Below are 113551 nucleotides of genomic sequence, written 5' to 3'. Positions count from 1 at the left end.
GAAAAGTAGAATTAAGAGGTAGTACAGGCTGGCTGGTTAGCTCAGGTGGTTAGAGCACAGCCTTATAACACTAAGGTCATGGGTTTGGATCCCCATACTGGCTAGCCTCCATTAAAAAAAAAAAAGTAGTATGTATCTTCCCATGAAAATTTGTACTTTTTGAAGCACCCTCATGCATCTACCATACAACCCAGCAATCCCTCTCTTAGTTCTTCACCCTAGAGAAATGAAAACTTATGTTCACACAAAAACCTGGACATGAATGTTTGTAGCAGCTCCACATAAATTTCCAAAAGCTAGAGATAACCCAAATGTCCTTCAAAAGGTAATGGATAGCCTGGCACATTCATCCAGTAGAATACTGCTTAGCAATAAAAAGAAATGAACTATTGATACATGCAACAACATGGATGAATCTTAGTGGTAGAATGCAACATGAAAGAAGTAACTTTTAAAATACGTACTACATAATTTCACTATTTGACATTCTGGAAAAGGCAAAATTATAAGGACAACTGATCAGGGATTAGGGCTGAAGGGAGAGTTTGATTATGAAGGAGTTGAACAAGGGGATTTTTTGGGTGCTAGAACATTACATAAATCTATATTGTGTTAAAACTCATAGAACTGCACACCAAAAAGGTCAGTTTTACTACATATAAGTGAAAATATTTTAATAGTCATAAGCAAATTCAATAAATTCTATTTTCAAAATCCAACATTTATTTTTTTTTAGCATTTTCACATTTCATATTTGATCCTTTCAACTCATTTGTGAAGAGGCAGAGCAGTAAAGAAATTTAAGCTAATTTTATGTGTGAGGTATCTATCACTTTACCACAGTGCCTATGGCAGTGGCTGACATGTAGTGGCCGTCATCCTTTACACTGAACAAATGAAAACAAGAATAGCAAAGGGTTGCAAACTGGGTGCTTAACGCTGAATGTGACATTTTGCGTGTTCCACAAGATTTCTGAAATTTGAACTAAGTGGCAATATTTAAAAATCAATAAATTTTTGCATAATGGATATTTGACTTCTAATGGATATTTATCGAGCTGATATTTTGTGCCAAGTACTTTTTAAGCACTTATGTTGTTTTATAGTCCTCAAAACCCTATGATGTGTGTGTTATCATTTCCATTTTATGGATGGACAGTAAAGGTGGAAAGTAGATAAGTGACTTCTAAGATCTTAAAGCTAGTAAGTGGTAGAGGCAGGATTTAAACCCAGACAATCTAATTCCAGAATTCATGTTCATAACTGCTGTACTATGCCATCTCTTTATGCTGGCCTGGAAATAGTAGGCCAGTGATAGTGGCCTTGTGTTAACTACTCGCTTTTTTTCTCTTCTCGTTTCCAGCTTTATAGGTACCTGTATAAGTACATGGGTATATTAAGTTGCTCTCCCTATATTAAATGACTTGCCCCAAGTCACATGGGCTATCAGCGATTTTGAACTCAGGTCTTCTGATTTCTAAACAACTGCATCAGAAATTTAAAAACAATTGTATCCATCTACGTGTGTATGTTTACATGCAAACACACACTTGGACTCCTCCCTATATGAAGCTCTAACCCAATATGATAATTTCCAAGTTTGATCCTCTGCTTTCTGTATCGTACTCTCTCCTAGGATTTTATCCACTCTCTGAGTCTCTAGTCTTTTTTTTTTTTTTAAAAAGATGACCGGTAAGGGGATCTTAACCCTTGACTTGGTGTTATCAGCACCACACTCTCCCGAGTGAGCCACAGGCCGGCCCTGAGTCTCTAGTCTTAATCTGGGCAAATGACTCTAATTCTTTCTCCTGATTTTCAGCCCCTTACCTCTGACTGCACTTAGTCATTTGCATGTTCACCTCACCCACCCAACATGAACCGATGTTCCCCCAGGCTAACTTCTCTAATACTAAGGAGCAATTGGAAGAATGCTGACAGAAAGGAGATCAGTTATGAAGTGCTTGCAGCAGCTTTCCCAAGGTGAGGAAGCAGCTGTGGGTGGTGGTGGGAACTGAAAGGAGGTAGCAGGGACATTTCATGAGTAAGAGGACCCTGTTTCTAACCAGAGGTGGGGGATGAAAGACTTGATAGACACAAGTGACTTAGATTTCTTGGAGAACAGAGAGAATTGGAAAACTGGGCATAAATGGTGGTGTCTATGAATAAAACAGCTGGGAGGAGAAACTCTTTTGGAGTATCATGATACGTTTAGTTACAGTTAGCCGAGTTTGAACTGATGTCAAGACTTGTAAATAGAGATGGTCACAGGCAGCTGGTGATGTTAGAATAGTTCCTTTGGAGCAAAATTAGAAATCTGACTAGTGTCAGACTGGAAATGGTCATTAAAGCTGTGATACTTGGGTAGTAATGGGAATAGACACCGAAAAGGAACACCAGATTTTTAGTCGGGCTTTAAAGATGTATTTGGTCTAATAGTTGTATTTTTTGGCCTCTTTTCAAATGTCAGATGAAAGGGACCACAGAAACAAAGGCAGAGCTGCTACAGTTGAAGGGGCAGGGAGTGGAGTGGTTGCAATGAGGGCTGCCCAAATTCAGTCCTTCCCTTGCCTCTAAATCCCTTTATGTACGTGTGATGAAAAGGTTCTGAGGGTGAGGTAACTTGCCCTAAGTATTAACATTAAATCAGTGGCAGAGCTAGAACTACAACCCAGTGCCTAGCTTTTCCATTATGCTCAGAAAGATCTAAAGAAAAGTTTTAAAAATGCAGCTTTCACTTTCATTTACTTTTCCCTTCTCTAGAAACACCCCCTAGTGTCCAAGTCAGGGGCTTTCCTGCATGCAATTAAGGGCATAGCAGCCACACGCTGTTGGTCTTGTGGCCTTCTCCTGGTTCTACTTCTCAGATGGCTCCTTCCCAGGCCCCTCTTATGCATGCGCCTTTCACAGTCTGCCTGTGTGTTCTCATCCACATTCAGCACTTCCTCTTAGTTAAACTCTCGATGACTCCTAAATCAATCTCAGACAGACATCTTCTGAGCTTGAGGCTTATGTCCAACTGCCTATTGGGCATCTCCACCTGCCACTTCAAGTAACATGTCCAGCCAGATTTAGGACCACTGTTAGATACAACCTTATGCCAATAAACTCGGAAAGCTAGATGAAATGCATGACTTTTTTAAACATTGTAATTGGCCAAAATTGACTCAGAAACCTCAATGGGTTAATAAGCATAGCAGAAATTAAAAGGTTATTAATAATCTTCCTGCTACAAAGCCAGGTCCTGATTAAGCTGCAGAAAACTCTGTTAAGCTGCAGAAAACTCATAATTACTATGTATTTCCCCCCAACTTTTTATTATGAAAGTTTAACAAACTTTTACAAAGTTTTAAAATAGTACAATGTACAGCTATTTATCCTTCTCCTATTTAATCATAAACATTTTGCCCTATTTGCTTTATACTTATATAAACATTTTGTTTTCTCTATTTTCAAGTTAGTTATACAGTCCTACACTTCACCCCTAAATACTTCCTCATGAGTTTCTTAAGAGTAAAGACACTGTCTGGCATAATCATAATACCATATCACACACAGAGTAATTCATAGTTTTTCATCAAATATCTAGTTCGTATTTAAATGTCCCTTATTGTCCCCAAAATGTTTTTAGAGTGTTCTTTTAAAAGCCAGGACCCCTCTCAACATAAACTATTCCAGAACATTTTTAAAAGGTAAGTTTTAAAATTCATTTAATTAATGATTTTTGATCCGTAAGTCTGACAAGGATCAAACACACAAAGCAATCTGATAAATATAAATGCAGATGTCCTAAAACAGAATATTAGCAAACAGATTTCAGTATATCAGAGGACTGATTTGTTGTATTTAAACTCTCAGCGTCTCTTTCCCTCTTCCCCCTTATGTAGCAGCCTTGTAGTCAGATCCTACCACGTCTTGCGTGCTTAAACCAACCAGCGTCATTCCATCACCGTCACAGCGACTTGTCAAAATAGCTCACGCCAGTCAGAATATGGTATTACTCTGGCCACAAAGGCGATCCAACCAGCAAGAAGTTCAGTCCTTTTGCTGAGGATCGGCAAACGCTACACATCACGGCTTCTCCACCCCGGGGAACACGGTTGTTAAACATTTACCAGCACAACACCTTGACTTAGGCCGCCCCCTCCTCGTCCCTTTGCATTTCGAGGCATTCTTCTTTCCCGACCGCGTGGTAATTCACCGTTTCTCGTTGGTTCCTGCCAGTGCAAACAGGAGGCGCTTGGCGAGTGTTCCAGGCGAGCAGGAGTGCAGACCCCACCCCCTCCCAACCTGTTGGCCCAGAGGCGAGGCGGGGCAGAGCCTCGGCCCCGCCCACCGACGCGCGGCTTGGCCCCGCTTCTCGCGGCGTCAACGTCCTCCGAGGCACCGGAGCTCCGCCTGCGCCGCAGATGGCACTTCCTGGGAGCGCCATGGCCAGTAAGTGGCGAAGCCCGGAGCGACAGCCCGAGCTTGGGCAGGAGGGGAGGCTTTGTGTGGCGCTGGCGGAGGACCAGGCGGCTCACCCCTTCGCCCCACGTCCCCGCCGCGCCCGAGGCCTCCCCTGACGCGGGTGTCCTTGGGGCTCGGGGCTCGAATGGCGAGGGCGGCGCGGGCGGCTCAGGGCACTCCAGGGATTCCAGGCTTGGGATGGCCGGCGGGGCCGCGATTGCCCAGCCACCAGGGCCCGCGCCGTGCTCCTCCTGCATGCTGCACTGCAGAGACTGATGGACTTGTGGTTCTCCGCGGTGTGGGCTGAGTGCGGTGGAGATCTGACTCTCGGGTATTTTCGAGTCACGTGCCACCCCGCCTTCTCCCCACCCCCAACCTCACACAAAGCAAACGAAAAAGGTGCCCAGGGGGTTCTTCCTTACCCATCTCATGTTACAGTTCCGGATTTTAACTTGGACTGTTATTGCTCTGCATTGTTGTGTGACTTGGTGCAACTTTGCCGCTGCAAGCCTCTTTTTTATTTTTTGTTTTTTGGCGGCTGGCGGGTACAGGGATCGAACCCTAGACCTTGATGTTATCAACACCACTCCACCTATTTGGGCTAACAGGGCAATTCTCCCTGCAAGCCTCTTGTTCCTCATCTATAAAATGATGTTAATACATCACAGATGATTATATATGTAAAGATTATCTGGCACATTCCTTTAAATGTTATTGCCATGTTGGTCCCTTCACTTAAGGTATTTTATTCTTTTTTTTCCCCCTTCGTAAAACTTTCATTGTTAGGTTACAATGAATATTAGGGCACCTAGGGACCTTAAAAGTCATTGTATCTTCGTTTTACAGATGAGGAGATGAAGTGACTATTATCTCATGCTCAGCATCCAGGAACTTCCCAATGGTGGAATTTCCCTGCTGCTGCACCTCTGTGGATGATTTGCAGAATGTCAGGCAGTCCCAAGCCTGGTTCAGGACCCCTGTTCTTGTGGGTGGGATAGGAGAGAGAGGAAGCCATCAACATAGTCATAGTGAGCTTTATCTTTCTCACTATAGAAAGCAGATACTAAGCCCACCTGAGTTACAGGGGAGACCTTTACTGGGTTTCTGTGATGTTTTGGTGGCAGCTCAAAGTATCTGTTTGCCTCAAAGCAATCCCAGCTTTTATTTCTTGTTTGTTTCCTTTGCTTTCCTCCAGATTCAGAAAGTAGCAAGCTGCATTAAGGGTTAAATTTAGCTTTTCTCATTATATTTAGGATAGACCAAGGAACGGGAACATCCAGGTTTTCCCTACTTTTAGGTTAACCCTGAGCCATACAGGCCTTCATCAAAGGCCAGGGTCTGACAGTGTAGCTTCTTCTGGAAATGTTTGCACCATTACAGCAGACACCCAGAGAGAGAGCTCTCTGATGGTGGGATTTTCAGACTCTGGAGCAGATATGGGGTAGGGAAGTTACAGCAGGCTCTTACTAATAAATAATTCCTGAAGTTTTGCAGAGCTTCTTGGGTTCCGATGTACCTTGTTTTTTTTTTTTTTAAAGATGACCGGTAAGAGGATCTTAACCCTTGGCTTGGTGATGTTAGCACCACACACACCCAGTGAGCTAACCAGCCATCCCTATATGGGATCCAAACCCATGGCCTTGGTGTTATCAGCACCACACTCTCCTGAGGGAGCCACGGGCCGGCCCCAGTTCCTATGTGCTTTGGATCCTTTACTGCAGCCTCCCATCAGACCATAAGCAGGAACTGTGTATCAGTCAGGAGCCAGGCAGGACACAGAAACCACACCAATATGGTAACAGGCTGAGCAGAAGTGACTCCATTTTGTTAAACTTCTAAATTAAAAAGTTTTTTTTCTTACTCTTGTAACTTGAACTGCCTAGCTTGCAGCTGGACATTAAAATACAATGATTCTTATTCACATGACTGCTAGAACATAATGACTTTCGCTCACACGGTACACAGAATAATTATAGAGAAATTATTAACCCAGGTGGCCATTCTTTACTAGCTTACTAACTAGATCTTTTTGAGGTTAACAGGAACTGAATCCGTGACTTGACTTCATGGAGGATGGTCACCGTGAATCAGCTCCCACCCGAGAAGTTCTTAGTTGTTAATCTGCAATTTTGTGATTATGCCTGCACATCCTTGCTTAGATCAGCATGAATCAGACCCCTACCACCTGTCCCTATAAAACCCTTTGGCAAGTCTGGGAAAAGCAGAGATGGTCTTTGAGAGATGAGTCTACCATTTCCCAAGGCTGCTGGCTTCATGATTAAAGACTGCCTCTCCTCCCACCAATACTTGTCTCTCAATTATTGGCTGTTGAGCGGCAAGCAAATAGACCTTTGGGGTTTCAGTAACAGTACCTTGAACATGGAAGAATTATTTACCAATGAAAGGTGAGAAAACTCTTTTAAAGAGTACGGGAAAAGCAAATGTCGGGTATAGCTACTATCTCAAGGAAGGAATAAGCTCCTTGCTCCAAGGTTGAGAACAGATCTTGTTGGCTACATAATTTGGGGGGCCCAGGCCTCTTGTTCAAATAGCAGGAAAAAAGTGCTATTAGCTTTTCCTTCTTGCAGTGTCTCTCAATCTCTCATGGTGTTATTTGCTATTTAATGTTGTGTTCTCTTGGGTACAGGAATATTCATGGGGTGAGTGCAGACCTTCACAGGTGCCTGGTCCCTACCCCCGTCTGTGACTAGGCACGTGTAGAGCCTACAGGCTGCCAGGTTTCCCTCCGCCAGTAACTGGACTGATGTGCTGTGTTCCAGCTGGTAGTAGGGAAGTTGAGACAGGCATCTCCCCTCCCCATGGGTCCATTGCCCCAATTTGCAGCGGGTGAGCAACTTCAAAGGGAACATGCTATGTATCTGTATATGGGGTAGACGGGAGGCCCAAGATAAAACAGTAACGGATAGGACTGTATCCAAACCCAGTCTCCTTACTTCAAGCCATGTTCTCATTTTATTCGCCATACTACACAGTGAGAAGCTGGCCCTGCCTACTTCACTTCAGATCCTTGTGCCTGGCGTCAGGCTTTGCCCATGGATGATGCTCTATCACAGGATGTCTAACCCTCAGCACCATTGACATTTTGGACTGGATAATTCTTCATTGTGGGGAACTGTTGTATGCATTGTAGGGTAGCAGTATTCCTGGCTTCTATCCATTAGATGCCAGTAGCACACCACCATTGTGACAAAAATATCTTCAGATGTTGCCAGATGTCCCCTGGGAGACAAAATTGTCCTCTGTTTGAGAACGATGATGTTGTCTGAATTCAGCAGTCAGATCTGACAGCTGTTCTTTTGTCCTTGTTCTCAGCTTTCCGCTTGGCCCTCATCCAGCTTCAAGTTTCTTCCATCAAAGCAGATAATGTTACTCGAGCTTGTAGCCTTGTCCGGGAGGCAGCAAAGCAGGGAGCCAAAATAGTTTCTCTGCCCGTGAGTATGGAGACAGCCATCCCTTTCTAGGTGCTATAGACACAGCAGAATAGTGTTTACTAGCTCTGGTTGTTTTCTTGAGTCCTGGAGTCCAGCAACGTCCTTTGGAGCCCCAGAATTCTTCCATGTTTGTCTAGAAGATGGCCTTAGCAAAAGTCTTTACGATAGAATGTGCCAACATGGTTACAAGTCTTTAACTTTAGATCATCTACTCGGTTCAGATGAGGAAACCAAAATCCTAGTATGTCGTGGTATTTACCTAAGGCTAAGATACTCACTGCTTGGATACTTATTTTGTTCCTTATATAATCAGGTCTTTATAGGACCAGAACATGTTAGTTTTAGCACTAAGCCTCCAACATTTTTTTTAAATGATTGAAAATTGTTTAGAGACATTTAGGAAGCCTGTGGCATCTTAAGCCAATAGGACTCTGCATCTTTTTCATAGGTGGTTTCTTTAACAACAGAACCACCTAAAGGTTGTGCACATTTGGTTGTCTGAAGTACAGGGTTAAGTCCCATAAAGGGTTCCCTGATGTCAGGACATACATCTCCTGGCATTTCTGGCATGTTTTCCAAAGGCCTTATGGGGATTAGTGGGTGGAACTGTTTCAAATAGCAAAATAGCACACCCCTCACTCCCCAAGCTGTGGGGAGAAAGCTGTCCTTTGCTAACCCTATCTAGATGGCCTGGAGAATTTTCAGGGCCACCTTGTGTATTAGTCAGGCTCCAGCCCATCACAAAAGTGGTGAGGGAGCAGGAATCTTTAACAAGGGAGCTTCAGATCTTAATGTTAATCCAGTCTTCCTTATGGCACCAGTCATGGGACTCACCTGCATTTGTTACCTAATCATGATTTCTTGTTGGTTTACATTGCTGAGGGTAAGAGTATGAAGCCCAGGAGTGAAAGCACTGAATTCTGCACATGCCCACTTCACGGACCTTAACATGCGTCTTGTATGAGCTGACCATCTTTGGGCTTGAGTTTCCTAGTGCAGTGTCTGGTACATATGCGATCTCATTAAATGCAAAATAAATGAATTAGAGTTGAAGTCTAGTAATTTTTGCTTTTTGTTTTCTGATATGTCATAGAACTGTTGAAGACAGACAAACCCCAGGTAGACTTTGTAGGATCAGAATGATAGTGCCGGAAGGGAACTTAGAAAAAGTTCATTTTGCAGATGAAGAAATGTTTTAACCTCTGTGGCTTTCAAAGCTTTCTGTTTTTTGATATACAGGTTTTATTGCTTTACATAGTTAATAATATAATTTTGAGCTTATGGATTTATCCTAACACCCAAAGTCATGTGAATAAGCCCGATTTGTGGTGGGCCTGGGTGCCCAAATTTGGGAACTTCTTCTCCCACAGACTGGAGGCAGGAGTGAGTCTGGCCTTCTGCCAGGGTGAACAGGCTCTCACATAAGTTGTCTCCTCTAGCCCTACCTGGGCTAGCTGCCTAGTCCTGTCTGTGGCCACAGGTTCTTTAGCTCTGGGGTATGAGTGTTTTTCTTATTATCTGTGTTTTGCACTTAAAGTGAGAGCAGAGCTGGAAGCAGCAGCTATGTCTTCTTACAGCAGAACTTTAAAATGGGTTGGGTGTGTGTTTGTTCCCCCTTTTTCTCTGCCAACATTGTTCTAGGAATGCTTTAATTCTCCATATGGAACAAAATATTTTCCTGAATATGCAGAGAAAATTCCTGGTGAATCCACACAGAAGCTTTCTGAAGTAGCAAAGGATTGCGGCATATATCTCATTGGAGGTAACTTCCTATCCACAAGGTATAATGGCCTCAACATTAAAAACATCTGAAGGATTTTTGTTGTTACATTTAAACTGTGGAACACAATTTAACCACTGAAGAGAATGAGGTAGATCTATATGTAGTATGTGGAAAGATCTTCAAGACACATTAAGTGGAAAAAAAGCAAGTTCAGCATGATATGAATAGAGTATTCCTGTTCAGATTAATCCCCCACACAAAAGAAAGCTCTTTCTATATATATGTATATATCTATATCTATATCTATCTATATATCTATATCTATATTTATATAGATATAGATATATAGATAGTTATGTATGTAAAGGCATGGTAAATACTGTTGAAGAACATACACCCAACTGATAATGACTTTCCTTGGAGTAGGAATGAGGGTACAGGGGCAGGTAGAAATGTAGAAAGAAATCATATCCCATGTGTCTTGTTAAACCAATGTAGGACTGAGAAAAATATTTCTCATAGAATCCACATACGTAAAGGTAGCATTATTATTGTAGTTTTGAAATGAATTTTAAAATGTTCTATTTGCTTCAATTAAAAATAAGCACAATAGGGTTGGCCAATTAGCTCAATTGGTTAGAGCCAGCTATTGATAACACCAGTGTTCAGATCCCCATATCAATCAGCTACCAAAAAAATTAAAAAGGGAGCTAAAAGTAAGCACAGTAAAACTCTGTTCAGTAAATATAGCAAATAAAATTACTTCTGTATTTTGACATATTAAGGATTAGAAATGGATAAGAGTTGGGAAATGAAGGCAAAGGAAGAATAGAGTTGGAACTGCATTCAGCGATGGAGAGGCTTGTTACTTAACGTTCTCATCTCAAGGTATTTTGGCATACAGTTTTGTTGCAGGGCCTGGTTGATTTAAGCTGAGCAACAGGAAATTCTTCATTTTGCTCTAATGTTACAGATTAAGTGTTGCGCAAGATCATGGCAAAATTTCAAGAACAGTTCAGTTATTTTTTAAACCTGTCTTTGGTGTCTGACCTAATTATATTTCATCTACACTTTGTAGTTTATCTCTGAAAGATCATATTCAAGAATACACCAAAAAAAACATGATTAAATAACCCTTAGAAAATAATAAATTTTATTGTTGAACCTAAGTGATAATTTGTCAAGCCTTTATCCAGTTATCACAAAAGAATTGCTCTATTGTTTTTTATTCTTTTTCTTATCATTTTATGTGCCTGTTTCTTCTCTCAATGAAAGGTTCCATCCCTGAAGAGGATGCTGGGAAATTATATAATACCTGTGCTGTGTTTGGGCCTGATGGAACTTTACTAGTAAAGCACAGAAAGGTAAATAGGGAATGTGGCAAGTCTCATTGCCTCTTAAGAATTTGCTGTGAAGTCTGCTAGTCCCTCTCATCATATTGTACACATGTCAGGCTTTTGACTGATTGGCACAGGTGGCTATTCTTGGCCATTTGAATTTTTTTAGGAAATATTAGACTCAGCCTGCCAATTTCTGCAAAGCAACAGCCTACAGAAATTTTGCTTTGGATATCCTTGGATATATAGAGATTAATTTGGGGAGAGATGACATATTTGCAGTATTAAAAGCATATATATTTAGGATTGTTAATTTGTCCTGATGAATTGGCCACTTTATCATTATGAAATGTCTCTCTTTTTTTTTTTTTATCATAATATACCTTGTCTTGAAGTCTACTTTATCTTTGCTATTACTATAGCCACTGCAGGCTACTTATGCTTACTGTTTACCTGGTACATGTTTTTTTACTCTTTTATTTTCAACCTATAGGTATCTTTATATTTTAAATAGTTCTCTTGTAGACAGTGTATGGTTCGGTCTTACTTTTTTATTCATTCTGACAATCTCTGCCTTTTAACTGGAATGGTTAGCCCATTTATATTTAATGTAATTATTAATATGGTTGGACTTAGGTGTACAGATGTTTTACTTTTTTTCCCTTTATTTCTCTTTTCTACATTCTTTTGGATTCATTGAATATTTTTTAGAATTTCATTTTAATTTATGTATTTGTTTTTTAGATATACATCTTTGCTTTTTTTTTTTTTTCAGTTGTTGCTCTGGGGATTGTAATATGCATTCTTAACTTCTCACAGTCTATGTAGAGTTAATATTGTTTCACTTCATGTGGAATTTAAGAACCTTGCAATCATATAGGTCTATTTCCTACCCCTCATTCTTTATGTTATGATTGTCATATGTATTCCATGCACATATGTTATAAATCCCACAAAATCACTTTTTTGATTTAAGTAATCATATGTATTTTAAAGAAATTAAGAGGGGAAAAAAGATCTTTATACTTACCGAATATTTACCATTTGTGGTGTTTTTCTATCCTTCGTGAAGATCCTAGTTCTATTTGGTATCTTTTTCTTCAGATAGTAGGATCTCCTTTGGCATTTTGTAATGAGGATCTGCTAGCAAGGAATTCTGTTAGATTTTATTTATGAATATATCTTTACTTTGCTTTCTTTCTCAAAAGATATTTTAGCTGGAAGTAGAATTCTGATTCGACAGTTTTTCGTTTTTTCCTACCAATTGTCTTCTAGCCTCTTTTTTTTTCCCTGTTAGAAGTCAGTAGTAATTTGTATTGTTTTTCTCCTGTATGTAATTTGTTGTTTTTCTCTTCCTGCTTTCAAGATTTTTTTGTAATCTTTCCTTTTTAGTATTGTGACTCTGATGTGCCTAGATGTGGTTTTCTTTGTGTTTGTCCTTCTCGGTTTTTGTTTTTCTAATCTTTTTTCTCTCTGTTGTACAGATTAGATGATTTCTGTTGATTTATCAGGTTCATTGATTCTTCTGTCATCTCTAATCCCCTGTAAGCCAATCCAGAGAAATTTTTTAAAATTTATGTATTGAATTTTTCATTTCTAAAATATCCATCTGCTTTTCTTTGTAGTTTTTATTTCTGTACTGATATTTCTGAGAATGTATTTTTTTGTACATGCTTGAGTTTAATTTTAATAGCTGATTTATAGTCTTCGGTAATTGTCACATCTGCATCATGTCAGGGTCTGTGTCTTTTTGATCACTTTTTTCTTTTTGAGTTTGCATTACCTTTCTGTTTGTGTGTCTAGTAATGTAGGATTGTACATTGGATTATGTTGTAGAGATTCTAGATTCTAGTACATTCTCCTCCAAAAAGTGTTGAATATTTTTGTTTGTACAGATAGTTAACTTGGCTATACTCACACACCAAACTTTTATCTCCTTGCAAGGTGGGCAGCAATTTTAGCTGCTTTGTTCTGTCCAGAGTTGTTTAGCCTTAGCTGGGCTGCTTGCAGGCTGTCCCTCTCATATTTAATTCAGTGGTCAGCCAGAGATCTGGACAGATTTTATATATAGAATTTAGGGCTCTCTCTCTTTGGCTTACTCCTTTTCAGGACTTCCCCCCCTGAGTCTCTAACTACTAAAAACTCCATCCTCTAGTTCTTCAAGGTGGTGTGATTGCAGCTAGTTTCCATCTCCACTCATAACAGCAACTGGGGCTTCGCTTCAGGCTAGAAGCTGTAAACAAATGGAAAACTCACCTACAGCTACCCATTTCTTCTATGTGTTGACTTCCTTTCAGGTTTTGCCTGCTTTTGGTCATTCTTCAGTGCTTTAAGGAGTTGTCCCTTTCATTTTGTACATAGTTATTAGTCATGAGACTTGGTCTCATAAGAGTTAGTGTGCCATTGCAGGAAGAAGAACCAGCACTGGACTGTTAACTAATCTCTTTGATCTTTTCAGTACTATTTTCCGGTTCATGAATGTGGTATATATATCCCTTTATTTATTAGGCTTTCTTTAATTTCTCTCAGTTTCTTTTTATCATTTTCTGGGTACAGTCTTGTATATCATTTGTTAGATTTGTTCCTCATTGGTGTTTTTTGTCGCTCTTTCATTTTCTATCTCTTGCTTATATATAGAAATACAACTAGTTTTTAAAATATTGACCCTGTACATAGCAACCTTGCTAAACTCACTCATTAATTCTAATAGTTTATCTGTAGATTTTTATCCTTTTAGTTTCTAGGTACACAATTATATCATCTGAGAATAATAACAGATTTTTTTTTTCCTTTCCAATCCTTATACTTTTTACTGTTTTCTTTTGCCTTGTCACTCTATTTAGGTTCTCTGATATAACGTTGAATAGCAGGTGTCCTTGTCTTGTTCCCAATCTCGTATGTGACATTTCACAATCAAGTATGATGTTTGCTTAGGTTTTTTGCAAATACTCTTTATCAGATTTTAAATGATCCCTTCCTAGAAGAGTTCTCTGTTTTGTCTTGTTTTTTAAATCATGATTGTTTGTAGAAGTTTACCACATGCTCATTATGTATCTTTTAAGATGATTATAAGATTTTTCTCCTTTATTTTGTTATTGTGGTAAATAACATTGATTGGTTTTCTAATGTTTAACCACATTTGCATTCCCTGAATAAATCCAATTTGGAAGTGATGCATTATTCTTCTTATACCTTGCTTAATTTGGTTTGCAAAATTTTTACCTATTTTTAAGTACCCACTCCCCACCTCTCCTGCCAATTTGTCAGTTTGATTCTGAGAAGTCTTCATTTAGCATTTATATTGAGTAAAAAAGCAGCACATTAATTACTTCCCATTGAAAAGCCTGGATGTTGATTTGCACACCATATAGAAAATAAGAGTTGTAAAACCTGCAACATCATTTTTCCAGTTTCCTGTGGTAGGATTTGTTTTGTTAAGATGTCCATCAGTTTGTGATGTTGATTATGGGTAGGGTGGGGGTGCTACGTGTATAGCTGATTTGAGAGCACCTCCCATATCTGCCCTTGGAAAGATGTCTGTCATTACCACCATGAACCCTGCTAGAAAAGCGGTAACCAAATTAATTATTTGTGATACAGATCCATCTGTTTGACATTGATGTTCCTGGGAAAATTACATTTCAAGAATCTAAAACACTGAGTCCGGGTGATAGTTTCTCCACATTTGATACTCGTACGTACCAGATAAGTTTGCCTCATTTAGTCATCCCAATAGAAGAGGATCAGGTATTCCTTTCTTTTTCTTTTATGTGTCTCTTCAACTTCTTCTCATAATCTGACTGAAAGACTCGAGGTGAGAAAGGAGGAGAATAGTCAGAGATCTAGAAAGCTTGGGCTGAATGGAGAACTAAGGGTTTAACGTGATTTTGCTCTTTCATTTGGTCATAGCCTGCTATGATAGCTTCTACTGTGTTCTTCTTAGCCGTGATTGAACACTTCCCACTTAGATAATAAGCATGCAATTAGAATGGATTTCTCATCTCTACGCTGCTGAAATAAATGATATCTTTATGAGATGAAGTCCAAGTAGGAACGAGTTTATAAATTGTCTCCATCTATAGGTTCTGTGTTAATTTATCCCTGTCAGTGTTTTGTGATCAGTAAGTCATGGAGGCTTTTCCCTGCCACACCATGCTACAGGAGGCGAACTCTTCATTGTACATTTTCTATTTGGAAACAGCTTACTGCAGAGTGGGCCTGGGCATCTGCTATGACATCCGCTTTGCAGAGCTTGCACAGATCTACGCACAGAGAGGTGAGGCAGAGCCACAGTTGTGTTACGTAGGTACTTGGCAGTTTGGTTCTGGGGTGGTCTCTGTTGGGTGGAGGGAGCCCTTAGTCAGAAAGGCGCTAGAGGAGGGATCTTAATCTCTCCACTTCCAGCCCCTCTACCTCCATCTGCCCTTTCAGACTTTTGCTGGTATAGATGGTGGGGTTTTTTGGTAATTGTAATTTAACGTACTGTGTAGCTAAAACAAGAGCCATGCTCCTAAATGTCTTCTCTACTCTTGGAGCCCTTCTTGTTAATGTGTTTGGAAAGAGTCACTTGGAGTCCAGTAGAAATGTGGAAATGTTCTACGCTCTTAGGGATTTCACCACTCCGTAGCCCTAGATGTTGGATACAGTAGAAATGTAGTCAGTGACATTTTGGTCCAGACAAGAAGTGTGCTAGTGTCTAGGAAGAGCACTGAGCCCAGTCAGATGATATGGGTTCTGGTTCTGACTCTTTCCCTTAATTGGCATAATACTTTGGGTAAACCATTTAACCTCTAGAGCAGTATGGTTCTCAGTTTCCTCATAGGAATAGTATAAGGATTAAGGAGTGAAAACTTATAGAGCCCCTCGTGTGGTACTCAACAAATATTAGCATCCTTATGAGACTGCTGAAGCTACTTCTGATTCGACCATCACTTAACAAAGTGAAGTGGGTGGAAATGAGTTGACACTGAGGACTTGGAAGTGATAAAGCCCATAAATTTCTGTACTCATGGAGCTGACATCCTAATAAAGTTTGAATAAGAGAACCTAAGGTGGGGGCACGTGGGCTCAGGGATTAACAATCTTTGTTGAGCCTTCTTAAAAAGCATTACAGCAACTACACTGCCCCTAATTTCAGTTGAAAAGAATTACAGAACATGGTCTTTGGTCATGGGGAGCTGACCATATTGTGCTGAGAGAAATGTGAATGACAGTTCACCACTTTTTTTTAAGCGAAGTCATGTTGTGATTTCAGTCATCGATACCAGTTTTCTTCTGTGTTAAGATGTGTTTTGTGTGTGTGTCTCTAAAGGAATTTAGAGCCATATCTTAATGCTGCTGATGCTGACTTGGCTGGCATTTTTTAACACTTGGGAAAGTTTGAATTTGTTCTCTGCTGGGTAAGGAACAGAAGGAGAGTCCGGTTGTTGGTTGTTCACCTGCATCCTGTTCTTCGGCTTTCTCTGCCCAAGGCTGCCAGCTGTTGGTATATCCTGGAGCTTTCAATTTGACCACCGGACCAGCCCACTGGGAGTTGCTCCAGCGAAGCCGGTAAGAAGGGAACTATACCTTCAAGCATCGCAGTGTTTCCTCTTTGTGGAAAGATTTCTGGTTTGGTGGAAGTACCAGCCTTACTGATATAGAATTCTGCCCCAACTCCGGATGCCCAGGCATCCAGATGCAATTAGAAATGATGCATCTACAGGGAAAGCTTCCACTGCTGGGCACCTTCTTCTCAGAAGCCACAGTACCGGTCTCATGGATTTTTGGGACTGTGGTGTTTACATTTTCAAGAGCTTTCCCTTCATCAAGTGGGCAGTGATTTTATTTTTCTGTGGTTAGATAGAGATTGGTCTTTCTTGAGACAGTTGCCAGAAACCTTTATGGAGAAATTGAGACCCACAGAGTTTATGTGCTCAGAGCCCATGAGCCAAGGAAAAGGCTGGGGTTATTTTAGCCTGACAGCCCTTGAGAGAGATTTGTGGTCTTCACCTGGCTGACTCTGTGCCATTCAGATTAGGGTGCTTATCCTACCCCATCCTCCACACCGTCCTGCAAGTCCCAGTGATACTTTGCCAAGAAACTCATTATAACCCCCTGTTCTTCTGACCAATAAATCCAGGGATTTGCATAAGTATCTTTGGCATGTCACAGTGGCTTTTTCCTTTGTCCTCTAAGGCCGATGGGTGGTAAAGGGCAAATAGCAGAGGTGGATGTAACATGAGAGGGAAAGGGAGTGTGACTGTGTGTGTGTGTGTGTGTGTGTGTGTGTGTGTGTGTGTGTGTATAAAGTGCTCAGCAAACCATGAAACGCTGGTCAGAGATGATAGTTTTCTTCATTAAAATTTTTAAAAATTGAACTATAATATACTTATGGAAAAGCACACTGATTTTAAACATACAGGTCAGTGAATTTTTATATATGTACTCACCTCCCACCAAGGTCAACATATAGACATTCCCACCCGTCTAGAATGCTCCCTTTTGTACCTCTTCCCAATCAGTACTCCTCTCTCTGCCCAGAGGTAGCCACTGTTCTCACTTCTAGAAATGATGGTAATTTTTATTGGAAGGGAAAAAGGTGTTTGGCTGGCCGCAGGGTAGAAGATAGTGTCAGGGTTTATGATGCTTTCATGAATATTAATAAATGTATGGTCTTGTCTAAAGCAAGAAAAGCTTGGGCAATACTGGGATAACATAACATGGGTCTGTTGGTTGAGTCCAGAAGGCTCCCTGGTGAGGTGGATTGGTAGACCTGGGCTGCCACTTGAAATTCTTGTCTAATTTAAGATGGCAAGACTGCCTGCATTGGTATGGAAGTTCCATGGAGCCCTGCAAGGTATATTGTCCCAGCAAGCCACTCCATTCTGGCTATCTTGACTTGCTTAAAACAGACACTCTGCTCTTTTATGTTACAGATTTGCTTATGTCAGGGTTTCTCAACAGTGACATTATTGACATTTTGGACTAGATAACTCTTTGTTGGAGGGGGGCTATCCTATGCACTGTAGCATGTTTAGCAGCATCCCAGGCCTCTACCTGTTAGATGCCAGTAGCAACCCTTTAGTCATGACAATCAAAAAGTTCTCCAGACATTGGCATGTCTGATGGGCAAAATTGCCCCTAGTTGAGAGCCACTGGCTTATGCAATAAGGTACTTTCTGAAGAGTGGGTTCTGTGGCTTTGGCTTCCTTCCACATCCACGTCAGCCTGTACTCTCCTGTTTTTTAGAAGAAGGATCTGTACACTTGGGATAGAAAAATGTTGCAGGTCTATAATGTATGATTTAACTCTTTTCTGTCCATTGCCTACAGGGCTGTTGACAATCAGGTGTATGTGGCCACAGCCTCTCCTGCCCGGGATGACAAAGCCTCCTATGTTGCCTGGGGACACAGCACTGTGGTGAATCCTTGGTGAGTGAGGCCTTGTGAGGACAGGCTCAGTGGGAGCTTGAGCAAAGGCACCTGGGCAGGCGGGTTGCCTGGTTCCTGGCCAGCCCCTCCCCCACCTCTCACTTGTGTTTCCCCGTGTCCTGCCCGGTTTCTGCCTCTCTCTCTCTGAGAGAAACTTCCACTAGAAAACCATGTGAGAAAGCATTCTGCTCTCCTTATTGAGTGCTTGGCCGTAGCCCTCTGCTCAGTTTCTAAGTGACCTTCATTGTCAGTCAGACTTGGATCACATGGGGAAACAGGGCAGCTCTGATGGGCAAGTGATTTTAGTAAAGGAGGCTTCCGAACTCTTGGCTTTTGGTTAATTTAGGCTGGATGAATGGTTGTAGGGCAAGAATGAGTTACAGGGTGAGGACTTAGCTCCCAACATAATGATTAGAGGAACGGGGAGGATGGGTTCAGTAAGGGAAACTATGATCCTTTCCCCTGCAAAAGGGTAAAGCATTTTATTAGTCAGTGAAACTGGCATGTAAGTCTGGTCAGACGCACGTACAGTCATACGTTAACAAACTCATGCACACTTTATGGTCTGTATTTGTAGTTTTCATTGCAGTTTCACACACACAATCTCATTTTGAACTCTCAGGGACTTAATGGTAGAGTTGCAGTTCACAGAGATAAAGTGGCTACAACTAGTGTTGGATCCAGGACTTTTGACTTCAGAACTTGGATGTTTTTTATATTACTTTTTTGATTTTGTTGTTGATGTTATTATTTGGCAGCTGGCCAATACAGGGATCTGAACCTGTTACTTTGGTGTTATAAGGCTGTGCTCTAACCAGCTGAGGTAACCGGCCAGCCTACTTTTCTGTATGTACTTCTGCAATTTCTGAATAAGTATACCAGTGTTAAGACTGAGAAGAGTTAAATATCACTACAGGGTCCCACAAGGTTCTCTCTTCTGACTTTATAGGACCCAGAATTCAATACATGTGATGGGGAGGCCTTGGAAGAGATGACTAGTGACAGATTCTCAGTGATTCTCCTGCCCATTAGGGTTTGAGGGCATTGAGGACTGGAAAGGTTAAGTTGCCTTGAAAATGTTCTTGAACTTGCTTCAAGTTCTTCTGTCTGGTTGCTAGTGATAGGCGTCCTGGTCTCTGCCTCTCGGGCAGCTCTGCTGCATAGCCAGTTCTCCTGGGGACTCTGTTACTGATCAAGCTGGCTGCTTCTGAAACTAGGTGGTTGTATATGATTTGCCTTCATTTTTCCTTCTGCAGGGTTTGAGGGTGCCTAGGGTTAACATAAAGATCTTTGAATGCCAGGGAAAATGGGCAAGAATGAGAAAAATTAGAAAAGAACAGAAAGGAATTCAGTTAAACAGCATTAATGGTGGTGTTTATAGCTCATTTGTGCCAAAAGTCTGTTTATTTGGTAAGCGGAACCAGTTATTATATCAGTTTGTTTGTTATGTCAGATGACTTTGGAGAACTTCCATTTCAGTAGACCTGTTTTTGAACCCCTACTCTGGGCCAAGAGACTAAGCCCTGGAGATCGTTTTCCAGCTCAGCCTTCCCCTACAAGAGTATTGCTGTTTCCTAGTGTGGGGCTCCTGCCAGCGTGTTGGTCTCCTACCACTTCTACCCAGATCCCACAAGTTGAAATCTTTCCCTGAAATCTGAAACTGAAACCTATTAACTTAGGATCCAAGGATCGCAGGCACATGGGCAGAGATCCCAGCAGACCTGCCCAGACTCAGCCTCATCCCCTCAGGTGGGTTAGCAGCCCGGGTGGGCCAGAGCAGATGTAGACAGCTTATGAAGGGGTCTCACGGAAGTGTGCTTATGTGGGGACAGGACGGAGCCTCCTGTTGGTTATAGGTAGCTCTAGTCCCAGATGTTTATAATTATAGAATAATGACTATTTCCTAGCAGTTTACAAAATATACTCCATAATTTTCTCACTACACCCTCACGAAGCTCTTATTTCTACTTTATAGATTAGAAAATGGAGACTCCAGATGACTTGCCATAAGGTCCTGTGGCTCCTTAAATGATCAAACAGGAATTTATACCCCTACCTTCTTGTTTTCAGTCTCAGATTCTTTCCCCTTTGGCCTGTGAGAAAGATGGGGAGGAAAAACATAGAGATCTTGAATATCACCAAACATCAGTGAATCCACTTATTCTCCCCTGAATCTTTTTCAGGGGAGAAGTCCTAGCCAAAGCTGGAACTGAAGAAACGATCGTGTATTCAGACATAGGTAAGATTTGCCCAGCACAGTTTAGGTCTGTGGGTTCCTATTGCTCTGAGGCCAGATTTCATAACTATGAAAGCCCTGTCACCTGGAAGAGCTCCTTCACACCCCTCCTCATTTATCCTTGAGGATATTCTAGGGTCTGGTTCTCCAACCAATCCCTGCGGGCTGCAGCTAAGCTTGAGTTTTCTTGGTTTGGTTTACAGTGACTCCAGGTCCAGTGCCAGGCCGTCTTGCACCTAGACAAGGCCTGTGTTACTGAGTTACTTGCTGAGACTCTGGTGGTTTTTACAGTTTGGGGAAAAAAATCTCCTTGGTTAGTGAGGAGTTGCAAATTATTAATAGTGCACTTTTCTGTTTTTGCAGACCTGAAGAAGTTGGCTGAAATACACCAGCAAATCCCCATTTTTAGACAGAAGCGATCAGACCTCTATGCAGTGGAAGTGAAAAAGCCCTAAGATTTGTGTTTCCAACATGTCACGAAGCAGGAAGATATGATTCTGCAAAATAATCAACTCTGGTGGCTCAGTTGGTTAGGGCACAGTGTTATAACACCAAGGTCAAGGGTTTGGATCCCCATACTGACCAGCTGCCAAACAAATAAATTAACAAATAAATAATCTACTCCGTATTGAATTCTTTAATGGAGATCCTTTTTTTTTTTTTTTTTTTTTTTAATTTCAGCCTTTTCTTTCCCTGGGAGCTCTGTTGAGATGAGGGAGCATCAGCACACTGCCATTCTTCACACCATATTAAATAGTGATAAAAGACACACAGGCTGGCATCAAAGAGCAGGAAGAAAAGGGGCTGGCTCTGGAGCTTCTTCCATACTTAAATTGCCTCCAAGCATTTGGTAAAAGTATCAGATCTTGGTGTTCTGGTGGTTGATTTGGCCTAATACAAATATATTTGTGTCATGAACCTCTTATCCCACTTGCTGGAGTTAGAATTCATTATCTAGAAAACTTGGGCTTGTGTTATTCTTTTCCAAGCAGTACCTTAAAGTTACAGTGTTTGGTCCATGTGTAGCTGTGGGAAGCAAGTTGATGGATCTTTGGTGTTTGCCAGAGGAGGTGGCAGCCCCTCCCTTCCTAGCAACTTTTGGGCTCTTCAAATTCAAGAAGTGAATGATTCAATTCCAGGCTCTCCTGATCTTAGGGGAAAGACTGGGTCAACAGTGAGCCCCATGGGAGAATGGCAGTGGTGGCATTTGGTGAAGGCAGCTTAGTATGAATCTCTGCAAAAGATTTTCTTGATAGGATTGAGTGTCTAAAAATGTCATCTTTTTCATTTTGCTTTTCTCCCTAATAACGCTTTCTAACTCCATAGATAACCACTGAGCTGAGTGGTTCTCAGACTTTCTGGTTTCAGAATCCTATTTTGCACAATTAAAAAGTAAAGACTTCAGTAAGTTTTTGTTTATGTATGTTATAGCTAGAAGTGGGCTGGTAATTGTGTACCAACCAGTTGTCTGAGAAAAAGCCAATTTCATAGTAGCATTTGCTGATTTCTTTGGTGTGATTACTTCATGATGGCCAAGTTCAAGCTATCAATATGACGCCCCTAGACAGAGGTGGAAATAGATGTGCAAAACTGGCTCTTGTGAGCTGGTGCGATTCTGCCTTAGCACACCACTGGTTATATAGGTATATATTTACCATATTGGAAAATAAAACTAAGAAAATTTTGCAGTGACTGTGGTGAGCTACCCACGTGGAAATGGTGTTTTTGGTGTGCTCTTTATCTGGTTACTGCTGGGTTTGGCTTCTGCTGGCTCCATGCCTCAGAAAAGTGGCTAGTCTCCATAGCAGCAGTCAGCCACCGTGCAGATGGCATGCCAGACTCTCAACTGCATTGACACAAGAAGAGCCACCAGCAAAAACAAAAAAATGTAAATAAGAAGGGGTCCTCTCTCTCCACAAAGCACACTCCAGAGTAACAGAAGAAGCATCTGATTTATGATAATAGGAGAGGATTTGAACATACCTGTCTCAGTACTGGACAGATCATCTAGGCAACAAACCAGCATAGAAACAGTTCATCTATCAGATGGAGAAAACAAATCTATGGTTATTAGAGGAGGGAGGGGCAGGGGGAAGTGAGGCAGAGGAAGGGGATACTGACATCATTGATTGGAAACTTTTTCTCATTTCCAATATTGGTGTTTAGTAATAAAAATTTCTAAGTTTTGCTTTAGTTGCATCCCCAACCTTTGACATTTTGGTTTTTTATTTTACTTTGGTTCAAAATACTGGATAATTTCCTCTTTAATTTCTTCTTTGATTCAAGGGTCATTTATGTTATTTGGTTTCTAAATGTTTGGGGACTTTCTATATCTTTCTGTTAGTAATTTCTAATATGATTCCTTTCTGGCCAGATAACATACTTTGTATAATTTGAATCCTTTTAAATTTGTTGAGACTTGTCTTATGTCCTAAAGTATGTGCTATCTTAGTAAATGTTCCATATGCAGTTGAAAAGAATTTGTATTCTACTGTTGTTTGGTGGAGTGTTCTGTAAATGTCAGTTAAGTCACATTGGTTGGTAGTTTTTTTAGTCTTCTATATCTGTACTCAATTTTTTTGTGTTTTTTCCTATCAGTTATTAACAGAGGGGTGTTGATAACTCTGACTGTAATTGTGGATTTGTCTATTTCTCATTGTAGTTCCATCAGTTTTTGTTTCATGTATTTTGAAGCGCTGTTATTAGATGCATAAATATTTTGTGCTCGTATGTCCTCTTGGGGAATTGACTGTTTTCCCATTATAAAATAACCCTATTATTTTTTGCTCTAAAGATGACTTTGTCTAATTTTAATAATGCTGCTGCAAATTTATTTTGATTGATATTGCTATGGTATATGTTTTTGTATCCACCCTGTTAATTTTGGCCTATTTGTATCTCTGTATTTAAAGGGGATTTCTTTTAGGCAACATATGGTTGATTCATGCATTTTTTTTTTTTTTTTTTTTTTTCGTGACCGGCACTCAGCCAGTGAGTGCACCGGTCAGTCCTATATAGGATCCGAACCCGCAGCGGAGGGTCGCCGCGCTGCCAGCGCAGCACTCTACCAAGTGCGCCACGGGCTCGGCCCTGATTCATGCATTTTTATCCCATCTGATGATCTCTGCCTTTTAGTTGGGGTGTTTAGACCATTTACATTTAATGTGTTTGTCCATATGGTTGGCATTAAATCTACTATCTTTCTATTTTGTGTTTATCTGATTTGTTCTATGTTTCTGTTTTCTTCCTCTTCTTTCTTTTGTATTAACTGAATAGTGGTCTGTGATTTCACTTTGTATCCTTTGTTGCAGTATATATTATACTGCTTTCTTGTGTTGCTATTATTATAATGGTTGCTTTACTGTTTATAGCATACATCCTTAACATATCATAGTCTAACTTCAATTAATACACCACTTAACATATAAGAATCTTACAACAGTTCTGGCCAGTTAGCTCAGTTGGTTAGAATGCAGTGTTATAACACCAAAGTCAAGGGTTCAGATCCCCATATGCCCAGCCACCAAAACAAACAAACAAAAAAGGAATCTTACAATGATATAATTTATTTCATCTCTCTCTTCCTTTGTATTGTTGTACACTGTATTTCAACTTATGTATGAACTGCACAATACAATGCTATTTTTGTTTGAAATAGCCAATAATATTTTAAAGATATTTAAAAAGTAGATAAAAAGTCTTTTATGTTTAACAACATATTTACCATTTCTAGTACTCTTCATTATTTTGTGTTGATTATTTTCCTTCTACATGAAGGACTTCCTTTAACATTTCTTATAATGTAGGTCTGCTGGTGATGAATTATTTCAGCTTTTGTATGTCTGAAAAAGTTTTTATTTTGCCTTCACTTTATAAAAGATATTTTCACTGGTTATAGAATTCTAGGCTCACCTTTTTTTTTTCTTTCAATGAACTAGATATGCTGCTCCATTGCCATCTGGCTGGTATCCAGCTTGCATTCTCAGAGGTGAAGTATACTGTTCTTCTTCTTCTTTATTCTTCTATATAATATCTTTTTTTCTCTGCGTGATTTTAAGATTTTCTCTCCATCACTGATTTACAGAATTTGATTACAGTGTGCTTTGGTGTAGTTTTCTTCATGTATCTTGTGTTTGGGGGTTCTTTGAAATTTGAAGATCCTTGTGTTTATATATTTTTTTTATTAAATTTGGAACATTATCAGACATTTTTTACAGTATCTTTTCTGAATCCCTCCCTTTGGGGATTCAAATTTTACATAAATTTGGCTGCTTGAAATTATCCCAACAACTCATTGATGCTGTTCTTTTTTTTCCCCAGTCTGCTGTTTATTTCATTTTGATTATTTTCTATATTTTCAAGTTTTTTTTCTTTGTCAGTGTCTTATATGCTGTGAATCCTCTCCAGTGTACTTTTCAAATTAGGTGTTATGTGTCTCTTTAGAAGTTTGCTGTGTCTTTTTAAAAATAAAATTTTTTCCATGCCTCTTTTTCACATGTCTAATCTTCCATTTATCTTCTTGAACAGACAGAATATTTCTGGGCCTGTGTGTATTGATCAATTTTTCCCCTCATTATGGATTCTGTTTTCTTGCATCTTTAAATGCTTGATAATTTTTGATTGGATGCCAGACATTGTGAATTCTACCTGTTGAGTACTGGATATTTTTGTATTTCTACAAATATTCTTGAGCTTTGTTTTAGGCTTCAGTTACTTGGAAATGGTTTGTTCTTTTTGAGGCTTTGAAGCTTTATGATGTGAGCCTGGGAGACCTCCCTTCTTGGACTTCTTCTTATTCCTGAAAGAACTCCTTGGGGATTTCCTCCAAAGAGCTGCTCAGAATAGTTTGATAACCAGTGGACAAGCCATGCTAGCTATTTTGTTGAAGCAAAGATGCTTTCCCTTGAAGTAGCATCCCTACAACAGATAAGGCAGATGGATGCTAAAATTTATATTTGTATTTCCTTAAATGAATTATCTTCTTATCCTTTTAGTGTTTTATCAGGTGATCTTGCCTTCTGATACGTTGCAAGAACATAAAAAGAAATGAATGAAGTAGGCATCTTCTATAATTAGTATGTAACATTTTTTTCTTAGAGTGTGTGATAACCTGGTCCTTGATTTTACCTTTTAGAAAGTGATATGATCAAAATGAACTCTCAATTCCCACTTGGAATGGGAGAACATTGTAGTCTCAGGACATGAAAATGTTTGACTAACTGCCAGTCCCCTGTACTCCTTGACTTGCTAATGATTATATCATTACATGTATATAATAGTATATATTATATCATTACATATATATCATATGAAATATATATTATATATATTACATATATGTAATTATATGATATTACATTATATGTAAATTTTTTGCGTAATACTTTGAAGTCTGCTATCACATGTTGGACCTCTGTCCCTTGCAATTTGGGTAAGGCAACACAGTTAACTAAGTGAATCCCTTGCAGAGATGACCTCTGTTGAAAGAGGATGTCCTGTTAGTCATGAAAGTACTGCTCAGCTTGGACCTGGCTATTTGAAGCTGAGAGCTAACAGATAATGGATGTTGTGTTGGTTGCAAATGAATAAATTAGTTACATTACAGGATTTTAAATGACTGAATAATAGAGTATGACATCAAGTGAGTATTTAGGGAAGGACTCCTTGCTGCTACCACAAGTTTGGTCTGTACAAAGTATACAAAGTAAAAGAACTGTTTAGACAAGACTTTAGGTTTCAGGATGAATATTCTACTCTACTGGCATTGGTTTTAAGTCTTTTATGCTACTCTTTAAGCACTGCTGGGTAGGTTTGGGTGGTAAGTGGGTATGATGAAGCCAGGGGAGGGAAAGGGAAAAGATGATATGTGTTCCGTGAAGTCTGCACAAACCAACATATTGCCAGTGCCGCCGGCTTAGTATGGGCTCTTCTCGCTTATAGCCTCATAACCATTGCTGTGTTTCAATTTCATATTTCTTGTCAAATTATTATCTTTATTCAGTTCTGTTTCTTCTTGAGTAAAGGTTGGAGGGTAGGAAAAAGCTAGTTGTTAGAAGAAAATGCACTTTAGAATAAAATGGTCTAGTTAAAATTAGGAATTAAGTTGTCTTGGATGTACAGTCAAATAACTAAAACACATACATATAAAAACTACTTGTTCAATGATTTACTTTGCAGCTAGTTCATAATCCATCAGATGAACAAGAATCTGCAAAACTAGAGTATGGTGTGCAAGGTGCAGAAATATTCCAAGTGTTATGATCCTAGTTTCTCTTGAAATATTTGAAATACTCCAAATACATTTTTCTGTTCAACTATCTTTTAACACTGTGTCTATAGATTCATTATCAAAGTTTCTCCCTCAAAACCTCTGTGCCATCCTGTAAACCACCTTCTTTCCTTTTATTCACCCAGTTTTTTAAAGGAGTCATTTCTGCTCACTGGACAATTCTTGGCTTTTAGTTTCTTTTCAGACCCCTGCAGCCAGATTCTGCCCTGGCCATTCCAATGACACTTCTCTGGCAAAGATTACTAATGATCCATTTACAGAACTGTCCATTTGGCCTCTCTCAAACCTAAGACCATTGATGTGACCTTGTTCTGTCTCTCTGATCACTTTTTCATTGATACCTTTACTCGTCCCATAGATGTTGGTTTCCTGGTTTTGTTTTTAGCCACTTCGTATTTTACATTTTGTCCTGAAGTAATTTCATCTGTATGCAGGACTTTTTAATAAAAAGCTAATAATTCGCATACATAGAGCTCCACTATTGGCTTCTCCCCACCTGTTTAAAAACAGTTTTATTTTGCTGGAATGTAACTTGGACGGTTCATTTTCAGCTCAGACTCATTATGCCCCTTCACTTAGATTTTTGTTGTGTGGTTGTTTCTCCGTGTTCTAGAATACGCCTTACCTAAATCCTATTAATCCTTTAAAGCCTACCAGAATTTATTACTCTTGTGTTTACATGGCACTTTGTACATAACTTTGATATGGCACTAAAACTCTCATCTAGTTTTTGATCTCCTTTATGTTCTTTATGAGGCCTTTATGTTCACGTTTTTTGGCTAATTCTCACGTTGATGGGTGCTTAGTAGATGTTAAATTGAAATGAATTTATTCCTACAGGTTGCATTTGTTCACTTGCAAATTTCCTGGCTAAATAACTTTTAGATATTCTGAAATGATTCCCTTACCCTAAAGGATTAGAATGTGGGAAGATCCTGAGACATGATGCAACTTCATATACTTCAGAGTTGGATGGGACCTTCATTTACTTAAGATCACACATCCAGTGGAAGCAGCGTTTAGTTAGAACAAAGGTCACTCAATGCACAGGCCAGTAATACTTTTCCCTGTGCCATGCTGTTGTCTAAAACAAACACTGTAATCCTTTAATCTGGTGAAAGATTAAGCTTGAGATGAATTAATAAATGTACAAACATGTAGAGATGGGTAGTCACTTCTCTGTGATTCTCTACATAATCTTGTCAACAGAAGCATCACTGGTTTTGTTGCAGACTATCATTTCAAGGATGTTTACAAAATGGACAGCTTTGCAAGATAGAGACTGTCTCCCTCTGGAGCACAGGACAGGTTTGCTTACTATCCAGTATAATAAAAATAATGTTTTCCTCTGATGTGAAAGGCAGGTTTGCTTACGGCCAACTCAGTAAAGATTTAGGCTGTGACACAAACCCACTGCATATGGAGTATCTACCTAGATCACTTCATGTCACTCCTGTGGGTTCTGGGACAGAAGCTCATGTTGCTTGCTGTGCTCTAAACAATTAAGTCCATTGTCTGATCCAGGAGTCTCATGTCTTCTACCAGCATTCAGGAAACTGTAGTTCGCAAGGATAAATCTTAAATCCTTTACAGTTGACACAAAGCAGATATTGAGAAGTAAAATCAGGGAAAGTCGTTTAATACAGCAGTTCATAGATAATTTAGGCCATGGGTCATCTCTGCATAGAATTCCACCATGCTCTATTCTGGTCCCCCTCTCAAGCCTTTCACCTTCCAATACGATGCCCAGGAGTCACGGTCTTTCTCCCTGTATTTGCTCTAGGTAAACCCTCCCATGGCCTTCTAGGACAACACTTGCACGGTCATGTAGTCTTTAAGTACCAACAACAAAAGGACTGGAGAAATTGAGCTTTGTGTCCCTGATCTCTGAAAGGCAACAGTCATGTTGGCCCTTAGCCTACCCCCACCTTTAACTTCCTGCCCTCCTTTTGTTGGAGCCGGGCACCAGGCCCTCTAGCATAAAGACCATCTAGAAAGGTCGAACAGCAGTAGCTCTCAACTTCCGATGTAATTTGTGCACTGTCACTTTAAAATCAGACTATTTTCATGCTGCCTAAAGAGTTAAATGTTTGAAAATAGTGTCTTCCTTTTGATGCCTCTTCTAGGGTATTGGCAGAGGTATCTTGCTGTAGGTTGGATGTCCCCCCTGAAAGCTTATTGAGACTTAATCCCCACTGTGACAGTGTTAGGAGGGTTGGAAATCTTATTATGATAATTGAAAGGTGAGGATTGGATTGTGAGGGTTGTACCATCATGAATGGATTAATCCATTCATGGAATAATGAGTGTGGTTCTGATGGCTTTAAAAGGACAGCATGTGAGAAGCACTCTCTTTGCTCCTGCCATTTTTGCCATGTGATGCACTGCATAGCTGTAGAGTTACCAAGCACAAGGCCCTCACCAGATGTGTTTTTTGGACTTTGGAATTCCCAGCCTCCAAAACTGTATAAATAAATTTTATTTCTTTGTAAATTACCCAGTTTCAGGTATCTTATTATAAGCAACAGAAACAGACTAATACAGATCTCAACTTTTACCTATTACCTAATGGGCAGCCTTTTGGCCTTATGCTTATACCAGGATCACATGTATTTTAAGTCACAAATACCCCAGCTCTTGAAACTCCAGTCTGTGGCCTGGGTGTACATTCACCTGCCTAAACCACCTTTGGCTGATATTTGTGTACATGAAGTCATTCTACTTTGGGATACTCAAAAGAATCTGTAAGTCTCCCTCCTTGTGCACAATAGCCAAAGGACTGTATTAGTTTCCTATTGCTGCTATAAAACTACTACAAATATAGTAACTTAAAACAGAAAGTTATTCTCATACTTCTGGAGGCCAAAAGTACGAAATCAGTTTCACTGGGCCAAAGTCAAGATGTTGGCAGGGCCAGGTGCTGCTCCAGGGCCGAATCCTTTGTCTTTTACAGTACCTGGTGGCTGCCAGCATTCCTTGGCTTGTGGCCACATCACTCTGCCTCTGGGGTCACATTGCCTTTTCCTCTTTTTTCTGAACTCTCTCTCTTATAAGGACTCTTTATTATTTTTTTGACTGGTAAGGGGATTGCAGCCCTCGGCATGGTGTGGTCTGCATCACGCTCAGCCAGTGAGCGCACCGGCCATCCCTATATAGGATCCAAACCCGTGGCCTCGGCACTACCAGGGCCGCACTCTCCCGAGTGAGCCACAGGGCCAGCCCTTATAGGGACTCTTTTGATCGCATTTTGGGTCACCCAGATAATCCAGGATAATCTCCCCATTTCCAGAACCTTAACCTAATCACATCAATAAAGTCCATTTCTGCCCTCTAAGGTAACATTCGCAGGTCCCAGGGATGTGGATGTGGATATTTTGGGAGGAACTGTTATTCATCCTATGACAGAATGTGTTAAAACTTGCAAACAAATTCAAATCCTGACATTTTTCACAAATCAGTTTAGCAGAGGACTGGGGATAGGATTATTACCCACCGTTCCCTCCAACCACTTCTAAGTTATTTCCCTATAAATACAAAGACTGTACAACCCACTTTACCTAGGACAGTCTCGGGTAATTACTTTTATACGCAGAAGTTTCCTGGTTTGGCTAAATTATATGGTCCTCCTGTTTATAAACAGCCTTAAGATGACAATTAGTTGACTTCTACAGGTACAAAGTACTATTTAAACTGCAACTTGAGTAAACAACTACAATTTGAGTTCCCAGAGGGCAGAATATTGTTTGAATTGTTTTAAAAACCAAAGTTTCTTATTATTGTTTTGGGATTTTTTTTTGGCAGTTGGCTGGTAAGGGAGTCTGAACTGTGACCTCGGTGTTACCAGCCATCACTGAGCTAACCAGCCAACCTTTGTATTCACTATTTATACCACAAATATCAAGAACAGTAGAGATTCTTTCAGGTATGTTTTCTGAAAGACATGATGTGGTTGAGAAATATGATGAAACTCATTGGTGAAACCAGCTTGAAGATAAACTTAGCCACAAAGTCCAGGTCTGACTGGCAACCTTCCAGGCTACTGTGCAAATATGGGTAAAGTATAGAGAAGGAATGCAGTAATTGGCTCTTTGAGTTTGTACTAGCCCTCTGTGGAGCCTTGTTTCACAATAGGAGGTTGGATGCTGACAGAATTTGTTGTCCCCCCCCCAAAACATGTAGAAATCTGATCCCCAATGTGGCAGTGTTGGGAGCTGTATGAGTCATGGGGTCAGATCCCTCATGAATCTCTTCCTGGGGTGTGGGGTGTGGGGTAGTGAGTTCTTACTCTATTAGTTCCCCTGAGCGCTGGTTGTTTAAAAGACCCTGGCACCTCTCCTCCCACCATGGGATCTGCTTGTACCCACCAGCTCCCTGCCACTTTCCGTCATGAGTAGAAGCAGCCTGAGGCTGGCACCAGATACAGCTGTCCCAGATTCCTAAGCTAAATAAACCTGTTTCTTTATAAATTACCCAGTCTCAGGTATTGTTATACAAAATGGACTAATACAGATTCTCTGACCAAAAACTCCACTATTCACACCAACGAACTTATTTTGCTTCATATACTAACAAGTCCAGTATGTCCCTATTTTCAAAGTTAGTTTGCACCCATAAAAGAATGATTGAATTTACCAAATAGTATTAGTGAATAAACTACCTATTTTTCTATTTAAAGAATAGATGGAAAAGCTTGAATGTAATATTTATTTGGTGAATTTACATGAGATAATTTACAAAAGAAAAGATACAGACAGATGCAGCTTTCAGTGCAGTTTCAAATATTTTCACAACAGGCAATAGTTCGTGAGAATTTGGAATGATAGTATTTAATGGCACATGCTTCAGTCTCCTTTGTGTTTTTCTACCCAACCCCAAGGGGAAAGAAGGGAGCAGAGTAGAAGAAAATGTCAGTGTCAATGTAAATGAAGCCATGCAAATAAAAACTTTTTTGTTTTGTTTAAATCAGAGGTCATAGAGAGATATAGAACATTTCTATATTCAGGGGTTATCATAATAGGTGCAGAATTTAAGAACAAAATGCAGAGCTTTCAAACTTTCCATTATCCAAATCACCTTAAGTTATGTTAACTGCTCCCATTAATTAGTTAGAGACCCCCTTCTATATTTTCCAAAGACTGAATTTGGAAGGGAGTCATTTCTAACAGTTTCTAAGAAGACAGCATTTGTAGACAAAATATTTTTGGTTTCAACAGGATACAGCACCCTTAAGATGGGTAAAATGCTCCTTTACTCCCAACAATGTAAGGTTTCATTTCCAGAAAAGTATAATTGAAGGCTTGCTCTTTTATTATGTTCAGACTTAATAAACCTCTCCCCATCCCAAATATCTCGAGACCCCTTAAGAACACAACCCATCTGTCTCCAGAAAAATCCAGCATATAAGCAAAAGAATGATCTATAAAAGTGACAATTGGAAATAAACCTTTAAGTGATTTCTAAGTAAGGAGTGGTATAAAGATAAAATCGACAACAAAAAAATCTGCTGTCAGTATCCCTAGTGAAGACCTGGACATGGGCAGTTAGTCTTCAGAGATCAAGGTTAACTCAGCTCTAAAAAGCACTCTGCATGTCCTCAGCATCTGTGCAAATACTGGATCAAAATTCCTCAAGCACATGTAGCTGTAACTGAAGCAATTATCTTGTCATTTCAGGAAATATTATGTTCTGGCTCTTAAGACTTACATCCTTTTTGAAGCTTTACGCCACATTTTCTTCACTCGAAATTTTAAACTAAATATTTCCATATCACACTTGTTCCATCTTTATTTGGTTTATACATATAAGCAACCTGCATTTTCTTTAAAAAGTACACTATTAAATAATCCTATAAAAAGTACACTATTAAATAATCCTACTCATTACAATTATAAACACAATTCAACTTCAGCTTACCTCTTTCCCTGGTTCACTGCACCATTATATGTCTTCCAGCACATGTATCAATCAGAATATTTTGCTTCTGCATAATTTACTATATGAAGCCAGCTGTTGTGGACTTTAAGAATGATGTACATTATCCATTAGAGTGGAAGGGGGTCAAAAAGGATTAACAGTTGCCACTAAGTTTCTAAAGTTTTGCAGAATCAGAAGCATTGTGTATGCTGACAATGGTTTAAAGGGTCTTTTAATTTTACTTAATCCCCAGTTAAATTTTGTTTCCTTCAAAAAGTAAGTGAAAGGGATTAACTGAATGCAGAAGAAATCTATTTTACAGTATTTACTATGTTAATTTAAAAACCAACATGCTGTAAAATACTCATATTATACACACATACAGATAAAGACAAAATCATCCGGAACATAATCAACACCCTACCCGCCCCCCATTAAAAAAAAAAAAAAAAAAAAAATCAACAAATCAAAGTTTTTATTTGCATGGCCAATTATCATTTGTACTCTTTGCAACTTTATTTCAATGTCCCTTTTAACAGGATCTAAGCTTTTGTTGCACAGGGAATAAAAGCTGCCAGACTGCAAACTTCCTCCAACAGCCACGCCCACAACACCTAAACATGAAACAGATCTAAGGACTGACAACACCACAAACGGAAATACTAAGTTCCACCATTCAGCATGGTTCATGACAGTGTCTTTAGGGTTCAATTGAAGAGGGGGTAAACTTCTTTTAAAAAGAGGGTCAGTCTCCTTTCTCCGTTTTATAATGTTGGTGGTTTTAATCCATATTTCTTTGCAACTTCTGTCTGGGCATGGGCAGCATCACAAAGTGAATACAGATGAGCCATCTCCATTTCCGACTTGGCCAGGTTGATAGCTTTGTTGAACATGTCAATGGCTTTTTCCATGTTTCCTCTAAAAGAACAAAAATTTTTAAAGTTTCAGATTCAACAAGCACTCCACAATATCCAATGAAGTTTGTAAGTGATGCTACATGAAGTTTAACCACTAAATTTCAACTATGATTCTAATAAAAGCTTCTTTTATAATACACGAGTGCCTAGCACACTAAAAACACTAAATACACGTAAGCTACTATTACAAATACTATGTGCTTACATCATACCTCTTGTATTATTTGTTTACAGATAAGAACAGTCAGACTAGGAAAATTAAATGGCTCATTTAAAACCGTAATTCTGTCTGGTTCCTCAATTTCTGTGTGTTTCTGTGTGTTTCATCAGGGAACACTGAGGGCCTCTTCTTCACTGATCTGTGAGTCCACCATCTTTCCACTTCATCTCTTGTCACCATATCCTCAACACCATTCACCTCTGCTCCAGTCACACAGGTGTATCTGAGTTCCTTGATGTGTACTGCCTCTTTGTCTGATTCTGGTCAAATCCTCACCTTTCTAATGCCCAGTTCTAATAAAAGGGTACTTTAAAAACTTTGTGGAAAAATAGAATTGAAAGACAATACAACAGTTGCATGAACTTTCTGAAGTATCCTCATACAATATCCTCATGAAAAATATCTTCCTCTTCCCTGCCTAGGGCAATTAGTTGCTCTATCCCCAGTGTTCTCATAGCTCTACTATCATTCTATGCACAGTTAGATGAATATGTATTTGTTCACACCACAAACTTACGAGCTCCTTGATGGACATCTTTCAATTACCAGAACCCAGTACAATGGCTGGCAATTACTACCCGTTTTTTGAGTAAATAGATGAATATGTTCAGTGAGTAAGATACAATTTATCTCTAATGGTCTAACAGCTAGGCTTTATATAGTTACTAAGAATCAACTGTTTTAAATAACTAGTATTATCTATATATATATAGTATGCTAGTATTAGCTGTATATATGTATACATGTATGTAATTCTACAAACACTTACTAAGTCCTTAATATATTCATGCCAATTAGATTCTAAGAAGTAATAGTTACCTTTAGGGTGACTATATTTAACCTCCCACTACAATATTTGGCTATATGATAGACTTATTTAAAAAAAACTTTTTCGAGAATTCATATTCAGATTAGCAAGCAGATCTGCCAAATCCTAGGAAAATCAGCAATTTGATTCACTTATTTACATTCTTTTATTTGATTATAAGGTTTTATTTAGAATGGACTTCTTAAAGTACAATTAACATACAAACAAAATTCCATCAAAACCCCTAAATCAGGGTTCCTTAATACAGGATCTATAAACACCTTAAATTAAATGCAAAGTGTTTTTATATGTGCATTATTTATTTTTCTGTTTTTGGCAGCTGGCCAGTATGGGGATCAGAACCCTTGACCTTAGTGTTAGCACTAAGTATTTCTGCATTATTCTTAGAAGAATCCACAGCTTTGCTCAAAAAAAGATTAAGAACCACTGCTCTATCCTATTCCAGTATGAGAATATTTTATTCACATTATAAAATTAGCAATTAAGAAATAATTTAATGTTTATGTGCGACTGTCAGTACAGAATGGTTCAAAAAAACCACAAAATCAGCCTATATATATATATTCTGCCTACTTTGGAGCAGGGAAAGGGCCACAGGAGGGGCTGAATAATATGGAACTAAGAATACTCATGCTGGTTTCTGACAAGTGATAATGGCAAGATCAGTGACTTTGGTATCAGTGAAACATGGACTAAAATCCTGGCTTCACTCCTGGCTCACTGTGCAACTTTGTTAACTAGTTTAGGCATCAGTTTGTATACTCTTCAGTTAAATTGGGGATCATATAATCTCCACCTTTATAAAGACAGGGGTAAAGATCAATTGAAATAATATTTGGAGAACACCTAAAGTTCAGCACCTGTCTAGAGTAGGTACTCAAATGGATGGCAATGCCAATATTAAGATGGTATACTACAATAAATCCATGAGTAAACAGCTGTCACCTGTGAATGAAGGATCTTAAGAGCAACTCTGGATAAACATATGTAAAAAACAAGAAGTTAGGGTAAGCCAGAGTTGCAAAAAATCTTCTTATCCAACCCCAATTTTAAAGAAAATTCAGGGGCTCAGAGATGATACTGTAGCTTGCCCAGTCATTTAGCTGTTTGCTTCTTTGTAGCAGAAGCCAGATATTCTGGCAACGTGGCTACCAATCTTTATGTTACTCTGCACGGCCTAGGCACATTACAGATGTTTTTTCCTCCAACAGAAGTAATATGGGTGAAAAGAGGAAAGAACACACAACAGGTATTAGAGAAAGACCTAGTTTTCCTTTCAAATGCACATACTTAACTTTTATTAGTGTTTTAATTTGGAAAAATAATGAAACAATGCAAATCAAAGTTGTGTAGTTTTAAGGGAATCTAGCCTCAAAAGGCACAACAAATTTAAAAATTTTTATGGATATCGACAATAACATGTATGTAATGAGAAGGAAAAGATAAATATCTATGGATTTGCCATAAGTTTCCTAAGAACAGACTCTAGACATTACCTTTGCACTTCAATAGTTCCCATGGTTTCATATGCAAAATCACATTTATTGTCAATTTCAATAGCCTTGCTGATAAGCTCCAAACCTCTGTCCAGATCTTGCTTCCACTGAAGTTGAAGTAAACTGCAAATGCAAAAAAGGCAGTCAAATGTGGTCCAGTATCAATGGGAATATAAGTGTATAACTAAATTTCTGCCCTTAAATCAATCTATAATTTAATTTACAAGAAAAAACAAAACTAAAGCATCTTATAATCAGCATCAAATTTTGTTTTTTTCTCAACTTAAGTTGGTTTTGTAGTCTAAGTTTCCTTATCATGAAAAAAATGTCCAACAGTCTAGGCTCTATTACTAACCTACTTTGCATCCCTTATTTTTTACTACTGTATAAATTTAAGTGATGTTTCTTATAATTCAAGTACATAAGGATAGGAAAAACATTAAATATTTCCCATTTTTATACAAACAACATTTGACAGGATATGCAAAACTGAAATTAAAATCTTAGCCTAGACTGAAAATAGTACATTTACTAATTTTTATATAAAAATGAAACAGCACCCACAAGTATTAAGAACTTTGTCAATTAACTCACTGATACTTCTCTACCACAGTCCCCCCCTTTCCTCAATGGCCAAAAGAAATCCATTTCATTACCATGCAAGAAATTTAGTTTCTTATTGGAACAAAAGGAACCCACAAAAATACTTACCCTTTATGAACGTATGTTGTGGCATTATCTGGTTCCAAATCAATACATTTATCATACATTTCATCAGCTTTACCAAACTGTTGTTGATCTGTTAATGCCTATGTGAGGAAATACTTCAGTTATATTAAGGTAACTGTCAACCTAAGTCATTAAAAGTATACTGCTTATTAATTATTAAAATCTCCTTCATTTATCTATTCATTACCAAATTATTATGTTTTAGGAATACAAACTGATTTAAATGTTACATGTTAATTATCAGGGTTTTTAGGTGGCACTGTTATTTTATTTTATTTTTTTTTTGTCTTTTTCGTGACCGGCACTCAGCCAGTGAGTGCACCGGCCATTCCTATATAGGATCCGAACCCGCGGCGGGAGCGTCGCTGCGCTCCCAGTGCCGCACTCTCCCGAGTGCGCCACGGGCTCGGCCTGGTGGCACTGTTATAAATAAGAAAAATTAACTGTCTTTTTCTTTTTGGCAAGTGGTTAGTTATATGCAACAGCGGACAGTCTGGTAAACTTTGGAATAGAGAAAATCCCACTCTTAGTGACAGTTCTAATGTCACATTCTCACAAGTACACTCATGTCACATATTCCTTATTCATAATTTATCATAATACATACCAAGGGAATTACTTTAAGGGCAATATTCATTTGGAAGGATAAGTTAAAGTGCATTTGTTTACTGTTGGATGCATTCCATAGCTTTGAGGGTTAAAAGAAAAAAGTTATATAAATATATGTATATGTATACATAAAGTTACATTATATGTAACAACAAAGTGAAGCAAAAGTTAGAAGAGGAACCTAAGAACAGACATTTGAGTGCAAACAGACTGTGATAACACTAGTGCTGATGAGAAGACAACTCATAAGCAAAACCTATTTTGAAGGCAGAATAGTGACAGGGAAATGTGCATTTAGGAAAGCTCTGCATTTAGGAAAACTATTCAGTGGTCTTTGCTCTCTTAGCTTCTTAGAGAAATGTACACCCAAAAAGCCCTTCTGAATTCCATGACAGTGATGAGGATGGTGCTGTCACTTTACGGTTTATTACTAATTACATATAAGGCATAAACCCAAGTGTACCTAATCAATACAAATATCATACAATTAAAATGTGCATGTCTTACTTTAGCTTTTATACATTCTATAAAATTTTATAGTACATGCTTTTATAATTAATCAAATAGAGTGTAGTCAGCAAACAATGTTTAGTTTTTTATTACCATTCTGTCTAGGAATTGTAAAGAACAAAAACTTAATAGATAACATTATTTCAAACTTCTGTATTGTGTTTCATAGACCAGAATTTCATTCCCTAATAATGAAGTGATGTGTAGGATCTACCTTTAAAGAACAGATCCAACACAAATCAATCTTCACACAGTCCTTCTCTCAATAAACCCTCAAAGTCCTTGTGAAAATTTTCTTACAACCTGCCTAAAGATAGCATGAAGGAAATTAATAACAAAATAAGCAACCTTAAGAATGGTTTCAGGAGAGGAGTCTACCAGGGATGGTAATTTTAAAATGTTTTCTATACTGTGATGTTTGTAGGGGGAAACCACATTTCTTTTGTAATAAAAATAAGATAAAAAAGGGATGGCCAGTTGGCTCACTTAGGAGAGCGTGGTGCTGACAACACCAAGTCAAGGGTTAAGATCCTCTTACCGGTCATCTTTAGAAAAAATAAATAAATAAATAAATAAGATAAAAAGATTATATAGCATACTGAGATGGCTGGTTTATGTAGATACCAAAAGCAACTTTCAACTTAAATACTAACAAAATAAGTCATTCAGAGATAACTTATTTGAGGGGAAAAAGTATAACTGTGGCTAAAAAAAGCTAATCATTTTCATTTAAATGAAAGATTTAAAAATTAATAAATCTCCAAGAATTTCAGACTACATAATCAAAAAGTTAAAGTAATTCAAATTTAAATCCTACTTTCTACAGCTTCAATCCTAAACCAAAAAAGCTTTAACAAACCAAAGAGAAATTAAAACAAGCTGTTACAGCCTATCTAAGCATGTAAAAGGACAGTAACCAAATAGAAAAAAAACCCTTTCCATTGAAATTTTGCCCACCAATTGCATAAGTAAATTTTCCTAAGGTAATTACTTTTTGCAAATCCAATCCAAATGAAAACAGAGAGTTTCTCCACATTACGAGTTCAGAGCCATGGTTTTCAAATTGTATAACAGAGAAGTGTCTCCTGAGGTGATTCAAGACCATCCTGGGTGCCATGAGAATCAAAGCAGGAACAGAGCCTCCTGCTTCCACAGAAACTGCAACCAGGGTAGCACTGTTTTCTGATTACTATATTGGGAATCAGCATAAAAATTCAGTTTTTTAAAAAAATTTTTGAAAAATCACACTTACCTGGGCATATAGTGCATAGCCTTCAGCACACCTTGGGAATTTCTTTATGACCTCTTCAAAACCTTTCATAGCTGCTTGGATTTGTGAAGAATTGTTTCCTGTGTATGCCTGGCGATACTATTGAAAAAATCAAAACAGGCCTATCAAATCAAGAACTTAAAAAAATCATGGAATACTAACATATTACAAAAGACATACAAAATTACATAAATATTTCCAGAAAAGCAGGTGATTTGCTAACATAATTTGCTGCATCCAAAAGGGTTCCGAGGAAATACCTGAGCAACAGGGATCCAAAGGCTATATACAGCTAGGACTTCATAGATACTATACAATTTCAAGGTATTCAATACTCTAGAAGAGGGCATATTAAGTTACAAGAAGTTAACTCAGCATATAAACGGTGGAATTTTAAGTCTAATACAATTTTTTCATCTGTAACATAGATGTGTTTATGTCTGTGACCCAATATCTTTCTTTAAAAGGAAAATTCTTTTAGGACTCTGGCTATAAGGCTAACTGAAAAAACCTCATTTTACTAGAAATGGACTTATTTTACATTTTCAGCTTTGTGTTTCTGAATATTGTTTAGCTCTATAAGGAGGGAGAAGAGAGCAGTTAACGTAATGTGATGATTGCAGAGTACTTCTTTAAAATGCTCTCTTTTTTTTGTACTGGTTTATGGTAGAAAAGGAGGGAGACCAGTTCTATTTCGGGGAGCATAAAATCTGTGAGAAACATCTATCAAGATGAACCTGAACAAACGGTCTTGTAGAATATAGGAGCTGTATATCAATTAGCATATATGCTTACTGATACATTTTTCCCCTTGTAGTCATCCTTTGGGAGAAAAAAAATAGATGATTTTTGTAGATAATAAAATACTCATTTTTGTTGACACTGGGAAATAAAAATGATGTTTAGGAAAATATAAAAGGAAGTAGTACCTACCAATGCAAAACATTTCTGAGCTTGTGCCAGAGCAGACTCGGGTCTTAATCTAATACATTCATCAAAATCTGCCACTGCTTCTTCAACTTGATCAAGCAGTATTTTCAGCTAAGGAAAAAATACATAAACAAATGCAATCCTAAATAATAGGTGTACCAGTTAAGTACATATCTTATCTCTTCTCTACTATCACAGCTCAGCATAATGCTCAGCATGTAGTAATTACTCAATATAGAATTGCTTTCTAGAAAAAGTGAACTAGAAAGTCCTGTAATTTTAAAGAAAAAAATTCTAAAAATTGGTGTCCAATTTTTAACAGAACTATAAGCCCACCACTTTTCGTTCTGTAATTTTGATCACTATTAAGCAAGAAACCCTTTCTTCTAGAAAACTAAACATCACTGTACTTTCTAATTGCAAAGCAGGTTAGACGTCAGATGATTACTTTTCAAATTAATCTTGGGACACTACAAGTAAGGATCAAAATGCAGAGCATTTTAAGAGGTTATCTCACCACTTAACACTCTTCAGACAAAAATATTAGCTAAAATTCTCCATTAGAAAGAACTTCAGCTTTTCTGTTTTTATACGGATAGCCCATACTTACTTTCCACCACAATGCATTCCAAGAAGCCATGATATATTATTATAAAGCCCTGTTTTACCCACACGAGGCTGTAACTGGAAACTGTTGATTCTAACATTAACTCAAAATGCTTACTAAATGTTATTAATGTTTTACTCATTGAAAACCTATGAACCAGAAAAACCTGAAAAACAAATTTGCACTAAGCCAACATTTTTTGCCTTCCTTTCCTCTTTTTTTCATTAAGTAAATATCAAAGTTATAAGGACAAATGTTCAAGATGGAACTAAAGAAAGGCCAGTCCAAACTGTAAACCACTGTGTTCACAACTATCAGAAATGACAGAAGACTTTAAGAAGTTCTTATAAATGGTACCAAATAGTTCAATCTGAAAGTAAGAGTTTTACCTGTCCTCGGTGGTGATAAACATCTGCATTCTGAGGATCAATGTCAGCAGCCATGTTAAAATCCTGAGTAGACAGCAAAGGCTGCTGCTGTTGCATGTACATGCTGCCTCTTTTGATGAGGGCATTTGCTTGAAGCTACATACCCCAAATGAGAAAGTTTCGGCATTACTTCTTTATTTTCCAATTTAGGTATTTAAAATAACAGCTTTATTGATATAATTCACATACCATAAACCTCGCCTGTTTAAAGTGTACATGTCAGTCGTTTTTAGTATATTCATTAAGTTATGTACTGATCACCACTATCTAATTCCAGAACACTTTATCATCCCAGTTAGAAACCTCATACACATTAACACTCATTCCCATTTGCCCCTACTCCCCAACTGCTGGAAACCAGCAATCTACTTTCTATTTTTATGGATTTGTATATCCTGGATATTTCACATAAATGGACTCCCACTTACATGGCCTTTTGTACCTGAATTCTTTTACTTAGCGTAATGTTTTCAAGGTTCACCCATGTTGTAGCATGTATTAGTACTTTTTTTTTTTTATGACTGGAACATATTCCATTGCCATAGATATACCACGTATTATTTACACATTCATCAGTTGATGGCCATTTGGGTTGCTTCAACTTTTTGGACATCATGCTGCTTCTATGAACATTCATGTACAAGTTTTTGTGTTGACATATACTTTCAATTCTCTTGGGTAGATACCTAAGAGCGGAATTGCTGGACCATATGGTAACTCTGTGTTTAACTTTTTGAGGAACTACCAAACTAATTTCCTAAGGAACTATACCATTTTAAATCCCACCAGCAATGTATGAGGGTTCCAATTTCTCCACATCCTCACCAACAATTGCTATTGTCCATCTTTTTTATTATAGCCTTATTGTCTGTCTTTTTTATTGTAGCCATCCCAGTGGTATGGAGTGGTATCTTATTGTGGTTGTGATCTGTATTTCCCTAATGGCTAATGATGCTGAACATCTTTTTTTTTTATCACAAATTGAGTATCCCTTATCCAAAATGCTTGGAACCATAAGTGTTTTGGATTATGAATTTTTTTAGATTTTGGAATATTTACAGATATCTAACTGGTTGAGCACCCTTCATTCTAAACTCTGTTATCTGAAATGCTCCAATGAACATTTCCTTTGATCATCATGCCAGCACTTCAAAAATTCTGGATTTTGGAGCATTTTAGATTTTGGATTTTCAGTTTAGGAATGCTCCACCTGTATCGGTCTTTTGTATGTATTCTTTGGAGAAATGCCTATTCAGAACCTTTGCCCATTTTTAAATCATGTTGTCTTTTTGTTGTTATTTATTTTGAGGACAAGCCCCTTATCAGGATGAATGATCTATGAATATATTCTCCTATTCTCTTTCTTTTGGTGTCTTTTCAAGGATGGAAGTTTTTAATTTTGATGAAGTCCAATTTATCTTTTTTTTTGGTCATTTGTGCTTTTGGCGTCATATCTAAGGAACCACTGCCTAAGCCAAGGTAATGAACATTTATTTACTCCTCTGTTTTCTTCTAGGTATTTTATAGTTTTAGCTCTTATATTTAAGTCTCTGAACCATTTTGAGTTAATCTTTGTACATGGCATATGGTAGGCATCATTACTACTCGCTGTTAAAACTAAAAATCATGATCATAAAAACAAAGAGGTTTCTTCAAAATTTTGTTCAAAACACTACTGTATATCTATGAAACAAATAAGAATGCCCCTCACAATTATAACAAAAACATAAACAGAATATAATCATCAGAAAAAGCAATAGGAAAATTAATTATCATAGTGTGAAAGTATCATCAATGTGAAAATCTCATTTTGAAAGGAAATTTTAACAAATACTTAGGCTTTAAAACAACTTTTACATCCTCCAAATATATGAATGATTTATTTGGAGATGAAAGAGGCTACAGAGTTCACTTAATTCAATGAGGAAACAAGCCACAGAGATGCTAACAAAATAATAAGGAATATAGTTAATTGGGGGGGCTAAGCTGTGTCTTGTTACACTGAGTAAAAGGCTCACATAATTCAATAGATTCCCCCTAAATTTTCATTATGAAAATTATTACGTATTCATTGAGAACACTTGGAAAATGAAAAGCTATTCCAACCACACAACTGCAAAAACTTTTGGTATATTTATGTATCATACTTTTAGAAACTGTTTTTTAATTCATGTAAACATAAAATCTTTCTGAATATATCATTAAATGTTTATTTTTATTAACCTTGTTTTATAACCTGGTACTACATATTGCATGCTACTTACAACATTATCTATAGCATTGCTGCATAAACCTTACTGCTACCTAACTATAGTCCAATACAGTAGGCAGTGGCTACAAGGGGAAGCTGAAACTACCAGATGCGACAGGAAAAAAAACATTTCTTTTCCTGGCTAAAGATAAAAATCATCGATACCTATGTTTCAGATTCACTGAACCAACTCAATCATCATTAGGTATAGTTTTTTCCAAAACAAAAACAGCCTTTTGCAGAATGGCAGTTGAAATGCTAAAAAATCTGGTGAAACATATCTAAAAGCATCATTTCTATTTATAAATTTCTTCACAGGCACACGCACTCACACACATTTTTAATGTACCTTCACATTAGCTTCTTTCAAACTGATGACCTTATCTAAATCTGGTTTGGCGGCATTGGCATTGCCTATAAGCAGGTAGAAGGTGGCTCGTAGTAATAATGCTTCTGCCATGTATTTGCCTTGAGCATCTATTTCTTTTGAGCATTCACTTATGATTTTATCATAGTTTTCTTCTTCCATATACTGTTTGGCCTTTAAATACCCAGAACTGTAAACAAAATCGAACACAGGAACATAAGAAAGGATCAAGGGCTAAAACTTGTCACATTTAGTATATCTGATTTAAGCAATTGTCCATTTCCCCTTAAGAAGTTAATCAGCCAGCGTGGGACTGGAGATGGGGGTAGAAGTTAAACAGATTAGGATTTCTGATGCAGATTAGAATTTCCTTGATGTCTTGGAGAAAAAATTTTAAAAAGGAAACAGCAGAGTCATGGGCAGAAACCTGGGGTTAATGCCCTGGCTTAGACATTTAGATATGTGAAAAGATGAGCTAATGAAAGAGACAGGTCTGCAATATGGGTAGGGATCCTGTCTTATTCACCTTTGTATCTGTGGCACATCAATGGCACTTGACATTTGTTTAATAACTAACAGAAGGAACAGAGGAATAGGAAATAAGTGAGTTTAGAGTCACAGAAGCCGACAAGAGGTGTGATCAGAGCTATACTTTGTAAAGATCACTCTTGCTGTTTTGTGGAGAGTGGACTGCAATTGAGACAGGAAAATATCTGAAGGACTCTCATACAAAGATTTAGTTTCATCTAAAAGAACAGACCTGGAAATATTAAGTGAATTTATCAAAGAAGAAAATTTAAAAGAAGACTCTCCCATCAAATAAGACTTTAAAAAAACACCCTTCTCTATTTTTTAAAATGCATAGAGCACAATATCACTTATTATTCTTCTAAGATGATGACTTTCATTGGGAATGCTTGTAGAAGAGATTTTTTGGAACTGAAAAGAAATTTATACGAGATGACCTTTGAGGCATCTTCCAAATATAAGGCATTGTAAATTAAAGTACATTTTCTTTTTCAGTTGTTATATTCTGGCAAATGACTTTTACATTCTAATGTTCCCTATGCTCTAGTTTTGTTCCTCATGTCACCAGTCTACTAAGAAAATACAAGTAATAAAATGGAAATAATAAGTTCTTACTCATTGAGAATATAAGTGCTAGGTATTTGTGAACATGATCTCTGAACCTTACAATAACCCTGTAAGGTAAGCATTAGTAGCTCCATTTAAAAGAGGATGAAGGGCTCGCCAGTTAGCTTAGTTGGTTACAGCGTTGTGTTGATAACACCAACGTCAAGGGTTTGGAACTCCATACTGGCCACCAACCAAATCAAACCAAACAAAAGATGATAAAGCTAAGGCTCAGAGTAAAGTGAAATTAAAAAATTTGGGTCCAATTCTAGTTAGTGTTCTGATGAAAGCTAGCTATAAGTCTTGCCATCTCTCAATATAGCTTTTAGAACAATGGTATTAACTTTGCTGTAGTTTTTCTGGGACAAGTACTATTTCTTAACCAGAAGAGGAAATTATTCGTAGCACTGTCACAAGAGATATATCATATCTTAAACATTTACTTCCCATCTACAATTCTGTGAAAGACCGTGTATCAGCTTACTAAAATTCATGCATCTTGGTACGATTATGCACACTACCCTCCCTTCAAAGGTGGCTAACAATGGTAGAAAAATTGGGAGATAAAGACAAAAAGCAATCTGTTTCCTCAAACCCTTCAATGTGATATAGATGCAAAACCTAATTATGCTTTGCTACTGGAATCAAATTCCCTTCTCTTCCAAACTCATTAAAAAATATCATGTTGGTAATAATATTTGTACCTTCTCTTAGAGGGGAGAGCTAGCCTTAATAGCAAAACACAAGTATTAATAAATAAGAATGCATAAGCAGGCTAGATGGCTTATGCATTATCTCCAACTTTAAACATAGTATCCTGTACTTTGGTTTCAGCACACTACAGGATCAAATCCAAGGAGCCACCAAATTGGCATTTTCCTAGGCAAGCAAAAAAAACCTCAAAGAAATTCACTCTTTGGAAACTCCTCAGCATCTCAGTTTATGTATATCTGTATGTAAATAGTTTTTTTTTTTTTTTTTTTTTTAAAAAGATGACCGGTAAGGGGATCTCAACCCTTGGCTTGGTGTTGTCAGCACCACGCTCAGCCAGTGAGCAAACCGGCCATCACTATATAGGATCCGAACCCGGGGCCTTGGTGTTATCAGCACCGCACTCTACCGAGTGAGCCACGGGCCGGCCCAGGTAAATAGTTTTTTTTGAGATGACTCAGAACCCATTTGAGCTCTAGGAAAAGTTCACGGCAGCAAAAAAAACCATTAAGCAGACACCATGCTTGACATACTTTTCTTTCACTTCTAAAGCTTCCCCTTCCTTGTCTTTATCTTCATCAGACTTCTCTCCTTTAAGCATAGGCTGAGAAATAATATCATCCGTGAAAGAGCTGAAGTAAGATTTGATAAACTGCGGAGATGGCATCAGAGGTTCACGATTCTGAAATTTAAATATATCAAAAAATGAGAAAACACTAATGAAAGAAACAGGCACTTTGTAGAACAGTAAGAATGACTGCTGTAAAAATTGGAATTTCATTTCCGAAGAACCGAAGAATATTAAGCTCCAAGTCATAGGACAAGACAGTGAAAATGATAAAGCTGCCAGTACCAGCTGTTCAAAGAAGGTTCTAAATGAGAACCTTTCCTCTCCCCAAAAATGTAAGACCACATCTTACATAGGTGCTGAAAATGTTAAGTCCACTTACCATGGGCTTTCATCTGAAGATCTCCATTACAGGTAAGTATCACTGAAAGTTACATGAAATCATATTTCCTGTTTTAATTATTATTATTTTTTTGACATGGCAACCTGATACATCATAATTATAGGAGTACTTTGTTTCTCCTTATGAAGTACAATTAGGATGATAAAGTTTTATTTATCTTTTTTGTTTTGTCAGCTGGCTGGTACAGGGATCCAAACCTGTGACCTTGATGTTATAAGGCTGCACTTGAACCAATTGAACTAACTGGCCAGCTCCTAAATGAAGGAGGAATAACACAGCCAAATGGCTCTTGTAATACATTTTGGATCCTTAGTCTACAAAATTCAACCCAAAGAGTTTAAAATGAAAACGTTATTTAAAATTCTATGTAAAACAAATATCATTACTGTTTATCTTTGTGCTTTCTCTGGGGAAGATTCAATTTGTCTCAATTTAGGATAATACAAATAAATATTTTATATGAAATGGTAACCCACCAAGCGACAAATATGCCTAACTTCAGTATTTTACTAAAGACACTCTGAGGACTACATAGTGGCAAGCATTTACCATTTTAGGGGAAAAGCTTAAATAGAAATTTAAATAGCACTTAGCTGAAGGTGGGTAAATCACTAATGTCTTTTAGTTTCCTATTACAGCTTAGAAATGAAGCTATCACTTCCCTGCCTTCCACACAGGGTTATAAATTTAAAATACAAATAATATTTTACAAGTAATAGACTTAAGTATCAAAGGAACAGGATAAAAAATCTAGTTCTGCCAGTTATTAGCTATGTGACCTTACTCATGTCTTTAAATCTCTAGTCTAAGTTTTCTCATCTCTAAAATGGCAATAGAAATTCTTGCCTTATTTATATTAAAAGGTTGTTGCAAAAATCAAAAGAATATGAAAAGTATTTTGTGATTTACAAAGTGGCATGCAAACAGATTAGAAAATATATGTGGAAACTGATTTGTAACCTATGTAACACAGGTTATTTTATATTTTCTTACCACTTTGCAATCCAACCAGTCTAATTTCTCACAATAACATTATTTAAGTAGATTCTTTCCAGGCTCAGTTTATGAGATCCCAAAATGATGTTTCACAAAGTGTTTTTGAGGAACACCACTCTGATTAGATGCTCAAAGAAAAAAAAAGTTCCACAGTTTAAAGAGATTGAGAACCACTACAGTTGTATCCCACTTGGAGACTGAGAATACATCTTAGTACACTAAAGTTCTGCAGTGAAGAAACTTGTTTTAACTCTGTTTAACTCAGCTAACACTCAGAGATGTAAAATCAAAAATACACACAGATAAAAATCAATTTAAAAGCAAAGCAAGTAATTACTAAAGAAAAAAAGAACAACTGCCTCGATAGTACTGAAATTTAGCAGTGAATCTTCAGTGATGTTTAGTGATACCTGTGCTACTCTCACAGCACTCCACTTACATCTCCTCTTGCACACTAAACAGTATCATGCCTTTTTACTTAGTGTCTCTCACTAAATTTTAATTCTCTAAGGGCATGGACCATTCTTTGTACTCACCCTTCCAAAATGCCCAGCCCATTGGAGCTTTGTTTAATAGACATTTGTTGAATTAACCTTCTGTTACTAACAGACTAAAACTAATGCCCATTTATACAGTATACCTTTAAAAATTTAATGATACAGAACAATTGGCAAATACTTTTCTGTAAAATGCCAGATAGTAAATACTTTAGGCTTTGCAGGCCATACAGTCTCCGTCACAAACCACTCAACCACTCTGCTGTTGTAGCTCAAAAGCAGCCAAAAACAATGTGTGAGTGGCTGAACATTATTTATAAAAACAGGTAGCAGACTGGATTCGGCCTGTGGGCCATATATAGTGTGGCAACCCCCAACATAGATGAATTCCAATATTCTCCAGATACAGTTCTGAATATAGCCTAAGCCACAAAAGCCTATGATTACAGGAAAAAGAACTATAATCCAGTTCTAATTTCAGTTGTTACCATTACCACTATGCCTAAATTTAAACGGCATAAATTAGAAATGACCCTTCATAATGTACACTCCCCACTACTACCCAACTGAGATTAATTTACCTTGTATTTTTCTTTGGCTTTCTCTTTCCCAAGAAGTTTAAGAACTTTATCAGCTAACAGCATGCTTTGTTGATTTTGGAACCCTTCTAATATACACACAGCAGTGACATCTAGAAATAATGGAATAAGCAAGAGTAAGTATAAAATCATTGCAAAGATGACGAGCATCATCAAATTGGCACAATGTAACTATGACTTGATGGGGCTATCCATTTCATTTCCAAACAAGTGATTGTTAATATTTTAATTTTATATACTCTATGACCAAACTCAAAGCTCAGAAAGTCACTCCACTTCTCTGGGGTTTGCTTTCCTCACTTGTGAAATAAAAAGCGTTGTACAGTATGTTTTCTGATGTTGCTCACCACTCTAACATTCTATATATAGCAAATAATACAAGGAATTCAGGAATATTCTCTCCCGGCCAGTAACTATAATGCAAATCATCAAAGTGTGGCTTTCTAATGTCTGGTCAGTTTATAGGCCTCAAAGTTATTCCTTTTCTCCAAAGTCATCTTGCAAAATAGGTGTCAAATAAATCTGCCTCAAAGTACCATTTACATCTGGTTATGCCACAGCTCAAGACACAGTGGTTTGAAAGTAAAAAGATCAGTGGTTTCTTAACCTCTCAATCTTTCATTCCAAACTACTCAAAACAATGGCTGTCCCCTCTCTTTCTGAATTCAATTTCTCATAATTCCACATCCTTGCTCCTCCAAACAATCAATCTGTTGTTAAATTCCCCCAATAATCTTGGCTAGTGCCAATGTCAATCTCTTCTTCTCATTCCATTTCTTCTATCTAAAACTCCAATCAACCTCCTCTCTGCCAATTATTATCTTCAAGGTCTGGCTCAAAATTCAGTATTTCCTTTTCTAAAGCAATACTCCTATCACCCACTACCAAAGCACATGATACCACAAAACCTCAAATTTTGTTAAAATGTTCTCTAAAGCACCCTACCCTCATTTAGTAATCTAGATTTTTTTAAAAGGGCTTTTTTCTTTTAAAAAACAATAATAATTATGGCTAAATCTTATTATTGATGCTTTTAAAGCAGACTTAAATATGTAGTAGAAAGCACTTTTAGATAGGATTATAGAAATTACACTTTGGATTAGCTCTATGTCACCTAGAAGAATGTAATTTAGTTATCTGTATTTCTTTATTTAATCTTATCATTACACAATGTAAACATTTTTTGTGACCCTTTACTAATGAGAAGAATGCAATTTAAAAGCCAGTGGTCTATACTCTACTTGCAATTTTGGAAGCAGACATAGCCAGATAGAGGCTGCAAAATATTTACAGCATTTACCGAGAATGACAAATGCACTTTGATGCTTTGTACGAATTACAGAATTTCCAATTGGGTATAAAATAATGTTTGAAAATACCAAGGGCAAAAAACAAATGTTTTCTTTAATGATTCATCTCAAAATTATTTCATATGTACACAGAATATTAACTGAAAATATGCAGAACCTTAGAAACACTACCACTTGCTAAAATCTCTTTTCTGATATCCTTATTCATGGAATTATACTAATACCTACTAATTGCCAAGTTTAAAATGTGTGGCATATAAACTCCAATTCTTCATACTCATTTAATCCCACAGTTGAGAACACAGACAAAACTTAAATATCAGCAATCTCAATTTAAACTAGAAGACGAGGTCTCAATTGGGGAAGAGTCCAACTTTTAAAGACAATTAATTGGTTTCTGTACTCCAAAGGCAAAGTTTCACATAAATTTATCAATGACTACAATGTCTTTAGTAATTTTCATCAGTAAACACAAAAATACACTTACCTTCTAAACATTCCTTCTTATTGTCTAGCTTCTCATGGGCTTTTGCACGTCTAAAGAGAGCTTTCACATATTTGGGATTAAGTTCAACAGCCTTTGTACAATCTTGTGCCACCTCTTTCCATTTTTGCTGTAATTGAAAGTATTAAAAAAAGAAAAGTCACACTAAAGGAAGCACTGTTCAGCAGAAATCAGTTTTCCAAACTTAATAGGATGAGTATTAAGAGTCCCACAATAGAAAATATATCCCCCTGGGCCAGGCCGTGGCTCACTTGGGAGAGTGTGGTGCTAATAACACCAAGGCCACGGGTCTGGATCCTTATATAGGGATGACCTGTTAGCTCACTTAGGAGAGCGTTGTGCTGACAACACCAAGTCAAGTGTTAAGATCCCCTTACTGGTCATCTTTTAAAAAAAGAAAAAGAAAAAGTATCCCCAGTAAAGAGTTAATATCCACAATACATTATGAAAGCTTATATAAATATCTGTAATAAAGACAAGAAACCAGAGTTTTTTAAATAGGCAAGGGACATACTTAGGCCATCTTTCTACCACCAAACCTACAATCCAACCTCCACTATGTGCTCATATCATCTCCTTCTTCCCTCCTTTTAAAATTGGGGAAGCACCCATCTTCATCAAAGGCCAACCCTCCACTGGTGATCCACAGCCACACCCTCTTAGGTCAAAGACTTCAGCTATCCCTTCTTTGCATCAATCTACTTCTCTACTGAATCACTCACATAAATATAAAAACACTTGCTGTAGTATTTTCCATTGTTTAAAAACCCTCCTTTAATTCCATAACTCCTTACAGCATCTACCCCACTTTTCATCTTTTTATGGCCAAACCTCCCAAGAATTGCCACTCTACTGACTTCCACCTACCTCTCTGGCTGCTCCTTCTCAGTTTCCTTTGCTGAATTCTCCCCCTCTATTTGATCTCTACAATGCTGGAATCCTCAAGGTCTCATCTCTCCCCTCTCCCTAGGTGCTCACATCTACTGTCCAGATTTACATAACATCTAAAATTAGATGACTCCAGATTTATCTCTTTAGCCTAAACCACTCTCCTAAAATATAGACATTTCTCAATTCAAGAGTCCACTTAGCTCTCTCACTCCTTCCCCACCTGTCCTTGCCCACCCACTACTATTACAATTCCTTCTCTTCACCTTTCACATCCAATGCAATAGCACGTTCTGTGGGTTTTCAGCTTTCCTTCATGACTCACCTAGGCCACTACAACATCTTTACTTGATCTCCCTGCCTCTACTCTTGCCTACCCTGTAATATATTCTTGACAGAACAGTGAGAACAATCTTAGATGATGTTCCTGCCCTGCTTAAAACCCTTAAGTATTTCCCATTACACTCCGAATGAAATCCAAACTCTTTACCATTGCTTACAAGGCTTTGCCTGATCTGGTCCTTTTCTACCTTACCAATTTCATAACTGTATACTCCAGGACTTTTATAGTTCTTTAAACACACCAATCCCACCTCAGATCAATTACGCATACTGTTTCCTTTATTTGTAACACTCTTTTCTCCATTGTTTTGTGCATCAATCCACTACACAATCTTACAATAGGTACTACATACAGCCTTTAAAAAGAATTAAACAGATCCACGCATGCTAATATGAAAAGGTGTACAAGATATAGTGGCAACTGAAAAAATGTCACAAAATATGTAAAACAGATACTCATCTTTGGTCTTTTTAACCCTGCATATGTAACTATTACATATATGGAGACAAAAATTTGAAGAAATAGCCTCAAACTGTTGAGAAAAGAGTCACCAGAAACTTTAATTTTCTATACTATTTCTATAAAATCTAAAATATATATAACTTTGGAGTATATCTGTAGCCATCAAAACTAAAATTTGTTCTTAAAAAGTTTTATAATTAAAGTAAATAAAAACAAAACAAATTTCAAAACAAATTAATTTCAAAATAAACTTTAAAACTGTATTGGACTTGAGTAGCATTAACTGAAACTTTAAGCAAATCAGAGAAATAAAAGGAAAAGAAAAAAACAACCTATGGTACATACCAACTGTTCAAAGGCAGCAGCTCTGTTTTGATAAAACGTAGAAAGGTCGACATTCTTCTCATTAGGGCACAAACTAATAGCCTCAGTATAGCACTGAATAGCTTGTTCGTATTTTCCTGCTTTAAAATATTTATTGCCTTTGTTCTTGGCTGCTTGGGCTCTATCAAGAGAGTTCTGAAATGAGAAGAAACAATTATTAAACACTAGTCAACATTCAGGAATATACTCAGACCACAATGATCAAATGATAAACTGATAAAAGAAAAATGGAAAGACAGAATGGCTGTTTACAGTGCAAGTTGCTTCACATAAATATCTTCATGGGATAGATTCTCAGTAGTAGGATTGCTGAGTTAAAAGGTTTATATATTGGGGTTGACCAGTGGTTAGTGTGGTATTATAACACCAAGGCTAAGGGTTCAAATCCCCATACCGGCCAACCACCAAAAAAAGGAAAGGGTTTATATATTTTTAATTTCAAAAACACTCACTTTTCCAAAAAAGGCTGTAGTGCTTTAAAGTACCACTTACCCATCATTCCTGCCAGCATTAGATGTGATAACTGTGTTTAACTTTTGCCAGTCTAATGGGTATAAGACAGTGGTTCTCACCAGGGGTAATTTTACACTTTTGGAGACATTTGACAATTTCTGGAAACATTTTTGATTGCTACAACTTGGAGGAGAGGGGAATGGTGCTACTGGAATCTCATGGGTAGAGACCCAGGGATTCTGCTAACATCCTACAATGCACAGGAGAGCCCAACCCACCACAGTAAAGAATGATCAGATCCAATATTATTTTAATTTGCATTTTCCTCACTACTAATGAATTTGAAAATCTTTTCATATTTACTTAATCGTATGTTTAGCTATTGTTTTTATTCAGCTGTTTGTCAACAGTGTAGAATAGATAATATAAACTTTTCCATCTTCATCACAATTGTTATCCCAAATCTACTGTTTATCCATCAATAAACCTCTTGCACTCCTATCTCTGTCTCAGTGTCTGCTTTCTGGAAGACCCAATTCACACAGTTCATGTCTACAATATGGAAGAGTTGTTAGTTAATTCCTACTGAGGACAGTTATGAATACTTCAATCAGTTATGGGAAGCTTCTTTATAGAAAAATCCAATTACCTAGGTTCTAGCTACTAGGTCCAAGAGCTTTATGGCATGTCTTTGCACAAAACCTGATTATTGTTTGTCAATACCATCCAACTTTAACAAATATGGGACAAGGGTAGAATCCATGTACCTCCAACAGGTAAGCACTGACAAAGCAAAAGCAGAAGTAGCTGCCCCCACAAATAATTTTAAAAATCTGAGAAAGCCAATTTCCTTGGGACCAACAGTATCTCTTAGTCACAAAGACAAGATGAAATAGCAACCCCTTCTTGTAACTGCTCTTTCTCTCCTATTCTTTCTTCATTTTTCTTTCCTGTTTTTCCCCATCCATTTACCTTCTGTTTCCCTTTTACTTAGTCTAACTACAGTTATTGCTCCTTTTAAAAAGTATAATGTGCAAAGAAGGATTTGTAGTAAACTCTAAGCATCTAACTTCAGAATATTATAGCTAGTTTAAATTAGCTGTTATCAATAAATACATATATTTTAAAACTGTGATGTGGGAGATGAAAGGAACCAAGAAAAGCACAAACAAATAGATGAATGTAAAATCTTCCATTTGCCAATGGCCTTAATCATCCTCCAAAATCTTTGAAATATAAACTAAATAGTAATCTTGAAAAATATTCCAAGGATACACGTTTCGGGACTGTGAAAATATGCCAGGACTAAACCGACAGAGAAATACCCACAAAACAAGACAACTAGGAATCCCTTATGTAGCTGTGGGCTCTGAGGGGCAACCATCAGGGTGACTGCTGAAAAACATGCATCTGAGACCTCAACCATCCTCCCACTCCACTGTAGAGAAGCAGAACTCAGAATGGAGTAGAGCTGTGTCATCCAGAAGGAATGAGGATCCCCTACACCCAAAAGACAGGAGACAGGCATACACTACCTCTTTCTTCCAAGAGACCACACAATCGAGAACTGCAAACACTAAAGGAAAATCAATGCATAGAAGAGAGGCACCCAACTCAAACAGAAAACTAGTATCTGAGAAAGCAGGATAAACCAAGCAAACAGAAGATTTAATATCAGAAGAATGAGAGGATATCTTGTAGTCATTTTTAAAAGGCTGCTTTGAAAGAGTACAAATTAGAAATCTTGAAAATGAAAAAGGACTACAATTAAGTTGATGGATGGTACATCAGAATAGGCACAGGTGAGGAACAAATTAACAAGTAGAAGGTAAAGCCAAGGAGACTTGCCAGAATACAATGAAAACAGAGGATAGAGAGGTAAGAAATTTGGAGAAAAAGGTAAATAACTAGAGTATAAATCCAGAAGTTCCAACATCTATCTATCTTAAGTTCTAGAAGGAAAGGTATAGAAAGGAGAGTCTAAGGAAATATTAGAAAAATTCCTAGAGTTGAAGAAAAAATGATACACATTTTTAGACATATTATGGTGATATTTCACACAAAAATCCTGAAAGTGTTTAGGTAGGAAAAACAGATTACCTATAAAAGAAAAAGAACCAATTTGGTGCCAGACTGTCATCAGCATTAGGTACTATAAAACAATTAAGTAATAATTTCAAAGTTCAGAAGAAAGATTATCTCTAACTTAAAATCTTATACCTAGCCAAACTAGCATTTGAGGATGAACACAAGAACAGAAGTAAGGAATGTCCTTACTACTAAAATAAACTCAAATTGGGGGGATGACCAATACAACAAAAAGCAGGAAGGAGAATAAAGGAAGAAACAAAAAAGCAGAGTAATGTGGCAGTAAATATGTCAATAATAATAAATGTGAATCGGTTAGATCCCCATATAAAAAGATAGATTTTTCATATTGTTTAAAACCAAAAATAACTGCATCCTAACTATAAAGCATAACCCAAAACAAATAACACAGAGAGGCTAAAAAAAAGAAGAAAAAAACAAGGAAGAGAATGTAAAAGTTATAGAAGGCAAATATTAACCAATTAAGGTAGTATCAGACAAAATATCATTCAAAAGCATCAGACAGAGCACAGGATAGTTTTACTGATAAAAGATACAACCTGCTAAAAAGACACAATAATCATGAATCTTTACGTGTCTAACAAAACTTTAAACAAACTCAATTACCTTTGATATTAAATAAAAATAAAAAAATTAATCTCTTGCAGTAGTTTTTAATGTTTTTAAGTCATTAAGAACTTGCCTAATACACACCCTAAAACACTAGGGGACTGTTTATGTAGAAAATAATATGGCTTTTTAAATGCATGTGAGAAGTACGTTTGACTACAAACATGCTGCAGATTTATTTAGTATTTTAACTAAAGATTTGTTAATTAGGGCTGGCCAGTTAGCTCAGATGGTTAGAGCTAACTGTAACACCAAGGTCAAGTGTTCCGATCCCCATACCAGCCAGCCGAAAAATAAATAAATAAATGAAAATGTGCATATTAAATAAAAAGAACATTCTCTGGTCACAGTAAATAACCTTGTTTCATTAGCACAAAACAGACAATGAACTCTTTCCTGCCTACTAGAAGTCTAAGCCTAAATGATGATATCACAAAAACACAAGGAGAGGCAATCACAGCTAGCTAGCCACTGACAAAGGAATAAAGAGGAATCTGGAGAGACAGGTACACAAGGCTTCCTCTCCTTAGAAAGATGGATACCTCTTATTTTTATTTAGCAAAGCCTAAACAACCTAAAATCAACCAACTGAATCTTTCAATTAGCTACTTATCTCCAATTAATCAAAATTTATAAGAGGTTCCTTTTTAAATTTATTAAAAAGCTTCCTTTTTAAATTTAACCTTTATCTTCTAAGGCCAAAATCAGAACCTGCTTAATGTCCTTATCATACTGTAGAAAAATAGTGTTCCGAAGGACACTGAGTCAGAAAAGGATCAAATCACAAGGTAAAATCATCAAATTGCAATTTTACTTCCGTTGCTACTCCGCTGACACTCCAGAAAGTAACCAAACTACATTTGCAGATAGCACGATCTCAGTTAACATCACCTTCTGATCATCCCTACTACTTTCTGTATAATTGTTTCCCTTCATCAATAAAAATGCAGAGAAAGAACAGCAATACAACACAGAAACAGTACAGAAAAGCTACTTATTTTGGCCTTATAGAATTTAGGACAAAAAACTGTTTAGCACAATGCTGGTTTTTCAATCAACACCAACCAGCCTTCCGCTATGCCAGGAATTAGACCCTCTTTTTATGATGCTAGGGCCCAAATCAGGCAGAAATTAAAACAAATGTACTGAAGTTAAAAGTCTAAATTAGAAAATATACCACTACCATTTTTTTTAATAACAGAAATTTAATTCCATCCCACAGAATTCCTTTGCACTGCTTCTAAAAGTCCCTTTCCCCTCTCCCTCTACCTTCTCAAGCTGTTCTAAGAACTTTGAGAATTAAAGGTCGAAGTTGGACAATAAACCCCAAGACAATTTTGAAAGTATATTTTTATAAATGAGAAATGAAGACATAGAGATCTAAAACATAATGGGAACATCCTGAAACATGAGTATCTTTTCATATGGTCCATTTGCCTATCCAAAAGCTAATAAAGAGATTTAAAAGATTATAAAGCCATTTAATGTTACTGTTAATTACTTTTGATTTTGGTAGTCTTTTCAAGGTTCCACATATTTTACACTAAAATTCTGTGAAAACGGCTCTTTCCTCTGCATTTCTTACAACAAATTAGTTTCTAAATGATCTAAAAGATCATTTTAACAAGTAAGCTGGATCGTGTCATTCTTCCACTACCTCCTCCTCCAAAACCCTCCAGTAACTTCCCACTATCACAGCCTACATACAAGACTGTATACTCCTGTTACTCTATTCCTGCCACTTTGGCCTCCTTCATGTAACTATGGCAGGTTCAAAAAGCACTAATCTCTTCATAAAAGAAAAGTTTGAAAAGATTAGGTCCTATGTATTAAATTTCCACAAAAAAGATAACACACGGGCATAAAGTTAAACGTTGTGAATACTGGTAATAATGAAGATGAATTATGAAAAATAAATCTACTATGTTACACAATCAAAGTGATACTTAAAATAATCTACTTGAAAACTTAGCTTTTTCCATCCAGGATTTGAATAAGTTTCATGTCTTCATAATGAAAAACTGCCAGCAGAGTCACCTCCATGCAATTCTGCTAAGTAAATTTAATGAATATTTGGAGCCAAATCTTATAGGGAATCCTAAAGTTAATGTATGAAGCAAAATTTATTAACAGTCAAAATTACTTTTGAAAAATTCTTTAGTAGAATACCATACTGGAGATATGAGGTAGGTGCCATTATTATTGCTATTTTACATATGAAGCTACTGAAATATTGAGATATTTTCCCAACTCAGGATTCAAACTCAAGCAATCTGACCCCAGACTGACTAAACTTTACTTCTATGCTGAATGGATGATATAATTGGCTTATATTTAGGGACCACGTTTTATGAAGAATAGAAATCTCTGTCATTAGAATCATGCTCAGAGTCACTCTGGAAGTGAAACAAAGGAAACAGACTCTGGTATCCTTATCTTGGTCACGACTGACTCCAGGGTATAAGGTCATTAAGTGAAAAGACAAACAGAATCATCAGCACAATTAAATTTTTTTCTTTTTGCCAAGCAAGTGTAATTGACTTCACCTTACTTGATGTGACTCCACTATACAACAGCCAGTAGGGCAGTAGTCTCTCTCCTGAAGGAACATCCTAGAGACCAGTGCAGGAAACTAGTAAAGTGGCAGCCTCTCATAAGAACAACCACTGATCAAAATTCTGAAATCTCAATCAACATTAAGAAAATGTACATTAGGTGATTAGTAAATTATGCAGCTGACAAACAGAAAATTATTAGTCCAAAGGGTAGCAACTGCATATATGCATACACATAAACCCAAAACTATCTGGGCAAGACACGCAGGATCAAAAGCAAATAACCCCAGTAATAAATCTAAGGAAACAGTAAGAAACATTAAATATGTCTTTTCTCTCCTCAACAAACATTATGTGTTTGTTGTCAAACTTGTCAAAATACCCCCTCCCCCAAACGGGGCATCTACTCCAGAAAACAAATTACATTTTAAAGCAAAAGCTATAGATATTAAAGTATAATCCAGGTAAATTTAGCGGTATACAAAGTAAGAAACAATCAGAGTTTGCTTAAGATAGTCGGTGAAAGTTACTTACAAGAATCTGCTATGAAATGAATGACTGACAAAGAATAGTCAGAAAAGTACTCCAGGGAGGGGAAACAACCCTAAAAGGATTAGCACACACACAGAAGATCAGGAGATTAGAAAAGAACCAACCTCTAAAAACAAGTACCACAACATGTCTACATTATAGGAAGCTTTCAATGATATACTGTACATTTGGCAATACATAACCACTGTAAGTTCTTAGCAGGTGTTTATTATCCTGATGATCACTTATAGTTACCGTGAAAGGAAATGAGCTAAAATTAGGTACATTAATTCATGTGACAAAATAAAATAGTGATTTGTATCCAGTTGAAATATACATAAAGAGGACTGATAATGTTTCTCTTAAATGATTTTATTCCCTTAAATTTACAAAATTCAAAAAGGATATTATATTTTAATTTTTGTTTGTTTTGGGAAGCTGGTGGGTTCTGGGATCCAAACCTTTGACCCTGGTCTTACAACACCATGCTCTAACCAACCCAGCTAAGCAGCCAGCCTACTTACTATCGTTGAATATCAGCTTTACAGAAGTAGCAATCAACCTTGGAATACTTACTGCATGAGAAACAATCTTTCAATACCTCTTGGCCAACTGTTACTTTTATATGAAATCAACCTAGCATAATAAGAAAACACCTAAGATAATAAGGAATCAAACTTATGATAATAAGAAAGTCCTTTCCCATCTTACATCCTGAAATCTTAAAAATCTACAACCAACACCACCTACTAAGTCATAACACAGAACACTCTATACTTGAGAAGAATCTACCCGTAAGAACTCTGCTTCCACAGGATTATGTTTGTAGGTCATACAAAATCAAGTGATTTATAAAAAGAATGTTTAAATGATGTTTAAAACTGTTACACTGAATCCAGGATTAGTTGGTAGAATAAAAACGAAAATCTGGAAAATTTGAAAAAATACACGACTTGTGAAAATATAATATATATATAGTTTATAAAACTTATAGATGACAAAGGAGCCCTTTATTATTAGTCAAAGAATGAAGCTTCACTCATTCATTCAACACCTGTTATGTACCAGACATTGTATCAGGTTCTGAGAATACAATAATAACAAGATAGAGCCAGTCCCAGACTTCACAGATTCAAGAATATAGTGGGAAAGACAGGAATAAGCAATTCTTGTATCATGCGGTAAGTGCTATTGAAGGGAAAAGTCCAGAGTGTTATGGAATTACACAGTAGTGTGCTTTGGTAGAGAGGGGTTTCAGAAAAGGCAAAATTATCTGTGTTGTGACTTAATGGATGAGAAGGGGGTAGTGTACAGTGTTCACAAGAACATCCAAAGGCCAGAATCAAGAGGAAGTGGCAAGAGATGAAGTTGAAAAGGTAAGCAGAATCAAGATCTTGAAGGTCTTAAATTATGATAAAGAGTAGGAACTTTATCTTGAGGGCAGTGATTGTAAACCAGTTAATAGTTTTCAGAATGAGACTGATGGGATTTACTCCTGTAGTGACAAAATGGACTGGAGGAAGACAATAATGAGAGTAGCAGTTATTCGGTAGAGAAATGATAGCTGTAGGAATGAAGTAGTCAGCTATTCTTAAATGATGTAGGATTTTCTGGATGTGTTTGTAGATGAGAACACAAGAGTAAAAAGTTAGGGATGACATCCAAGTTTCTGGCTTAGGAAATTAGATGCGGCACATTAATTAATTAACAAGGGTATTGTTAGTAAAAAGAGGAGCCTGAGTATAAAATACTTGTGAGGTAAGTAAGTGAAGATTCCCTTTAAGTTGGGCCTCATGAGAGGTCTGGGATAGGAATAAGAAATTAGGGAGCCATCAGTATATAAGTGCTAAGCAAAGTTGCTGGAGGGGAAGCAAGCATTGATGAAATGTAAAGATTGTAAGAAAAGAATGCTTACGGTAGAACAACGAAGGTCACTAAAAGGAAGAAGCAGAGAAAGAGCCTGGAAAGGAGACTAAGAATCAGTGAGAGAGGTATCAGGATATTAAAAAATAAATAAGTAAATAAAAATCAGGAAAATATTGTATCTCAGAAGTAACAGGAAAAGTTATAATTTGAAGAGGACAATATGAAATACTGCCAAGAATCAAGAAAGATAAAGACTGAAAGCTATTCACTGGACTTAATTATATAGGAATGTTATTGGTGACCCTAACTGATTTTTTTTTTTTAATGATTAGAAACAGATCATTTGAATGATTTTAATTTCAAAGATGACTGATGACAGCACGTTATTCAGTCCTTGATCCCTTTACTAAAACATTTAGGTAAATATTCTCAATCCTATTTTAGAGGTCTGGTTTAGATTAGTAGTTCCTAAACATTTCATGTGGGATAACCCCCGTGTAATGTTACAAAAACCTGAACACTAGTATTCTTTTAACATCAGATTAAAAAACAATTGGATAAAAAGTTAGTATAAAGTCAATAATGCTTTTAAATAAATGCATATTTTTAAAAAAATCACTGGTTGTTTGAAAAAAGAAATACCTAAGACACTTAAATATGGCAGTCCATTCCGTTAACTCAAGCCCATAGACTGAGAAGCACTATGGATAAGATGATTCTCAAAGAACTCTTCCAATTTTAAAAATCCGTAATTCTTCAAGTTTAAAAGAAAGTACTGAAGCAAAATGGCACAACCTGGTAGATTTTATAACGGCTCAAAGTGGAATATGATCTAACCTTTTAGGTATCTCAATCTCAGATGCTATCGACTAAGATTAGATGATTTTTTTAGTGATACCTTAAAATTCCTGTTAATTAAAAAATATATAAATATCCTTTGCATTTGCTTTACAAGTTTTTGCTATCCCAGAAAAAAAAAGATAATTGGATACAGTCTACACTGCATATGAAAATCTCGAACCCAACAGATCAGCGATCCTATTAGTTCATTTTACATTAAGGCAAACATAAAGCAACAGACGAAAATCACTGATTTTCCATTCTATATGCTGATACTGAACCCTCAACAGGCAATATTTGTCCATTCCTTCACTCCTTTAAAAATTATAGCTATTGCTCAGATGGAGAAAGAACAATTAGGACAACAGGATTCTGCCAGTTTTTCCATCAGTTGAAACAAACGATTCCCTATTTACAAAACCCAGAGGCTGCCAATTTAAAAGTGCTATTCAAACGTAGAGCAATTTCTCCAACCACAGATAATAAATTACAATCGGTGGTTAGTTTCATTTAGTCTAATAATAACTCTAAAAACTGAACTATAAAAAAAAGACAAAAATAGTCTTTCAATATTTATTGGTCACCAACAGTTACATTCTTATTGTTGCTTTACTAAAGAATCAGCTAGTAATTCAAACCAAGGGTACAGGTGTAAGCCCACAAATCCTACAGGCGAACAATGGTATATGTGAGTGTTTTGCCCAGTTTTACTTGGGTCAAAAATAACAAATCATTTTAAAGCAGTTCAAGTTATACAAAGAATTCAATCTTAAAGTCTAATTTTTAACAGCAGTCAAGTGAATAAAAAATTCTTTGTAAAACTAAAGAACTACAAGACACCATGCAATTTAAAAATCATCAGTGCTGAGCCAGACAAAGCTGAAAAACTGAAAAGGAGATTTAAAGAAATCTAAAATCTGAAAGGGAGTTTGCTAAATTCTATGAAATACTAATAGTACAGAATCCCTGGGATGAGGTGGAGTGGTTGAAACTATAAGGAAATGTTAAAACTTAGTTTCATGTATAGAAAGTATCTTTACTTTTAATGATTATTATAGGACTGAGCACTTTAACGTATCTTTCGCTTATCCACTATTCTTCTGTGATTAAAATCAACAAATGAAATAGGAAATGACCTGAGAATTTCAGACATACAAAAATGACATAAGATAAGCGATAACTAATTCAAAGAATCTTGATAACCACTCTCATCAGCAGCACTCAGAATCATCAATTTTTGGTACTAGAAGAAATATAAGAGATCTAATATTTTAATCCTCTTATTCAGCAGGGATGACACTAAGGTCAGGGAAATAAAATGCCTTTCTCAAAGTAATGATGATGGAGAGCCCAATAGAAAGCACAGACCTCCCTTGTTCTCATAGCCCATGGGTTCTTCCACCATACTGTAATGCATCATTGCTATATTTAAAAATAGGCGACATTTTACTCTCCCATAAGAAAGAGCATATGTTTTCTCATGGCCTAGCACAATGCTCCACATGCTGTAGGCACTAAATTACCGTAGTTCATTCCAAATCAAAACTTTGCTTAAAGCTAATTTGACTACTTAGTAAAAACATATCCTCAACCTGAACTGTAGAAAGTGGAAATAACCTGCATATGTTTACAAAGTGCATATAAACTTGCATGTGTGATAAAAACGACTTACATGTGTACATATAACTGGGAGTTATTTGACCAAACGTTTCTCTGAACTCTGATTTACCCTGGTACTAGCACTGTGTAACTCCAGACCCAGATAAAATCCTCCACCTCACCCAACCCCAGTATTGTTGAATGTAGCCAGGCTAATTCTCCCCACAGCTGTCAGATACCAAAAGGATTAATAGTCAGTTCAACAAAACCATAAAAAGCAGCTCACTAGATACTCTAGTCCCTGGCCTAACATCAGAGAATCTGTATCACCCATGTCCAGCTCGGCCATGTACATTTCCAGGTGAAATAGAAAAATGAATTTAAGATGCTTCCAGCCAAAACGTTTAAGAACTCACTCCCATAGATGAAAACAACAAATGACACTGAACAACATTTTACTCTTTAGAACCTGTCTGGGTTATATTAAAAAAAAAAAAAATTATAGAAAGCTACCTTCTAATCAGTATTTTTTTGTTTGTTTGTTTTTGTCAACCAGCTGTCACTGCAGTTGCCCATCCCAGCCCCCCCAAATAAAAAACATTTCAAAAAGCAGGGAGTGGTTCGTTACTAAAAGGTTCTTACCGATTAAGTTCTAGGCCTTGGAAATCACAAAAGCAATTCATATCACAACGTACCAATCGTTAATGAAATCTGGCTTCCTTCGCTTGTTAATTAAATACAATCATCACAATCGCAAATGTCCCCCATACCTACAAAACTAGGGATGAAATGCTGTGTCACTGGAAAGCAAAAGATTTTTCTGAAGCCAAAAGAAAACTATCAAAGAATATCGCTAATCTGTCCCCTCGGGCTACTGCATTCCCTACAAAGGCAGCCAGAAATAAGTCTCCCTAAATCCATGTGCTGCCGCTTGGCAGCTTCCTACTGATGGGAAGCCCCTTCACCAGCACAACCAGTCACGGTACCCGCCGGGTTCCACCTTACGGCCCAGGGCTGCGTCTCACCATTTCCAGGTGAGCACCTTCGGGGTGTCCGCTGCCCGGGGCCGGACTGGCCCTGCCCTCCGGGGTCTTCCGTTCACTGTTGCGCTTCAGACCGCTGGCGTCACCCCGGCCTCCGGCCTCCCGGCGCCGCCGCTGCCGGCTCCACAGGTACATGGCACCCGCGCCCAGCAGCAGAGGTGCCCCGACCGCCAGTGCCAGCTGCCATCGCGGCAGACCGCCCGTCCCCGGGCCCGAAGTCCCGCCGCCGCCCACCCCACTCCCAGAGCCGGGCGCAGCCGCTGCGACCACTGCCGCCTCCACAGGCTTAGAAGCGGCCATGACGAGTGTCCTCCGCCACAGCCTCCCTACCGGTCGCAGGCGCCACAGTCACCAGGCTGCGTGTGAAGGGAGACCGGAGGAACAGAAGGCAGGCAATGAGCGAGCGAGCACGCTAGGCAGCGAAAGCGGACGACAGAAAAGGGCCAGAGGTCACCGGAAGCCCAGGGCATGCCGGGCCAGACCTGGCTGTCCTTTTCCCCTCGGTGAGGGGGAGTGCTCCAGCCTAGAGCAGAGGATCACTTCCGGGTTAAGGGAAACCGTAGGGATGAGGTGAGAGTCCTGGTCAGCCCTTTCTTCTTCCTTTCGCCCCGTTGCTCCTTGGGAGAATCACTTCTGAGATCTTCGGCCTCCGCTGGTAGTCGACGTCGTTCCCTCCACCTTCAGGAAAGAAGGGCGGATGGTCCTGTAGCCTATTGAAGCGGAAGAGGAGTGCGGCAACAGCTGGTTTGGGGTGCGCAAGCGATCGGAGCAGAGGAAGAAGCTCGGCAGCGGCACGAGGAATGGGCGGGAGTGGCAGGAGGGTTGCGAAGCTTATTGGCTGGCAGCAGTGGTGGGCGGGGCGCAAGCCGAGCTGCCCAGTTTATTGGTAGATTTGGGACTCCGTTTTTCCGTTACCGCCACGTTAGCGCTTCTTAGACCTGCGCAGCCGTTAGCTTGGCTTTCTGTCCGCGTGTTGGGAAAACCAACGGAAAGGAGGGACATTAGATGTGTGAGGGGAGAGCGCAGAGCTGAAGATAGCCTGCTATATCACTAATTTCTTATCTCTACCATAGCCAGATTTGAGTTTGGACGAATTTGAGGTTACTGGGGGCAATAGCACCTGGCAGAAAGACTCAGTGGAAACGGTCAAGTCTAGGTTGGCTCCAGTCGAAACGGCTTGAACCGGCTCAATACGGATCACCGACTGCACCACTTGCGAAAGCGATGACGTCTGTGTTGTTGTGACGTTCTCCAACTGAGTGGGTAGAAATGCGAGGCCCCAGGGTTCCCACCTGCTTCCAGCCTTCCTCGACGTATTTGTATCTTGAGCTGGATTCTTCCTGACACCCGAGGCCGCACCACGCTCCCTGGAGCACCCGGGCCTTCCCCAGCGCTCTTGTCTGCCCACCCCCACCCCCGCCCCGTGCTTATTTTGTTAGCTTTCTCAGCGCTCTTGTAGCCTCATTCCCAGATGTTAATTTTAATTCATAGCTTTCGGATCTCTTATAGCTTTGCCAAGTCTTTTCCCCGTGGTCTGCACCAGATCTCTTAAAATATAAAAATTACCCTTGCAGGGCATTGTTTGGAATTCACACTATTTGCAAGAAGAAAAGACAAATTGTAGGTAATCAGAATTCAGAACTATGGCTTCTTATTTCAGATAATAATGGTTTGGAAACCCTTGCATCAAAAATTTATAAAGATCATTTTGCTTTTGAGTGCAGCATGATTTTCATCTTCACAAGTAGGGCTACATAAAGATTGAATGATAATTTAAGTGGCACTAAAATGGAGTGTTTAAAATAGAATGTACTAATTTGAAAGATTTAGGATCATTGCTTTTCTCTTGCTTCATGTAAATTCCTATTTGTAAATTACTTTGAGGCAATAATAGCATAGTAATTCTATTACTATTATTGAATACTATTATAGTACTCCGTTACTTTCTAGCAACAGATTAGAAGAGTGGGCTAAAAATAATAGCAATGGAATTGAGTTTATCATTGCTGGCAATCAGCTTCTCTTCTCCTGATTCCCCCAACCCCCCAAAGCAAATCTTATGCCCCTTAACATAATCTCTGCCTTGCCTTTTCAGTACAGAAAGTTAAGATTTTTCTTTCCTGAAATTTCAATTTTTCTGCGGCCTTTTGGAGGATTGCAGAATGCTTGTAATTATGAACTACTACCAGGAACTAAAACCTGTTTAAAGCTGTTTTTGTTTTGTTTTGTTTTTCTAATTAAACTTTTACTTGTTTATTGTAATCAGTAATAGATTGTTATGATTAAAATCCAAAAGTTATGAAGGGTTACTGTAAGAAGTCTTCCTCTAATCCCTATCTCTATCTACACAGTTCCCCTCTCCAAGTTCAGAGTTTTTTGAAACATTTTTAAAATTAATATTTATCTAAACAGTTGATTTTGTTGGATTTTGGTTTTATTTTTAAGAACATTAGTAAATGAATTCGTTCTTGTTACTTTTATACTTCGTTAAACACCTCATTTTCATTCCTTAGCCTATTCATCTCTTTTCTGCCATTTTCTCTTCTATTTCCTGATTGTAATAGAGAACTGAACTGAGAGTGTCACTTACTGGCTTTGTGACCTTACTGACCAGATGTGTACTTTTTTAAGCTGTGAAATAGTGAAAACACATCTCTCCCAGGTTATCTTAAGAATTTAGTTAGATAATATTTAAAGTCCTTTTGATGTTTATTACAAAATAGACATTTGATGCTTAGTTCTCTTTTTCTAAATTTTAAAGGAGAGAATTAAAAAGTGTGCTTTCTAAAAAAATCGAAGTTTTGTATATGTGAACACAGACATTTTCTTTCTTCGTAGATTAATGAAACTCAACAGAACAAGCTTTCTGCACCTCTTATCTGGTCTGTGTCTTAGGAGACAGTTGAATGAGGTAGAAAGTCTAATGGACTAGGATTTGGAAGACCTGAGTTGTTATTCAGTATTTTAATGCCACTGAGCTGTGTGTGTGACTATGCTGACTGTACCAGGACACTTCAGAAAATTCATGGAAAATGGAATTGAAAGAATATGAATCTTTTCATGAATTTTTCGACCACCCCTCTTACAATTTGAGAGGTAGATTAGATGATTTTTAAGGATCCTATTGTTTTAAAATTTTATGATTCTATCCCCTCAATTGTCATTGCTACTTGAAAGTCTTTCCCATTGGTAGAGTTGGTGAATTACCTGTTGATTGGTGTCTAAACCTTCCAGTGAGCCCACAAATATGTTTTCGTTAAACACATTCATACATCACTGTATTCTCTTTGAACTCTCTTTTAGATTTTCATTCTGTTTTTTTTCACTCAAAAATTACTGGAAAGAATTGTCCATACCTGTTACCTCTACTTATTTGTCATTCATTTCACCTAAAATCTGTCATAATCTAGTTTGTAAATTTATAATTAACCTGAAAATGCTTTAGAAGTAACTAAATTCATTGTTTTTGGCCTTTATATGCTTTTACTTGATTCCACTGGTCATTCTCTCCTTGAAACATTGTTTTCCTGGGCTTTCAGGAGATGAGATTCTCCTGGTTCTTCTACTCTTTGACCAATTTTTAGATCAGTGCTTTCTGACAGAATTTTCTGTAATTTTGGAAATGTTTTATGTCTGTGATGCCCAATACGGTAGCCATTAGCCACACATGTGGCTATTAAGTACTTGAAATGTAGCTAGTGCAATTAAGTAACTACATTTTTCATTTTCATTTTAATTGATTTAAATAATTTCATGTGGCTAATGGCAACCATATTGGATGGCACAGCTTTAGATTTTCCTCAGTTATACGAATGCATGAGAATTTGTTTTCTCTTTGTGTGTGATCTCTCTATTGGTAACCAAAGTAAATCTCATTGCCTCAGGCACCATTTCTCTGCAAATAATCTCTATCTACATTTCTTTTGGCATGACTTTTCTCTATATCTCTAGCCCTGTAGTTTCTACTACCTACTGAGCAGCTTTGCTTAGATGCCTCATGTTGTCAAAAATATCTCATCATCTTCCCTCTGCATTCTTTCTCTTTGTGTAATCTTTTTTTTCCTTCTTCTCCTAATACCACTATTACGTTATGTAAGAAAATAATCTAAGTGATTCATTTTCAGAAATATTTCAGGCCCAGCCTGAAAGTTGTCTGACTGGTCCAGCCCATTCCTGGGGGGCTGTCACTGAATAGATAAAGTTCTCCTTGAGTTGGTAATGATTTATTAGCCCTTATTTGTTTACTTCAAATGGATAAAGTTCTCCTAATGAGTTAATAGCCCTTTATTGTTATCTTCATTTCCTAATGTTTCTTCTTTCACATGTCTTCAGCAGGCCTTTTTCGTGGGCTTGTCCTGAACCCTCAGACAAAGAAATTTCTTACAAGGGGGTAATAAATCCGGGTAATTTTAGATGTCATCCAGCAAGATTGTGCACCCTGACCAATGAGGAGGTGGGGGCAGGGACTTGCACACTAGGGAATAAGTTACTTGCTACAACCCTTTTCTGTGTGCCCCTCAGACACCTGAGCCTTGCAAGGCCATAGTTAAAGTCTCACTTCGCTGTACCTTGTGTCTCTGTGTCCATCCTTTGGCCTAGGACGGGTGAGGGCATTTTTCACACTGTTACCCATACTGGAAACCTTTTTAGACCTTTCTCTTTTTCAACTCTACCTCCCCAAGCATTAGTGATTATACCAATGTATTCACATATAAACACTCACAGAATCAGTTATGAAGTCTTCAATAAGATTTGTAATATCTTTTTTACATTTTTCTTTTCATGTACTTTGACACTGCCCTAGTTCAAATATATGAAAACACCTAAGAGATGCTCCGTAAATAGTTTCTTCCTGTCTTAGTTCAGGCTGCTATAACAAGAGTGCTATAGATTGGGTGGCTTATAAACATCAGAAATTTATTTTTCACAATTCTAGAGGGTGGAAATCTGAGATTAGGGTGGCATCATAGTCCATTTCTGGTGAAAGCTTCTTCCAGGTTGCAGACTGCAGATTTCTTGTATCCTCACGTGGTGGAAAGGGGCAAGAAAGCTCTGGAGTCTCTTTTATAAGGGCACCTGAAAGAGAGTGAGCCGAGATGCCGGGTACCATTCAAGCTTTAGTAAAGGAAAAGAATCTACCCGGCTGCGCTCAAAGTAGGAAACAGCCCGGGGCTGCCCTGAAAATGGGGGACAGCACCAGGTGTGGGGGTGGTAGAGCTTATATAGTGCACCAAGGGCTGGATGATACCATCAAGGAGGGTCATTATGCTAATGTGGATTGGGGTGGAGAACTGCATCCTTGTGGAAGCAAAAGGGGTTTCTGTTTAAGTCAGGAAGCTTCTCATAAAGGGAAAGGGGAGGGGAGGGGAGGAGGTGGGTGGTGCCATTTTGTACTTGGGCTTGTCTAAAGTGGCGCTGGTTATGTTGCAGATCTATTAGCACCTAATTTCATTCTTAAGGTCTCTACTTGCATGACCTAATCACCATCCAAAGGCCTAATGCTATCATATTGGGGTTAGGATTTAACATATGAATTTGAGGGGAAGAGGGTAATACAAATATTTGATCTATAACACTTTCCTTTTTTTTTCCTTTTCTATCCATCTTCTTCATCTTTCCTGAACCTTATATTTGCTTCCCAGATGGCTTCTCTACCTCTGGTGCCGCTCTTCTATGTGTCACTTTGCACCTTGCTATAAGATTACTGTACCTGCAGCATAACTACAGTTTCATTCTTGAGCTCAAAGACTTGTAGGCCCTCTCCACTTCCACTGCAGGTTAAATTTCTCTGCCCTTCCACACCTCCCTTCCTGTACTTCCTCCATCTCCTTGGTCCACTTTATTAGCACTTAGCAGTGTTTGAAATTATTTATGTGACCCCTCAATAATTCACAAGCCCTATAAAGTGAGAAGCTTTGTTATCTTGTATTCCCAGAGCCCAGAAGATAGCTGGTGTGATGGGTAATTTTAGATGGCAATTTGACTGGGCAGTAGGGTCCCCAAATATTTGGTCAAACATTATTCTAGGTGTGTCTTTGAGAGTGTTTTGGGATGAGATTAACATTTGTATTGATAGACTGAGGAAAGGAAATTGCCCTCTTTAATGTTGGCCCTCATTCAGTCAATTGAAAGACTGAATAGAATAAAAAGTCTGACCCTCTGGAAGTAAGAGGGAACTCCTCCTGCCTGACTGCCTTTGAGCTAGGACATAAGTCTTTTCTTGTCTTTGGACTTGAACTGAAACATTGGCCCTTCTTGAGTCCCAAGACTGCTGGCTTTCAGACTGGAACTATAGTATCGTTTCTCCTGGGTCTCCAGCATGCTGACTGCAGATTATGGGACTTCTCATCCTTCATAAATGTGTGAGCCAATTCCTTATATATCTTTATACACACACACACACACAGAGAGAGAGAGAGAGAGAGAGAGAATTTATATCTATCTATATCCTGTGTATCTTTATAATACATTATCTATCTCTATATATTTTATATATCTATATATCTGTATCTATCTAACCTATCTATAATTGATTCTGATTCTCTGAAGAATCCTGACCAAGAGCACCAGATTTTGGTGCCAGGAGTTGGGTGCTGATATAACAAATACCTAAAAATGTAGAATTGGCTGTGAAACTGGGTTGGGTACAGGCTGTAAGCATTTTGAGGCACATGCTAGAAAAGCCAAGATTGCTGTGAAGGGACTGTTGGTAGAAATTAAGACATTAAAGGCAATTCTGATTGAGGAGTCAGAGGGGAAAGTGGAGAGATGGAGACGAAATTTCTGTATTATTCCATTTTTGTTGCTTATAACAGAATACCTGAAAGTGAGTAATTTATAACAAAATTTATTTCTTATGGTTTTGAGTCTGGGAAGTCAAGGTCAAGGGAGCACATATGGTAAGAGTCTTCTTGGTGAGAACTTTCTGCAGAGTCCTGAGTTGACACAGGGAATCACATGACAAGGGTTGAACAAGGGTGCTCTAACATGCTAGCTTGCTTATAAAGCCACCAGTACCCCTCTCATGACAACTGATTCATTAACCAGTCAACCCATTAATCCATGAACAGATTAATCCATTCATGAGGGCATAGCCTTCATGATCCAGTCACCTCCCAAAGGCCCCACCATTTAACACTGCCACATTGGGGTTTAAGCTTTCACATGAGCTTTGGAGGGAACAAACATTCAGACCATAGCATTCCACCCCTGGCCCCCCAAAGCTCATGTCCTTCTCAAATACAAATACATTCATTTCATCCCCACAGTCCCAAAGTCTTAAATCATTCTAGCATCAACTCAAAAGTCTGAAATCCCATCTGTGAAATCAAAACAAGTTACCTACTGCCAAGATACAATGTTGGGATAGGCATAAGACAGGCATTCCCATTCCAAAAGAGAGAAATGAGCCAAAAGGAAGAGGTAACAGGTCCAAAACAATTTCAAAACCCAGCAGGGCAGGCATTAAATCTTAAAGCTGAAGAATAATCTCCCTTGACTCCCTGTCTGGCATCTTCTGCACACTGGTATGGGGGCTAAGCCCCCAAGACCTCAGAAAGCCTCACCCTTATGGCTTTTCTGGACTCAGACCATGCTTCAGTTATCCCAGACTTCCATTGCATGCTGGTAGATCTATAGTTCTTGGGTCTCAGTGGCTGTCCTGATTCCATGGGTCTTCCAGGCATTGCTCTGGTTGGGACTCTGCTGCAACTCCAACATTTCTACTTGGTATTGCTCTAGTGGAGGCCCTCTGCAGTGACTCTACCCCTGCAAATAATCTCTGCCTTGGTCCCCAAGTTTTTCCATACATCCTTTGAAATCTGGGCGGAGGGTGCCATGGCTCAACACCTCTTACATTCTGTGAGCCTGCAAACTTAACACCATAGACATTGCTAAGGCTTCTAGCTTATATCTGCTGAAGTGGTGGATCCAGCAGTACCTGGGGCCAATTTAGCCACAGCTGGAGGAGCTGGAGCAGCTAGGGTACAGGGAGCAGCAACCTGAGGTGGCTCTGGGCAGTGAGCCTGTGGAGTGCACCCTGGGCCTATTCCCTGAAACCATTCTGTCTTCCTAGGTATGTGATGGGAGGGACAGCCTCAAAGATTTCTAAAATGCCTTTGGGGTCTTTTTCCCATTGTCCTGATGCATAGAACCTGGATCAGTAATATCTTTAGCAACCAGTGGTCACTCTAGAGCAACTTTGGCATTCTTTTCTGAATACCCCTTTTTGCTCCTTACATGAGCAGGCTGTGAATTTTCTGAAATTTTACACTCTGCTTTTCTTTTAATTATAAATTCTATCTTTAAGTCATCTCTTTGTTCTCTCATTTCACTGTATCAAGATAAAAGCAGCCATGCAACAGCCTAATGCTTTCCTGCTTAGATATTTCTTTTATCAAACACTGTAATTCATCACTCTTAAGTTCTGCATTCCATATATCCCTCAGGCATGAACACAATTTAGCCAAGTTCTTTGCAAATTCATAACAAGGGTGTCCTTTGCTCCAATTGCCAATAAGCTCCTCCTCAATTCTATCTGAGGCCTTCTCAGAATGACCTTGTTTCTGCCCATATTTCTATTGGCATTCTGGTCACCACCACTTAAGCAGTCTCTAAGAAGTTCCAAACTTTTTCTAGTCTTGTCCTCACCAGAATCTAGGCTTTTTCTAGCCGGCTCCTCTAAATCCTTCCAGCCTCTGCCCATTACCCAGTTCCAAAGCTGCTTAGACATTTTTGGGTATTTATTATTAGCAACACCCTACTTTTTGGTACCAGTTTTTTATATTAGCCTGTTTTCTGTTGCTTATAACAGAATACCTGAAACTGGGTCATTTATAAGGATATTAAGTTTATTTCTTACAGTTTCATAGGCTGGGAAGTCCTAGGTCCAGGGACACATCTGGTGAGGGCCTTATTGGTGGAGACTCTACAGAGTCCTGTGGTAATGCAGGGTATCACATGGAGAGGGCTGAACAAGAGTGCATGTTAACATGCTCACTTGCTCTCCTTTTAAAGCCACCAGTGCCCCTCCTATGATAACCAACTCAGCTTCCATCTTCTTAGAGAGTACACAGATAATTGTGAAGAGAATATTGGTAGAAATATGGATGTTAAAGTCTATTCCGTTGAAGGGCTGGCTGGTTAGCTCAGTTGGTTAGAGCATGGTGTTATAAAGTCTATTCCGTTGAGTTCTTAGACAGAAGTAAGGAAGAGGTTTTTGGAAACTTAAGGAAAGATGATCCTATGATAAAGTGCCAAAGAATATAGAGGAATTGTGTTCTAGTGTTGTGGAAGGTAGAACTTGCAAGTGATGAAATTGAATATTTAGCAGAGGAGATATCTATGCAAAGTACTGAAGATGTAGCTTGGGTATTCCTTACTGCTTATAGTAAAATGCAAGAGGAGAGAGGTGAGTTGAAGAAGGAATTGTTAAGCAAAAAGAAGGAAGAACTTAGAGCTTTGGAAAATTCTCAGCCTATTCATATCGCAAAAAATGAGAACACTTTTTCTGAAGATAGCACTAAGGGTGTGGCTGAACAACCATTTGATAAAGAGATCATGGATACCACTCATGGATTTAATCAGCCATCTCAACAAAAGGCAGGAATAGAGATGGGATTTTACCAACAGAAACACTGCCAGCTGGGACTATAAGGGACAGAAACAATGAGACAGAATAAAGGAAGGTTGTCAGACTTCTTGTCTATTACAGGACAGGACAATAGAGCTATTAGGCTGTGAAAATGCTCTTCGAGAAAAGGGAAGAATGACTCTGAAGGCAATTCAGAAATCCTCAGGGCTAGCCACTTCCACCACAGGCCCAGGGGTTAGGGACTGTTCCTCCTGTGTTGCAAAGGGTGGGGCTTCCTCTCCAGTTTTGGTAGGTCAGAATGCCCCACCAAGTATATCAGGGGCAAAGCTTCCCTGACAGTCTGTGAAGTAGGTTGCCCACCTGCCTACCCCAATCTGAAAGACCAGGGCTTCCCTGCAGAGCTGTAGGGATAATGCTATCACACCAGTTGGCCTGGTGGGCAGAGCATTGAGCCAAAGAGGTTATTCTCCAGCCTTAAGATCTAATGGAATTTGCCTTGCTAGGTTTTGGACTTGCTTAGAACCCATCTCTCCTTCCTTCTTTCCAATTTCTCTTTTAGAATGAGAATGTCTATCCTATGCCTGTCCTACCATTGTATTTTAGAAGTCCATAACTTGTCTGATTTCACAAGTTCACAGCTGGAGAGGAACTTTGCCTCTGGATGAATTATACCTCAATTCTCACCCATACCTGATTTAGAGGATGTTTTGCTGAGACTTTGGACCTTAGACTTTAGACTTAGTGTTATAATGAGTTAAGACTTTTGGTGCTTTTGGGATGGGATGAATGTATTTTGAATGTGAGAAGAACATGAACTTTGGAGGCCAGGTGCCTCACTCCCAGTACCAAAATCTGTATCAGTCTGCCAGGACTGCTATAACAAAATACCACAGAGTGGGTGGCATAAACAACAGAAATTTTTTTCTCACAGTTCTGGAGGCTAGAAAGTGCCCAATCAAGGTTCTCGTCTGTTTGGTTTCTAGTGAGGGCTCTCTTCCTGACTTCTTGCTGTGTCCCAACATGACCTTTTCTTTGTGCATATGCAGAGAGAAAGAAACCTTCCTGGTGTCTCTTCTTATAATGGCACTAATCCATCAAATCAGTGTCCTACCCTCATGACCTTATCTCATCCTAATACCTTCCCCAAACCCTATCTCTAAATACCATCACTTTGGAGGTTAGGACTTAAGTGTATGGGCTTTTTGGGGGGTGAGGGAGGACACAAATGTTCAGACCATAATAGCATTTAGTAGGTCCTCAAATATTACTATTTTAAGTAAATGAATATTCTACTAAAGGTATCAAAGAAGGAGAAAGTGGCATTCAAGATGAAATAGGTAGAATTTTCATTCACTTAAAAAAAATATTGAGTGCCTACTATATGCTTCCTCTAAATTCCCAAAAATACTTTTTCTGGAACTTTCTTAAAACATATCACTTTTCTACCTTGTTTTATAGAATTATACTTGTCCTAACTCATCTAGTGGATTTTAAGTGTCATAAGACCAAAAGCTGTGTCTGATCTATCTTGTATCTTATACAGTGTCTATAATGCCTCCTCTAATCCTATATGTCAGAGCAAAGTAATATGTTTTCTCTTTTTGCATTGGACTGTACCTCAGCTTATATTTCTTTCTCACACTTACCACATTGCCATAATTATTTGTTCTCATGTCTGCTGCCTATGCTCAATTCTGAGTCCCTAAAGGGTAGGGACCATGTTCTAGTCATCTTTGTACTTCTGTATCTATTAAAGGGTAGTGCGTATGATGGGTGCTTGTTAATCTACTTGTTTATCCACCCAACACCATACCTGAAACATGGTTAATGCCAAAAAAAGAGTTGATGAAGTGTTGGTTGAACAAGTTCCTAACTGCTGCTTCATCTCCATTACTGTTGCCAATATTAACCATCTGGTCATACCATTGCTATCCACTGGTATCATCTGGGGAACCAATTCAATTACTATTGCTGCTGCAGCTGCCACCACCAGAAATAGTCTGGTTTCACCACTACCATCATAGCTGTTAGTTCCCAGTCTTTAGCATGCTATGCTCCCTGCTATAGCCTTTGCCACTGCAGCTGCCTCCAGGGGGACCTGATTGGTTCATACTTTGTATCTCACTTATGATATATAGAAGCCCCTATTTCCTCTGAACCCAAATGCTGTATTTTTTTTTCCCAATCCTGCTGGTTTCTGCCTTATTCAACTTCCATCAAAACATCGGTTGAGTGGGCGGTACTGCTTTGCTTCTCGGGGAATGTCACTTCATGATTCAATCAAGTGGCTGCTCTTTTTACTGTCAGAAGGAGCTTCTGCATTTATCTTCAGGGAACAATCTATAGTAAGCCAAGTTCCCTCTCCTTACTTGTGACTGATAGTTCATATGTATAACTTATGCATTCATTTGTGACCTTTCTGCCCACTCACAGATTTATAATATCTTTTCATCCTCATCAACTTAGTTTATTGCCACCCACAAGAATCTGTCATTTGTAAGTGTAAAAATGTTGCACGTTAATTTATAAAGATGTTACGTAAAGATTATACTCATTGTGCCCTGCAAAAGGATGCTGGGGCAAGTGGGAGCTGAGGTTCTCCCTGTACTTCGCTCACAACAGCCTGGTATCAGGCTGGGTCTGCCTGGAGAAAGGTGCTCTTTTTTCTGATTTGCACAGAGATGCTGGTCCATCACCAAGTGATTGGTCTATAGTAGAGCCCCACCCATAAAGGACACCATTTTCTAATTCATTCATATTAGACTAGTAGTAGCCCTGGTTATGCAGTCTTGATCTTAGCATTGGTCTAGCAGTGAACCTGAGAGCCTCTAAGCTGTAGTTTCCTATCTTTACTTTTTGCTGCTTTTCCTAACTGGTGGAAATTAGCCTCAACTCCAACAATGAGGAGGAGACTCAATTTTGTTAAATTATGAAAAAACTTTGAAGCCACAGAAAAGAGCTTCTGTACCTATGTTTTGGTTACTTATTACTGCTTCAAAACTACCCCAAAACTTGGCTTAAAACAATTATTTTATTACATCTCACAATTTTCTGGCCCAGGAATTTGGGCAGGGCTTGGTAGACTCTTCTCTGCAGGTTTGAAAAGAGATTACTCAGTGGTATTTGGGTGGTGGATAGGTTAGTGTAGAGAGTTCAAGATAGCTTAATTAACTTTAAGCAAAAGGGTGTCATACTGAGTATACCTGACCTAATCAAGTGAGTGCTTAGAAGAGGTCAAAGAGATTGTAAGTGAGAGAGATTTTTCTTTCTGGCTGTGAAAAAGGAAACTGCCTATGGAGGGGCCACAGGGCAAAGATCTCTAGGAGCTGAGAGTGATCCTTGGCTAACAACCAGCAGGAAAATGTCCTCCAACCAAAAGAAACTGAGTTCTTCCAACAACTGATGAACTTGGAAGAGAATTTTAAAACTCAAATACCTTGATTTCAATCTAATGAGACCCTTAATAGAGGACCCAGCTAACCTGTGTTCAGACTTCTAAGTCATGGAAACTGTAAGATAATAAATGTGTGTTGTTTTAAGCTGCTAAATTTGTGATAATTTGATACACAACAGTAGGCGCTAATAAAGCCATCTAAATAACAAAAATTAATGGGGAATCCTACTCATGCCATACATGAAATGGCTAATAGATGAAAGACATAAATATAGAAAACCAAAACTTTAGTAGAAGAAAATGTAAGATAATATCTTAATGACTTTGTGATAGGATAAAGCACAAGCTTATTTAAAAAAAAGGTAAGTTTGGCTACATTAAAAAATTTTAACTAACATAAAACAAATGACACTATAAAAAAGTTGGAAGACAAGATACATACTGGGGAAATTGTTCTGATGCATAAAACCTACAGAAGATACAGAATACATGAGGAACAGATCATTAAGAAAAACACAACTTTGGAAAAATGAGCAAAAAATATAAACAAGCTTTAGTAGTCCATTTCTGTCATTTATGACAGAATACCTGAAATTAGGTAGTATATAAAGAAATGAAATTTATTTCTTTATAGTTCATAGGCTGTGAAGTCCACAGTCCAAGGGGGTGCATCTAGTGAGGGCCTTGGTGGTGGTGACTCTACAACAATGCAGGGTATCACATGGTGAATGGCTTGAACAGGAGAGAGGGCTAATAACCTGCTCACGCACTCTCCTTATAAAGACATAGAACCTAGCCCACTAGGTTGGATCAATCCATTCATAAGGGTACAGTTCTCACAATCTAATCACTTCGTAAAGGCCTCACCTTTCAATTACCATGATAGGATTTCCCATTATGGTGGGAAAAACACTGTCAGGGTGAGAATTAAGTTTTTAATACATGAACTTCTGGTTGACATATTCAACCTTTATCACAACCTATTTGTAGAAGAAATGCAAATGGCCAATAACATATGAACACATCCTTTACCTCACCAATTAGTAGGAAAATACAAATTAAAACAATGATATTTCATTTCACATCTACAATATTGGCAACAATTTTCAAATTTGGCAACACCAGTGAGACAAAGACATCAAGAAATGGAATTGTAAATTGGCTAAACTACTTTAAAGAGCAACTAATATAAATATTTTTTGTGTATCTCGGCTCTTGTGCTCAGTTGTCAGTGTTTAAAAAAATTAAAAATTCAGAAACCTCCAATCCAGAGGTATTACTGCCGTAATCAAAACATAGAACTGTTCCATAACCACAAAGTTGCCTCAAACTAACATACAGCCACAATTCCTCTTCCCAACCCCTAACCCATGGGCAGCACCATCTGTTCTTCAAATCTATGATTATGTTACTTAAAGAATGTTGTATAAAAATCATTTTATTTATATAATTATAAAATTCCTTTTGAGATTGGATCTTTTCACTCGCGGTAATTCTCTTGAGGTCAATCTAAGTTGTGGTATGTATCAAACGTGTACATCCATATTCAGATTTTTGCATGAACATAGGTTTTCGTTTCTCTAGAATAAATGCCCAAGAGTGCAATCACTGGGTCATAGGGTAGATGAATTTCTAGTTTTATAAGAAACTGGTAAACTATTTTCTAATGTAGCTGTACCATTTTTTATTCGTGCCAGCAATGCATGAGTGATCCAGCATCTCCGCTTCCTCTCCAGCATTTGATGTTAACAATGCTATTTTTTTCTTTAGCCATTGTGGTAGGTGTATAGTGATATTGTACTGTGGTTTTAATTTGCCTTTACCTAATGGCTAATAATATTGAGCATCTTTTCATGTATTGATTTGCCATTTGTATATCCTTCAATGAAATGTCTTTCATGCCTTTTGCTCGTTTTCTTTTTTTTTTTTTTAATGAATTTTTAGTATAATGTCAGGGATAATCAAATGCTGTGATGAACAATCAGGTAGAGAGAAAGCCTGAAACAGGGTAGGAGAAGGGGGAAAGGAGGAAGGAGAGAGGGAAGAAAGAGAAAAAGAAGAGAAAAAAATTAGCTACGATTAAATGTGATGGTGAGATTAGGAAAGGACTGACGACATGATATATTTTTTTTAAAATTTTGTCGATATATAATGTGGTTGATTATTGTGGCCCATCACCAAAACCTCCCTCCCTCCTCCCTCTCCCCCCTCCCTCCCAACAATGTCCTTTCTGTTTGCTTCTCGTATCAACTTCAAGGAATTGCAATTGTTATGTCTTCTCCCCCACCCCCACCCCCGGTTTGTCTCTGTGTGTGTGTGTGTGTGTGTGTGTGTGTGTGTGTGAATTTATTTATTTATTTTTAGCTCCCACCAATAAGTGAGAACATGTGATATTTCTCTTTCTGTGCCTGACTTGTTTCACTTAAGGTAATTCTCTCTACGTCCATCCATGTCATTGCAAATGGCAGTATTTCATTCTTTTTTGTAGCAGAGTAGTATTGCATTGTGTAGATATACCACATTTTCTGTATCTACTCATCCAATGATGGACATTTGGGCTGGTTCCAACTCTTGGCTATTGTAAAGAGTGCTGCGATGAACATTGGGGAACAGATACACCTTCAACTTGATGATTTCCATTCTTCTGGGTATATTCCCAGCAGTGGGATAGCTGGGTCGTATGGTAGATCTATCTGCAATTGTTTGAGGAACGTCCATGCCATTTTCCATAGAGGCTGCACCATTTTACAGTCCCACCAACAATGTATGAGAGTTCCTTTTTCTCCGCAACCTTGCCAGCATTTATCATTCAGAGTCTTTTGGATTTTAGCCATCCTAACTGGGGTGAGATGGTATCTCAGTGTGGTTTTGATTTGCATTTCCCGAATGCTGAGTGATATTAAGCATTTTTTCATATGTCTGTTGGGCATTCATATATCTTCCTTAGAGAAATGCCTATTTAGCTCTTTTGCCCATTTTTTAATTGGGTTGCTTGTTTTTTTCTTATAAAGTTGTTTGAGTTCCTTGTATATTCTGGATATTAATCCTTTGTCAGACGTATATTTTGCAAATATTTTCTCCCACTCTGTTAGTTGTCTTTTAACTCTGCTAATTGTTTCTTTTGCTGTGCAGAAGCTTTTTAGTTTGATATAATCCCATTTGTTTATTTTTCCTTTGGTTGCCCGTGCTATTGGAGTCATATTCATGAAGTCTGTGTCCAGTCCTACTTCTTGAAGTGTTTCTCCTATATTTTCTTTAAGAAGTTTTATTCTTTCAGGGTGTATATTTAATTCCTTTATCCATTTTGAGTTGACTTTAGTGTATGGTGAAAGGTATGGGTCTAGTTTCATTCTCCTGCATATGGATATCCAGTTATCCCAGCACCATTTGCTGAAGAGGCAGTCTCTTCCCCAGTGTATAGGCTTGGTGCCTTTGTCAAAGATCAGATGGCTGTAGGTGTGTGGATTGATTTCTGGATTCTCTATTCTATTCCATTGATCAGTGTGTCTGTTTTTATGTCAGTACCATGCTGTTTAGGTTATTATAGCTTTGTACCATAGTTTAAAGTCAGGTCGTGTTATGCCTCCAGCTTTAGTTTTTTTGCTCAGAGTTGCTTTGGCTATGCATGGTCTTTTGTTATTCCATATAAATGTCTGGATAGTTCTTTCCATTTCTGAGGAAAATGTCATTGGAATTTTGATGGGGATTGCATTGAATTTGTATATCACTTTGGGTAGTATGGACATTTTCACTATGTTGATTCTTCCATTCCAAGAGCATGGGATATCTTTCCATCTTCTTGTCTCCTCTCTAATTTCTCTCAGCAGTGGTTTGGAGTTCTCATTATAGAGATTTTTCACATCCTTGGTTAACTCAGTTCCTAACTATCTTATTTTTTTTGTGTGTGGCTATTGTAAATGGGCAAGCTTTCTTGATTTCCCTTTCTGCATGTACACTATTGGAGAATAGAAATGCTACTGATTTTTGTGTGTTGATTTTGTATCCTGCTACTGTGCTGAAATTCTTTATCGACTCCAAGAGTTCTTTTGTAGAGGTTTTAGGCTGTTTGATATATAGGATCACGTCATCTGCAAACAGGGACAGTTTGACTTCATCTTTTCCAATCTGGATGCCCTTTATTTCCTTCTCTTCTCTGATTGCTCTGGCTAGTACTTCCAACACTATATTGAATAAGAGTGGTGAGAGTGGGCATCCTTGTCTAGTGCCTGTTCTTAAAGGAAAAGCTTTCAGCTATTCCCCATTCAGGATGATATTGGCAGTGGGTTTATCATATATGGCTTTAATTATGTTGAGATACTTTCCATCTATACCTAACTTATAGAGGGTTTTTGTCATGAATGAATGTTGAATTTTATCAAATGCTTTTTCAGCATCTATAGAGATGACCATATGGTCCTTGTGTTTGATTTTATTAATATGGTGTATCACATTTATTCATTTGCATATGTCGAAACAACCTTGCATCCCTGGGATGAATCCCACTTGATCACGGTGAATAATTTTACGTATGTGTTGCTGTTTTCTGTTTGCTAGTATTTTATTGAGGATTTTTGCATCTATATTCATCAAGGATATTGGCCTGTAGTTTTCTTTTTTGCTTATATCTTTACCTGGTTTTGGTATCAGGATAATGTTTGCTTCATAGAATGAGTTTGGGAGATATGCATCTGTTTCAATCTTTTGGAATAGTTTGTAAAGAATCGGTGTCAATTCCTTTTAAATGTTTGGTAAAATTCTGTTGTGAATACATCTGGTCCTGGGCTTTTCTTTGTTGGGAGCCTTCTGATAACAGCTTCAATCTCCTTTATTGTTATTGGTCTGTTCAGATTTTCTACGTCTTCATGGCTCAGTTTTGGGAGCTTGTGTGTGTCCAGAAATTTATCCATTTCCTCCAGATTTTCAAATTTGTTGGCGTATAGTTGTTTATAGTAGTCTCGAATGATTCCTTGTATTTCAGATGAATCAGTTGTAATATCGCCTTTTTCATTTCTAATTTTTGTTATTTGAATCTTCTCTCTTTTTTTGGTCAGCCATGCTAATGGTTTGTCAATTTTATTTATCTTTTCAAAAAACCAACTTTTTGATTCATTGATCTTTTGTATTGTTTTTTGCATTTCAATTTCATTAAGTTCTGCTCTGATATTAATGATTTTTTTCCGTCTGCTAAGTTTAGGTTTGGATTGTTCTTGTTTTTCTAGTTCTTTAAGGTGAAGTGTTAGGTTGTTCACCTGCCATCTTTCCATTCTTCTGAGGTGAGCATTTAATGCAATAAATTTCCCCGTTAGTAGTGCTTTTGCAGTATACCACAGGTTTTGGTATGATGTTTCATTATTTCCATTAGTTTCAATAAATTTTTTGATTTCCTGCTTGATTTCTTCTTGGACCCATATGTCATTAAGTAGAATGCTGTTTAATTTCCATGTGTTTGTATAGTTTCCAGAATTTCGTTTGTTAATGATTTGTAATTTTAATCCATTTTGGTCTGAGAAAATACATGGGATAATTCCAGTTTTTTTGAATTTGTTGAGACTTGATTTGTGACCTAATATGTGATCTATCCTGGAGAATGATCCATGTGCTGATGAGAAGAATGAATATTCTGAGGTGGTTGGATGGAATGTTCTGTAGATATCTGCCAAGTCCAATTGGTCTAGAGTCTTGTTTAGATCTTGTGTTTCTCTACTGATTGTTTGCCTAGATGATCTGTCCAATATTGACAGTGGGGTGTTCAGGTCCCCTGCTATTATGGTATTAGTGTTTATTTCCTTCTTTAGGTCTAATAGAGTTTGTTTTATAAATCTGGCTGCTCCAACATTGAGTGCGTATATATTTATGATTGTTATGTCTTCTTGATGGATCAATCCTTTTATCATTACGTAGTGTCCCTCATTGTCTCTTTTTACGGTTTTTAGTTTAAAGTCTGTTTTATCAGATATAAGAATAGCTACTCCAGCTCGTTTTTCTTTTCTGTTAGCATGGTAAATCTTTTTCCATCCTTTCACTCTTAGTTTATGTGAGTCTTTATGGGTGAGGTGGGTCTCTTGAAGGCAGCATATAGTTGGGTCCTCCTTTTTAATCCAGTCAGCCAGTCTGTGTCTTTTGATTGGGGAATTTAAGCCTTTTACATTAAGAGTTGTTATTGAAAGGTATTGACTTATTCCTAGCATTTTATTGATTATTGTTTGGTTGTCTTAGGTGTCTTTTGTTCCTTGCTTTCTGATTTACTGTTTGTTGGTTCCTTGGGTTGTGGATAGTCTTTTTGTTTGTTTCTTTTCTCTTCATGCATGCCATTTTTATTATTCTAGTGGGTTTTGATTTTTCTTTGGTTTTTATGGCAGTGGTAGTTATTTTTCAGGACCCAAACCCAGTACTCCCTTGAGAATTTCTTGTAAGGGTGGTTGTGTGGTGGTGAACTCCCACAGTTTTTGTTTGTCTGAGAAATATACTATTTGCCCTTCATTTCGGAAGGATAGCCTTGCAGGGTAGGGTATTCTTGGCTGGCAATCTCTGTCTTTTAGTATTTTGAATATATAATCCCATTCCTTTCTGGCTTTTAGGGTTTGTGATGAAAAGTCTGATGTTAGCTTGATTGGGGCTCCCTTATAGGTGATTTGATGCTTCTCTCTTGCAGCTTTTAAGATTCTCTCTTTGTCTTTGAGTTTTGCCAATTTGACCATAACATGTCTTGGAGAAGACCTTTTTGGGTTGAATATGTTTGGAGATCTTTGAGCTTCCTGGATCTGAAGATCTGTGATTATTCCTATACCTGGGAAGTTTTCTGCCACTATTTTGTTGCATATGTTTTCAATGCAATCTCCTTTTTCTTCCCCTTCTGGAATACCCATGACTTGGATATTTGAGTGCTTAAGGTTTTCTTCAATGCCTTTGATTCTTTTTTCTTTTCTTTTCTTTTTTTTTTGTCTGCTTGTGTTATTTCAAACAGCCCATCTTCAAGTTCAGAGGTTCTCTCTTCAACTTCCACAAGCCTGCTGGTTAAACTCTCCATTGTGTTTTTTATTTCGCTGAATAACTTCTGTCCGGCACATTCTGCTACATTTTTTTTCAGGGCATTGATTTCCTTGTACATTTCCTCTTTCAGGTCCTGTATACTTTTCCTCGTTTCATCATGATGTCTAGCTGAGTTTTCTTGTATCTCATTCATTTTCCTTAGAATTATCACTCAAAATTCCTTGTCAGTCATTTCAAGGGCTTCTTGTTCTATAGGATCTAGAGCTTGAGAGTTATTATCCTTTGGTGGTATACTTTCTTGATTGTTCATATTTCTGGTATCTTTTCTTTGATGTTTATTCATTGTGGCAGGGGGTTTCACAGTCCACAGGTTTGATACTTTTGACTGACTAAGATGTTGCTGTGGTTGCCAATTTGGTATGACTACCTCAGTGACTGCTCAGTTGGCCACTAGTGCCTTGCATGTGTGGTTTCCTCAGGTCTTGGGCCTCTCTGAGGAGCCACCTCTCTGGTCAGCTTGGACTCAGCCAGGCTGCTTGGTCATGGGGCGGTACTGCAGGGTGTGTGGTCTCTGCCGAGCTTCCACCTCCCCTGCTGGATGTCTCCCTGTTCTGTGTGCACTGGGCCAGGCTGCTGGGATGCGCAGAGGCACTGCAGAGCGTGTGGTCTCTGCAGAGCTTCCCCTTCCCCTGCTGTACATTTCCCTGCTCTGTGCGTACTGGGCCGGGCTTGGGATGGATCTGGGTTGTGGCAGTGAAGGCTACCTGCTGCTGGATCATGTGGCAGCAGCCCCCCCACAGGGTGTGTGGTCTCTATGGACCTTCTGCCTCCCCTGCTGGACGTCTCTCTGCTCCATACGCACTGGGCCGGGCTGCTGGATCGCGCAGTGACATTGTGTTCCCTGCGGAGCTCACGCCTCCCCTGCAGGACATCACCCTGCTCCGTGCACACTGGGTGGGGCTGGGAATGGAGCCGGGTGGCGGTGGTGAAGCCTATCTGCTGGATTGTGCGATGGCGGCCCCTCAGGGTACGTGGTCTCCGGAAAGCTTCTGCCCCCCCCCGGACATCTCCCCGTTCCATACGCACTTGATATTATGTTTGTATAGTTGTAAATTGGTTGATTTGTGGGAAAGAGTGATGCTGGAGACCATCTATTCCGCCATCTTGACCGGAAGTGTCACAGAACAGGCTGGCTTGGAAAAGAGGTCGAGGCAGGTTTGTCCGTGGTTGTAGAGTTTGTCCTGCTGACCCCACTCCAGATATGCGGACAGCCTGTGGCTTGCTGGATAATGCCGTTTTGCTCATTTTCTAATTTGATTGCTTATTTTAATGTTATATTTTATATGTTCTAGATACTAGTCTTTTGTCAGATACATGCTTTGTAAATATTTTCTCACAGTCTCTATCTCATTTTTTCATCTGCTTAACAGGGTCTTTCACAGGGCAAATGTTTTTGATTAGATGAGGTCCAACTTATTAATTTTTATTATGTATTACACTTTTGGTGTCAAACCTGAAAACTCTTTGCCTAGTTCTTTTTCTTGAACTCCAATATTTTCTTCTATGCTTTTTTCCCCTAAATGGTTTATAGTTTAATGATTTACATGTAAGTCTGTGATCCATTTTGAGTTAATTTATGTGTAAGGTATGACACTTAGGTCAAGGTTCATTTTTTAATCTGTGAATATCTAGTTGCTTCAGCACCATTTATTGAAAAGGCTATCCTTTCTTCATTGAATTGCTTTTGTGTCCCTTTCAAAATTCAGTTGGGCATATATATGTAAGTCTATTTCTGCTTTCTCTATTCTGTTCCATTGGTCTATGTGTCTATTTCTCTACCAGTACCACACTGTCTTCTTAATTATTGTAGCTATATAGTAAGCTTTAACACTGTATAGCATGATTCTCCCACTTTATTCTTCTTTTTCAGAATTGTTTTTATTTATTTAAGGTCCTTTATATTTTCAAATACATTTTAGAATAAGTTTGTATCTACAAAACACCTTGATAAGAATGGTATTAAACCTATAGATCAATAGGAGGAGAATTGGCATCTTTAATCTGTTGAGTCTTCAAAACCACAAATATGATAAGACTCTCCAATTATTTAGTCTTCTTTGATTTTTTTCACCAGCATTTTGTCATTTTCAGCATATAGATCCTGTAAATTTTTTTCTTTTTCTTTTTTTTCCCTGTAAATGTTTTGTCAGATTATATCTAAATATTTCATTTTCTTTGGAGCAATTATAAATGGTGTTGTGTTTTACATTTTGACTTCCAAATGTTCGCTGTTATTATGTAGAAAGCAATTAATTTTTTGTGTGGTGATTTTCTATCTTGTGACCTTGCTAAACTCACTTATAGGTTCCAGGAGTGTTTTTGTAGATTCTTTGGGGGGTTTATACATAGAAAACCATTATCTGAAAACAGAGAAAGTTTTATTTCTTCTTCACAATCTTTATGTCTTCACACCCTTCCCCCCATTTTTCTTTCCTTATTGTACTTGCTAGAACTTCTAGTACTATGTAAAATTAGAGTGGTAAGAGTGGACATTCTTGCCTTACTCCTGATGTGAGGGGGAAAGCTTTCAGTCTTTCACAATTAAGTATAACATGCACTGGTCACTTAAAAATAACATATTTTCTTGATCACAAAAGCAACACATGATTATTTACAGAATTTAGAAAATTGAAAAAAAATAAAAAAAATAAAATTGTCTGACATCCTATGATTCATAGTTGACATCTGGGATCATACTAATAAACTATATGTATTAGTCAGGGTTTTCCAGAGAAACAGAACCAATAGGAGATATGTGTGTGTGTGTGTGTGTGTGTGTGTGTGTGTGTGTGTGTGTGTATGTGTGTGTGTATATATATATATATAGAGAGAGAGAGAGAGAGAGAGAGATTTAAAGGAATTTGCTTATGTGATTATGAAGGCTGGCAAGCCTAAAATCTGCAGGGTGGGCCAACAGGCTGGAGACCCAGGAAGAGGTGATGTTGCAGTTGAAGTGCAAAGGCAGTCTGCTGGCAGAATTCCCTCTTGCTTGCTTGGGGGAGGTCCATCTTTACTGTATTCAGGCCATTAACTGATTGGATGGCTCATTCACATTATGGAGGGTAGTCTACTTAGAGTTCACCGATTTAAATGTAAATCTCAAAAAACAAAACAAAACAAAACAAAAATACCTTCATAGAAACATCCAGAGTAATGTTTAAGCAAATATCTAGGCTCCATAAACCATCATCCTATATTACATTTTTCACCATGTAATATTTTGTTCTGAGAAGTTCCCTGTGTCATTAAATCCTATGATTTTTGATGACTGCATAGAATTCCATTGTTTGAGTATATCATAATTTATTAGCCTGATCTCCAGTTATTTTACTTTTAAGATGTTTCCACATGTTTGCTATTTTAAATAATGTTATGATGAACAAACACTTTTTGTATATACCTTTTATTATCTACTTATGAAATATACTCAAAATGTCAAAGGGTATAAATATTTTCTAAAGCTTTTAGATACATCTTGCCATGCAGGAGTCCCTCCTTATCCATGGTTTTGCTTTCTGCAGTTTCAATTACACTCAGTCTATCATGGTCCAAACATATTAAATGGAAAATTACAGATATAAAAAATTCATAATTTTTAAATTGTATACTTTCTAAGTAGTATGTTGAAATCTAGGGGCCGTCCTGGTCTGTCCTGCCTGAGACTTGAATCATCCCTTTGTCCAGCATTTCCATGCTGTAGATACTACCCACCCATCAGTCATTCACCCATTAGTCACTTAGTAGCCATCTTGGTTATCAGATTGACTGTCATGGTATTGCCGTGCTTGTGTTCAAGTAACCCTTAAGAAACAGGAAATACTACAACAACAAAGGCCATGGCAGTGAGGGAATTAAAAAACAGAGAGAAAGTCATCTTTTCATCATTGCTTAGTCTCCTGAAGCAGCAAATGTGAAAGAGGGCACTGAAAAGCCATTCATTTTTATCCCAAACGGGGATCATTTTCCTTGTGATGTCTGGTTGCTTTGTGAGAACACATACACCATAGCTTCCTACCCTCTGAAAGACAGTAGTTCCTCTTACATTAAGCATGATAAGAAAACACACACTCAGACTCTCTAGAAAACTGCTGCTGTCCCAGCCACTTGACAACTCTTGGGTAGACTGAGTGGGGTTAAAAGGGCAGCTCCCTTCAGTCCTGTGCAACTCCTCAAGGCAGGTATCGAGGGTTGCTGTTAAGGAAAGCAAGTGGCTGGGCTCCAGTGGTGGGACAGGAACTCCTGTTGGACCAGGGCTTCCAAGACAGGCTGGAAGAGCAGTTCTCCTCATGCTGAGGCTTGACACCTGCTGCTGCTACTCCAGGTTTGTTATAAGAACCTTAGCCCAAGCTAAGTGGAGCCATCTTCCCCTCATGTTTTTAAAGAAGTGGGCTCAACTAGAAAGAAATAGAGCTGGAAGTCTAATTTTCTATAATGTAGACCAAATTCTTTTTCTTTCTGGGGTAAATTTATATTTTTTTGCTTTGGGAGAATTTTTGGTCGAAGATTTGAAAAGTTCACTTTCCTTCCTGTGTTGGGGGTCCCCAAGGCCACCCTTAGGTTCAGTGACTCATTAAAAGTACTCACTGGGCTCAGCATTTAGTTATGGCTAAAATTTACTGCAGTGAAAAGATACAAAGCAAAATCAGCAAAGAGAAAAGGTTCATGGGCAAAGTCTGGAGGACACCTGGCTCAAGTTTCAAAGAGATCTCTCCCAGTGGAGTCACACAAGACATGCTTAATTCTTCCAGCAATGAGTTGTGACAACATGTGCAAGGGAGGCTCATTATCCAGGGTTTTTACCAGGCGCTGTCCATGTAGGCACATTCCGCCTATCAGGTACCAAAATTCCAATCTCACAGAAGAAAATAAGTTGTTCAGTATGAGCCACATTGCTTGCACAGTTCAGGCCACTCTTGTAATTTAGGGAAGGTTTTATATCACTTCAGGAACCGTTTACCAGCCGAGTTCCCAGAAGCCAGCCAAGGGCTAACCTTGCAAGCAGGCCTTTCTAAGGATAGGTGGTTTTAGGCCTGCAATATTAGGCCTTTTCTGTACAGTCTGTCCCCTTGGCCAGGCATTTTATAGCAAAATTATTATCAGTAGAATTCATGATGCAGAGTAAAATCAACCTGCAGTATTGACTTCACCTGAAATCCAGGGGTCCTGGATTTAGCCAATTAAAACAAATCCCATTAACTATAAATGTCAGTCTTAGGAAGCCAAGTGGCCTTCTCTTTAATTTTTTGTATTAACCTTTTTCAGCCTAGCTCGAGGCATCAACTCAAGCACAGCACAACACTGGCTGGTAATTTTAAGCTGACCTGCAGTGCCTTCCAGGACTGAGGCAGTCCATGACAGTCAAGGTACACATGCAAGAAGTACAATTCCAGATAGCATTCTTGGAAACAGAGTTTGCAATTTTTTTTTTCTTCTTTGGAAGCTGGATGGTATGGGGATCTGAACCCTTGACCTTGGTGTTAAACACCATACTCTAACCAACTGAGATAACTGGCCAGCCCAAGTTTGCAGTTGTTAAGTCATGCCATTGAGGATGTACATTAGTCAGACAATGCAAGTAAACAGGGCCCCCAGAGAGGATTCCCACTGTGGAATCTTCTGCCCTAGGATTCCCCATCCAGTCCAAATAATTCAGTTGAGTCTTTGGTTTTAGAAAGACTGCCTAAAGGCAGTCAATTTTCATCAGTTTTGCTTGTTTATGATGTGAGTTCATTTGCCTCATGAGTGTAGATAACATCTTAAGATATTCTTGGAAAATGTAGGAGCTGAGGCCACCCCCTGCTGTCTCAGAGTCAGTGCTTGTTAGGTGTGATCATATGCTCAGCAGTTTGAATTCAATATCTCACAGCATCTTGGAAAGACAACACTGATGTTCAGGAGCAGTTCTGAAAAACAGCAGTTATGAGAACCAGTAGTTCTGAGAACCAGCAGTTCTGAAAAACTGATCTTTAATGCCCTCCTTCCCCTGAATCTTCACAGGTGCTGGGCTTTTGTTTCTTCTCTTTTCTCACATGACAAAATCAGTGTGACTCATTCAGAAATCATAACTTTACATTTTTCCCAATCATTTTTAATTCTCATGTAGACTTTTTATCAGGAAGGGTTGGGTGCAAGATGGACAAGAGAATTTACATGGAAAATCATTTTTTATGTAACTTAACCAGAAAATCACATCATGTTCAGAAATTGGTTAGTGCAAAATTCTGAATTTTCAAAAATTTTCAGAATCTTTTTATGTAACACCCATCCCTTTTGTCCTGATCATTTATTCAGTAAGCAACCTAGAAAAGATCAATCTGTCTGCGGCCAGCTGCATTTAGTAATCAAACTGCCTGACTAAGGAGAGAGGTGAGTGAATAGAATCGGGGTACAAATTTCAGATAATCTGGAAAGCTGAACACGAGTTAACATCAGTGAGACATCCCTGAGAAGGGGATTGAGAGTCCCATCTATCCTGAATGGATGGAGAGTCCTTACTCCCCATGATGTGCTCTCCTCCAACTTGTGGCTTTTGACAGGAAACACAAGTTCGATTTCTTGTGATCAATCATTTCTGGTGCATTTAGTTCCATCAGCATCTTGGTTTCAAATGGTCCCATCATAGAACAATCCCTTTTTCATGGGTATCTGCAAGTGACCCATGTGGCCCAGCCAGCCTTCATGATGTATTAATAATTAAGGCCTCACAGAGGGGTATTGTATATAAACCTGCAGTAGTCCCAGAGTTTGAATTCTGAGTACATTGAGCATATGCTTGCTTCCAGAGTTTGGAACAGTCCATCACAAATAATATCAGGTTTCAGCTTAGCCTCAGATTCAGGCAGCTAGGACCTGTGAATTCAGGATTCCAAAGATGCCAGCAACTTTTCTTCTTTAATAACAGCAAAGTAGAGGCTAGAGGCCTAAACCGATGTGTTCCAAGTCCAAGTGACAAGCACAGATTTATTTTTTATTTTTTTTATTTTTATTTTCTTGTTGTTGTTTTTCCGTGACCGGCACTCAGCCAGTGAGCGCACCGGTCATTCCTATATAGGATCCGAACCCGCGGCGGGAGCGTCGCCGCGCTCCCAGCGCAGCACTCTACCGAGTGCGCCAGGGGCTCGGCCCCAAGCACAGATTTTTGAAGCCCTTTTTACATCATCAGGTTTACAGTCCAAATTGACCCACTCAAAAATAAGCAAATTTGGGCCTGCCCATGGCTCACTTGGGAGAGTGTGGTACCGACAACACCAAGTCAAGAGTTAAGATCCGGTCATCTTTAAAAAAAATAATAATAATAAGCAAAGTAGGTTGGAAAATCATTGGTCTCTAAGAGGCAGACATCTGATTTTAGAAGAACTTATTAGCAAACTAAAAACTACCTTTTAAAACTCAAAAAGTGTATTTTCCAGTGGAGATTATTTCTCCTGTGTTGTCTACCTTTTCCCATAGGCTTCAACAGGCAAAAAACCATAGCAAAAATCATCAGTTATAGAGCTTTTAATACTCAAATATTCAAAGAGTTTAAATTTTAAGTCATCCACCAGCAGCAAAAAGCAAGGAAGTTCATGTTCTACTAACATATTTTATGGGGCAGCTTTCCCTGATTAGGATAAACCCTCTAGCATTTATGAAATTACAAGCATAAAATATTTTATAATATTATCACCACAAAATAAAAGGCATTTAAAACAATCTCTCTCAGCCTGGCAGTTTAGCTCAGCTGGTTAGAGTACAGCATTATAACATCAAGGACAAGGGTTTGGAACCCTGTACCAGCCAGCTGCCAAAAAAAAAAAAAAAATGTTTAAAAACTTCTCTCTCTCTCTCTCTCTCCATTGCAAGTTTACTCAAACTCCTGGCAGTAAATTCAGCATTTACGTATTTAAAATTATAGTTGCTGAGAGATTCTCAGCTGAAATGCAAGGGACTGCTGTACCCATGAATAGAGTGTTATTTTCTCCCTACCCTTTGTTTCTAGTTTATCTAAAGCCTTGTTCCAGCCCTTGGAACTGACTTAATCATTTTCCCTCCCACTTGGAGGAGAGAGCAATACAAACTTAACATTTTTGGCCTATCTAAAATTTGGGGGAGGAATGTTTGGGTCCTTTCTCCTCTCACCTGGAGGAGAGAGCAAAACCTAAAGGCATCACCCAGGCTGTACTTTTTTTTTTTTTTTTTCCATCCCTTCATTTTAGTTATCAAGGCCAAAAGCAGCCAGGGAATTCAATGAACCAATTCCCCTGAGGTTGGATTCATCATTTTCAAATTCTATAAGTAACTTTTACCTCTCACAACAGACATCATCTTAGCTGCTGTTTCATACTATGGATGACTAGGTAGCCTCTTGGCATTGAAGGTTACTCATCATGTCCCCTTTTTCCTTCCTTTTCCCAATCACTACTTTAGCCATAATTTAGTGAGTTGGGGTTGTTTTAGGAAATCCCAATTCTGACACCAACAGTCACTCCCAGTTTGGGGATTTTCTAGAACTCAGCATATAGTTGTACTCATGGATAAGATTTTTTACATTAAAAGGATACAAAGCAAAATTGGAAAAGACATGTGAGGTAAAGTCTGGAGGAAACTAGGCACAAGCTTCTAAAAGTCCTGTTCCAGTGAAGCCCACAGGATGTGTTTAATTCCTCCAGCTATGATTTGTGACATGTGTAAGTGTTGTCTACCTGCTCATTAGAGACTTAGTGTCCAGGGCTTTTACTGAGTGCTAGTTGTAGGCACACTGCTATGAATCAAATGTTTGTGTCCCCCCACCCCCAAACTTACATGTTGAGGCCTAACCCCCACTGTGATGGCATTTGTATTTGGGGTCTTTGGGAAGTAAATAGGTCATAAGGGTGGAGCCCAAATATTGGATTAGTGCCTATGGGGGTTAATTTTATGTGTCAACCTGATTGGCCAGGGGATGTCCCAATTAAACATTATTTCTGATATCTCTGTGAGGGTATTTTAAGATGAAATTAGCATTTGAATTGGTGAACTCAGAAATTAGATAGCTCTCCTCAATGTGGGTGGACGCCACCAATTCTTTGAGGACCTGAATAAAACAAAAGTTAGAAGAAGGAGAAATTTGCCCATTTTTTCCTGCCTTACTGCTTGAGCTGGGACATACCATCTTATCTTCTCCTTCTCTTGACTGGGATTTACACTATTGGCTCACCAAGTTTTGGACTCAGACCAAATTATACCACTGGCTTTCTTGGCTCTAAATATCTTTCTCTGTCTTTGTCTCTGTCTTTGTCTTATGCTCTCTGTCTCTATCTCCTACTGTTCTCTTTCTCTGGAAAACTCTGACTAATACAGTGCCCTTAAAAAAAGAGACATGAGAGACATGATCTCTCTCTTAGTCATGTGAAGATATGGTAAGAAGATGGTTGTCTACAAGCCAGGAAGCAGGTTCTCACCAGACACTGCTTCTGCTAGTGCCTTGATCTTGGACTTCCCAGCCTCCAGAACTGTGAGAAATAAATATTTGTTGTTTAAGCCACTCAATATTTTTGTTCAACAACTTGAACTATTAAGACACAATCTCTGCCTAGCACATGTCAAAATTCCAGACTCCCAGAAAGAAAGCAGGTGTTCAAAATAAACTACATTCTGTATACGGTTTAGGCATAGTGAGCCACTCTTCATTAAGACAAAGTTTTATATCATTGTAGGTAACTATTTGCCAGCCAAGTTCCTAGATGCCAGCCACAGGCTAACCTTGCAAGCAGGCCTTTGTAAAAGTAAACAGCCTCAGGCCTACCATATTACCTTTTTTTCCCCCTGTCCATTTGCCAAAACCTAAATTAATTGGTTCTGTCTATAAGACATTAAGGGAATGGTTCAGAACTCCAAGAGACAGACATCACTCAAAAAGGTTCTAAAATAAAGTTCCATTTGTTTTCCTCAAAATATTTTAATGTAATAATTAGGTATTATCTGCTCTGGTTTCTCCATCCCCTGCCAATAAGATTTATTTATTTTTATTTCAGAAATTGGAAGAAAAGACATTCCTGTCTTAGGAGGAATAGAAAAGAAGAGGTTTATTAGTAGTCAAATTTCGTGGATGGATCTGGTCCTGCTTCCCCAAGAGAAGTTATCTGTTCTTTATTTGGCAGAGACAACCAACAGTAATGACATACAGGTACAGCTTTTCCTTTCTCATCTGGGTCATTGAAAAGCAGGCTTCCTCCATTCGCTAATAAAAATATTACAAAGTAGCAAACATGCATTTGTCATGACTTAAAGCAAGAAATAAAAATGTTGCAAATCATTTTATGCTTTGGTTACTTTTCCTTAGTAATATATAAATTGTGATACTATGCTCTACAAACATTGGTCATAATTATTAAGCCTATATTTTTGCAGCACAAGGAAGGATTTTCATATGGCAAATGACCAGGAATCCTGTTTGAAAATGCAAGATTTCTCAAAGGTCTCTTGGAATACTGGCAGAATAGTGGAAAGATCCTGGACTTTGTTATTCTATTCCTTACTTTAAACTTGGCTTTGGTGCTTAGTATTAATTTCACCTTCAGCAAGGAACGATCTATTTGAGTCTCAATTTCCTCATCTATAAAATGTGATACAAATTTGCCAGTCACAGCATTGTTATAATGCAAATAGCATATGTTGAAATACTTGGCTCCATACCTGACACGGAGTAGGGGCTCCATAAATATAATATTCTCATTTTTTAAAAATGCCCACTAAATGATAGGGACTATAATGTTCATAAAAGCTTTATTTATAACAGCCCCAACTGGAAACAACCCAAATGACAGTCCAAAATGACCATCAGCAGTAAACTGAATTAAAAAATTGTGAGATTTCATACGATGCAATACTGCACAGCATGAACTACTGTTACTGCAAACGTATGGATGAATCTCACCGACAATGTTGAATGACAGAAAACAATACTGTATAATGCCATTGAAAGAAAGTTCAAACACAGGCAAAATTAATATATGATGACAGAGGTCAGAAGTAGTAATCTTTTGAAGGGAGCATGGATTGGAAGGGGAATAGAGGGAGCCTGTTAGGGTGCTAGAATGTTCTATGTCTTCACCTGCATGGTGGTGGTAACACGGGTATACATATGTAAAAATTCATCAAACTGTGCACTTACGATTTGTGCATTTTATATGTACATACACATTATTTACATTTGTACACACACACAAAACTGCTCCCTTTGCCCCAGGAGCTGGATTTTATATCAATATCAATTAAATTTATTAGGAGAGTCCCTAGCTCTAGATATGACATGTCAACAGCTGGCCACTTTTCAAGCTGCAGTCAGTCTGTCCCTTGTGTGTGACCCCGTTTAAGAGCTGGCCTGGAGCTGACAGGCATATTATGAGGGTCATGCTCCATCATCATTGACAGCTGGAGATGCCATCACATGCCATTGTCAGCAAAGCACAGGGAAAACCAGGCAGTGGACTGTGCTTCCAACCCTTAGGCTGCCAGGCACAAGTCCCAGCAATGGAAGGATTAAAAAGCCTGTCAATTTAAAAAGACAAGGGGGAGGGGAATGTGGGCTGCACAATTTATAAATAGACATTGCCCAAGGCTGCCTGATGATGAAGTGGTTGTTTAGCAAATCTTTCTTCTTTAAGAATGCCATTATCAGAGACCATTTAAAAACACAGTTTCATTTTGTCTTTTGGGGAAGATCCTGGGTTTCATCAAGTCAGCCCTGTTGGGTGGTATTTTCCTCTGTCAGATTTAAGTACAGACCTTCAATATTTTGAATTGCCTTGACATGGAGCACAAAGATGATGATGATGATGATGATGTGTCTTTTGCCAAATGGATGAGCAGCTTCTGGGGTCACAGCTGGAGAGAGGAGGATGAGAGAGGACTCCGGGAACACCACCGACGACAAGATGCCAGTTACAGGAAAACCTCCCTGCCCTGCCCAGTGAGTTCTTACCACAGAATGAGGGGAAAACTGGAGTAGGGGAGGGAAAGGTTCTCTTAGAGAATTTTTTGAAGAGTCTTTTTGTTTAAAACCTTTTTTTATACCTACAAAAATCCCTTTTATCATTTTATCTTGCCCTTTAATGATCCTGATTTTTATCTATTAAGTAATGCTTTCTTTATTTTTAGTAATCTAAGATATCTTTAAGTGCTAGTCAGAGCTCCTGATAAGCCTGGGGTAATCCCACTGAATGATAGAATTCAAGCCAAAAAAAGAAACTTTGTGTTATAGATAGTGTATGTAGCATTGTGGATATATGTGTGATTTCCATTAGTCTTTGAAGATTGCTCCACTATTTGGTAAACCTCTAAGGAACTGGCGATTCTGCACAACAGATCACAACCTTTGATAAATTCGATGTACTTTTTCTTCTGTTTCCCATTTGGTTTCCTGCAGGGAGAAGGAGCCAATATTCTCTTGCCCTCAGCCCTGTTATCCCATGGCTAGGCAGAGCACCAGGTATCTGGAGAGCAAGAAGGTAGCAGGAAAGCTCCCAAGGAGATCTGGGGAATGGGTGGGCCTGACCAGGAGTGGACTTGGTGGCAGGTACGGGCAGCAGTTCTCTTTGCTCAGCTGTGGTGCTAGAAGGCTCCACAGTAAATGCATATGTTCTCTGCTTTACAGTTATACAGCAATAAGCTGTGATTTACTGTTTATCACAACAGCCCATTGGAGCCACAGCAAATAGGAAAACAAAGAAAGAAACATGTTTACAAACAAAGTTTCTGGAATAAACTTTAACATTTGTCAGGCTTTTAAAACTGATATAATCCACCCTATTTGGATAGATCACTTTTAGGTTGCAGTGATGTTTGCTTTAAACCATTGGGGAATAGCAGAATTTGTTAGGTATAAAATTTTAAAATGATGTCTACATGACATCTTTTTCTGCTTGTCCTTGCTTTGGGCATTTGCTTGAATTAACTGTTTAGATTCTCTGAGTCAACAATAAATTGTATGATCATCAAACTAACATGCAGAAAGCATGTGTTTCTGTAGGGAAACAAAACCTAAATAAAAATTACCATCTGATGGGGCCGGCCCCTGGCTCACTCGGGAGAGTGCGGTGCTGATAACACCAAGGCCACAGGTTCGGATCCCATATAGGGATGGCCGGTTCGCTCACTGGCTGAGCGTGGTGCTGACAACACCAAGTCAAGGGTTAAGATCCCCTTACCGGTCATCTTTTAAAAAAAAAAAAAAAAAATTACCATCTGATGAATAGAGTAGAGAAAGTATAAGCATGGAACATATTGGAGGACCCGGAGGCGATACAGACAGAGTCCTGGAAAATAGTCAGGGAGTCTAATTCTTCTTATTTACATAATGCTGTATATTTGTAAAGTGAGTCTATATTTGAATACTTAACTTTTCCTATCTCTAAAATGTGCTCAAATTTTCCTTACTTTAGAGATATGAGAATAATTAAATTTTCAATTTTGAGTTTTGTTTTAAGCTCAGTGAAAATAACTTACAAAGAACAGCTTAATTTTGTCCTTATCTTTTTTCTTATGTCCCAACTGCTCCATCCTAAGTCCCTTCCTTCTCTCAACCTATTAATAATTTATATTGATCAATATTACATGCATACGAAAAGAGCTTTCTCCTTCTTACCTATTTCGAATGTGGTTTCTCATAGGCCTTTATCAGCCTCATGATTCACGCAAAACCATAGTGATGGAGCATTAAGTCACTTAACATATATACTGCACACCTACTATGTTTCAGCCATTGTGCAAGGCACAAGAGAATTACAGGGTAAAAGAAGACATACATGGTCCCCATGTTTGTGGAACTTTCAGTATTGTGGAAAATACAAATTTGGCAGAAAGAATGAGGTATGACAAGGGGTTGAACTTAGGTCACTCTCATAGAACAATACTTTTTGTCCAGACTTCTTATAATCTGTGATTTCTGGTTTATAGTGAATAAAGAAATCTTATTTTTTGTTCTGTTGCTCTTAGTGAAAAAAGAAATAATGAAGTGGTATGAAGTCTTTCTTGTTATTGAACTGATGTGCCTTCTTTATCATCACATGAATTCAAAACTGAAGTAAAACAGTTTCCATATCATTTATTTATTCTGCTCATTTGAAGTGCATTTTTAATGCTTTAGTCTATTCAGCTTTCTATTCATCATCTCCTTCAGCTTAACATGATTTTCTTAACATCTTTCTACATAGTGTAGGCCAAGTGGAAGGAAGAATTGTGCTAAATGAAAGATCTCTTTGAGGAGAAACTGAATTCACTAGCCTAAAGCTTTGCTAATTCTTAGTGAACCTTCTCAGTTCTTCTCCGCTCCAGGCACAGTCTGTGCTTGCCTACATGGTATATTTTGGAGGGATACAAAATAAGCCTCTACCTATTTATACCTAAGGTTTTTTTCTTTTAAATCACCTTTACCCATTCTATATTCTCTCTCTCCATATTCTCAATTTTAAGCAGTGAAAGATATTTTAATTTTAATTTTTACTCCTGATTGACCTGGAGATGGCTCACAGTATCTCACTACAGGGGTGGTTCTCCTATAATTGATCACTACAGGGATGGGTCAAGAATGGTCCCCTTAGGGGATTTCTCACAAACCTGGGAGGAGAACAGTACTGTAAGGTTTCATGATTGGTAGTGGCTTCTTGTGTATCAGGTTTATATTTGTATTAACTTTTAATTGGAGACCATTCCTTAATCCAAAGGAACGAAGCTAGTGATAGAATTTCAGGCATCAGTGACAATTCTATAAGGGAGCTTTTAGCACAATGTTCTGTGGAGTTTTCTCTCTTCTACTAGATGCTAAGTTGGAGGAGTTACTAGAAAGACAGCAGAGTGAAGTGGTTAGAGTTCTAACCACTCTGGAGCTAGCCTCCCATCATCCCTCATATGCTAGCGGCATAACTCTGAGCAAATTACTTAACCTTGAATTCCCCATATGTAAATGGAATTGATGATAATAGTATATACCTGTTCATGGTATTGTAAAGATTGTCAGTGATGTATATTTAGTGCTTAGGACAGTACCTGGTAACTAATAAGTAGCAGTAAAGCTAATGCTTTCAGTTAATTCTACAAAAAGTGCTAGAGTTTTTCATTTTACCTTTTTCTTATTTTTAATTTTTCTCTTTTATATTACAATGGGAAGATAGTTGGTAGTTTTATATTGAAGATTGTCATATGGTATATGTTCCGCTATGAGCTGAATGTTTGTGTCCCCCTAATTCATGTATTCAAGCCCCAATGTGATGGTATTTGGTGATGGGGCCTTTCGGAGGTAATTAGGGTTAGATGAGGTCATGAGGGTGGGGCCCTGGTCTGATGGGATTAGTACCCTTATAAGAAGAGACACCAGAGAGCTTGATCTTTCTCTCTCCCCACATGCACACAAAGAAGAGAGTATATGAGGAGACAGTGATAAGGTGGCTGACTGCAAGCCAGAAAGAGAGCCCTCTCCAGGAACCGAATCAACCAGAACCTTGATCTTGGACTTCTCAGTCTCCAGGACTGTGAAAAATAAATTTTTGTTGTTTAAGCCACCCAAGGTATGGTATTTTGTTATTGCAGCCCAAGCTGACTAATACATGTTCATACCAGAATGACAATCACCAGATAGTGGAGAACTAGTAGGAAAACATTACTATACAAGATTGAATTTAATGTCATTTGGAGTTCTCAGTGGCATGTGATTTAAATGGGCTTAGTTTGGCTACTTCAGCTTCTGGGTGAGTGAGGCAAGTCCTTGAATTGTCCCCTAGAAAGATTCCAAGTGCTTGAGGTATGGAGCATCATAAGCCCCAAGGAGTTTTTTCTTATAGGTTTCCTTTGTTTAGCTACTTTATGTCTTATAATAAGGTCTTGGTGACAGTTTCACATTGATTTATTGTGTAACAATGTGACAAAGCAGAGTCTGTTCAATTTCCCAATTATGAAATTACTTTAATGATTAATTTAAAACATCTTTCAGCTTCCCAAAAGGATGTCCTGTGATGGTATTGAGTTTATCTTTATTATTTAAAAGAGCTACCATTTTACCAGTTGAACACTTGAATTTTTTTTCCTGATGCTGTTTCTATGTATAGCTAGTTGACTCATTTATGGTTCTCTTGGCTCTGATGATAGCATTAGACTATGTTATAACATACTCCTCACATAAAATCCTTTTAGACTAATTCCTAAAGACCTACAAATTATTGTTACTACTTTGATAATAGAATTAAGATTAGTACATCATTAAAAGTCACATTTGCAGGCAGTTTCACATAGAAATAGAATGAAATTGTTGTTGCTGTTGAAGATAAAAGGGTTGGGATTGCTAATCCAGGAACAGGAAGTCACATGCTTAGGCATGTCACTTTATCTGTCCAATAAAGTCACTAATCCCAGAAATCTTAGGTAAGTCACTAATAACATAAATCTTAGGTAAGTCACTAAGATTAATTTTTCTGATCTGTAAAAGGGGAAGAATCATTTCCTCCCAGAATTTGTTCTGAGGTTAGAGATCAAGGATATGGTCCCCAGAGTGCACACTGTGCACTAAGACTCAGTATGGGTCTTATTATCCTAGCACCTGAGTCTTTCTTCTCATCGTGTCTCCTCTTGCTCTTAACCATTTGCTCAAAGGCAGGAGGGATACAACTGAAGGGTGACTGCAGTGAAAGCCAGAATAAAGAACATCAGGTAGCAATGATGTAGCTCTTGAGATGAAGATATTACATAACCAACTTTTCCCCATCCTTTTAAGTTTATTGGTACTTTAAAAATACTTTATTATCTTTTAAGAGAAGTTTTAGGTTCAAAGCAATATTGAGCAGAAAGTGCAGAGATTTCCCCTTATTCCTCCTACCCCTACACATACATAACCTCCCCATTATCAACATTTCCCACTAGTTGTACATTTGTTACAACTGATGACCCTGCACTGACACATCATTATCACCCAGAGTCCATAGTTTACATTAGGGTGCACTCTTGGTGTTGTACATTCTATGGGTTTTAACAAGTATATAATGGCATGTACCTGCCATGATAGTAGCATACAGAATAGTTTCCGGGCCCTAAAAAGCAATTTCTTTTTAAATGAGAACCTATGACTTGGGGTCAGAGAGTGCATAGGATTTTTCTTTGACAGAGATTGTTGTTCTGGGTCCCCACTGGAAACAGCTGTGCTGTTTAGAGCACTTTTCTGTTGTGAGAATCAGTGCACTTGACCGTCATTGCACCAACAGTCAGTGCCCACTGCACACTGTAGCCTGGGAGATCAGGAGCCCAGGAACCCAGGATGAGCTCAGAGTGTGAGTAGATTTTGACCTAAGTGCAAGAGCCTGTCTGTTTCACAGTGTGGAAGATAGATGGGTAAGGCTATTTAAGGCTATTTAGGACATTGTTTCATGTTGTTTTGAGGAAAATTATGTTAGAAGGGCACATAAAACTCCCCAAGTAGAACTTTCATAACAAGTGAATATTTAAAAGAATATCTTAGCAGCTTTACTAATCCTTAACCATATTTCTGTTTATTGTTTGAGAGTAAGTTTCTAGACATGTGTATTAGTTACCCAGGGCTGCCATAACAAAATACCACAGACTAGATGGCTTAAAAACAGAAAGTTATATTCTTACAGTTTTGGAGGTTGGGCAGTCAAAGATCAAGGTTACTTCAGAGGCCTATCTCTTTTGATTGCAGATGGCTGCCTTCTCATTGTGTCCTCACATGGTCTTTCCTCTGCTAGCAAGTGCCCCCAGTGTCCCTCTAAATTTTCTCTTCCTGTACACCAGCCACTTTGGATTAAAAGAGACTCATTTTAACTTAATCACCTCTTTAAAGGCCCTATTGCCAAATACAGTCACATTCTGAGCTACTGAGTCACATTCAAAACATACGAATTTTGGAGGGACAAAATTCAGCCAATAACAGCATGTAATGGCTAAATCTAAGGAGGGGATATTCTAAAGCTTCTGACACACATTGCCAAAGGCTTTCTAGGAAAGCTGTACACATTTATAATCCCAGCAAGGGAGAATAATTCCTGTCTCCCTGCACTCTTGCCAGTGTTGGATCACTGACAATTTTTTTTTTTGCTAATTTGAAAGGTAAAATTGTATGTTATTTCATTTTACCTAATTTTTGACTACTAATAAGCAGAAATAATTTTTATCATCTGGAATTTCATTTTCTTTCATTTTTAATGCATTCATTTATTCGATATGTATTTAACGACTGATGCTATGAATATGGCAAGGTCCTAGGTACTAGCAGAGAATAAAACATAGCCCTTGATGTGATGGAGCATACGGTCTAATGAAGAAGAGAGACATTAAACAAAATTATGCAAATTATTGATTTGGGGGAAGTATGAGTTCCAGGAGAACATCTAACAGGGACCTGAACCAATCAGAGTGGTAGGAAAGGCTCTCTGGGGTCAAACAGTTTCCCATGTGACTGAAGGATGATTAGCCATTAGAGAGGTAAAGAGAAGGGTGGTGAATGAGGTCACAAGCAGGGAGGACCCCCTGTGTCAGTGCCTGTGCCAGGTAGGAGCAGTTGAGCTGGTGGCACTGACTAAAAAGCACAAAGGTTTTCTGTGTCACTGAAGTGATGAGGTGGTGCAAGATCAAAGATGAGGAGGAACAAAATCAAAAGGTGATCAGGTGTGAGTTTGTTGTGGTTTTAACCATTCTGGCTGCTGTGAGGACAGTGAAATAAGGGGAATAGAAATGGATACAGGATATCCACTATTAGGAGGCTACTGCTGTCATCTGGGTAAAAGGTAATGGTGACTTGGACTAGGGTAATAGTGGTGCTGGAAAGAAGCAGAAGGTTTTGAGAAACACTTGTCAGGTGGAATCTGCTGACTTCACAATTGTACGCAGAAGGTGGCTTCTGAGTTACTGGCCTGAGTAACCAGGCATTCGCCATCTCTGAGAGAGGGGACACTAGAGGAGCAGCTTTGGGGAGGAAAGATAATGAGTTCAGATTTGAACAAGTCAGGTTGGGTGCCTCTGGGATACTGGAGGAGAAGGGAATGGGCAGAAGCTCAGAGAAGTCTGGGCTAACGATATAAATTAGGAAATCAGATCATAGCTAGAAGTTGAAGCCGAGGGATGAGATATTTAAGGAGACAGTGTAAAGTAAGAAAGGAAAGGAAGGGAAGGAAGACTAGTCTAGAACATTAGGGAATTCCAACAGTTATGGGCTGATAGAAGAAAGAAGTGAGCACAAATGTCTGAGTCATAGTGGCAGAAAGATCGAAGGGAAAGCGAAATGGTACAGTGGTAGAAAGCAAGGAATAAGAGTGTTTCTGAGAGGGTGCTGTGTGCAATAGTTGAATGCTACTGAACGATTAAGATAAAGACAAAAAAGTGCACAGAATTTGGCAACATGGAGACCAATATCCTGACCAAAATTAGTCGTGGGTGCAAAAGCTGGATTGAAGTGGGTTGGGGAGTGAAAGAAATTGAGAGAGCAATTTGTTTCTCTGAGCTGTCCTTTGCTCACTTTCCAATTGTGATTTTAACATTGATGTCATTGTATTATATGACCTCGATGGGATTATGTGTGTGTGAGATATATTTAATCATCTACATAATATTGCTACATATTACTATTTATTAAATCACTATTTATTATTACTATTACTATTGCTATTACTATTATTAATATTACATATTACTATTTATTAAATTGCTAATTATTATTTATTAAATAGTAATATGTAGCAATTTTTTGTTTTTTCACCTACTGTTTAATTTTATGTTGCTTTTGATACACATTAGCATTTTTACATAGTTAAATTAATATTTTTCTCATGATTTCTTCCATTGCTCTTTTGCTTCAAAATTATTTCTCCATATAGAAATTATATAAATATTCATCTATTCTTTCTTTTTTTTTTTTTTTTTGTCTTTTTCGTGACCAGCACTCAGCCAGTGAGTGCACCGGCCATTCCTATATAGGATCCGAACCCGTGGCGGGAGCGTTGCTGCGCTCCCAGCGCCGCACTCTCCCGAGTGCGCCACGGGCTCGGCCCTCATCTACTATTTCTTAAACATTTATGGTTTCACTAAAAACTTAAAAAAAATCATTTTGGAATTTATTTTTACATATAAGTTTAAGGCTTGGGGTGCTTTATTTTACTGTCCTAATTGTGGAGTAGCAAACAACATAGCTAATCTTGGGATGTTCTACTGAATATTTTAACCAATTGACTCTGCAGCCTCATTGTAGGAGAAGGGTCTTACTGATCAAAAAGATACAATTTCATTTCAATATGAGATTTGTTTAGTTAGTAGATTATAGACATTCTGCTTCTGTGTTAATACTGTACAGTCTCTTTATATTATAAAAATTTTCATTCTTTATTCCCAGTTTCCTGTCCTTCCCAGAATTATGTCATCTGACAGCCATCCTAGAAGGCATTCTCATGAGGACCAGGGATTCCGATGCCATTCCTCCACGCGGGATTACAGAAAATGCCCAGGGGATGGGTCATATGGGGAGCCATTGGAATCAAAGAGAAGATCCCATTCCACAGTTCAAGAATTTTCAGATTCCTTTGAACAGCAACTATGCTTTAGAACCAAACGCTCTGTCTCTTTGGTATGTAACAGAGCTACTGAATATTTAAGCAGCTTTAGAAAAGGAAATCCAAAGGCTTCATCCTCTTCAAGTCTGAAGAGAACAAATCTAACTTCATTTACACCTTGGTGATGAGATCTTTGAAAAATGACACTCAGTTTAAGATAGCCTAGATGAACAAAATTTTTTAAATTGTCATTTTTATTAAAGACATCTGGGGTAGGAAGAATTCCTGGAGGACCGTATGGGGAATGTTTTTGTTACCAAGGTCTTCTGGTTCTTTGAGCCTGCTTTCATCAACCTTATTATAAATAATTGCGACTCATTCTCCTTTCACTATTAGAAGAAGAGAAAAACTGCCTCTACTGCACATCTCCTTTCATATTTAAGTCACTGGCAAATAGTCTATGATGGTGTTGTGTTCCCCTGTACTTTTACAAAACACACTGAAGGAACTCTCTAGACATTCTCCAGCAAGTATCCAGGAGTAAGAGTGGTCCTGGTGCTCACAGTGGCCTCATGGTAGACTTAAGTAAAGTACAAGGGAGAGATAGGCATGAAATGGAGGCAAGAACAGAATCTTCACTGATGCCAAACTTGCTACATAAAGTAATAAGCTAGAGATCAATTAATTTGGGGGCAGTTTTTCAATTCTGCAACATGCTCACTAAGTGGCCTTAAGTAAAATACTTTTTTTCTTGGTAGGTCTTTAATTTTTTGCTTTATTTTGGAAAACATAAATAATAATATGTTGCTGCCATGTTGTAGGCAAAGCAAATATTTGAACCTAAGTGTATTGACTCCTGGTTCTTGAGCTCAACTCTGTGAATGCACAGGCGAAGACACTCAGGTGCATTCTGCTTTATTGTCCATCTGAGCACAGTGCTCCCTTCCTAGCAGCATGGCTGTTGTGACGGTCACTGTACATCTTTGCCTTTGAGGTAACACCTCACTTTTCCCCAGAGTGACTCTGTGTATCTACGATTCACCTACAGTAAGCTGGTTTATCCACCTGATCACAGGAAATAATAAGGAAGGCAGAATAGTGAACAGCTGTCACTTACTGTATCTAAACCTCATTATTAAGAATTCCTGTTTTGTCTTTTCTTTGTATGGTTTCAGATATAGAGAAATGTTGCAAGAATAGTATGAAGAATTCCTATACACCCTTCATCTAGATTCCTTCCAAATGTTAACACGTTCCCATATCTGCCTATCCCCTCTCTCTCCTTCCCATCCTTAAACAAAGGCACAAGAGCATTCTCTTACATAAATGCAATACAATAATGAAACTTGGGAAATTAGTACTGATACAATACTATTATATCTAACCTATAAACCTTATTCATATTTTGCCAGTTGTCCCAATAACATACATAATAGCAAAATTCCAGATCATGTGTTGCAACCAGTTTTTATGTCTCTATAATCTATTTTATTCTGGAGCAGTTTCTCAGTCTTTTCTTGTCTTTCATGACATTGGCATTATCTGAAAAGTAGAGGTCAGTTACTTTTTAGAATAACCTTCAATTTAGGTTTAAATGATTTCCTCATGGTTATATTTTGATTATGAACTTTTGGCAGAATAAAACAGAAGTGAAAGAATTACTGTTTTAAAACTGACATATTAATTTTATATGAGTTAATTTTGGAATTTTGATCAGATGAACATAAGTGATGAATCTAATGAAAGTCATCTGGAGGCACGTTTACAGAGTTGGTACAATTTTTAAGTTCCTCTTAACTTGTATCTCAGCTTCATTGTTGGTTTTGCTTTCTCACTTTAATCGATGGACCGTTATGGATAGAAACGAAAAAATCTAGGTATAAAAACAATTTAACTTTGTAAAGTAGCTAACACCACTGCAATAACCAGACATCTCTGTCACTCTCAACTTGCAGGGCTCTGTCATGACCTTGCTCACGTGACTGCAACTCACCACTGTGTATGTTCACTTGATAGACACTCAGAGGTTCCCCAACATTTCTAGTTCAAATAGGGAAGAAGTAATGATTTTACTTGTCTATTTTTTAAAAAATAAAAGTGGAAATAGATATCATCACCACATTAATCAATGTCATATATTGGTCAGGCACTCCCTGAACAAACTATTGAAGCACCCCTTCCCCAATAGTTCCCTATCTTAATGCCCTGTTTATAGTTATTGCACTTACTATTGGTTATTTTCTCATTTTCTTTTAGGCTTACTTATTGTCTGTCTTCCTCCACCTAGGTATAATATCTAGGAAGTAGGCTCTCTCTGTGTAGTGCCATATCTCCTGATCCTAGAACAACAGTATACGTTCAATCAATCAGTAAATAAATGGGGAAACTCCAGAGCAACCTGCTGAGGAATATTAATCTGGTTGGATGTCATTTCTCAATACTTCATTATTCATACAGCCCTCACATTAAGATTCAGTGCAAACCCTACTATTAATGTAATTTAAGGGAATGAACACAGGGAGGTTAGAATCATTCTTTGTGTGATCTCACTTTCCTTTTCAAAAAGCACCAGGAAACTATTAACTTCATCACGCTGTGAAATCACATCCCTCAGTACGTCGGAGGTAGTCAAGTCGTGCAGGTTTAGCTTCCTTCCCAGACCGTATGCTGATGACCAGGCCCCTCTAATTCCTTTTCTTTGTGTCTAAAACCTTCAGCTATATTTTAAGTTGAAGCAAATTTATTACTAGAAACTGAGATGTGGAAGTGTGCTAAGTGATAAGGGCTTTTTAAAAAATGTCTGCTTGGTTGGAGAAATGTGGAGTGTTTTCAGCTGCTGGCACATATCTACCCTTATTTGATGCTTCTTTTTCAGGGACCTGAAAGCAGGAAGGAGAGAAATGAAAGAAAATGCCTGAAGATGGAGATAATAACCTGCAAGAAAGCAGAGGAAGGAAGGAGCTCCAGGAAAGAACACAGAGAAGCATACATGGCTCCTGTGTGTGAAAAAGGGCCCGAATAGTACTTTGTTTCCACATCACGATTACGGATCATACTGGATTTTTGAACCCCACCACCATTTCAGGATGTCAGGTGGCAGCTGTAAAAGAGGGTCTGTAGATGCTGAGTGGCTGCAGTGGGCAGTTGTACCGCTGCTCCTTAAGACGGCGTGAATCATGCTCCAACTGCTTCTGGCATCTTAGTTGAGAGTGTAATCTGCTTTGTTGCCCTTTTATGGGAACAAAAAGAATAAAAGGTATTTTAATAGAATAAAGTAATTTTTGGAAATGTAAAAAAAGATATTTAAAGAGCCACCCACACATCTTCACCAACTCTTTTTCCACCTCAACCTCATGAGTAGTCTTAAATAAAAGTCATTGGTGTGATTCTAAGTGTACTTCCTTATTAGAAATAATTATGTAAGTATGTCTAATGGCCATCATTTAATGAGAACTGGTAATTAACGTGCCATGTACTATGCTGAATGCTTCAACGTGTTGCCTAAAATAATCATCACCACCCTGGGTGGGACCTTGTATTAGGGTTCTCCAGAGAGACAGAACTAAAAGGATAGATAGATAGATAGATAGATAGATAGATAGATAGATAGATAGATAGATGAGAGGGGATTTATTAGGGGAGTTGGTTCATGTGATCGTGTAGGCTGAGAAGTCCCATGATGGTCATCTGCAAGCTGGAGAACCAGAGAAGCTGGTAGCATGCCTCAGTCCAAGTCCAAAGGCCTCAGAACCAGGGAAGACAATGGTGTAACCCTCAGTCTGAGGCTGAGGGCCTGAGTACCCAGGTGGGCCCACTGATGCAAGTCCCCGAGTTCAAAGACTTAAGAGACTGGAATTCTGATGTCCAAGGGTAGGAGGAGAAGGGTGTCCCAGCTCCGGGGCGGGGGTGGGGGGTGGAGAGACTCGCCTTACCTCTGCCTTTTAGTTTTATCCAGGCCCTCAGCCAATTGTATGGTGCCCACCCACAGTGCATGTGGCTCTTCCTTACTCAGTCCACTGATTCAAATGTCACTCTGTTCTGGAAACACCCACATAGACACATCCAGCTATCTGGGTATCCCTTAGTCCAGTCAAGTTGACACAACATTAACCATCACAGACCTATTTTCCTTTTCACTTTCTGGTTGAAGAATCTGAAGTTTAGAATAGTTCTGTAGCTTGCCAGTATGGTGGCACAGTTACAGCCAGAGCAACATCAGTTTGTTCTGATGCTGGAGCTAATGCTTCTAATGTGAGCCAGGACCTTGATTTCCCTTTAGAAGTAGATCCCAACTTAGTACTTGTATGATGTGATTGTGAATGAGTGAATGTGAGTGAGGAAAGCAGGAGTGGGGGAGGTAATAATTTTGATTACATGGGTAGAAACAGATCCTCTGAGGTCAGCTTTATGCTCTGGGTTTTAATGGGTTTTAACTTTATGAGACCAACTCCTATCACTATTTTTACCCTGGGAGAAGGATACTGGAATTCTCTAATACTCTCCCTATTTATACTTTGACTCTGTCTTGGATCTTCAAATGCCCAAGGGCAGCTAGATTCTCCATTTCATAAAGAAGAAAATCTCCCAGTACTACTACTCATAACTAATACTAAAATTGATTGCTTATGCAAGAAACTAACTTAGACATAGACAGTAGAAAAAAGAAGAAAAGGGGAATGAAAAAATAAGGGAAAAACAGTGGAAGAAAAGTAAAATATCAATGATCTTGACTACCATTCTTTCACTTTTCATATAACCTGTACCTTCATCCATTCTGGATTGATGCTTTCGTTTGGCCTTTTTAACACATTATTATGATTTTTCACATATGTAATGAAAGATGACTTCAAACCATCATATGGTGACTTTTGCCTATTAATTGCCACCCCCAAAGGGGAAAATGGGGTCTGACCTGCCATTGAGGTCTGCTTGATGCTGCTCTCATGGCTAAGACAGTTGTTTCCCTGCCCTTGCTTTGGCCACTTTTCAGTATTGCCAACCAAATTTTCGATTTGGGGATGGTTCGTTCATATGCTCTGGCCCCTGTAGAAAGGTCTGGGGAGAGATGGCCCACCCATGGAGAAGAGGCGACACCTGGATGGATTTCCCTTGGCTCAATGGCTGTTTGGATGAGTCATTAACCACATCCTACTCCTGCTAGGATACCCGTGAAGGTTCTTCTCCTTAGACTCAAAAATGGCAGTACATGGAAAAATTATGATTAGGAATTTTATAATATATTTCACCAAGCTGTAATGTAGTCTATCGTCAACTCGCATTACTGGGAGATCTAGCAGACTCCCTGAAAATGAAGTCTCACGTTTACTGCTTTTGTTGTATTTCCAAACAATCTTCTCATAATAAAAAATACAGATTGAGAAAAAGAATAAAAATTAAAAATCTGTTAGACTACATACTCAGAGATAAACATGGTTAATACCTTGGTGTATGTCCTTCCAGAATATTATGTATGAGTACACATGCACATACTTATACATAAGACTTTTTTTTTCCAGTCATGATCTCATTGCAGTGAACAATATGATCATTAACATATTTTTGGATCAATAAAATAGTCTATTGCATAATTTGGATGATTTCTTTCCAATACATCTCAATGAGGTCAAGTCTCTTCTATCATAAAATCTCTTCCTCCTTATATACCTATACCAACAGACACCATCCTTGAAATCTAATAGATATCACCTTACCTATCTACTCTTTCACAGAAAACTTCTTGAAGAGCTATTTACATTTCCACCTCAATTTTCAGACTGCTGCAGTGTGACTTCTATTCTTACTTTCTACAGAAACTGTTACCCATGACCTCCTTGCTGTCAAATCCTGTGAAAACATAGGTCTACTTGCCTTGCTTGACTTTCTGGCAATATCTGACATTGCAGACACTCTGACCCTCTTGAAGCTATTATCTCTTTGGCTGCTGAGACTTACATTCTTCCGGGTTTCCTTGTAACTCTCTGGTCACTCCTGATTGGTCCTTGGTGAAGGGTTCTTATACCTTAAAGATTGGTTTTCCCTGGGGCTCTGCCTAAGCACTTGCCTCACTCTCCCTGGGGGATCTCAGTCATTCCCATGATGTCAGCCACCCGTGTGCTGATGACACCCAACTCTATCTCCATAGTGCAAACTCTGTCCTGAGAATGCAACTGTCCCTTGGACATATAATCAGTTGCAGGTTTCACAGGCATCTCAAACTCATCTTTTAAAAGTAAACTACTCTTCCTCACCCTGTCTGCCCTCCATCTGCTCCTCCTCCTACATGTTCCCTTTCTCAGTGAATGGTAGTATCATTTACCAGTTGCTTGAGCAAGAATCTGCCTGAGTTTTAAGCCACCTTTACTCCTCTTCTCTCTCTCCATCCAATTAATCATCAACTTCTGCCTATTTTGCCTCTAAATATCACTCAGATCACTTCCCTCCATTCTCATTGCCACTACCTGATTTCAGGCCCTTTTCACCTTGTTTCTGACAAAAAAACAATAATACTTTAGATGTATTTGGTTAAATAAAATATATTATTAATTTTTTTCCTTTTATAGAAGCAGCTACTAGAAAAGTAAAAATTACATGTGTCTCGCACTGTATTTCTATTAGACAGCAGTGATCTATACCCTGACTACCTCTCAAGCCTCTATTTGTATTACCCAAATTTTATTTTTTAAGTTTTAACTGAGCTTAAAACGTATTGATATTTAATTAATCTAAGATGTTATTTTGCATTGATTGGCCTGATACTAGTTACAACATTTTAAGTAAAGTTTATTATACCTGACTCTGTCTTCCCTTCTTCCCTCCCTCCTTGGGTCCTTTCCTTCCTTCCTCCCTCTCTTCCTTCTTTCTTCCCATCTTTTTCTTTCCAAATAAAAATGTTCTTATCTATTCATATTTTCTCCTGTGCTGTAGTATACCTCAAGTAGGTTTTATCATGTAGTGTAATGATTTCTTCATGTCTGTCTTCCCATTTAGGCCGTAAACTCTTAGTGGAAAGAACCATGTCTTAATCATCTTCACAATCCCAGAACCCAATAGGTGCCTCTTACATAGTACTGGCTCAATATACACAGTTTGAGGGTGTGATTCTAAATAACCAAGGCCCTAAAACTTGAATTAATTCTATTTTAGGCAAGACACTGTCATATATTACTCTCTAAGAATAAAAAATTGTTTTCGCAGTTAATATTTTCTCCCTAAAATGGAAACTTTCTTTGCTTATAAAAGCGATATCTGGAACACTTTCAAATAGTGCAGAAACATATAAAATAGAAAGTGACAGTCTCTCAGAAAAGCCAAGAGTTAGAATTACGAGCTTAATAAAGTTCAGCACTACTGTCAAAGCACTCTGGTTACTCTACTCTAGGGGGCAGACTTGAATCGACATTTGGACTGGTACTGCCAGACACAGGCCTCAGTGTGTGGCCAATGACTACATCACTATCGTTACTTTCAAATAGAAAGGAGAGAACTGCAGCAACCCTCAGAGGTTGGACTAAACAAATTAAATGTTGAGTTATTTTTACTTATTAACGCATTTAAAGGTACACATGAAAGAAGATGACAAGTTGGTTATCTCCATGGGGCACAGAAGGACAAAGAAGGCTTAAAATACTGTGCAGATGATTTACATTTGGTACAAATTTTAGACTGCAAAATGAAGGACTATACATTTTAATTTTCTGTCTTTGGAGTTAACATCCTATTCTAACCTTAAATTACGTGATTCTCTTTTGGCTGAGTTCATGCTGTAGTTTTAGAGCCAGTTATCATAATTATTGGCTGAGCACAATTCTACCCTTTCTACATGTATGGAGATATGAGGAAAAAAACAATAGTGAACTGTGAAATCCCTCTGTTTCCCCAGCTTGTGCATGTATGGGTGCCCAGCAGCTCTTGAGTGACTTAGACACCAGTGCTTGGCCACACCTTGCTAGAACAGAATCTGCCTTGGCTTGTGATCTCTGAGTCTCTCTTTTGGTTACTAATTGCCAGGATCCATCTGTTCATTCAACAAAGTTTTTTTTTTTTAAACTTCTTGCCATGTTCTGGATATACAACAAGGTGCAAAACAGACAAAACCCCCTGTCTTCAAGCAGCTCACATTCCTCTAGTGAAGACAGATGAGAAACAAAAATTAAAGAAACATATAGCATGATGTCATAAAGAATAAAAACCAGTGAGGAGGACAGAGATGATGGAAATGCTCTCTTAGATGGGGTTTCAAAAAAAGCCTATTCGATGAGGTGACATGTGAGCTTAGGTATGAATGAAAAAAGGAAAAAAGGTCCTAGGCAGAGGTGTAGCAGTGCAAACGGTCTGAGGTGAGACCTTGCTTGGCTTCATTTACAATTAGCAAAATATTGCTGGAAAGAAGTGAACGACAGGGGTGCAATGGGAAATGAGGTTGGAAAGTGCCAAGGCCAGATAATCTATGGTCTACCTGGCTGTTATTCTAAGTGCAATGGGAAACTTTATAGAATGGTTTCGAGTAGGTGAATCACGTGGTCTGACTTAATCTCATGGAAGGATATATAATAGGAGGCAGCATCGCTATGCCACTTCAGGTTACAATGCTGCTTTTCCAACGTTCCATCATTAGTCACTGTTAGCTCTGTGGCTGTGAGGT

At 38.2% G+C, this 113551-nt stretch overlaps 3 protein-coding genes across 5 annotated transcripts; 2 read left to right on the top strand and 1 right to left on the bottom strand.

Annotated features, from left to right (window-relative positions):
- Positions 1–4237: 4237 nt before the first annotated feature.
- On the top strand, positions 4238–21227 carry NIT2 (nitrilase family member 2). Its single transcript, XM_063097052.1, has 10 exons — positions 4238–4434; positions 7780–7898; positions 9540–9660; positions 10897–10985; positions 14559–14652; positions 15160–15234; positions 16430–16508; positions 18272–18370; positions 20554–20609; positions 20970–21227. The coding sequence occupies exons 1-10, from the start codon at positions 4407–4409 to the stop codon at positions 21059–21061; spliced, it is 852 nt and encodes a 283-aa protein (XP_062953122.1). The 5' UTR covers positions 4238–4406; the 3' UTR covers positions 21062–21227.
- A 10358-nt stretch (positions 21228–31585) lies between these two features.
- Positions 31586–65156, bottom strand: TOMM70 (translocase of outer mitochondrial membrane 70). The gene is made up of 12 exons (XM_063096677.1): positions 64359–65156; positions 52733–52906; positions 50677–50803; positions 48862–48971; positions 46350–46498; positions 43954–44161; positions 41315–41449; positions 40322–40429; positions 39371–39487; positions 36982–37079; positions 36271–36393; positions 31586–33726 (listed from the first exon to the last, which is right to left on the bottom strand). Exons 1-12 carry the CDS (start codon positions 64674–64676, stop codon positions 33573–33575), a joined length of 1821 nt encoding a protein of 606 aa, XP_062952747.1. The 5' UTR covers positions 64677–65156; the 3' UTR covers positions 31586–33572.
- Positions 64871–108296, top strand: LNP1 (leukemia NUP98 fusion partner 1). Of its 3 annotated transcripts, none has more exons than XM_063096697.1 (5): positions 64871–64946; positions 94405–94556; positions 96144–96341; positions 104754–104984; positions 107786–108296. In XM_063096697.1, exons 3-5 carry the CDS (start codon positions 96183–96185, stop codon positions 107930–107932), a joined length of 537 nt encoding a protein of 178 aa, XP_062952767.1. In that variant the 5' UTR covers positions 64871–64946; positions 94405–94556; positions 96144–96182; the 3' UTR covers positions 107933–108296. The 3 variants fall into 3 exon arrangements, with proteins under 3 accessions (XP_062952767.1, XP_062952759.1, XP_062952776.1); XM_063096689.1 differs by having other exon boundaries at positions 64912–65127; XM_063096706.1 differs by lacking the exon at positions 64871–64946 and having other exon boundaries at positions 96242–96341.
- Positions 108297–113551: the final 5255 nt, after the last annotated feature.

Source organism: Cynocephalus volans, chromosome 1 (genome assembly GCF_027409185.1).
Source record: "Cynocephalus volans isolate mCynVol1 chromosome 1, mCynVol1.pri, whole genome shotgun sequence".
Taxonomy (NCBI): Eukaryota; Metazoa; Chordata; class Mammalia; order Dermoptera; family Cynocephalidae; genus Cynocephalus; species Cynocephalus volans.
This window is presented reverse-complemented; position numbering and strand designations above follow the sequence as displayed.

Excerpts from the sequence above, each read along its gene's own strand:
- LNP1 (XM_063096697.1), top strand. The coding sequence starts at position 96,183 with ATGGAGCACAAAGATGATGATGATGATGATGATGTGTCTTTTGCCAAA. Across the intron at positions 96,342-104,753 it reads AAACCTCCCTGCCCTGCCCA|TTTCCTGTCCTTCCCAGAAT; the intron begins GTGAGTTCTTAC and ends CTTTATTCCCAG. Across the intron at positions 104,985-107,785 it reads CCAAACGCTCTGTCTCTTTG|GGACCTGAAAGCAGGAAGGA; the intron begins GTATGTAACAGA and ends CTTCTTTTTCAG.
- NIT2 (XM_063097052.1), top strand. The coding sequence starts at position 4,407 with ATGGCACTTCCTGGGAGCGCCATGGCCA. Across the intron at positions 4,435-7,779 it reads TCCTGGGAGCGCCATGGCCA|CTTTCCGCTTGGCCCTCATC; the intron begins GTAAGTGGCGAA and ends CCTTGTTCTCAG. Across the intron at positions 14,653-15,159 it reads TTTCTCCACATTTGATACTC|CTTACTGCAGAGTGGGCCTG; the intron begins GTACGTACCAGA and ends ATTTGGAAACAG.
- TOMM70 (XM_063096677.1), bottom strand. The coding sequence starts at position 64,676 with ATGGCCGCTTCTAAGCCTGTGGAGGCGGCAGTGGTCGCAGCGGCTGCG. Across the intron at positions 52,907-64,358 it reads AAGGTGCTCACCTGGAAATG|AACTCTCTTGATAGAGCCCA; the intron begins GTGAGACGCAGC and ends TTCTCATTTCAG. Across the intron at positions 41,450-43,953 it reads TGAAAGAAGCTAATGTGAAG|CTTCAAGCAAATGCCCTCAT; the intron begins GTACATTAAAAA and ends TGGGGTATGTAG.